Source organism: Stegostoma tigrinum, chromosome 38 (genome assembly GCF_030684315.1).
Source record: "Stegostoma tigrinum isolate sSteTig4 chromosome 38, sSteTig4.hap1, whole genome shotgun sequence".
Classification (NCBI taxonomy): domain Eukaryota; kingdom Metazoa; phylum Chordata; class Chondrichthyes; order Orectolobiformes; family Stegostomatidae; genus Stegostoma; species Stegostoma tigrinum.
In genome coordinates this window covers 1,017,603-1,161,781 of record NC_081391.1, presented here as the reverse complement: position 1 = coordinate 1,161,781, position 144,179 = coordinate 1,017,603, and the positions used below count along the sequence as shown (strand labels likewise).

General features: G+C 43.5%; 1 protein-coding gene across 5 annotated transcripts; it reads left to right on the top strand.

Moving 5' to 3' along the window:
- The first annotated feature begins 53,223 nt into the window (after nt 1-53,223).
- sun2 (Sad1 and UNC84 domain containing 2) lies at nt 53,224-143,689 on the top strand. Of its 5 annotated transcripts, none has more exons than XM_048521278.1 (19): nt 53,224-53,324; nt 59,270-59,397; nt 67,703-67,871; nt 77,991-78,214; nt 78,924-79,079; nt 80,819-80,887; nt 82,656-82,749; nt 83,261-83,322; nt 85,374-85,504; nt 88,215-88,448; nt 90,830-90,907; nt 103,376-103,419; nt 114,493-114,655; nt 116,243-116,482; nt 116,878-116,962; nt 125,172-125,287; nt 131,944-132,111; nt 140,133-140,225; nt 142,531-143,689. In XM_048521278.1, exons 3-19 carry the CDS (start codon nt 67,750-67,752, stop codon nt 142,642-142,644), a joined length of 2,193 nt encoding a protein of 730 aa, XP_048377235.1. In that variant the 5' UTR covers nt 53,224-53,324; nt 59,270-59,397; nt 67,703-67,749; the 3' UTR covers nt 142,645-143,689. The 5 variants fall into 5 exon arrangements, with proteins under 5 accessions (XP_048377235.1, XP_048377237.1, XP_048377236.1 ...); XM_048521279.1 differs by lacking the exon at nt 53,224-53,324 and adding an exon at nt 53,347-53,797; XM_048521280.1 differs by lacking the exon at nt 59,270-59,397 and having other exon boundaries at nt 53,246-53,324.
- The last annotated feature ends 490 nt before the right edge of the window (nt 143,690-144,179 follow it).

The window sequence follows — 144,179 nt, the reverse complement described above, 5'->3', positions numbered from 1 at the left end:
ATCAGCTTTTGTGCTCCTGAGATGCTGCTGGGCCTGCTGTGTTCATCCAGCCTCACATTTTATTATCTTGAATTCTCCAGCATCTGCAGTTCCCATTATCACTGATACAATCAGCCCTTGTAAAATGTTCTCCATGGTCCGCTGGAAAAGAGAGCAGGCTGATGATAACCCGAATGGCAGTCTCTTGTATATTGATATAAACCATTCTGGCATTACTTATAGTGTACCTCTGGGACAGCCCATTCAGCCACAACTGCAGGTGGGCATGGCTCTTGTCCGGCTTCAAAAAGGACAGTCCCCCACCAAATTTGCATACAAGTCCCCTATGTGAGGGATTGGGTATTTATCCAGCTGCAAGAAGCAGTTTATCGTTTATTTAAAATCCCCACAAAGCTGAGCCGAGCCATTGGATCTTACAATCGGTACGGCCGGTGCTGCCCATTCTGCAAATGCACTGGTTTGATGATTCCTTCGCTCTCCAGCCTCCTGATTTCTGCCTCTACTTTTGCCCAGAAGGCAAATGGCGCTGAACAGAACTTGCAAAATCTCGGAATTGCATCCTGATCAACATGTAAACTGCCCTTGGCCTCTTTGATCGTCTCAAGCCCCTCTTAAAAAACTCATGAGTATTTCTCAAGGACTTCACTGAGGCAGTCATTTTCTAATCAAAACATGTTGCGTCAAACAAGGTGAATCTTTCTCAACCAGTTCCACCCCAGTAGGCTTGAGTCAAGATTTTTAACTGCACCAACTGCTTCTCGCAGGAGACCGGAACCGAAATCATTCCCTTAATTTGCAACAGATCTTCAGTGTATGTTCTCAGCCTGGTTGAGGTCCTGCACAAATTTAGATGTTGGAGTTCTGAGTGAATCTTGGTGAAGACAGATTTTGTAACGATAGATACAGCTGCGCCAGTATCGACCTCCATGGGAACTGGGTGACTATTTAACCAAACATTAATTTTAACTGGCTCCAATTCATTTGTCAATAAGAAATTTAATTATTCCAACCCACATGTAGGGCAACTTTTCATGGTATGCACTCTTCTGGGTACCAGTCTATGAGTTTTCCTACTCAAATCAGGCCCTTGTAGGACTCCTTGCTGTCTTGAGTCTGCATAGCAGGAGCAATGACAATGACTTGCCAGCCCAGATCCTAAAGGGCTGTTTAGCCACTTGGCTGAGGCTTGGCTTTGTTGTGGAGTTCTGCTGTGGGCTGGCCCAGGTTCCCTTTGCTCAGGATATGCCCTGTGTGATGCTCTGAGATTGCCTACACTCATGTGTTATTCCCCAAGCTCAGTTGGACAGGCGAGGGTGTCCATTCCCATTGGGATGCCCTGTAGTTCTCATGCTCCACTTGCTGCATCTTCTAATGACAAGCCCAGCTGCTGCGTCTGATTGAAGTCCAGTTGGGCTTCAGCCAATAAGCACTTCTGCCTAGTTACATAATTAATCCCAGATACCAAATGGTCTCTTAGCATCTCATTCAGGGTTAACACAAAATGACATGCCTCTGCTAGTCGTCATAATCTTGTCAAAAATCCCAATACCGATTTCACTCCCCCCCCCCCCCCCACCCCTGCCCACCCCAGATCTGGGGGGGTGGATAAAATTGATAGTGTCTCAGGATTAGAGGAGATTTAGGCTTGTAATAATCCTTAACCAACTCTGTCTTGGAAGGTTTTAGGTTCTTATGGCTCTGGGAAAGTTAAGCACCTTGTAACTAAAAATGCTGCAGGTCCATAGACAGTCAGAAGGATTACTCTTTGCTTTTTACTTTCCTCAATGTCATTTACCTTGAAAAAATATCACATTCTTTCCACATACCAAGCCCAGTCTTCAACAGCATGATCAAATGAGTCAAGGTTTTGGAGTAGATTTATAGCTAGGGTTATGGGTGTGGATGTTGTTGAGGTTGGTTGGTCCACCAAGCTGGTTTCTTGTTTCAGAGATGTTTGGTTACCATGCTTGGTAACATTCTCGGGGCAGCCTCCAATGAAGTGTTAGTGTATTTTCCTGCCTGGTTTTTAAACTCTGGGGTCCGTTGAGATGGATTGTCTCATTTCCAGTTTTCCTTTGTAATGGAATGTATATGGAGTTGAGTTCAATGTGTTTATTAATGGCTTGCTCCATGGAGTGCCAGGCTTCTAGGAATTCTTGTGCTTGTCTCTGCCTGGCCTGTCCCAGGACCTTGGTGTTGTCCCAGTTAAAGTGGTGGTTCTCCTTGTCCATGTGGATTGAGATGAGTGAATATTGGTCTTGCCTTTTTGTAGCCAGTTGGCGTTCATGTACTCTTATTGTTAGTTTCCTTTCTGTTTGTCCAAGATAGTGTTTCTTGCAGTCTCCGCAGGGGATCTTATAGAGGTGATTCACTTGGGAAGGAGTAACAGGAATACAGTGTACTGGGCTAATAGTAAGATTCTTGGTAGTGTGGATGAGCAGAGAGATCTCCGTGTCCATGTACATAGATCCCCGAAAGTTGCCACCAGGTTGATAGGATTGTTAAGAAGACATACAGTGTGTTAGGTTTTATTGGTAGAGGGATTGAGTTTCGGAGCCATGAGGTCATGTTACAGCTGTACAAAACTCTGGTGTGGCTGCACTTTGAGTATTACGTACAGTTCTGGTTGCCGCATTATAGGAAGGATGTGGAAACATTGGAAGGGGTGCAGAGGAGGTTTACCAGGATGTTGCCTGGTATGGAGGGAAGGTCTTATGAGGAATGGCTGAGGGACCTGAAGCTGTTTTTGTTAGACAGAAGAAGGTTAAGGGGCGATTTAATAGAGACATACAAGATGATCAGAGGATTGGACTGGGTGGACAGTGAGAGCCTTTTTCCTCGGGTAGTGATGACTAGCACAAGGGGACACAGCTATAAATTGAGGGGTGATAGATATACGACAGAGGTAGATTCTTTACTCAGTGAGTAGTAGGGGCGTGGAATTTTTTTTGATTAGATTCCCTACAGTGTTGAAACAGGCCCTTCGGCCCAACTAGTATACACCGCCCCTTGGAGCATCCCACCCATACCCATTCCCCTGTAACCCACACACCCCTGAACACTACGAGCAATTTAGCATGGCCGATCCACCTAGCTTGCACATCTTTGGACTGTGGGAGAAAACCGGAGCACCCGGAGGAGAGCCATGCAGACTCAGGGAGAATGTGCAAACTCTGCAGGAAAGGCCTGCCTGCAACAGTAGTAGACTCACCAGCTTTAAGGGCAGTTAAATGGTCATTGGATAAACATATGGATGATAATGGAATAGTGTAGGTTAGATGTGCTTCAGATTGGTTTCACAGGTCGGAGCAACATCGAGGGCCAAAGGGACCGCGCTGTAATGTTCTACGTTCTATGATGGTATAGACGTTATGAAAATTAAAATCTCAAAACAATTATTACATTGACATTGCTACAATCTCAATTATGTATCATGTAATACGTTGTAGAATGCAACTATATTTAGGGGGCGATAAACTACTCTATTCAGCATTTTCAAATCTTTATTTTTCCTCTTCTTCACTCTCATTCCATTTCCTCATCTTCTGAGCCAATGTTCTTTCTCATTTTTGGCCCTCTTAATATTACGGCTACTATTTCGTTCTACTCTGTCTTTTGAAAATAGTGTATGCCCTGGAGTATTTATTTCTCCACCTTTGTCACTTTGTCTTTACAATGATAATTAGATCTAAATCATTTATCTCTTTCTGTGCCAGTAGTTCATCTATCATATTGCAGATATTTCATGCAATTAGATAAATTGTTTTTTAAATGCTATATTACTTGTGTGGTGTATTGATGAACCAGTCTTAGGGATCATTGTTGGGTCAATCTTTAAAAGATACTCTTCTACCTGTTTTGGAAATGCGAAGGTGCATTGTTGAGTCAATCTCAGGGCTCATGGTTCGGCCCATTGAGCTCACACTGACCCTGTAAAGAGCATCCCACCAAGACCCACCCTTGGGGATCAGTTCTGGTTTATTTATAAGTATATAGTATGAAGTGATGGCTAATGCAGGCTTCTTCTTGTAATGTTGCGTCTGAAACATTAATCATTTTAATTACATTTTCAGAACTTCATTGAACTCATGCTAGTACCAAGTCTCCTTCTTAGTTCAGTTTTACTTTCGACAAACACATATCAAAAAATAGAGGTGAGTACTGAATTTTGAGAGAGGAATTATGGGGACCACCCCATATACTGATGTGAATCATAGAATCCCTGGAGCATGGAAGCATCCCATTCAGCCCAACGAGTCCACACCGACCCTTCACAGAGCAGCCCACCCAGATCCACCCCCTACCCAATCCCTGTAAACTCACTTCCCATGTCTAATCCACTTAAGCTACACATCCCTGAACACTATGGGCAATTTAGCATGGCCAATCCCCCTAACCTGTACATTTTGGATTGTGGGAGGAAACCGGAGCACCTAGAGGAAACCGACACAGACACAGGGAGAATGTACAAACTCCACATAGACAGTCACCCGAGTGTGGAATTAAACCTGGGTCCCTGGTGCTGTGAGGCAGCAGTGCTAACCACTGAGTCATTGTGTCGCCTTATTGAGAGAGTTTTCAGAGGACATCTTTATCAAATATGAGTGTAAGTGAGAGTTGTTAACACTCCTCACATTTAGGAGTGTGAAAGAAAGGTTGTGTGGTCAGGAGAAAAATTCCTGACTTGTGTGGTTTAGTTTTAAGGGGAGATATCAAGTAGTTTCCCCTATACAGTTTGTATAAAACAGAAAACTGCTTTAAATGATAGCATTAGCAAAGGAGTTGACGTGGGTGTACAATTGTAGATAGGAAGGGGCAGTGAAAACAAGCACGTCAATAGATGCAGGTTGCATAGTGTTCTGAGATGGAAACTATTTGTTGGACATGACAAAATGCACTTAAAGAATTGATGAAGCAAAATTCCTATTAATGATGGGCCTGAGAAAAAGGAAGTGATGTGGCATGACAAGACAGAAAGCGGTTAGCACCTATGGTGTGAGATAAGCGGAAGTCAATGACGTGAAATTATTTATTTTGGTGATGAGTGGAAATGATAGCTGGTGTTAAAAAGGAAAGAAATGGGAGATGGGAATCATAGGAATCCCGTAGTTAATGGAAAATACGTCAGAGGAAGAGCCTTAGCCACAGCACAGAAGAACATCAAAAGGGAGGCAATGTCATAGTGAAACATGCTGAACACAATTCAGATGAGTATCAGAGGACTGCTTGCATTACATTATTTAGAAAGAGAGGAAGAGGTAGACCAGGAAATTACAGGCCAGCCAGTCTAACTTTAGTGGTGAGGAAATTATTACAAAGAATTTTGAGGGACAGAGAATATCTGCATTTGGAGGGACACAATTCATCAGGGATAGTCAGCACAGATTTGTTAAGAGAAAGTCATTTTTGACAGAATTGATCAAATTTTTAAGGTAACCAGGAGTATTGAAGAAGCTAATGCATTTGACGTGGTCTACATGGGCCTTAGCAAGGCTTTTGCTAAGGTTCCTCAGGGCAGACTGGTCAGACTTTGGGATCCAAGGCAAGGAGGCACGTTGAATCCAAAATTTGCTGAGAGGCAGGAAGTAGAGGTGATGTTGTGGGATGCTACTGTGACTGGAAGTCTGTTTCGTCAGTATTCACATAGGAAAAAGACAATGTTTTCGAGGAGAATACTGAGATACAGGCTATTAGACTAGATGGGATTGAGGTTCATAAGGAAGAGGTGTCAGCAATTCCGGAAGGTGTGAAAATAGATAAGTCTCCTGGGCTGGATGGGATATATCCTAGGATTCTCTGGGAAGCTAGGGATGAGATTGCAGAGCCTTTGGCTTTGATCGTTATGTCCACATTATCTTCAGGAATAGTGCCAGAAGACTGGAGGATAGCAAATGTTGTCCCCTTGTTCAAGAAGGGGAGCAGGGACAATCTTGGTAATTATAGAGCAGTGGGCCTCACTTTGGTTGTGCGTAAAGTGTTGGAAAGGATTAAGAGGTAGAATTTATAATCATCTAGAAAGGAAAAATGTTGATTAGGGATAGTCAACATGGTTTTGTGAAGGGTAGGTTGTGCCTCACAAACCTTATTGAATTCTTTGAGAAGATGACCAAACAGGGGTGGATGAGGGTAAAGCAGTTGATGTGGTGTATATGGATTTCAGTAAAGCGTTTGATAAAGTTCCCCATGGTTGGCTATTGCATAAAATGCAGACTCATGTGATTGAGGCTGATTTAGCAGTTTGGATCAGAAATTGGTTAGTTGGAAGAACACAGAGGGTGGTGGTTGATGGGAAATGTTCATCCTGGAGTTCAGTTACTAGTGGTGTACTGCAGGGATCTGTTTTCGGGCCGCTGCTGTTAGTCATTTTTATAAATGACCTGGATGAGGGCGTAGATGGATGGGTTAGTAAATTTGCAGATAACACTAAAGCTGGTAGAGTTGTGGATAGTGCAGAAGGATGCTGGAGGTTGCAGAGAGACATAGATAAGCTGCAGAGATGGGCTGAGAGGTGGCAAGTGGAGTTTAATGCAGAAGAGTGTGAGGTGATTCACTTTGGAAGGAATAACAGTAATGCAGTGTGCTGGGCTAATGGTAAGATTCTTGGTAGTGTGGATGAGCAGAGAGATCTCCGTGTCCATGTACATAGATCCCTGAAAGTTGCCACCCAGGTTGATAGGGTTGTTAAGAAGGCATACGGTGTGTTAGGTTTTATTGGTAGAGGGATTGAGCTTCGGAGTCATGAGATCATGTCAGAGCTGCACAAAACTCTGGTGCGGCCATACTTTGAGTATTGTGTACTCAACCATTCTGGTTGCCGCATTATAGGAAGGATGTGGAAGCATTGGAAGGGGTGCAGAGGAGATTTATCAGGATGTTGCCTGGTATGGAGGGAAACTCTTGTGAGGAATGGCTGAGGGAGTTGAGGCTGTTTTCGTTAGGGAGAAGAGGTTTAAGAGGTGACCTAATAATGTCATACAAGACGATTAGAGGATTAGATAGGTTGGACAGTGAGTGCCCTTTTCCTTGGATGGAGATGGCTAGCACGAGGGAACATAGCTTTAAATTGAGGGTTGATAGATATAGGATAGATGTCAGAGGTAGGTTCTTTACTCAGAGAGTAGTAATGGCATGGAATGCCCTGTCTGCAACAGTAGCAGACTTGTCAAGTTTTAATGGCATTTAAATGGTCATTGGATAAACATATGGATAATAATGGAATAGAGCAGGTTAGATGGGCTTCAGATTGGTTTCGCAGGTCAGCACAACATCGAAGGCCGAAGGGCCTGTTCTGCGCTGTCATGTTCTATGTTCTATGTTTCCCAACATCAGGAACATTTTTCCATATCCAGCCTGTCCAGTCCCATTAGGTTTTTATGTTTCCATGAGATTCCCCCAGTATTCTTCTAAATTCCATTGAATGCAAGCTCTCGTCAATCCAATCTTTCTTCAGATGTCAGTTCTGCTATCCCGGGAATCAGTCTGGTGAACCCTTGCTGGACTTCCTCAATAGCAAGAAAGTCCTTCCTCAGAAGCTGTACACAATACTCAGAGTGTGGCATCACCAAGGCTCTGTGTAACTGTGGCAAGACATCCATCTCTTCTCCTATATCCAAATCCTCTCACTATGAAAGCCAGCAAGCCCATTAGCTTTCCTCACTGCCTGCTGCTCCTGCATGCCAACCTTCAGTGACTATTCTGCTATGACACCCAGGTCCTGTGGCACCTTACCTTTTCCTAAACTGCTGCCATTCAGATAATAACAGCCTTCCTGTTATTACCACCCCAAAGTGGATAAGCTCACATTTATCCACATTATATTGCATTTGCCAAAGATTTGCTCTCACAACCAGTCTGCCCAAGTCACCCTGCAACTTCTTAGCATCCTCCTCCCAGCACACACTGCCAGTTAACCTGGAACTATAAAAACTGCTGCTAATGCATTTGAGTTTGCAGAGGAGATTTACCAGGATGCTTTCTGTGCTGGAGACCCTGAATTATATGGAAAAGTTAGATAGACTGGGACTGTTTTCCTTGGAGTAGTGAAGGTTGATAGGGTAGCTGATCAAGGTGTATTAACCTATTATGTTACTAGATTAAATGGATAGGAAGACACATTTTCCATTAGTAAAAGGTGTCAATAACCAGGGGACATAGATTTAAGGTAAGAGGGAGAAGACTAAGAGGAGAGTGGAGGAGACGTTTCTCACTCAGTGGTGGGAGTCTGGATTTCACTGCTTGAAGGGGTGGTTGAGTCAAAAACTGTCAAAACATTTAATTAGTATTGAGATATCCAGTAGCATTGCCATAGCCTCCTAGGTTAAGAGTCAAAAGCTGGAAAATAGGATTACGGTAATTTAATCTTTGTTGACCAGCACAGACGTGGTTGGCTGAATGGGCTCCTTCTATGCTTAAAATGTCAATGACTCTATTTTATCTTCTCAGCATGTCTCCTTTGACTCCATTGTATCCTTGTTTCAAAGCTTTATTTTCTTGGAGAGGTATTCCATCCCTGCACTCTGCAATTTCACAGCACAGTTTCAGATAATCAATAACATTGGAACGGCTGAATGAATGAACCAAGACCATCGTGTTTACCTTCTGTCATCCTGATAGTTACATGATACAGTGATAGTCGAATTGTTGAATAATCATGGCAGTTAGCCTTTATTGAAAAGTCTATAATCAACAAGTGATCAACAGCTTTCGGAATCTCAGGACTGAAAGTCACCTGTTCATTCCAAGCATGTTCCACTTGCCATGAGCATCAAATTATATTATTTGACGAAATGAAACAACTTAATTTACACTTTAATGCATTTGTACTAAATGTTTTACTGCCTTCCCAGAGCATTGCTGTCAATAGGATAGTGATTTATATCAAACTCATGGTGATTAAGTCGTCTTTTGTTAGAGAGAAGAAGATTGAAAGGTGACTTAATTGAGACATGTAAGATAATCAGAGGGTTAGATAGGGAGAGCCTTTTTCCTAGGATGGTGACGGCGAGCACGAGGGGGCATAGCTTTAAATTGAGGGGTGAAAGATATAGGACAGATGTCAGAAGTAGTTTCTTTACTCAGAGAGTAGTAAGGGTATGGGACGCTTTGCCTGCAACGGTAGCAGATTCGCCAACTTTAAGTACATTTAAGTTGTCATTGGACAAGCATATGGATGTACGTGGAATAGTGTAGGTTAGATGGGCTTCAGATCGGCATGACAGGTCGGCACAACATCGAGGGCCGAAGGGCCTGTACTGTGCTGTAATGTTCTATGTTCTATGTTCTTTGTATGTCATAAGATATAAAACAAAATATGAACAAAATAAACGCCAAACTCTTGAAAATACATTCAACATTTTAAACCTTCAGCAGTCAAGCCTAAAATATTCACTGCGAAAACCAGGGGTGGTTTCAAAAATGTTTAGCAGTTCTGCCAGCAAGCCAGCTCCATACATGCTTAAAGGGTGGTGACAATTTATTAACTGAAGTGTTCTGTTTCTGACAGCATGTTACAGTTTGCTTAAAAAAAATTATGCCAGTCTAAGATAACAATGTGTAGAGTCGGATGAATACAGCAGGCCAAGCAGCATCAGAGGAGCAGGAAGGCTGACGTTTCCGGCCTAGACCCTTCTTCAGAAATGGGGGAGGGGAAGGGGGTTCTGAAATAATAGGGGGAGAGGAGGAGGCGGATAGAAGATGGATAGAGGAGAAGATTGGTGGAGATGAGACAGACAGAGGCGAGGATGGAGCCAGTAAAGGTGAGTGTAGGTGGGGAGGTAGGGAAGAGTAGGTCTGTCAGGGGAGGACGGACAAGTCAAGAGGGCGGGATGAGATTAGTTAGGTTGGAGTTGGGGGTGGAGCTTGAGGTGGGAGGAGGGAATAGATGGGAGGAAGGACAGGTTAGGGAGGCAGGGAAGAGCTGGGCTAGTTTGGAAATGTGGCAGGGGGAGGGGAGATTTTGAAGCTTGTGAAGTCCACATTGATACCATTGGGCTGCAGGGTTCTCAAGCGAAATATGAGGTGCTGTTCCTGCAACCTTTGGGTAGCATTGTTGTGGCACTGCAGGAGGCCCAGGATAGACATGTCGTCTGAGGAGTGGGATGGGGAGGTGAAATGGTTCGCGACTGAGAGGTGCAGTTGTTTAGTGTGAACCGAGGGTAGGTGTTCTGCAAAGCGGTCCCCAAGCCCCCACTTGGTTTCCCCGATGTACAGTAGTCCACAGCGAGAACAGTGGATGCAGTACACCACATAAAGAGATGTGCAGGTGAACATCTGTTTGATGTAGAAAGTCTTCTTGGGGCCTGGGATGTGGGTGAGGGAAGAGGTATGGGGGGCAGGTGTAGCATTTCCTCCGGTTGCAGGGAAAAGTGCCGGGTGTGGTGGGGCTGGAGGGGAGTGTGAAGTGGGCAACGGAGTCACAGAGAGAGTGGTCCCTCTGGAAAGCAGAGTAGGGAGGGAAAAATGCCTTTGGTGGTGGACTCGGCTTGCAGATGGTGGAAGAGTCGGAGGATGATGCGTTGGATCCGGAGGTTGGTGGGGTGGTATGTGAGGGCGAGGGGGATGCTGTTTTGGTTATCGCAGTAAAACAGTAAAACAAGGACCACAGCTTACCCCCGCTCAGTGATCGAGAACGCAGTCGACCGTGTCTCCAGCATTTCCTGCAACTCGTCCTTTACACCCCCTCCCATCCGCTGTTCCCGTTGTGGCCTCCTCTACATCGGGGAAACCAAGTGGAGGCTTGGGGACCATTTTGCAGAACACCTACGCTCGGTTTGCACTAAACAACTGCACATCCCAGTCGCGAACCATTTCAACTCCCCCTCCCATTCCACAGATGACATGTCCATCCTGGGCCTCCTGTAGTGCCACAATGATGCTACCTGAAGGTTGCAGGAACAGCAACTCATATTCCGCTTGGGAAACCTGCAGCCCAATGGTATCAATGTGGACTTCACAAGCTTCAAAATCTCCCCTCCTGCTACCGCATCCCAAAACCAGACCAGCTCTTCATCGCCTCCCAACTGGCCCTTCTCCCCACCTATCCTGTCCTCCCACCTCAAGCCACATCCTCGTCTCCTACCTACTAACATCATCTCGCCCTGTTGATCTGCCCGTCCTCCATGGACTGGCCTTCTCCCTACTTCCCCACCTACACTCATCTTTACTGGCTCCATCCCCACCTCTTTGACCTGTCTGTCTTCCCTTTACCTATCTCCTCCTGTATCCATCTTCCATCCACCTCCTCCTCTCTCCCAATATATTTCAGCACCCCCTTCCCCTCCCCCATTTCTGAAGAAGGGTCTAGGCCTGAAGTGTCAGCCTTCCTGCTCCACTGATGCTGCTTGGCCTGCTGTGTTCATCCAGCTCTACACCTTGTTATCACAGATTCTCCAGCATTTGCAGTTCCTACTATCTCTTCTTCCAGTCTAAACTGTCTCTGTTTTATTAGAATTGATATGTTAGGAGTCTTGGAAAGGAAAAGAATTGGAAAATCTGTATATTTTAGCTGTGGAGCTTAAAACACAGCAGATCAGACAGCATCCAAGGAACAAGTAAGTCAACGTTTCAGGATGATGCATTGGATCCGAAGGTTGGTGGGGTGGTATGTGAGGACGAGGGGGATGCTGTTTTGGCTTTCACAGGAAAACAGAAAAACAAGGACCGCAGCTTCCCCCCCACTCAGTGAGGGGAGGGGGATGAGAGCCCAAAAATAGAGAGGGCTGAGTCTGGGAGTAGGGTGGATGGGATGGGGACAAGTGGATGCAGGTAGGGGGGCTTACTGTGACAACAAGGTGTAGAGCTGGATGAACACAGCAGGCCAAGCGGCATAAGAGGAGTAGGAGAAGGAGGAAGAGGAGGAGGGGGAGGAAAGCTTTTTTTCGGAGGGAGGAGGGCAATTTCTTCAGTGTAGGCATCCTTAGATGAGGCTTTGCAATGGGGTTAAAATTGTTTCAGAGATAGTAGGATTTGGTCAGCAGGAAGGGTGTGGCAGATAGGTGAGCCAGTAGATGGATTGGTTGGGGCTGGAGAGATTTTGAAGTTGGTGAAATCAGTATTCAGCTCATTGAGCTGTAGCCTCCCAAAGCAAAATATGAGGTGCTGTTCCTCTAGTTTACGTTTGGTCTCACTCTGACAGTGGAGGAAGCCAAGGAACCGAGGAAGTGGGAGGGGGAGTTAAAGTGGATGGCCGCCAGAAGATCAGGTTGGTTGGCTCATGCAGAGTGCAGATGCTCTGTGAACCAATCCCTGAGCCTGCCTTTGGTCTCCCCAATATACAGGATACCACATCGGGGGCAATGGATACAGGAGATGAGATTGGATGAAGTGCAAGTGAATCTCTGCTCGATTTCAAAGGATTGTTTGGAGCCTTGGATGGAGGTGAGAGAGGAGGTGTAGGGGCAGGTGTAGCACCTCCTGCAATTGCAGGGAAGGGTACCAGGTGTAGTGGAGGAGTTGGTGGGGTGTGTGAGCTGAAGAGAGAGTTGCAGAGTCAACAGTCTCTGTGGAAAGCAAACAAGGAGGCGGAGAGAGAAATATCCTTGCGGTAGTGGGGTCTGATTCTAAGGTGGCAGATGTGTTGGAGGATGATATGTTGTAGTCAGAGATTAGTGGGCGTGATACGTGGGGCCAAGGGGACTATATCCTCACTGTTGTTCAGGAGACAAAAGTGACAGCAGTGTATGCACCAAACACACGCATGTGCATCAACTAAACAGGCATGACTCCATGAATTGCCAAGTCTAAACAGAGTCAGGTCAAGGGACACACTCTTTAGTAAGGTATTGCCTCAGTTAGTCAAGATCAGCCTCTGACATGATTTCAGAGGCTTGGATACGGTTAATCGGCAGCTCAGGGCAATCAGGTCAGGATCTCTACTCATAGAGATCCACAGCCCAATAAAAGGCCCTTCGGTTCATTGCATCCATGCCAGTCAAAAACGACTACCTAATTTTTCTAATCCCACTTTCCAACTCTTGGCTAATAGCCTTGTATGCATTGACATCACCATTGCACATCTGAACACTTCTCAAAATGTTATGTGGGTTTCTGCTTCTTTTACTCTTACGAGTTCCAGATTCCTGCCACCGTCTGGGTGAAAAATGTTCTCCCTTCTTCTCTTTAAATCTCCTGCCCTTAACCTCAAATCTTCTCACTATATGAGATGAGGAGCTGAATGTCATTTCTACCCTATTGTGGGCAGTTTTCTCCTGGAACGAGAGAAAGAGAGGGATTGAGTGAGATGTAAGTGAATGGGACTGCTTTTAGTGCTGGAGGAAATGTGGTGAGCGAGTTAGCAGTGCGCAGGCCATGAAGGGTTAGTACATGTAGAAAAGTTAGGTGGGTGAGGTATTTGTGGCAATGTGTTGCAAGCAGTAGTGGGTGTTGTTATAGTATGCTCCTTGGTGGGAGGTGTGTGCAGTATCAGAAATAGCACAGAACAGATGGCGACATCGACCCTGACAGATTGCAAACTGCTGCATGTTCCTCCAGATGGCTAAGCCCATATTGAGCCAGGTGGCAACTTCAGATCAGGCTGACAGTGTCTGCTGTTGTTGTCCCCTCCATCATTCCTGGTGGAGGAGAATACCACTCCTCTACACGACCAAGTCCACCAGAGCCCCTACATCCATGTCTACAAAGTGGGACATCAATTTCTCTTTGTCCACCTCATTCAGGGAAAATGTCAGAAATTGTGTGGGGTAGCTGTAGACTGACAATTGGCTGCACAATAATCTTTTAAAGATTGCTCCTGTGTCAGGGATGCCAAAATGTTCCACCATATCACGGCGATGGTATTTTCAGCTATGGTCAGGGGGAGAATTGAGCTCGCATCAAACAAGGGAGCGGCCAGAGGGGCATGGTAACGGGTAAATGATGTTAACTTTGGGATAATCATGTGAGAAAACCTCTTACATGACATGGAGAGAAACACTTCACAAAGCACAGTGAAAATAACTTTCCAATAACTTGCCTACCACTGCTGTCAGGCTCACTGTCCTATAGTTCCCTGGCTTGTCTTTGCTACCTATCTTAAATAATGGAACAATATTAGCAACCTTACCGTCTTGCGGAACTTCACCCGTAGCTAAAGATAAAGCAAAAATCTCTGCAAAGGCCTCTGCAATTTTTTTCCCTAGCCTCCCTCAATGTCCCAGGATGGACTTGATCAGGCCCAGGGGATTTATTTACCTTAATGCACTGTAAGGCTAGAAACATTTCCTCTCTGGTAATGTGTATGTGGTCAAAAACAATCCCACTTGTATCTCTTATTTCCTTAGCATCCATGATTCTCTCCCCAGTAAACACTGAATAAAAATATTCATTAAAAAACTCCCCCATCTTCTGTGTCTCCACACATAGACGGCCATGGTGATCTTTAAGGGGACCTAGTCTCTCCCTACCACCTTCTTACACTTAATTTAGCTATAATCTTGGGATTATCTTTAACCTTATTTGCCAGATCTATCTGAAACCTTCTTAAGTGTGCTCCTAAACTTTTTATAATCAACTGGGCATTCATTTGAGCCTGATGGCTTTTTCCCGATAGCCTTCGTCTTTTGCCTGACCGGAGCCTCAGTATCCATTGTCAGTCAGGCAATCCTGAACCTGCCAGATTTTCCATTCACCCTAACAGGGATATACTGTCCCTTGATTCTTGATATCACCTTTCTTAAAAGCCTCCCATTTGCCTCTCATTCCTTTTCCTTCAAAAAGACCCATCCAATCAGTCTCTGCTAGATCCTGCCTGATGGCCTCAAAATTGACCCTGCTCCAGTTTAGCACCTTAACCTGTGAACCTGTCCTATCTTTTTCCATAACTATGTTAAAACTAAGAAAGTTATGGACCCAAAGTGCTCTCTGATTGACACTTCAGTGACTTGCCCGACTTCGTTTCCTAAGAGGAGATCCAGGGTTGTGCCGTCCTGAATAGGGTCCCCTACGTATTGATTTAGGAAAGTTTGTTGGACACATTTGACGAACTCCCCCCCCATCTGGGCCTTTTACCCTCTGGATGGCCCAGTCAACATAGGGGAATTTAAAACCTCCAACCAATACTACTGTTAGTCCTACAGGTATCTGCAGTCTGTCTACACATCTGCTCCCCTAGTACCTGCTGTCTATTTGTGGATCTATAATACAATCCCAGCAGAGTGACCATCCCCTTCTTGTTTCTAAATTCTAACTGTATGGCCTCATTTGATGACCCCTTAAGAATATCATCTCTAAGCAGTGTTGTCATGTCCTCCCTTATCAAAAGGACAACTCCCCCTCCTCACTTACTTTACAAAGTGCAAAGAACAAAGAAAATTACAGCACAGGAACAGGCCCTTTGACCCTCCACGCTAGTGCCAATCAAGATCCTCCATCTAAACATGTCACCTGTTTTCTAAGGGCGTGTACCCCTTTGCTCCCTGCCCATCCATGTGCCTGTCCAGATACATCTTAACTGACACTATTGTGCCTGCATCTACCAACTCCGCTGGCAATGCGTTCCAGGCACCCACCACCCTCTGGGTAAAGGACTTTCCACACATATCTCCTATAAACTTTCCTCCTCTCACTTTGAATTTATGGCCCCTAGAAATTGAGTCCCCCACTCTGGGGAAAAAGCTTCTTGCTATCCAACCTGTCTATACCCCTCATGATTTTGTAGACCTCAATCAGGTCCCCCCTCAATCCCCATCTTTCTAATGAAAATAATGCTAATCTACTCAACTTTTCTTCATGGCTAGCACCTTCATACCAGGCAACATCTTGGTGAACCTCCTCTGCACCCTCTCCAAAGCATCCACATCCATTTGGTAATGTGGCGACCAGAACTTCACGCAATACTCTAAATGTGGCCACAACCAAAGTCTTATACAACTGTAACATGACCTGCCAACTCTTGTACTCAATACCCCGTCAGATGAAGGAAAGCATGCCGTATGCCTTCTTGACCACTCTATTGACTGGCGTTGCCACCTTCAGGGAACACCCAGATCTCTCTGTACATCAATTTTCCCCAGGACCTTTCCATTTACTGTATTATTCGCTCTTGAGTTAGATCTTCCAAAATGAATCAACTTGCATTTTCCCAGATTATACTTCTGTCACACCTGTAGCTTCTGTATCCTGGAGCATTGAGCTGCCAGTCCTACCCTTCTTTCAGACATTTTTCTGTTATGGCTACAATATCACAATCACCAGAGCCAGTCCATGCTCTGAACGCATCTGCCTTACAAGTCCAGCCTCGTGCATTGACCCCTCTCTTATACAGAGTTGCACTCCCCTACCAAACTATTTTAAACCCTCCCAGGTAACACCAGCAAATCTCCACACAAGGATCTTGGTCTCCCTCCATTTCAAGTACAACCCATCCCTCTTGTACAGGTCACCTCTACCCCAAAGAGACCCAATGATCCAAGAAATGAAGACCCTGCCCCTGCACTAGCTCCTCAGCCACACATTCATCTGGTTTATCTTTCTATTTCTATCCTCACTGACACATGGAACTGGGAGTAATTCAGAGATCACTGCCCTTGAGGTCCTGCTTTTTAACTTCTTACCTAAATCGCTATACCCTTTTCGTATGACCCCATTCCTTTGTTTGCCTCGGTCATTTGTACTGATGTGCACAATGACCTCTGGCAGTTCACCTTCCCCTGTTAGAATGTTCTGCAACAGCTCAGAGACATCCTTGACCCTGCTGCCCAGGAGACTACACACCATCCTGGTGTCTCTTCTGCAGCCACAGAATCTCTTGTCTGTCCCCCTCACAACTGAGTCTCCTATCAGATTCGGTCTGTCTGACTGTACCCTTTCCCTCTGAGCCTCAGAGCCAGTCACAGTGCTAATGGCCTGACTGCTGCTGCTAGCCCCCACAGCAGTATCCAAAGTGGTATACCTGTTATTGAGGTGAACTGCCAGGGGGGAGCACTGCACTATCTGCCTTCCCCCCACTACCTCCTCTGGTGGTCACCCAGCTACCTACAGCCTGCACCTTAGGAGTGACCACTTCACCATAGCTATTATCAACAATGTCCTCTGCATCCTGGATGATCCTGAGTGCATCCAACCCCAGTTCAGTAATGTGGTCTGTCAGGAGTTGCAGCTGGCTGCACTTCTCTCAGGCGTAGCCACCAGGAAACTGGAAGTCTCCCTAATCTCCCACATCCTGGCTGCCTTAAGCCTAGACAGAAAGTAAGTAGAATTAAAGAGCCCTTACTTCATAGAACCCCTACAGTGTGGAAACAGGCCCTTGGGCCCAACAAGTCCACACTGACCCTTCGAAGATCACCCATCCAAGACCCATTCCCCCACCCCATCATGTAATTCCCATGGCTAACCCATCTAAGCTACACATCCCTGGGCACTATGGCCAATTTAGCACGGCCAATCCACCTAGGCTGCACATCTTTGGGCTATGGGAGGAAACTGGAGCACCCGATCGAAATCCACGCAGACACAGGGAGATTGTGCAAACTCCACACACACAGTCTCCCGAGGCTAGGATTGAACCCGGGTCCCTGGCAGCAGTGCTAACCACTGAGCCACCATGCCTCCCTCCTCCTACATGTACCCCCGCTCAGGTTCCTCACGCTGAAACTTCTTGAGCAAAGGTCTCAGCACTTCCACTCTAACACTGGCCCACTCTCTTAATGGCTGCTCTTCTGTGCACCATTACACTGCCAGTCATCCTCTTCACAGAGTCTTTTTTTTTGGTTAGAGTAGGAGGGAAATGCTAGTGTACTTGTTTAAGTTAATTAGTCGGGGTGAAGAGTTTGACCTTTGACACATAGGTCCCTCTGTGAAAATGAACACTTTTCCTTTACCATCAGTCAGAAGGATGGAAGAGAGAGAAGCACTGTCATGCTGCTCTTTATCGGTCCCAGCTCAACCACCAGCAAACAACAGTCCTGGTCCTGAAAATCATTTTGATTCTCCAGTACTGACATCAGCCGCATCAATCTTCTCAATTGATGAGAACAGTATTTCTAAATTTACAATGATCGCTGTCAAAAATCAAACTGTTATCTCTTCATCTGCGTTTCTGGTATCACGGCAAATACTTCTTGGAAAACCCCAATTAGTTGAAGATGTTGTGGCTTTTCTCAGAAACATTTGCCCGTGAAATAGATAAATTACTGAAATGTTGCAAACCTAGAGGAACAGGGCAGTTGTCTCAGATAAACGCTCAACATTGGCCTCTTTTCCCTTCCTCTCTGAGACAGTCAGCAGGAATCTTTGACACCACTGACCAAACAAGACAATCTGACTGCCAAGCTTGGCCCAGTGCCTAATGGCAGAGCTCTAGAAGCTATGCCTGTAATTGCTCTGATGGAGATACCCCTATCAGAAGTTGGGAAATGAGCCAGGATCTTTGCTGTGACCAGCAATCCTTACCTCCAGACAGCAGCCTCTCAGCTGTAGAACAGCAGCAGGTTTACTGCTTCAAATTGAAAGTATTCTGGCAGATGTTTGTAGACAGAAACCAGCCACACATTTAATGAGCAATCCTTTTATATTGAAGAAGTTGTTTACTTTGCACTAACAGCACAGATATAGCCCTTTGATGTGTGAGTTTGTTTTGTGAGTGTAGATCATAAAACCACAAGAAATCAAACAGGATTTCACCATAGAATCCTTACAGTGTGGAAGCAGACCATTCTGCCCATTAAGTTTACACTAACTCTCTGAAAAAAGCCAACCCACACTCATACTGTACCCTATCCCTATAACCCTGCACTTCCCAGCCTTCATATCTCTGGGCACTAAAGGCAATTTAACATGACCAATCCACCTTTATTATACATCTTTGGACGTGGGGGGAAACCAGGGCACTCAGAGGAAACATACGCAAACACAGGAAGAATGTGCAAATTCCACACAGACAGACAGTCACCTGATGGTGCAATTGAACTCGGCCCTTGGTGATGTGAGGCAGCAGTTCTAACTATTGAGCCACCATGTTGATCATTAGGCCCATTGAGTCTGCTGCACCATTCAGTAAGATCATGACTGATATGATTGTGCCTTCATCTATTTTCTTGCCTTCTCCCATTGTGACCCATCAGGTATGGTTCTGTGGAAACAGCTATGACCCTATGAGGCTAGGTATGGAGTCATCGTGCAGCCCAAATTTTTGGGCAGTATTCACGGAGTGTTGTGTTCATCGTGCATTAATTGTGTTTACTTGTATGCAGGTACTGGGTATTAACTGGGAAATTGGTGTTGGATAGTGCTTGACCTTTGAAAGTTTGTAGTACAGATTTGTTAAAATGTTACCTTGATTCAAAAAGTGAATGACCATCAAGGCAAACATAAGGAATAATGGACTGACAATGACATGTTCGAAGCTGAAGTACTTAGTTAACTAGTGTTCACTCCATTTCCAGTTGAAATCCAATTCAGCAATCTGCTGTGACACCTTGTGGTAAGCCTATGGAATCACTCTAGGCTGTGCTGGTTTCCACAAGCTCCCCTACTCTGGCCTATTGAACTTCTTGTTCCCACACCTCACATTAGTGCCAAATCTTCTGTAATGACCAAAGACAGTAATTATTTATGGACTATTTAACAGTAGAGGAATCATGAAACCTCTGGGCAGTTTCTGGCCCAATTCTTTACCTTATCCTCATGCCCCGAAAGTGTCCAGGCTAATCCCTACTTTTCAGATTTCATGGAACATATAGTAGGTGATCACTTTTCCAAAGCCTCATACAGGATTGTATAGCAGAGTTCCTGCTGGATATTCCAGGAAATACAAGTGTTGATTGAGTTCACCTCTCCACGACACCCTTTAGCCTCAGCAGCAGAACTACCTAATCACTTGTGACTAGAATAAACCAACTATGAGACAAAGAAAGTTAGTCCAGCTTTATCTCTGTCCTTGAAGACCTGTGTGAGGTAGGTCAGTATAACTAGGTAACTGTGGGGACAGATACTTACACAGAGATAGAAGGAACTGCAGATACTGGAGAATCTGAGATAACAAGGTGTAGAGCTGGATGATCACAGCAGGCCAAGCAGCATCAGAGGAGCGAGAATGCTGACGTTTCGGGCCTAGAACCTTCTTCAGAAATGGGGGAGGTGAAGGGGGTTCTGAAATAAATAGGGAGAGAGGGGGAGGCAGATAGAATATGGAAAGAGGAGAAGATAGGTGGAGTCGAGACAGGCAGGTCAAAGAGACCGGGATGGAGCCAGTAAAGGTGAGTTTAGGTGGGGAGGTAGGGAGAAGATAAGTCAGGCCAGGGAGGATGGACAGGTCAAGGGAGTGGGATGAGGTTAGTAGGTAGGAGATGGGGATGGGGCTTGAGGTGGGAAAAAGGACAGGTTAGAGAGGCGGGAACAAGCTGGGCTGGTTTTGGGATGCGGTGGGGGATGGGAGATTCTGAAGCTTGTGAAGTCCACAATGATACCATTGGGCTACAGGGTTCCCAAGTGGAATATGAGGTGCTGTTCTGTCAACCTTTGGGTGGCATTGTTGTGGCACTGTAGGAGGCCCAGGATGAACATGTCGTCTAAGGAATGGGTGGGTTCACAACTGGGAGGTGCAGTTGTTTAGTGTGAACTGAGCGTAGGTGTTCTGCAAAGCTGTCCCCAAGCTTCTGCTTGGTTTCCCTGATGTAGAGGAGGCCACAACGGGAACAGCGGATACAGTATACCACATTAACAGATGTGTTGGTGAACATCTGCTTGATGTGGAAAGTCTTCATGGCGCCTGGGGTGGGGGTGAAGGAAGAGGTGTGCGGGCAGGTGTAGCACTTCCTGTGGTTGCAGGTAAAAGTGCCGGGTGTGGTGGGGCTGGAGGGGAGGGTGGAGCGGGCAGGGGAGTCACGGAGAGAGTGATCCCTCTGGAAAGCAGACCAGGGCGGGGAGGGAAAAATGTCTTTGGTGGTTGGGTCGGATTGTAGGTGGTGTAAGTGTCGGAGGATGGTGCGTTGGATCTGGAGTTTGGTGGGGTGGTACGTGAGGATGAGGGAGATTCTGTTTTTGGTTGTTATTGCAGTGAGGGGGTGTGAGGGATGAGTTGCAGGAAATGTGGGAGACACGGTTGAAGGTGTTCTCGACCACTAAGCGGAGGGGGAGTTGCAGTCCCTGCAAAGCGAGGCCATCTGAGATGTTCAGGAGTGGAATGCCTCATCCTGGGAGCAGATGCTGCAGAAGTGAAGGAATTGGGAATTGGGGGTGGCATTTTTGGAGGAAGGTGTGTGAGATAAGGAATATTCTCGATACCTGTGGGAGTCGATAGGCTTGAAATGGATATCGGTTACCAGGTGGTTACCAGAGATGGAAACAGAGAGGTCCAGAAAGGAGAGAGAGATATCAGAGATGGTCCAGGTGAACTTAAGGTTGGGGTGGAAGGTGTTGGTGAAGTGGATGAACTGTTTGAGCTCCTCTTGGGAGCATGAGGCGGCACCGATACAGGCATCAATGTAACAGAGGAAGAGGCGAGGTTTTGGGCCAGTTTAGGTACGTAAGAGAGATTGTTCCACATAACCTACAAAGAGGCAGGCATAGCGTGGGCCCATGCAGGTACCCATGGCCACCCCTTTTGTCTGTAGGAAGTGGGAGGAATTGAAAGAGAAGTTGAGGGTGAGGACGAGTTCGGCTAAGCAGATGAGGGTGTCAGTAGAGGGGGACTGGCAGGGCCTGTGTGACAAGAAGAAGCAGAGGGCCTTTATTCAGTGCCATGCTTGGTGCTGCTGAATAGATTGTTCCAACTATTCCTACTTGTTGTCATTGATATCGTTAGATAAGTGTACACATAGGCACAGGATATTGCATCTGTATCTGACGTAGTATCATTTGTACATATTACATTTCATCATACAACACTCGATGCATACAGTCCTCTGAAAAGTGCAGGAAGATAAATATACAAAGTTGAGTGTGCTACTAACTTCTAATCTGAACAAAAGCCACCCTCCCTTTGAAAGGAAAATGAGTTTTGCCTGTTGAGCTGAACACTCATTGATGAATTCAATTACTTCTGCTGAATGAGCTCAACTTCTGGCAGAAGAAAACCAATACTGAATTTTGTGATTTTAATTGAAGTTTTGAAAAAGCTGCAAAAACTTTGTCATGTAGTGTTCGTTGTGGAGACCATCATCTACTTTGGACCAAAGAAGAACAAATCAGAATATTTACTAAATGGTCAGGAGTTGTTACATTGAGTGGTCTTCCTTTCTTATACCATGGACTTGAAGACCAGGAAAAGGCCAGGCAGTGCATATGCATTTTAAAGTCACCCATAATTATTGTCACATTTTTCTGATCATCCCCTAGTATATGTTGGTTTCTAATGTAGTGCTTAGGGGGCCTATAGATTACTCACAATGTTTTCATTCCTGCGCCTATATCATTTTTCACTGCAGCACTGATCTTTTCCTTGCATTGGTAACTCATTAATTTAATTCTGAATGCTTCATGCATTCAGATACAAAGCTTTTAATTTTGCTATATTATCAAATTTCCCTATTCTTATACGATTCTATGGTCCAATACAACGCTAACACATTCCATCCCTTCCTTTTCTTTTCTGATAACAATCAGCCTCATTACTAATCTGAGCTCCTACTTTCTCGTTTAACTTTGATTTTTTAAATTTTCTACACAACTGGACCTCCCCCAACTATTTAGTTTAAAACCTTATTTATTGCTATTTACCAAACAATTTCTTTTAATATATCGATAACTTCAGTAAGATAACTCCTTAGCCATTTAAATTCAAGGGAAAACAAGCTCCAGTGTGTCTCGTTGCAATTCAATCCTTGGAATTCATTTATCACTTTGATAGCTATACATTACACTCCCTTAAAGGCAATTATCTCCTTCCCAAGGTGTGGTGCCCACAATTGCTTCAGATGTGGTCTAAACAGACGTTGACAGCTGAAGCATGACTTTACCATTTATACTCTATTGTTCAAGCTTTTCTGTACCTGTTGATGAGATTTTGATGATTTTTGTAGTACAATTCCTCACTGTTTCTAGTCTTTCACCCTTGTTTTACCCTTCACAATTTGATGGCCTCAGATTTGCTACCAGTAAATTCTCACACACCTTCTATTTTAAAACCTGCAAATAAAGACTGACAAGAGGAGAACAAAGCAGAATAAGGTAATTCTAGTAATGTTTGAGGAAATAACCTGCTTCTGATGTCAAAAGGAGAGCAGGAGGTTTGGGCTGTGAGAAAAATGGAATCTGAGAAATGAGGTTTTGGAAGGTGAGGGAGACCTGGGGGATTGGGACTGAATGAGGGGGACAGTGGGGGCTTTGACTTTGGTAAGAGAAAGAGACAAGACATAGACTGAAATTGACTCATCACAGGGATAAGGTATTAGAGACGAAAGGAATAGCAGGAATGGCGACTTGGGAAGAGAGAAAAAGTTGTCCTGCAGGCAGGGCATAGTCATCAAAATCTATGAAACAGAAGAAAATCCTTTTGACCATTGAGTCTGCATTGGTCAAAAATAAATACAGGGGGTTCTGCTGTAAAATGTATTCCAGCAAAGCGATTTGGCTACAATGTGACTGATGAATAGGGGAATGCTATTTCTAACAGGCAAACTTGTGTTGGCTATGATGTGATTCCAAAAGCGTACAGAGGAGTAAGTGTTGACATATGATGGTTTCACAAGCTTTGTCCTGAATATGCACAATATTAGCACTGAAAGAGAATCCATGCAGGCATCACATGATAACTGTGCTTTCTAGAGAGGTACAGTCATCAATGAGAAAGCAATCTGGGACCGCCTTTCTTGCCATAAAAAAGAAAGCTTTATGATTTATAAAGATCTAACAAAAAAAGCTGAAAACCCTGCAGGTGTGCCTGCCTTTAGTCCTAGCACTGGCTAGTTTGCTGGTTTTAGGAACCACTATGCTTTTCATAACATAATGTTATATAGCGAAGCCGCAGTGCAGACGAAGAGCATGCAATGGCATTTCCTCCCATTGTAAAAAAATTAATTGACAAAGAAGGCCACAGCTTTGATCAAATTTTCAATTTGATGAGACAGGTTTAAAGTGGAAGTGAATGCCATCAAGAACCTACATTTCTGCGAATAAAGCACATGCTCCAGGCTTGCAGGTGACAAATGATCATATGATAGTACAATGCTAGTGGAGGCTTAAAGCCTTAGCCTGTGGTGGTATAACACCCTGCATCCTGCGAGCCTTGAAAGGTTACTTTAATTCTACTCTAGGCATCTACTTTGGGCCAAGTGAAAGAGCTTGGATATCAGGGAAAATTTTTTCTGGTCTTATTGTTGATGTTTTGGAAGATGTTTTTAAAAAGTATTGCAGGAAAAACTGTTTGGATTTCGAGATCCTCCTCATCCTGGAAATGTGCCAAGCCACCCTCTCACCATTAGTGAGCTTTCTGACAACATCAAAGTGCTATTTCTACCCCCGGATACCACCTGTCTCCTTCAACCCATCAATCAGGGTGCAATAGCAGCTTTTAAAGCTCATTATTTAAGACATACATTTGAGAGGCTCATTGCAGTCACTGAGGGGGATAAAGACAGTGTTCTTCAATCTTAGAATGGCTTTAGCATCAAGAATGGAATTAACATGATAGTGGAGGCCTGGGGTGATCCCAGTATCAACTGCTTACATACAGTTTGGTGGAAGATTTTCCCAGATTTTTTCAAGATTTTAAAGCCTTTTGTCTGTCAGTGGAGCTCCCAACAATCAAAGAATATTTTGTTGATCTTGCAATGCCAGTTGGATTTGAAGAAGTGGAGAGTGAGGATGTTGAAGAGCTGCTTGAGTCCCACTGTGAAGGCCTCTGTACAGCTGATCTGCAACAACTCGTTGCTGAGGGGTAGTGGAAGCTGGAGTGGAAGATGAAGTAGTCCAGGATGTAGCATCACAAGAGCTTTCCCCGTCTATTTTGTCTTCTATCCTGAGAGAAATTGAGACGCAGTTGCAGCCCTCAAAGGAAAATGCATATAATGCAGAACACAACGGGGTAGCAGTTCGTGGAGTAAGATCTTATTTAGCACGTAGCCATTTGACTCCTTCTTCATAAAAGAAGAAAAAGGGAAAAGCAGCAAATACTGGATGTCTGTTTTAAGCCAACCCCCAAGAAATACTCAGAAGACAATGGACCTCGCCATCCACTTCTGGATTAACTATTTTTCACCCTAACCCTGCAACCACAACTGCAGCTGAAGGTGGTGCTGATGATGATAATGATGATGATGATGATGGCCCTCAGCCCTTGCATTCGCAACAGAGCAACCTTAAACCCTCCTCCCCCTTTAAGCCATCTTGTCATTTTTTTAAAGGCAAGGTGTTAAATTTACTATTATTTCATTATTAGATATACATTAAACATTTATTCAAACTATGTTGTCCTTTGTGTTAGGCTTTTGAGTGATTTTTAAGTGACTTTAAGTAATATGTTTTGGTGGTCCCTGAATTCTCCTTTTCCCATAGACTCCATCATTTCTACAGCACGATTTTCTACAATGCAATGTTGCACAGGAACACAACAATCGTGTTATAACAGAACCTGCCTATTGTAATTCCATTTTCCAGCTCTTAGTGCATAGCCTTGCATGCCTGGGCATTGCAAGTGTACATCTAATTACTTACAGTCATAGAGTAATACAGCATGAAAACATGTCCTTTGGCCCAAACTGGTTCATGCTGACCACAGTGTTCACTCTACTGGTTGCAGTTTCCTGCTTTTGGTCCATATTCCTCTAAACCCTTCCCATCCATGTCCCTGTCCAGATGTTTTTTAAATGTTGCTATTGTAACTGTCTCAACCGCTTCCTCTGGCAGCCCATTCTATACACGCATCACTGTCTGCGTGAAGAAGTTGCCCCTCAGGTCTTTCTTAAATCTTTCCCCTCTCACCTTAAACCTATGTCCTCCAGTTTTCAATTTCCTATCCCTGGGAAAAAGACTTCATGCATTCATCCTATCTATGCCCCTCATGATTATATACCTCTTATTAAGGTCACCCCTTATTCTCCCAAGTTCCAAGGAATAAAGTCATATCGTGGCCAACCCCTCCCTATGGCTCAGGCCTACTACTCCTGACAACACCTTCCTTCATCTACATTGCACACTTTCCAGTTTAATTTTGTCTTTCGTATAACAAGGTGAACAAAGCTATACATAATACTCCAAGTATGGCATCACCAATGACTTACACAACTGTAGCATAATGTCCTATGTCCTATACTCGATGCCTCGACCGATAAAGACTGAGCATGCTAAATGCCTTCTTTACCACCCTGTCTACCTGTGATGTCGCTTTCAACAAACTATGTACTTGTATTAGTGATAATGGGAACTGCAGATGCTGGAGAATCCAAGATAATAAAATGTGAGGCTGGATGAACACAGCAGTCCCAGCAGCATCCCAGGAGCACAAAAGCTGACGTTTCGGGCCTAGACCCTTCATCAGAGAGGGGGATGGGGTGAGGGTTCTGGAATAAATAGGGAGAGAGGGGGAGGCGGACCAAAGATGGAGAGAAAAGAAGATAGGTGGAGAGGAGAGTATAGGTGGGGAGTTAGGGAGGGGATAGGTCAGTCCAGAGAAGACGGACAGGTCAAGGAGGTAGGATGAGGTTAGTAGGTAGGAGATGGAGGTGCGGCTTGGGGTGGGAGGATGGGATGAGTGAGAGGAAGAACAGGTTAGGGAGGCAGAGACAGGTTGGACTGGTTTTGGGATGCAGTGGGTGGAGGGGAAGAGCTGGGCTGGTTGTGTGGTGCAGTGGGGGGAGGGGACGAACTGGGCTGGTTTTGGGATGCGGTGGGGTAAACCATTTCCACTCCCCCTCCCATTCTTTAGATGACATGTCCATCATGGGCCTCCTGCAGTGCCACAATGATGCCACCCGAAGGTTGCAGGAACAGCAACTCATATTCCGCTTGGGAACCCTGCAGCCCAATGGTATCAATGTGGACTTCACCAGCTTCAAAATCTCCCCTTCCCCCACCGCATCCCAAAACCAGCCCAGCTCTTCCCCTCCACCCACTGTATCCCAAAAGCAGTCCAACCTGTCTCTGCCTCCCTAACCTGTTCTTCCTCTCACCCATCCCTTCCTCCCACCCCAAGCCGCACCTCCATCTCCTACCTACTTACCTCATCCCACCTCCTTGACCTGTCCGTCTTCCCTGGACTGACCTATCCCCTCCCTACCTCCCCACCTATACTCTCCTTTCCACCTATCTTCTTTTCTCTCCATCTTCGGTCCACCTCCCCCTCTCTCCCTATTTATTCCAGAACCCTCACCCCATCCCCCTCTCTGATGGAGGGTCTAGGCCCGAAACGTCAGCTTTTGTGCTCCTGGGATGCTGCTGAGCCTGCTATGTACTTGTATTCCTAGGTCCCTCTGTTCCACAACACTCCTCAGGACCTTACCATTTACTGTATAAGTCCTACTTTGTTTTGACTTTCCAAAGTGCAATTCAGCACACTTATCTGTATTGAATTACATTTGCCAATTCTCAGCCCACTTCCCCACCGGATCAAGTCTGTAATTTTTGATAATCTTTCCTGTTATCAACAATATCTCCTAATTTTGTACCATCCACAAACATAGTAATCATATCTTGTACATTCACATCACGGATCATTTATGTAAATAACAAATAACAAAGCTCCCAGCACCAACCCCTGTGGCACACCACTAGTCACAGGCCTCCAGTCTGAGAAACATCCTTCAACCAAGACTCTCTGCTTCCTGTCATTGAGCCAATTTTGAATCCAATTAGCTAGCTCTCCTGGTCCCCATGTGACCTAACCTTCATGACCAGCCTGCCATGCAGGACCTTGTCACAGGCCTTACTGAATTCCGTATAGACAGCATCTACTGCCCTACCCTCATCCATCCTCTTGGTTACCTCTTCAAAAATCTCTAAAAGATTTGTCAGACATGACTTCCCACGCACAAATCCATGCTGACTATTCCTAATCAGGCCTTGACTATCCAAATGTTGGTTGATCCTGTCCTTCAGTATCCTCTCCAATAACTTGCCTACAACTGATATCAGGCTCACTGGCCTGTAGTTTGCTGGTTTGTCTTTGCCACCTTTCTTAAACAACAGAACAACATTAGCCACCTTCCAGTCTTCTGGAACTTCACCAGTGGCTAAAGATGAAGCAAAAATCTCTTCAAAGGCCTCTACAATTTCTTCCCTAGCCTCCCACAATGTCCCAGGATATCTCCCTTAATTCGCTTTAAGGCTGCAAATATTTCCTCTCAGGTAATATGTGTGTGGTCCAAAACAACCCCACTTGTTTCCCTTATTTCCTTAGCATCCATGATTCTCAAACTCTGAGAAGAAATATTCATTAAAAATTTCCTCCATCTCTTGTGGCTCCACACATAGATGGTCATGCTGATCTCTAAGGGGCCCTATTCCCTCCCTAGCCACCTTTTTCTCTTAGTCTAGCTATAGAACCTTTCGGGATTATCTTTAACTTTATCTGCAGAAACATCTCATACCCTCTTTCTGTTCTTCTGATTACCCACTTGACTGAGCTCCTATACTTTTAAATGTCTTTGGTCTTGGGAGAACAATCCCAATTCCTCTATTTTCCGTTTCAACTGAGGCCTGCATTCTAATGCTATTTAAGTAAAACTATATTCTCTCTAAGGCTTTAATCTTCTTCTCCTACCACTGCTCACTATAGCCCACTTAGGCAATAAGAAATATAATATAAATGTTCAGCTATGGTTTTGAACACCATTCCTCTCTTTATAAGTTAAAGTTCAGATGAACTTATTTAAGAGACTTATATGAACATGCATTATCAAATTGACTAATCGTATTAAAAAATACATGTAACTAAGTGCCCAACTTTCTCTGTTCTTAGGCCCTCTTTAAGATCGTCCCATTTACTTCCTTATGATTTATAAGCTCATGCTTCATCCTCAATGGCTACTCTATCCTCATCAACCTCATCATCCTTCTCAACCACTCCATTCTCATCATCCTCAACCATCACCATCATCCACAACATCCTCATCATCTTCACATTCTTCAACAACCATACCATCCTCATCAACCTCACCATCCCATCAACTTCACCATTCTCATTAACCTCACCATCCCCATCAACCTCACTGTGCTCATCAACCACTCCATCCTCATCAACCATACCACTTTTATCAATCCCACTACCTTCACTAACCCTCACTGTTCTGAAAAACCTCACCGTCCTCATCAACCTCACCAGCTGCAGGGACTGCTACCCAGTTTATGTTCACCAGCTCCCAGGTTGCACTTGTGTAGTGGAATATGGTGAGGTGAAAAACACAGGAGGCAGATGTTTCATGTGTCTCTGGATGCCTGCAGTCACCTCTAGATGTTGAGTGGATGTTCATAGTTAGTTGTTGGTGTTTGGTGGTTGAGAGGGCTGCTTCCTTTGCAAGCGGGGCTTGCTTCTCACTCGGACTCTCAAACTCTCCTCATGGATCCCACCTCAGAGTACACAACCATGTTGGAATCAGGTGCATTGCTGGTATCATTGTGCCCAGTGCTGGGCTCGGAGTCTCCAGTTGTACCCAACTGCAGGTCCCTTATCTCCCGCCAAATCTGTCGAGCTATTGTTCCTCCTTTTGGGGCTGAATGAGCTTCTTGATGACTTGAATAGGTGTGAATGGTTTCTGACTGAGGTGAATGGTTTTGATGGTTTTGGAATGTCCAATATTTCACTTGGATTGGTATTGGTATTTGTTCAGGCTTGAATAGTGATGTAAATATTTTTACATGGGATGTTAAAATAAGTGTTTTGAGTTTAAAGCATAGACATTGACTACATTACTTTGTTTCTTTTCTCTGTTAAAGTTATTGTTTAATATTTCATAAATTGTTAAGTCTTTTGTTTAAGATATAAAACTGGTGTCTGGGATTAATTATTCATCAAGTCTGAGATTAGCTGGGCAGTACGGTGGCTCAGTGGTTAGCACTGCTGCCTCACAGTACCAGGGACCTGGATTTGATTCCACCCTCTGGAGACTGTCTGTGTGGAATTTGCACATTACCCCCGTGTCTGTGTGGGTTTCCTCCGGGTGCTCCGATTTCCTCCTACAATCCAAAGATCTGCAGGCTAGGTGCATCGGCCATGTTAAATTGCCCATAGTGTTCAGGAATGTGTGGGTTATGGGGGGGTGGAGCTGGGTGGGATGTCTGAGGGTCAGTGTGGACTTGTTGGGCCAAAGGGCCTGTTTCCACATTGCGTATGGATTCTATGGTTGCTGTTAGGAATGTCTAGTTAGATACCTTTGCAGTAACAATTGACGGTCTTCAAAAGTTTGAACTTCAGTGTTCAGAATAAGACATAGAAAGATTGATTTGGTTCAGCTATCATGAAACATAATTTTTAACGTTATTGACTAAAATATTCCCATGCACCTATTTAACACACTTAGTGTCTTTTATCAATTCTTCTCTTCAATTTGTAGATTCAGATTGATCAGTATCTGAGATTTCTAAGCCTATCTTCTCAGTTCATTTAAAATCATCCAAGGAAGTCTAGCTTTTAATTCCTCCATCCCACCTCATCTCCCAACACACACACGCGCGCGCGCGCACACACACACACACACACGCGCACACACACACACACACACACACACACACACACACACACACACACACACACACACACACACACACACACACACACACACACACACACACACACACACACACTCAACTACTTTACACCTAATGCTTCCAGGAATTCCTTCTTCACTTTACCCTTTCCCCTGCCTTTTTCCAGCACATGTTTTATGCCCTATACTTCACAATACATATTAGAACAATTGAAATGCCCACCATCACTACTTTTGTATTTCTTGATTCTTGCTTCAACTTGCCTGAAAATTTATTTCTTTAGCTACTATTCAGGACTCTGTACTACACATTAGACAGCGTACTGGCCTCTTCATTTTTCTTCCATTCTAAGCAAATAGATTCTGGCTTTAAACACTTCATATATACAGACAACAAGCAAAACGAATGTCATCTACAAAATACCTTGCAAGAACTGTGACAAACACTACCTTGGACAAACAGGCAGAAAGCTAGCCATCAGGATACATGAACATCAACTAGACACAAAAAGACATGACCCACTACCACTAGTATCCTTACATACAGATGAGGAAGGACACCACTTTGATTGGGACAACACAACCATCGTAGGACAAGCCAAACAGAGACACGCACGAGAATTCCTAGAAGCATGGCATTCCAACCGGAACTCCATCAACAAACACGTTGATTTGGAGCCCATCTAACACCCTCTGAGAAAAAGAACAGGAAATGACATCACCAACACAGGAAATGACATCACCAACCCAAGGACACCTAAAGAGATAAATAGAAAGCAGGACATAACACCAGTGCTTCACCGGAGGCTCACTGATGATGTTACCTAGAATGGTGACAGAACGTCTGAAAATGAACCTTCCAGCTCAGCGAGCAAACTCACATCCATTTAAACATTTCAGTACATTTTCACTCCCCATGCTTTGTGACCATTTACTTGATCAATATCTTGGAATTCGCTTACAATTGATAAATTGCATACACTAATCTTGAGATTGATGTTCTCCAGGAATTACTCTGTAGCTCAGATTCAAACTTCCCAGATTACCTCTGCTATTGACATATGAACCGAAAAGTATACCTTTGAGAAGATTAAGGTCTTGACATATCTATAGATAAGGCTTAAGTGATCAGCATATGCAGAAGCCTCAGCCTGGGGAATAAATAAAAGTTACACAATGAGGCTGGCTGGATTTAAAGGACGCAATCATTCCACCCATAACATATTCTACCTCCAGCACTTATACTTTGGCTAGCATTTGTTTACTTTAATGAGTATTTTTTGCAGTATAATGAAGTTTAGTGAGTTGCTTTGTTTTGTCGCTATGTCACTGTGATGTCAGCCATGGCTATGTAATTTGTATTTCCACTGTTGCTACATTTATGAACAGTTAAGTTCATCAAATTACAGATGGGAATGAGCTAAATACAGAATAATGAGGTTCTCAATAACAGGTACCAGAAACTGAACAACTGTACAATATCTCAAACTCTTTGTTTTAATTTTTATCAATTAATTTCCTGTCAGTCAATGTTCCTGATCAGTTTTAGAAATCTTTTTCAGTAACTGAACACATAGTATTAGGGGAGATTGAAGGAATTTCTGAAGTGTGCTTGGGACAATTTTTCTGGTCAACATATTTGTTACCTACTCAACAAGGAAGAAGACATTGCTGGAACTAGTCATGGAAAATGAAATTTGTGAAGCTGAGGGTCTCATAGTTGACGAATGTATCAGGAATAGTGATCATCAATTGTAAAGTTCAGATTAGTTATGGAGAACAAATGGCAATATGGGACAAAATATTGCATTGAGGAAGGATCTGATCTGGTTAAATCAGAGACAGATTGCTAGTTGAAAATGTAGTAAGGCATTTGTGTTTTTTAAAGAGGAGGTGTTTTAGTATATTCTTACAAAAGGAAAAGGGAAAGCATCTAAAGACAGAACTCCTTGGCTGGTGAAAGAGTTAGCGAGTAAGAGAAAGGAGAAAAAGGGGCAGTATGATAGATGCGAACTTGATAACAGAAGTGAAAATAAAATGAATGTAGAAAGTATGGAGAAGAAATGAAAAAAGTAATAACAGGGTTAAATGGATAGTATGAAAATAAACAAGTGACTAACATAAAAGGTAAACCAAAGGTTATCTACACATGTTGGTGAAAAGATTGTCAGGGGAGCAGTAGAGCTGAGTAGGAGCCAAATATTGGTGGTAGGGAGGACTTTAGAAAGTGTATTCAAGAGAAAATTCATAGATATTTAGGCAACAGTGTTCTAACAATGAAATTTAAGGACAAATCTTATTTTACTAAAGTACTGATGAGATAATGGAGAGATAATATAATTTCTGCTGATTAAATGGACATTCTATAGGTATTGATAAGATACCACATATTGACAAATGGGAAACAAAATTGGATAAGAAATAGAAACTGTTCAGCGAAGAAAAGGGATGTCAAGAAGTTCATGATTGGAAAGCACAGATTTAGGGTGATTGGCAAAGGATACGTTTTCACACAACTCAATGCATCTATAAGAGTGGTAGACAGAGTGTGCAGTGCTGTTCATGTTGTTTTATTGATTTTCAAAAGGCATTTGACAAAATGTCATAATATATATTGCATAGCAAAAATAAAGCCCAGTAATGTTCACTAATCTTGATTTTGAGATCATTGCTCTTTTGATGTAAATTTATGATGAAAAGTCCTAAACAGTGAAGGTGACAAAACAGGCCGCAGAAGGACAAAGACTAATCAGTGAAAGACTTGGCTCATAATATTTAACACCAAGAAGTGAGAAGTGATAGATTTTAGTAGGAATAATGAGGATAGTCAATATAAACTAAATGGCACAATTTTAAACTAAAACAGAAATTGCTGGGAAAACTCAGCAGGCCTGGCAGTGAGAAAGCAGAGTTGACATTTCGGGTTCAGTGATCCTTCTTCAAAATAATTTTAAATTTGGAACATAGCTACAAATTTTAAAGGTTTTGGGGCAGGTTGAGAACCCTGTTAAAGAAGCAGGTGCAATTTTAGGCTTCCTCATCAATGACAGAAACAGTGAAACCTGGCATTGCAGTTCCACTGGTAGCATGATACAGAAGTAAAATTGTGTTTGTCGCATTCACAGGAATGCTATGAGCCAAACATGGCAGGAAGCTACTCCTGATGTGCCATATGTGTATCAGAGGTTTCAACAAATGTCAGGTCATGACATGGTCTAACAGCCAATCAAATTAATTTGATGTACACTTTGAAAACTGGACTGTACATATATAGTGAAGGCCTGAATGAAACAGTCACACAGTTGCATGGCATAGCCACTTGCATTATTTAAATGCCAGATATCAAACTTGCTTTTAGTTTACTGTTGCTGTTGCTACTGTTCTGAATGAGGAAGGGTTACCTCAGCAACCTGATAATCTGTGAAAGGTCAGTTACTGTATAGCTGCTGTATTCTGAATTCACCCTTGAGTGCTGAGATCCATTGTCATGTGTACTGCCTTGTACCACTTTGGAACAACTTGAGTCCACTTTGGACTCCTGCATCCTCTTGCCAGAGATCAGAGGCAGCCTGGGAGGTTTAACAATCTCAGTCTGAGAAGATATCAATATTTGCCTGTATGCTACTGACTGCAGTTCTCACTCAAGTTCTCTGTAGCAGAATTTGTCTTCTAGTACTTGTCCTCAATTCCAGGACTCCTGACTCTGGGCAGATGGCAGTACCCGAGAGTCTGAAATCCTAAATTTGGAAGGGGAGAATTGAGGGAGGGAAGGAGGATGTGGGTAGATTGCTTCTCCTGCTAGATAGGCTATGGAAAAAACATACCACCACTGTTTCAGTGTCAGCCTGTAACAATATGATATTGTCACACAGTGTTTGTCTAAGCATGACATTGCCTCACAGTATCACTTGGTTATAATGTAATAACGCCCCACAGTGTAGCTCTATCTCACAATATCACTCGATTTTAGTGCCATAATGTCTCAGTGTCACTCTGAATCAATATCATACTGTCTCAGTCTGATTCTGAGTCACTCTGACTCAGTGTTACTGTGTCTCACTGTCATACTATCTTGTTCTGACGGTGTCTCACACAGTATCTGTCTGTCTCCATGACATAGAGGAACATAGGAACGAGAGGAGGCCTTTCAGCCCCTCTGGCAGACTCTGCCATTCAATAAGATCATAGCTGATTTGTGGCCTGATTCCATATGTTTTGCTTGGACCCACAGCCCTTGATACGCTTGTTTAATAAAAAATAGTCTATGTCAGATTTAAATTTAACAGTTGAATTAGCATTGATCACTGTTTGAGCAAGAGTGTTCCAAACCTCCACTACTCTTTTTGAGTTTAAGTACTTTCTAACATATCTGCTGAATGGCCTGGCCCTAATTCTCAGACTGTGGCCTTCCGGTCCTAAAATCTCGAACAGGTGGAAATTGCTTTTCTTTATCTACGCTGTTTTTCCTTGATAATATCCTGAAGACATTAATTAGATCACTCCTTACTTGTAGAGACGAAAGGCCTAATTTATCTAATCTTTCCTTGTAACCCCTGAAGTCCAGGTATTGTTTTTGTAAACCTGTGTTGAACTGCCTCCCAGTCCAAAACATCCTTCCTAAGGTATGTTGCTAAGGAAATCTGCTCACTGTACTCCAAGTGGAGTCTAACTAGGGTTTTGTATAACTGCAGCATAATATCTGCATTCTTATACTCCAGCCCTTTAGATATGAAATATTCCATTAAACTTCTTGACTGTTTTACTACATGTCTTCATGGCATTTTAAAGCACTGTGCACTTGAACCTCCAAACCTTAGACATCCACGGCATTTTACTTTGTGTCTTCTAAAAAATTCCCTGATTTATCCTATGTCAGTCTGAAATGGACAATCTCACACATGCTTATACTAAAATCCATCTCCACAGCTTTACCTATTCACCTAATCTATCAAAATCCTGATGTAATTTTATGTTGTAGTCAACACAGACTAAATGTTGCCTAATTTTGTGTCATCAGCAAATATGGATATTTGAGTGTTAATGCCATTGACGAAGCTGTGAATGAATATTGTGAATATTTGAGGCCCTAACACAGATCCCTGTGGGATAGTAGTAGTCATGGCATGTCAATTTGATGACTTACCCATTATTTCAACTCCTTGTTTTCCGCTGTTGAATGAATTTCTGATCCATCTCGGTGTTTTTCCTTCAGTTTTGTGGGCTTCCACCTGAGCTAGTAGTCTCTTGCGTGGACTTTATCAGAAGGCTTATGGAAGACAACAGCCATCGACTTGTCTCTGTCCACCACCTTTGTCACCTCTTCAAAAACTCTGAGATTTGTCAGGTATGACCCGTCCTTCATGAATCCGTACTGACTCTCCCTGATTAAAATTTTAAAGGTGATCTACCTTTTTTTATAGACTCCAACAATTTCCCCATCACAGAAAGTAGTCTGTAATTTCATGGGTTCCTTTTGTTACCCTTCTGAAAGAGTGGAGTGACATGAGCAATTTTACAATTCAGAGGTACAGTTTCTGAATCCATGGAACTCTGAAACAATATGGTTTAGGTGTCAGAAATGTGCCCTCCTACCTCTTTTAATCCCCTGTGGATGGAAAACATCAAGTCCTGGGGATTTGTCATTCTTTAGTTCCATTCATGTTCTCACTATTGATGATTTACTTCAGCTAATTTTATTTAGATGCTGTCCCTGATTGTGCAAATTTATTTGGCACTTCCAACAAGCTATCCTCCTTTCCTGCTGTGAATGTTGAAGGAAAATAATCATTTAGCATGCCCGCCATTTCCCCATGGTCATTGACAATATCCCACTCTCAGCCTTCAGTGGGCTAATAGTACCTTTAATCAGCCTTTCCCCTTAATAACTATAAAATCTCCACTTATTGTCTTTTATGCACCTTGCAAGTTTCTTTTCATAATCCTTTTTGGACACTCTTATGAGCTACTTTGTCACCCATTCTTGGCTTTTGTATTTGTCCCATTCTGATGCTTATCTTATTAAGCAGCCTATCATGTGGTACCTTTGGAAATCCAAATATGTTGCATCTACAAATTCCCTTTTATCTGCATTGCATGTTATCTGCTCAAAGAATTTAAATAAATTTGTCGGGTATTATTTCACCTTATTGAAGTCTTGATTACTTTGATCAGATTATGATTTCTAATGGTCAGATTTCCAACTGCTCTTCTGTTACATCCTTTGTAATAGACTGTAACATTTTCCTCTCACTGGCCGAGAGTGGCCAGTGGCCTACTTACAAAAGATAAGTCTTTCAGTGAATCCATGTCAATAACAGTTGAGAACAAGAATTTCTATTCTATCCACTTTTGGCTCAAAACTAAACTTATTTCTCTTTATGAGTATTATTGCCCAGCAAAAGCAATTGTAACTGGAACAAAATACTGGTGATTTTACATTTCATGTAAATTTACATATCCGTTATCATTGGACTGTAAATCCAAAGACCTGGATAAAGTTCTGGGGAAGCGGGTTCAAGTCCTGCCATGGCAGATGGTGGAATTTAAATTCAATAAACATCTGGAATTAAGAATCTAATGACAACCACGAATCCATTGTCGAGAAAAACTCATCTGGCTCACTAACGTCCTTTAGGGAAGGAAACTACCATCCTTACTTCGTCTGGCCTATACATGACTCCAGACCCGCATCAATGTGGTTGACTCTTAACTGCCCACTGGGCAATTAGGGATGGGTGACAAATGCACCCTAGCCAGCGATGCCCTCATTCCATGAATTAAAAAAAAGGCCAAATCATAACAGCAGTTACCAGCCATTCAGCCAAATAACTCAACTAATCCTCTGCTATTATACCTAAATCCCACGACGATTCATGCTCCTTCACTCTCACTATTACCTGCAACATCTTCCATCACTCATCCCAACCAGTGACACCATTAACTCGATAGTTAGGGAGTCACAAAGGAGATTCTGTGGCTGCAGACTGGAATCCAGGATGGTGTTTTGCTTCCTGGGTGCCAGGGTCCAAGATGTCTTGGAGCGGCTGCAGAACGTTCCAAGGGGGAAGGTGAGCAGCCAGAGGTCATTGCCTATTGTTGGCACAAATGACATGTGGAGATATCGGGATGAGGTCCTCTGGAGTGATTATAGAGGGTGATGAAAAAAGTTAAAAACCAGGACTGTGGTAATCTCCAGATTAATTCCAGTACCACATGCTAGTGAGAGTAAGACCAGGAGGATATGATAGATGAACGAGTGGTGAAAGAATTGGTGCAGGGGACAGGGATTCAGATTCCTGGATTATTGGGATCTTTTCTGAGGTAGAGGTTGCCTGTTCAAGAGGGATGGGTTGCACCTCAACTGGAGGGGGGCCAATATCCTGGTGGGCAGAGTTGCTAGTACTGCAAGGGAGGGCTTAAACTAGATTGGCAGAGAGATGTCTTTCTCAACAGCAGGGGGGCAAGTGGCATAATCAGAAATAGCTGGTCAAGCTGGAGCAGAATAGAGAATGAGGAGCACCTGTTGGATTAAATTGCATCTTTTTCAGTGCAAGAGGGCTGATAGATAAGGCTGATTAACTCAGTGTGGATAGGTACATGGGGCTGGAATATTATAGCCATTACAAAAACTTGGCTTACGGAGGGACAGGATTGGAGCTTAATGTGCCGGGATATAGGTACTTTACGTGGGACAGAGGTGGATGAAAGAGGGAAGAGGAAATTGTATTTTTGATTAAGGGGAGAATCACAACAGTAGTCAGAGGTGAAATAACTGAGGGATCATCCACTGAGGCTTTGTGGATGGAGCTAAGAAATAAGGAGGTGTTAGTGACGTTATTAGGCTTGTACCACAGGCCCCCAAATAGACAACAGGAATTAGAGGAACAAATATGCATGGAGATTGCAAAGGCTTGCAGGAGCACAGGGTTGTCACAGTGGGGAATTTTAATTTTCCTAACATAGACTGGGACTGCCATAGTTTTAAGGGATTAGATTAGATTCCCTACAGTGTGGGAACAGGCCCTTCGGCCCAACAAGTCCACACCGCCCCTTAAAGCATCCCACCCTGACCCATCCCCTTATAACCCACTCATCCCTGAACACTATGGGCAATTTAGCATGGCCAATCCAACTAGCCTGCACATCTTTGGACTCTGGGTGGAAACCGGAGCACCCGGAGGAAACCCACACAGATGCCGGGAGAATGTGCAAACTCCGCACAGACAGTCACCCAAGGCTGGAATCAAACCTGGGTCCCTGGCACTGTGAGGGTGCAGTGCTAACCACTGAGACACCATGCCACCCTTAGATGGGGTGGAATTTGTTAAATGTGTTCAGGAAAATTTCCTCAAGCAGTTAGGGGGCAGCACGGTGGCACTGCTGCCTCACAGGACCTGGGTTCAATTCCACCCCTAGGTGACTGTCTGTGCGGAATTTGCACATTCTCCCTGTGTCTGTGTGGGTTTCCTCTGGGTGCTTTGGTTTCCTCCTACAATCCAAAAATGTGCAGTTTAGGTGGATTGGCCATGCTAAATTGCCCATAATATTCAGGGATGTGTAGATTAGGGGGATGGGTCTGGGTGGGATGCTCTGAGTGTCAGTGCGGGCTTGTTGGACCAAAGGGCCTGTTTCTACACTGCACAGATTCTGTGAAAAAGAGGGACCTACTCAGGAAGGGGCAAAACTTGACCTACTCTTGGGAAATAGGGCAGGACAGGTGACAATGGGAGCACTTTGGGACCAGTGGCCATAATTCTATTAATTTTAAAATAGGTTTGGGGAAGGACAAAACAGGTCCATAGGTTCAAGTTCTAAACTGGGGCAAGGTGAATTTTGATGGAATTAGACAGGAGCTTGCAGGGGTTGATTGGAGTAGTTTGTAATCAGGCAAAGGGACCTCTGGCAAATGGAAGGCCTTTAAAAGTGTGATAGCTAGAGGTTATAGCATATATCTTTCTGTGAGGGTGAAGGGCAAGTTTGACAGGGGTAGGCAACCCTGGATGGGAAGTGATAATGAGGCTTTGACCAGAAAAAAGAAGGAGGCATGTCTCAGGAAAAGGCAGCTGGGATCAATGGAATATCTGGAGGTATATAGGGGATAAGGATTTTACTGAAGAAGGCAATCAGGAGGAGGAATAGGAAGCATGAGATAGCTTTGGCTGAGAAGATTCACGTGAATCTACAGAGATTCTTTAAATATATTGAAGGAAATAGAATAATGAGACAGAGAATAGGACACCTCATGGACCAAAGTATACATGCATGTGTGGAACCACAGGAAATGGGCAAAGCCTCAATGAATAGTTCTATTCTGTGTTTGCTGTGGGGTAAGACATGAAGACTTGGGAACTTGGCGAAGTTAGTGGCAATATCTTGGGAACAATCCATATCACGGTAGAGGAGGTGTTTGAAATATTACAATGTCTGAAGGTGGATAAATCTCCTTGTCCTGATCAGATATATCCAAGAATTCTGCAAGAAGCTGGAGAAGAAATTGTAGGGGCCCAGGCTGATATATTAGCATCAGTGATTGCCACGGGTGAGGTCCCAGAAGACTGGTGGGTATCGAATGTTATGCCCTTATTCAAGAAGGGCTGCAAAGAATTACAAACTAGTAAGCCTAACATCTGTAGTTCAGATTTAACTTCAGAAGATTTTGGGGGATAAGATATACATGCATTTATAAAGACAGGATTCATATGTGGGAGATCATGCCTCACAAATTTGTTATAATTCTTTGATGAAGTGATCAGGAAGGTTGATTGAGGGCAGTGCAGTAGACATAATCAGTATAGTTTTCAGCAAGGCCTTTGGTAAGATTCCACATGATAGGCTGCTTAGGAAGGTTAAAATTGCATGGAATCTAGGGAGAGCTGGCAAATTGGATACACAATTAGCTTGATGGTAGGAAGCAGAGTAATAGTGGAAGGATTTAACCAACCCATTTTCACTTAAGAAAATCCACATCTACAGTATTCTCATTAATTTGGTTCAGCCAATCTACATGCAGAGTAAAGTAACCCAATGATAACAACTGGAGGAATGCAGCAGGCCCGGCTGCATCAGAGGAGCATAAAAGCTGACGTTTCAGGGCTGTAGAAGGGTCCTGACCCGAAAAATCAGCTTTCCTGCTCCTCTGATGCTGCCTGGCCTGCTGTGTTCATCCATCTGCACACTATTATGTCTGATTCCAGCATCAGCAGTTCTTACCATCTCCCCATGATTGCAGCTCTTCTTTTACCTCAAATGTCACTGATTTTCTGCTAAATACTATTCCCAACATCACCACAACAGTTTGATGGACTATATGCCACCCTCATTAATGTTTTTGCCCCTTGGTATTCCCACATAGGTTCTATATTATCTGAACTAATATCCATGCTCAATATTGTGTTTATATCCTCTAACCAGGAATGCAACACCATCTTTTCCTTTATGTCTGTCCTTCCTAAATACTGAATACCCCTGGAAGTTTAGTTCCCACTACTGGTCAACCTGCAGCCTTGTCTCCACAATCCCAAATATATCGTACATGTTTGCATCTGTTTGTGTGATTAATTCATTCAAATTATTTTAAATGTTCCATGAGTTCAGACACAAAATCTTAAAGTTTGTCCTTTTCATGTTCTTTGTACTCTTCCCAATAATTTTTTTTTCTCTGTGGCCTTGTTTATTTCTGCCCTTTGATTCCTCTGCCCATTACTTTTCTTATTCCCCCTTGTGTCTTTTGTTCTTGCCCTTGATTGCCCTTGCTCTGACTCCTTGCATTGATTCCATCTCCCCACCAATTTGGTTCAAACTCTTCCAACTTCTCAAGCAAATACTCCCACAAGGCATCAGTCTCAGCTTTGCCCAGATGTAACCCATCCAGTACTCGTCCCACTTCTCCCAGAACGGGTCCTAATGCACCAAAAATCTGAAACTCTCACCCTCACAGCATCTCTTTAGCCACGTGTTCAGCCAAACATCCTGCTATTTCCATGCTGTCTGGCATGTGGCACTGGCAGTAATCCTGAGGTTACTACCTTTGAGGTCCTACTTTTCACTTTTCTTCCTAACTCCCTACATTCTGTTTTTATGACCTCATGCCTTACTTTAACCTATGTTAATAGTACCAATGTTTACCATCAACACTAGCTGTTAACCCTCTCCCTCCATGATGTCCTTTATCCTCTCTGAGATGTCCTTCACCGTAGCACCATGGAGGAAACATACCATTCTGGAGGATTGTTTGTGGCCACAGAAACACTGTTCTATTCCCCTGAATTGAATTCCCTATGACTATTGCATTTCCACACTTTTTGCTCCAGCCCTGTGCAGCAGAAACAATTGTAATGCCATAAGCTTAGCTGTTGCTGTTTTCCCTTAGAGGCCAATCTCCTCACCCCTATCCAAAGCAGTATACCTGTTTTTCCAGGAATGGCCAAAGGGAATTTCTACACTGCCTGCCTAGACCCTTTCTGCCTCTGGAGTCATGGCCTATAGTATGACCACTACTCTAGACGATATATCCTCCTGGATTCAGCTAAAATTCACAACTTTTAGTGTTCACTCTGTTTGGGAAGAGTATAGGTGCAGTCTAGGTGTCCTGCCTGTTGGGAACAATGGACAACATGTGAGGAAAAGTGGAATTGTCTTACGATTCTCACAGCATTACAGATGTTCCACTGTGCTCACAGCCACTGCTTCACCTCAGCAACCTAGGATTCCAGAAGCTGCAGCTGGAACCACTTCTTGCACACGCTGTGGTCCCAAGCACTGGAAATGTGCCCAGCTACCCACATAGAGCAAAAGGAGCAAAAGCTGACATTTTGGGTCTGGACCTTTCTTCAGAAATGAACCCTTCTTCTGAAGAAGGGTCCAGACATTAATGAGGGTGATATATATTCCACCAAACTGTTGAGGTGATTTTGGGAATGGCATTTAGCAGGAAATCAATGACATATGAGGTAAAAGACCAAGCTTTCCTGCTCCTCTGATGCTGCTTGGCCTGCTGTGTTCATCCAGCTATACACCTTAATATCACAGTAATTCCTCTTTTGCCTTTCCTTCATGTTACAGCAGAACGCAGCCTTTAGAAAGTATAAATTACAAAACTGTAAGCAATATAATTTATCTGGTCTTACCCACTGCTTATAATCAGGTCTCTCTCTTGGAGCTTCAATTCCTGAAAGGAGGTACACTTACCAGGGTAAGACCATTCCACTTTTCTTCACATGTTGCCCATTGTTCCCAACAAGCAGACACCCAGACTGCACCCATACTCTTCCCAAACAGAGTGAACACTAAAAGTTGTGGATTTTAGCTGAATCCAGGAGGATTTTTTGAAACAATATGTAGGTAGTTGAGATCACGAAAGAAGTGGTGTTAGATTTCTTGAAGAGCATTAAGGCAGATAAGACCCCAGAACTCGACGGTATCTATCCCACGTTTCTGGGAAATGTAAGAGAGGAGATTTCTGGGACCTTGACCAAGATCTTTGTATCCTCATAACCACTGGATAGGTCCTGGAGGACTGGCAAGTAGCTAATGTTGTTCCTCTGTTCAAGAAGGGAATTAAGAAATTATAGACCAGTGAGTCTTGCATCGGTGGTTGGGAAGCTCATGGAGTACCTTTAGGGATAAGATTTACACATTTGAAAAAACATGCCCTAATTAGGAACAGTCAGCATTGCTTTATGCAGGACAGGTCATATCTTACTAACTTGACTGAATTTTTTGAGGAGGTGTCAAAGGTGATCAATTAGGGCGAAACTGAGGATGTTGTTTACATGGATTTTAGTAAGGATTTCGACAAGGTCCTTCAAGGTAGGCTCATCCAGAAGATTAAGATGCATGGGATCCATGATGACTTGGCCACGTGGATTCAAAATTGGCTTGCTCATAGAAGACAGATGGTTGTGGTGGAGATAATGGGAACTGCAGATGCTGGAGAATTCCAAGATAATAAAATGTGAGGCTGGATGAACACAGCAGGCCAAGCAGCATCTCAGGAGCACAAAAGCTGACGTTTCGGGCCTGGACCCTTCATCAGAGAGGGGGATGGGGAGAGGGAGCTGGAATAAATAGGGAGAGAGGGGGAGGCGGACCGAAGATGGAGAGTAAAGAAGATAGGTGGAGAGAGTATAGGTGGTGAGGTAGGGAGGGGATAGGTCAGTCCAGAGAAGACGGACAGGTCAAGGAGGTGGGATGAGGTTAGTAGGTAGCTGGGGGTGCGGCTTGGTGTGGGAGGAAGGGATGGGTGAGAGGAAGAACCGGTTAGGGAGGCAGACACAGGTTGGACTGGTTTTGGGATGCAGTGGGTGGGGGGGAAGAGCTGGGCTGGTTGTGTGGTGCAGTGGGGGGAGGGAACGAACTAGGCTGGTTTGGGGATGCAGTAGGGGAAGGGGAGATTTTGAAACTGATGAAGTCCACATTGATACCATATGGCTGCAGGGTTCCCAGACGGAATATGAGTTGCTGTTCCTGCAACCTTCGGGTGGCATCATTGTGGCAGTGCAGGAGACCCATGATGGATATGTCATCTAGAGAATGGGAGGGGGAGTGGAAATGGTTTGCGACTGGGAGGTGCAGTTGTTTGTTGCGAACTGAGCGGAGGTGTTCTGCAAAGCGGTCTCGCAGAACACCTCCGCTCAGTTCGCAACAAACAACTGCACCTCCCAGTCGCAAACCATTTCCACTCCCCCTCCCATTCTCTAGATGACATATCCATCATGGGTCTCCTGCACTGCCACAATGATGCCACCCGAAGGTTGCAGGAACAGCAACTCATATTCCGCCTGGGAACCCTGCAGCCATATGGTATCAATGTGGACTTCACCAGTTTCAAAATCTCCCCTTCCCCTACTGCATCCCAAAACCAGCCCAGTTCGTCCCCTCCCCCCACTGCACCACACAACCAGCCCAGCTCTTCCCCCCCACCCACTGCATCCCAAAACCAGTCCAACCTGTCTCTACCTCCCTAACCGGTTCTTCCTCTCACCCATCCCTTCCTCCCACACCAAGCCGTACCCCCAGCTACCTACTAACCTCATCCCACCTCCTTGACCTGTCCGTCTTCCCTGGACTGACCTATCCCCTCCCTACCTCCCCACCTATACTCTCTCCAACTATCTTCTTTACTCTCCATCTTCGGTCCGCCTCCCCCTCTCTCCCTATTTATTCCAGTTCCCTCTCCCCATCCCCCTCTCTGATGAAGGGTCTAGGCCCGAAACGTCAGCTTTTGTGCTCCTGAGATGCTGCTTGGCCTGCTGTGTTCATCCAGCCTCACATTTTATTATCTTGGTTGTGGTGGAGAGGTGTTTTTTAGGAGGGAGGTCCGTGAATATTGGTGTTCTCCAGGGATCCATACTAAGACCTCTGCTGGTATATATAAATGACTTAGATGAAAATGTAGATGGGTGGGTTAGTAAGTTTGCAGACGACACAAAGATTAGAGGAGTTGTGGATAGTTTAGAAAGTTGTCAACAGGTGCAGCGGGATATAGATCAGTTACAGATATGAGTGGAGAAATAGCAGATGGAGTTTAATCCAGGTAAGTGTGAAGTGCTGCACTTTGAGAGATCAAATGTTAAGGAAAAGTATACGGTTAATAGCAAGACCCTGAACAGCATTGACATGCAGAAGGATCTTGGGGTTCAAGTCCATATCTTCCTGAAAGTCGCATGCAAGTAGATAGGGTCATAAAGAAGGCGTAGGGCATGCTTGTCTTTACAGGTCGGGGAATTGAGTACAAGAGTCAGGATGTGATCTTGCAGCTTTATAAAACTTTGGTTAGGCCACACTTAGAATATTGCATTCAATTCTGGACACCACAGGAAGGATGTGGAGATTTTGGAGAGGGTGCAGAAGAGATTTAGCAGGAAGTTGCCTGGATTAGAATGTGTGAGCTATAAGGAGAAGCTAGAAAAATCCAAGTTGTTTTCTCTTGAGCAGCAGAAGCTGAGGGGATAACACAGTGTGGAGCTAGATGAACACTGCAGGCCTGGCAGCATCAAAGGAGCAAGAAAGCAGACGTTTCCGGTCAGGACCCTTCTTCAGAAATGGGGAGGGGAAAGGAACATTGAAATAAAAAGAGAGAGGAGGGGTGGGGCTGGGAGGGGTAGGTGGGATTGTGAAAGGTGAGTGCAAGTAGGCAGTGGTGGGGATTGTTCACTGAGGTGGAAGCAGTGAATAGGTGGGAGTAAAATTATGAGGTGTGCAGAAAGGTTTGATGGTGAGACATGTCTAATGCTAGCGGTCATGCATTTAAGGTGATGGGGGAAAGTTCAAAGGAAATGTGAGGAGCAAGTTTTTTATAGAGAGTGGTAGAGGTCTGGAATGCACTGTCAGGGGTAGTGGTGGAGGCAGATACAACAGGCCCATTTAAGGGACTTTTAGATATGCATATGAATTTGCAAGGGCAGGCAGAACAGATTAGTTTCATTTGGCATCATGTTAGGCACAACACCATGGGCCGAAGGGCCTGATTCTGTGCTGTACTCTCCTACGTTCTATGTTCTATGTAGTCCAATTAGGGAATGGGTTGTTCTAGACCTTGTACTGGGGAATGAGCCCGACCAGATGTTTAAGGTTTCGGTGCAGTATTATTTTAGAAACTGTCACAATTTGTAAATGTCGGCAAGTCATGTTACAGCTGTATTAATCTTTAGTTTGGCCATATTTCAAGTATTGTGTGCAGTTCTTGCCAAGTGCAGGAAGGATGTGGAGGCTTTGAAGAGAGTGTACAAAAGATTTACCAGGATATTGCCTGGATGGGGATGTATTAGGTATAAAGAGAGAATATAGAACATAGAACAGAACAATACTGCGCAGAGCAGGCCCTTCGGCCCTCGATGTTGCGCTGACCTGTGAACTAATCTAAGCCCCTCCCTGTACACTGTCCCATCATCATCTATATGCTTATCCAAGGACTGTTTAAATGCCCCTAATGTGGCTGAGCTAATTACATTGGCAGGTAGGGCGTTCCACGCCCTTACCACTCTCTGAGGAAAGAACCTGCCTCTGATATCTGTCTTAAATCTATCAGCCCTCAATTTGCAGCTATGCTCCCCTAAACAAGCTGACATCATCATCCTCGGAAAAAGACTCTCACTGTCCACCCTATCTAATCCTCTGATCATCTTGTATGTCTCTATTAAATCCCCTCTTAGCCTTCTTCTCTCCAATGAGAACAGACCCAAGTCCCTCAACCTTTCCTCACAAGACCTTCGCTCCAGACCAGGCAACATCCTGGTAAATCTCCTCTGCACCTTTTCCAATGCTTCCACATCCTTCCTGTAATGGGGCGACCTGAACTGCACGCAATATTCCAAGGCCACACTAGTGTTTTGTACAGTTGCAGCATGACATCATGGCTCCGGAACTCAATCCCTCTACCAATAAAACCTAATACACCATAAGCCTTCTTAACAGCACTATCAACCTGGGTGGCAACTTTCAGGGATCTATAGACATGGACACCAAGATCCCTCTGCACATCTACACTACCAAGAATCTTTCCTTTGACCCTGTATTCTGCCTTCCTATTATTCTTCCCAAAGTGAATCACCTTACATTTATCCGTATTGAACTCCATTTGCCACCTTTCAGCCAAATTCTGCAGTTTATCCAAGTCTCCCTGCAACTTGCAACATTATTGCACACTGTCCACCACTCCACCGACTTTAGTGTCATCTGCAAGCTTACTAACCTATCCACTTATGCCTGCGTCCAAGTCGTTTATAAAAATGACAAACAGCAATGGTCCCAAAACAGGTCCTTGACGCACACCACTAGTAACTGGACTCCAAGCTGAATATTTTCCATCAAACATCACTCGTTGCCTTCTTACAGAAGGCCAGTTTCTAATCCAAACTGCTAAATCTCCCTCAATCCCATGCCTCCGTATTTTCTCCAACAGCCTACCATGTGGAACCTTATCAAAGGCTTTACTGAAGTCCATGTACACCATGTCAACTGCCCTACCCTCATTCACATGCTTGGTGACCTTTGTGAGACATGACCTGCCCTTGACGAATCCATGTTGACTATCTCCAATCAAATTGTTGCTTGCTAGATGAATATAAATTCCATCTCTTGTAATCCTTTCCAAAACTTTTCCTACAAAGATGTAAGGCTCCCGGGTCTATAGTTACCTGGGTCATCTCTACTGCCCTTCTCGAACAAGGGCACAATATTTGCAATCCTCCAGTCTTCTGTTACTAAACCCTGTAGACAATGAGGACTCAAAATCAAGGCCAAAGGCTAAGCCACCTCATCCCACTTCCCAGAGAATCCTCGGAAAAATTCCATCCAGCCCAGGGGATTTATTTACCTTCACACCTTCTAGAATTGATAACACCACCTCCTTACTAACCTCAATCCTTTCAATTCTAGTAGCCCATAACCTTCTCCTCTGCAATATTCTCCTTTTCCTGAGAAATGAGAAATATTTGTTTACACCTCTCCAATCTCCACAGGGTCCACACACAACTTCCCACTTCTGTCTTTGACTGGCCCTATTCCTACCCTAGTCATCCTCAGAGGTTGGACAAGTTTGATTTGCTTTTGTGAGAGCTTTGGAAGATGAGGGGCAACCTAATAGAATTATATAAGATTATGAGGGACATGGATAGGGTATATTGTAGTGATTGTAATGAAGTCAGCCGGGTGTTAATCTGGTCCAATCAGGGACCCCCAGCTACAGATATAAACAGGAGTGTCAGAGGTTCTGGTCACTCTGAGAGCTGGCTCTGAGGAAGCTGGATCAGTGTCAAGGACTCTCCACATGTGAATAAAGGGTGACTTGATGATAACTAAGGAGGTGGCCATGGGAACCTGCATGCGCTCAAGCTAAGCCTGCCTCTTTGTAGGATACATGGAACAGTCCCTCTTCTGCAGCTACACTGGCACTATCCCTCACCTCTTCCTCCATTACATTGATGACTGTATCGGTGCTGCCTCGTGCTCCCACAAGGAGCTTGAACAGTTCATTAACTTTACTTATACCTTTCACACCAAACTCAAGTTCACCTGGACCATCTCTGATACCTCTCTCTCCTTCCTGGGCCTCTGTGTTTCCATCTCTGGTGATTGCATCAAAACCAACATCTACTTTAAGCCTACTGACTCCCACAGCTACCTAGACTACACCTCCTCTCACCCTCCTTCCTGCAAGAATGCCATCCCCTGTTCCCAATTCTGCCCCCTCCGCCACATCTGCTCCCAAGATGGGGTGTTCCGCTCCCAAACATCCCAGATGTTCTCGTGCTTTAAGGACTGCAATGGTCCCCCTTTGGTGGTCAAAAATGCTCTCACCCGCATCTCTTGCGTTTAGCGCGCCTCTGCCCTCACACCCCCTCCCCACAACAAAAACAATGACAGAATCCCCTTTATCCTTATGTATCACCCCACAAATCTTCATATTCGATGTATCATTCTCTGCCACTTCCGCCACCTGAAATCTGACCCCACAGCCAAAGATATATTTCCCTCCCCACCCCTACCTGCCTTCCATAGGGATCGCTCTCTCCGCAACTCCCTCATCCGCTCCACACTCCCCACCAGCCCCACCAACCCTGGCACCTTTCCCTGCAACAGCAGGAAGTGCTACACCTGCCCCTACACCTCACCCTCTCCTCTATCCGAGGACCCACCTCAGACAAACGTTCACCTGCACATCCGCTAATGTGGTTTACTGCATCCGCTGCTCCCGACGTGGTCTCCTCTACATTGGCGAGACCAAGCGGAGGCTCGGAGACCACTTTGTAGAGCACCCGTGCTCGTTTTGTGACAAAAGACAACACCTTCCAATCGCAAACCAGCTCAGCTCTCCCTCCCACTCCCTGGATGACATGTCCATCCTGGGCCTCCTCCAGTGTCACAGTGACGCCACCCAGAAACTGGAGGAGCAGCACCTCATATTCCACCTCAGGAGCCTACAATCCAATGGTCTCAAATTACTAGTTTCAAAATCTCCCCATGCCCCGGCCACATCCCATGACAAACCCGCCCTTCATCCCCGCCTCCTTGTCTTGGCACAACCTGTCCATCTCTTCTCCCACCTATCAGCCCCTCCCACCTCACAGACCAAACCCCACCCCTGCTATCTGCACTCACCGATCACCATCCCACCTACCTTTCCCAGCCATAGCCCTTCTCTCTCTATTAATATCCCCCTCCCCCCTTTCTGAAGAAGGGTCCCGACCCAAAACGTCAGCTTTCCTGCTTCTCTGACGTTGCGTGGCCTTCTGTGTTTCCCCAGCTCCACTGTGAGTTATCTCTGACTCCGGCATCAGCAGTTCTTACTGTCTCTGACTTGATGATGAGACGCTGGTCTCTCTGGAGTTATTTCAGTGGTGAGAATATCATGTTCCTGAAGAAATTCACTCGCAAAATTCATCTTTGAGCTGGGGTAAGAATTTCTGGCATCTTGTCATTATTTGGGAAGCTTGACTCATTCAATCCTGCTGGCGAAGACTGGACCCATTATGTTTAAGGAATGCATTTTTTTTTCTAGTCAAATGATAATGGGGCAGGTGAAAAGCAATGAGTAATTCTCCTGACAGCTTGTGGAGCTATAGCTTTTTAGGAGCCTAACCTTCTCTGAGGCCCCAGATGCTAAAATCTTTCAAAATTTGAAGGTTTAGTTTAAGGAATATTACTACCCCAAGCCTCCTCTAATTCTGTGATGTTATCAGTTTTACTCAGCAATTCAGGAAGCACGGGAATCCACGTAGGGATTTTTGACTCTGTTCAGATGATAGGCGGAGGCATGCGACTTTGATTTGAGATACGATATACTGTTTGATATGTGAGATTAATGATGTAACCATGCAAAAGCACCTACTAGCTGAAGCCCAAATGTACTCCAAACAGGCCCTACCACTGGCTTTATCATTGGATAATGCATCAAGTGGATTATAAGAATTGCTGGGTATTTTGACAGAAGTAGACATCCTTGCTAGTCTGACTGAGCTTAAGGAACACTATTTGAGTAAAGCCAATTACATAGTCCCACTCAGGACATATTGTGAATGAAGGGCCTCTAGATCAGCCCACAGCAAAACCCCAAAACAAAACCAGGCCTTGGCCAAACAGTCAAACTTTTCTCCATGATGCAGGCAGGCCATTGTAGTGCATGTCAGGATGCAGATTCAAGACAGCAAAAGAGTTCCACTAGACCTAAACTGACTGAGAACTCATTGGCCGGTTTCCAGGAGAGTGTACACTCTGGAAAGTCCACCTACACCTGGTTTGGAACAGTTAAGTTGCTCAGCAACATCCAAATCAGAGCCAATCCAAATAAACGTCTGGTTAAAAGGTCACCCTGTTTTAATGGAGTTCGATACCAGTGTGGCCATTCTGTGATTGCAGAACCAGTCTTTAACAGAATCCCCTCTGGACTCCCAACCCTGTTTGTGCAAGACCTCAGCTACACTGTGAACCTATACTAGGAATGTTTACAGATTAAGGGTAAGACTTTGATTCCCATCTCTTATCAGAAGCAGCTGTTTCAGTTACCAGTAACTGTAGTAAAAGACTTGGGTCCAAACTTGATGGGGTGAAATTGGAGAGAAAGATTCACCTAGATTGGCACAACATTTTTCGATTAGAAAATAGCTGCCCGAATGAACTCCCAATTACATACCCAGAAGTTTTTTAGGAAAGTCCAGGACCTGGCAAAGAAGTTGAGCCACCTTGCACGTTGACTAGGAAGCAATTCCATGATTCTGCAAGGCCCACTCAGTATCATTGCCTTACTGGCAAAAGTAGAGCCAGAAATCAGAAAGCAGGAATGTGAAGAAATGATCAGATCAACCCAGTTTGCAGAATGGGCAGCACTGGTTGTACTGATCGTGAAGCCCAAAACGTCATTTGCCTTTGTGGGGATTTCAAACAAACAGTAAACCTCTTTTTGCAGCTGAATAAATACCCAATCCCTCATAATGAGGATTTATATGCAAAGCTGGCGGGGGGGGGGCTGTCCTTCCTGAAGCTGACATGAGACATGCGTACTTGCAACTGATGTTAGATGAGGATTTCTTGAAGTATGCTACAATTAATACCCATAAGAGCTTGTACCAATATACAAGATTGCCACTGGGGGCATTGTCAGCCCTTGCAATTTGTCAGTGGTCAATGGAGAACACTGTACAAAGTCTACCCCAGGTTGCCATTTATCTAGATTACATGCTAATAACAGGAAGACCAATAAGGAAAAGTTGGAGAATTTGGACATAGTCCTTACACATTTCTCCCAGGATGTGTACGCCTCAGAAGGGAGAAGTGTGTGTTCCAGGCACCCCAAGTGACCTATGTGAGCTACAGAATTGACAAGACTGGGTTACACCAGTTGGAAGATACAGTGAGGGCAATCAAAGTTGCTGCGGCTCCAGCGGCTGTCCCACATATAAGGGCACCTCCATACCATCCATCGTCCAATGGCCTGGCTGAAGTGCTGTCCAAACTTTGAAGATAGGCTTAATGAAACAGCATACAGCGTCATTAGATAACAAACTGAAAGAGATTGTGGCCTTAAGTAAACTAAGTTTCCTATAGGAACCTTGGAAATGGCCCTGCATGGTTAAGAGGCAGGTCGATGTGTTGTTAAGTCTGGTGACGTACAATGTCTGAGTAGGTGCGACGATCCTGAACAAGCACGTGGGCCATATGGAAGCTGCAAACTCGCAAACAGTATGGGAGTAAAACAGGCCGGCTCCTCAACTGCCTTCCGACTGTACCGGAACCCATGGCTTCTCCATCTGCCAAGTGTTGAATTTACCTCGGAATCTGAGATGGACATGGCAGATGTCACCACTTTGACACCTTTGCTGACTAAAGTGGGAATGAATTTCTTCTGAGACACTTTGTGTGCAAGAGGTGCGCTGATGTGCATTACATGCTGCCTGTATCAGAAGCAGACTCGGAGGAACCCACCCTGATGCTAAAATGCCACACGAGGAGCTCCAATAAAACAGAACTGGTCTGTGTCCTCAGACTCAGCGGGGGAGGGATGTACTTATTGTAACAAGGTCAGCTTGGTGGATCGCATAGAGTATGAGTTCCCTGACTGGGGTTGTTAATCTGGTCCAATCAGGGAGCCTTGACTGGCAGATATAAACAGGAGTGTCAGACATCCTGCTCACTTTGAGAATTGGCTCTGAGGGTATTAGTGTCAAGGACGTTCTGTGTTTGAAGGAGATGTGCCAGGCAGGTTATTTTTTAAACAGAAGTTGGTAGATGCCTGGAGTGTGTTGCCATGGAGCTGGTAGATGCAAATACCACCAAAGTTTAAAATACATTGAGGCAGAGAATATAGGGGATATGGACCATGTGCAGGCAGATGCCATTAGTTTAGAATAGCATCATGATCGGCACAGACAAAGGGGGCTGAAGGCTGTAGTGTTCAATGCTTTAATAAAAGCAGCTAATGCGGATTGGCTCTGATACCCTCTGTAGTTAAATAGCATCTCTGTATCGGCCTGACTGCGAAGAGTTAGATTTCATCCTGTCGTCCGCCAATAAGAATTATTCTCTTTCGGGACAAAAGGGCCACTGCAATACTGGGTGCCTGTGCCTTTAAAAGTTGAAACTGTCACAAGGAAGTGAAAGCCTTTGCATGAAAGAGCCAATGAGAAGCGTTGCTTTTGATTGAATCTGAGCCGTCCAATGGGTATCGGCCTCTGATTGGGGCAGGGAAGGTTCCTTTCGATCGGGCTGGGATCGTGTCTGATTTTGTGGAGGGAGTGAGACGAGCCGTTATTTTTGCTTCAGGTAGGTGTGTTCCGGAGGTAGGTGTGTCCCTGCGCTCATTGTCGTTTCGTTCCGGTCCTTACTTAGCCCAGGAGGCTGCTGTCTGAGTCGGTGGGTTCCAGCGCAGCGGATGGTCATCTGTCCTGTGTGGAGCTAAACATCAACCTGAGGACGGGAACTTGGCGGATGGAGGAATCATATCTGTGACAGACACTCCTATCCGGAGCCTGTTGGCCCACTCTTGCGGCCGCTCCTTGATATGATTACTTTAACTGACATAAAACGCAGGCCTTGTGCTGTTGTATTCTGTTCCCCTTAGAAGGAGAAGCCTGCGATGTCAGCTACAAATTTGTTCCTGGAAACGAGGAATGAGCTAAGTACCTGGGTTTCAGAGCACACAGTTTCGCTGGTTGGAAATCCCTGGTTTATCTGCTCCCCTTTTGCAAAGACAGTGCGCCAAATCTACATTGTGCACCGTTAATAAGCATTCTGAGGTACAAGCAGAAACAGTGGCATATGGGTTAACTAGACAAAAAAATGCCGGAAATCTGCAACAAAAACAGAGTTAGTGAAAGATACTCAGCAGGTTTGGTGTTCTGAAGAGGAGTCCCTGGACCCGAAACATTGACTCTGTTTCCTCTCCACAGATGCTGACGGAGCTATTGAGTTTCTTCAGCTGTTTTTTTTTGTCATGTGTTAATTGTGCGCTGAGAAGCGTGAAAGGAGGATTGCAAGAACCTGTATGTTGGGGTGTAACAATGAAGCTGTATCGAAAGGTTCATGAGTTTAGTGGTGAACTGAGAATTAATCGCTGTTCAAAATTTGTAGATTTGAAAAAAGGAGCATCAGTAGTTACTCGGATTCTCCAGCATCTGCAGTTGCCATTATCTGTGATAACAAAGTGTGGAGCTGAATGAAACAGCAGGCAAGCGTCATCTTAGGAGCACAAAAGCTGACGTTTCGGGCCTAGACCCTTCATCAGAAAAGAAGGGTCTGGGCCTGAAATGTCAGCATCAGTAGATATGGTGTTTGGATTTTCAGAAAACATTTTTGCTAGGATCCCGCAAGAAGTTAATAAATGATGGTTAACTTCATGGGAGTGGGGGACTCTTGGATTGAGAATTGACTTATTATTATTGTCATGTATGCCTAGGTACAATGAAAAGTTTTGCGTGCGGTACAGGCAGATCATACCATGCAAAGTGCATTAGGGTAATAGAACGTAGCAAAGAATACAATGTTGTGGCTGCAGAGAAGGTGCACAGAATGAGATCAACATTAAGTTTAAAATTGGAGGTCGTTCAGAAGTCTAATTACAGCAGGGAAGAAGCTCTTCTTGAATTGACAAAGGGTGGAAGAGAGTATAACTGGAGTGGGAGGGGTCCTTGATTATGCTGGTCACTTTGCTGAGGCAGCAAGAAGTATAGATGGAGTCAATGGATGGAAGGCTGGCCTGTGTGATGGACTGGGCCGTGTCCATGACTCTCTGTAGTTTCTTGCAGCCTTGGCAAGGGTTAGGTCCAAACCATGCTATCGTGTATCCAGATTGAATGCTTGCTATGATACGTCTATAAAAATTGGTAAGAGTTGCTTAATAAGCAAAGCAGAGAGTAGGAATCAGTAGATTATTTAAAGACTGACAGGCTGTTAATGGTATGGTATCCCAATGACCAGTGCTATGCCTACAACTATTTGAAATTTATAAAAATGATTTGGATGAATGGACCGATTGTAATAGTTCCAAGTTGCCTGATGACACCAGATTGAGAATTTAAATTATGAAGGGCACCAGGAGGTTTCAAGTGGATTTATTTGAACAAGTGAAGTGATTAGGCTAAAGCATGGCAGATGGAATATAATGAATAAGTTGTTCATTTTTCACAAAAATTGCAGAATATTTCTTAAATAGTGAGGGGCTGGGAAATTCAGATGTTCAAAGGGATCTGGGTGGTCTGTGTCTATGAATCCCTAAGGATCAGCAAGTGCAGCCAACAATTGGAAAGGCAAACCATTTGATAGCCTTCATTTTGGGGCAATCTTAGTACAGAAGATATCTTACTACAGTTGTAGCCTTGGTAAAACATCTAGAGTGGCACGGTGGCACAGTGGTTAGCACTGCTGTCTCACAGCACCAGGGACCCGGGTTCAATTCCACACAGACGTTCTCCTTATGCCTCCGTGCGTTTCCTCCGAATACTGTGGTTACCTCCCACAGTCCAAAGCTGTGCAGGCTAGCTGGATTGGCCATGCTAAATTGCCCATAGTGTCCAGGTATGTATAGATTAGGCTGGCTATAGGGTATAGGCTCTGAGGGTCGGTGTGGACTTGCTGGGCCGAAGGGCCTGTTTCCACACTGTATGGATTCTATGATTCTAGAGTATAGTACACAGCTATCTTCATTTTTTTCTGAAGAAGCATATACTTTTGAATGAGTGTAATGGAGGTAGTAGATTAATCCCTCGGGTGGCAGGATATATTATGAGTATAGATCAAGGAAACTAATCCATGTTATTTAGCATTTCAAAGGAACAAAGGTGAAGGTAATGAAACATGTAAAATTCTTACAGGGTGGATGTAGATAGAATATTTCCCCTGGTTGTTGAGTCTAGAACCAGGAACATACCTTCAGGATAAGGATCAGGCTGTTAAGAATGAGATGAGGAAGAATTTCTTCATTTGGGAAGTGGTGAATCTTTAGTATTCTCTACCTTAGAGGGCTGTGGAAGTGCATCATTGAGTAGGTTCAAGACAGAGGGTTTTTGGAGATTCTTGTCATTCAGGTATCATTCTGGTACACAGTCTGCGCTCTCCCAATACTCTTTATATAATGAGTTGTCCTGTCTTGAACCATCAGCTTGTACGCTGTCACAATAATATTGAAAATTTGTGCTCCAGTACTTTATACATCTGTAGCTAGCTGTTCCAACAGAGTTATAACTGGCATCTACATGACAATGTGGAAGACTGTCTTGTACATGGAAAATGGTACAAATTCAACTTGACTGGTTAGGTCACATGGAATAAGAGGGACAACTAGCTATTTGGATACAACACTGGCTTGAAGGTAGGAACCAGTGGGGGATGGTGGAAGATAATAAAATGTGAGGCTGGATGAACACAGCAGGCCAAGCAGCATCTCGGGAGCACAAAAGCTGACGTTTCGGGCCTAGACCCTTCATCAGAGAGGGGGATGGGGAGAGGGAACTGGAATAAATAGGGAGAGAGGGGGAGGCGGACCGAAGATGGAGAGTAAAGAAGATAGGTGGGGAGGTAGGGAGGGGATAGGTCAGTCCAGGGAAGATGGACAGGTCAAGGAGGTGGGATGAGGTTAGTAGGTAGCTGGGGGTGCGGCTTGGGGTGGGAGGAAGGGATGGGTGAGAGGAAGAACCGGTTAGGGAGGCAGAGACAGGTTGGACTGGTTTTGGGATGCAGTGGGTGGAGGGGAAGAGCTGGGCTGGTTGTGTGGTGCAGTGGGGGGAGGGGACGAACTGGGCTGGGTTAGGGATGCAGTAGGGGAAGGGGAGATTTTGAAACTGATGAAGTCCACATTGATACCATATGGCTGCAGGGTTCCCAGGCGGAATATGAGTTGCTGTTCCTGCAACCTTTGGGTGGCATCATTGTGGCAGTGCAGGAGGCCCATGATGGACATGTCATCTCGAGAATGGGAGGGGGAGTGGAAATGGTTTGCGACTGGGAGGTGCAGTTGTTTGTTGCGAACTGAGCGGAGGTGTTCTGCAAAGCGGTCCCCAAGCCTCCGCTTGGTTTCCCCAATGTAGAGGAAGCTGCACCGGGTACAGTGGATGCAGTATACCACATTGGCAGATGTGCAGGTGAACCTCTGCTTAATGTGGAATGTCATCTTGGGCCTGGGATGGGGGTGAGGGAGGAGGTGTGGGGACAAGTGTAGCATTTCCTGCGGTTGCAGGGGAAGGTGCTGGGTGTGGTGGAGTTGGAGGGCAGTGTGGAGCGAACAAGGGAGTCACGGAGAGAGTGGTCTCTCCGGAAAGCAGACAGGGGAGGGGATGGAAAAATGTCTTGGGTGGTGGGGTCGGATTGTAAATGGCGGAAGTGTTGGAGGATAATGCGTTGTATCCGGGCGTTGGTAGGGTGGTGTGTGAGAACGAGGGGGATCCTCTTGGGGCGGTTGTGGCGGGGGCGGGGTGTGAGGGATGTGTTGCGGGAGACGCGGTCAAGGGCGTTCTCGATCACTGTGGGGGGAAAGGTTGCTTTACAGACTGTAGGCCTGTGACCAGTGGTGTGTCACAAGGATCGGTGCTGGGTCTGCTGTTTTTTGTCATTTTACATAAATGATTTGGCTATGAACGTGGGGTTTATGTTTAGTAAGTTTGCAGATGACGCCAAAATTGTTGTACGGACAGTGAAGGAGTTTACCTCATACAATGGGATCTTGATCAGATGGGCCAGTAGGCTGAGGAGTGGCGGATGGAATTTAGTTTAGATAAATGTGTGGTGCTGCATTTTAGTAAGGCAAATCAGGCCACGACTTCTATACTTAATGGTGATGTCCTGGGAGTGTTGCTAAACAGAGACTTTTGAATGCATGTTTGCCATTCCCTGAAAATGGAGTTGCAGGTAAACAGGGTAGTGAGGAGGAATTTGGTACGATTGCCTTTTTATTTTTTGGTCCATGCATAGAGTATAGGACTTGAGAGGTCATGTGGCTGTACAGGATATTGGTTAGGTCACTTTTGGAATACTGTGTTCAAATCTGGTCTCTCTGCTATAGGAAGGATGTTGCAAAACTTGAAAAGGTTCAGAAAAGACTTAGAAGGATGTTGCCAGAGTTGGAGAGTTTGAATAATAGGGAGAGGCTGGACCTGTTTTCCTTATGACATTGGAAGCTGAGGGGAGACTGTTTAGAAGCTCGTAAAACCATGAAGGACAATGATAGGGTGAATAGCCAAGGTCATTTCCCTGGGGTGAGGGAATCCAAAACTAGAGGGCATAGGTTGAAGGTGAGAGGGGAAAGATTTTAAAGGGACCTAAGGGGCAACATTTTCACACGGAAGGTGGTGCGTGTCTGGAACGAGCTACCAGAGGAAGTGGTGGAGGCTGGTATGATTACAACAGTTAAATGCAATCTGGATGGATATATGAGTACGAAGTGTTTAGGGATATATGAACCAAATACTGGCAAATAGGACTAGCTTTAGGATGGTAGGAACTGCAGATGCCAGAGAATCTGAGGTAACAAGATGTAGAGCTGGATGAACACAGGCGAAGCAGCATCATAGGAGCAAAAAGCTTTCCTGTTCCTATGATGCTGCTTGGCCTGCTGTGTTCATCCAGCTCTACACCTTGTTAACTAGATTTAGGGTATCTGGTTGGTGTGGACAAGTTGGACCAAGGGGTCTGTTTCCATGCTGTACAGCTCTGACTCTTCAATCCCATCAGTTTACACTCAATCATCAATAAAAATGTTGACCCATCTCCGAGAGAATCTAACCCTTTGACACTCGATGGCATTGCCATTTCTGACTTCCCTAGTGTAAATATCCTGGGCTTTACCATTGGCCCAGAAACTGAACTGGACTCGCCATATAAATACAGTGTCTTCAAGAGCAGGTCAAGTGAGGAATCCTGCACCAAGTAACCCCCTCCTCCTGACTCCTCAAAACATGCCCAAGGCACAAGTCGGGAAGTTGATGGAATATTCCTCCTAGGTCTATGATGTCCTCTGCCAAATGCCATTTTGTAAATCAATATGTGCAATGTCAAAATATTTTAAGTAATAGTATGATAGTTATTTTGGAATTGGAATCATTCTAAATTAATCAATCACAATTTGCATTTATCAAATGTCTTTAACAAATTAATCTGTACTCCTTTAATTGCCAGTTAATTTAGTTTTGTTGTATTCTTGCTATAAAGTTCCCTACCATGGATTGTTAGACTGAGTAGATTATAGTTACCGGTTTATAACTTTGTTTTTCTTTAAACAGGGCTGTGACATTTGCAATCCTCCAGCTTTCTGGCACCATTTTGAAGGAGGATTGGAAAATTCTGTCAAGGGCCCCTGGAATTTCCACTAAACTTGCCTCATTGACTTGGATGCATCAACTTCACATGGGTAATTTTTTTTAAAGAATATAATCAAATCAAAGTAGGATTAGGTCATTCAGCCCACACCCCTGTTCTGCAAGTCAATACAACCATGACTGACCGTGGGCCTCTAGTCCACGGTCCTGTGTATTCTCCAAACCAGCCTTAAATGTATTCAGTGGAAACTCCAAAACCCCCTCAGGATTTCCAAAGATTTGCAACCCTTCAAGTAAAGACATCTTGGCTCAGTCCCACAATTGTCCCCTTATCTTAAGACTTGTGCTTTAGATTCTTCAATTAGAGGGAGATAGTCTGTGTTGACCTTTTCAAGCTACTTCAGAATCTTCTATCAGCAAATGAAATCACAGCTTCAAAACTCCAAAGAATGAGACTCGGTTTACTCAGCGTCTCACCATAGGGCAACTATCTCTCACCAGGGATTTAAACTGGTGAGCATTTGCTAAACTGCCTGCGTTACATATGAATATCAAAGGAGAGGAATAGATCATCTAGGTCCGTGAGCTTGCTCTACCATTCAATAAGATTATGGCTGATTTGAATGTTGGCCCCACTCCACTTTCCTGTCTATCCCCATCATAACCCTGGTTCCTTGAACATGTTCAATGAACCAGCCCCTACTTCTACCTAGGGAAGAAAATTCCAAAGATTACTCACCCTTGAGAGCAGAAATCGCTCCCCTGCCCCCGAGACAGTAGTAACTGCAAATGCTGGAAGCCAGAGTCAATATTGGTGGTGCTGGAAAAGCACAGCAGGTCAGACAACATCCGATGAGCAGGAAAGTCAGAATTTGGGGCTGAAGTCCTTCGGCCCCAAACATTGGCTTTCCTGCTCCTCAGATGTTGTCTGACTGGCTATACTTTTCCAGCTCCACATTTATACCTCACATTACTCTGACACAACTTCATTTGCTAATAGCTGGCCTCTGTCTATATGGACCAAATCATATCTCATCTTAGCCTTTTCTTGGTTCAATGTTTTCACCCCCAGTCCTCCTTTATCTTTTTTTCATAACCACCTGAAGTTTAACTGAGTTTATGGTCAAATCTCCTGCCTGATGCACCTTCCACCTGCTTGGACTCATTTCTGAATATACGTTCAGAATTAACCTTCCCTAGTTGGGCTTTCAATGTATTGGGAAATAAAGGCAACTTAAGAATTTTGTTTGTTTCCTAACTTGTACAGTGAAACTAGCCCAGTTAGTATTTGGCATGTAAAATCCCATCCTATTACTACCATATGCAGTTGTTTGTTTGCTTGTCAAGCCAGTTGTTCCATAGTGTGCAGACATGTCGTTACCATTCTAGGCAACATCATCAGTGTGACCTCTAATCGAAGCACTGGTGTTCTGCTCCATTCTGAATTTATATGATCCCCTGGTGTGGTGGGTCTTGTTACTTCTGGTTCTGGCTTTTTTGGCAGCAGTCTGTATATGGGGTCTATTTCTAAGTGGTTGTTAATGGAGTTACATGTTGAGAACCAGGCCTTCAGAAATTTCCTTGCATGTCTGTTGTTTACTTTGTCCCAGTCGAACTGATGACCTACATTTGTCTGTGTCTGTCAAGACAAGTGAATATTGGTCATGTCTTACTGCCAGCTGGTGTTCATGTATCCTGGTCGTCAGAGGTCTAATGTGATGTTTATTGTGCTCTCACCCTGGCATTCTGTATATCATGTTAGTCCTGTTTGATTTGCATTTTGATGTAGGACTGCAATGCCTACAAAACAAATGAGTCAGAGGACACGCTACAACAGAAGACACTAGTAACGCTATCCTGCATCAAAACTATATCAGAAATGACAACCAGACTCCTTAGACAAAATAGGATCACGATTGGACACAAACCTGCATCAAATGCTATCAAAGATTAAAGACCTATGCTGACAGCAGACAGGACTAACGCGATACTCAGAATCCCAGGCTGAGAGTGCAATAAACATCACGTTAGACCACTGACGTCTAGGATACAGGAATGCCAGCTGGTAGTAAAAAAACACGACCAATATTCACTTGCCTGAATACACGCAGACAGTGAAGGCTATCAGTTTGACTGGGACAAATGACCAACAGACATGCAAAGGTATTTTTGGAGGCCTGGTTCTCAGTGTGGGACTCCAGTAACAAACGCATAGAAATAGACCAAGTATGCAGACTGCTACTTCAAAAAGAAAACAGAACCTGAAGTGACAAGACCATCGCATCAGAGGATCATAAATTTGGAACAGAGCAGAACAGCAATGCTTTGAGGGGTTGCACTGATGATGTTGCCAAGGAATGGTAAGGAAACATTCGTGCACCACAGAACAATTGGCTTGGCGAGCAGACAGACATCCAAAACTGCTACAAATTTTCACTCTGACCTCAGTAATGACCTTATTATCCTCACTTTTTTTAAAAACATTTGATCTTCTATCTCTACCTCACTCTTTTGGGGGCCTGTAGTACACACCAACAGCATACTTGCTCCTCTTGTGTTTCTTTACATCTACCCAGTTGGCCTTTTGATCCTTTCAAGATATCAAGTCTTCTCACTGCTATTAATTCACTGACCAATGATGCAAACCTCCTCGGCCCAAGTCTTGTCTGAACACCCGAGAACCAGGAAAATTGATCTGCCAGTCTTGTCTGTCTTGGTCATAGTTATGATATCATACTCCCACACGTCGATCTGTGCTCTCAGGTCATCTGTTTTATTCCTCAGGCTTCTTGGATTAAAATATGTTCCACTTAACCTTGCTAAACTCATTACTTTTCTATCTAGCCTGTGTTTCCTCTGTCTACCAGACTCAGTCAGGTATTAACTTCTAATGCCGTGTTGGCTTCCCTTCCCCCTCGGAGCTACTTGCTAGGATCCATGCTCTAGCCAATCTAATTTAAATCCACCCTAACAGCATTAGTCAACCTCTGCTAGTTTCTAGTCAGATGTAAAATATCCATCTTGTACAAGTCCTCCCTTCACAAAGACATTCCCAATGCACCCCGAATCTAAAACCCTCATCCTGCACCATCTCCTCAAGCCATGCATTCTTCGGCTCTCTGCTTCTATTCTTATACTTATGACTGTGTAGCACCAGGGTTAGTCTGGAGGTTGCTATATTTGAAGCCCTGCTTTTCAATTTCCTATAACTTCCTAAAGCCTGTTTGTGGGTTCTTATTTCTGTTTCTTCCTATATCATTGGTCATATGGCTACATAGAATTCACTTATTATGATTATGTTAAAATCACTATTTCTGAGCAAATCTTTGGGATTACTTTGTACAGTCTCATTATGAAATACTAGCTTTAAAATGACTTTATTCTCAGTTGGGTCCGGAACATGTTGCTTCGGAAAGTGTCACAAGAGTTTTACAAATCCTCTTCCAGGCACTTTTGCAACAATTGGTCTACATGTGAAGATCCACATTTCCCCACAGCTATTACACTCCTTGTGTTCTAGTGTCTAATTTGTGATTTAGTGCTTTGTCCAACAGCACAACTACAGTTAGGGGGCCTATGGGTGCTCCCACCAGCATTTTTTTGACTTGCTTTTCCCGATTTTCATTCACACTTTGCTTGCTTGAAATTCTGGCAATATTGTCTTTTATTAATGTCACCCTCTGTATCAGTGCTACTTTCAATGTTGCCAGCCAGATAGAATGATGATGATATGGAGTGTTTAGAGCTCTGATTAACCACATACAACAAATAGTCTAATATTGATAAAGCCATAACTGTTATTCAGTATGGTCTCTGCTGTTCCAACCTTTGAGCTTGCTTTACATACTGTGCTTTTTGAATGGTGATCTTAGTGACGCTCTAGTTCTGTCACATTTGTATGTAACTCAGACCGAGGAAGCACCTGTGTAAAACCCACTGATGTAACATTGCACCTGCAGCTCTTTGCCACAGAGGAAGTGGTGAAGGCCAGTACAATTTTAACATTTAAAAGTCACCTGGATGGTACATGAATAGAGATAGTAGGAACTGCAGATACTGGAGAATCTGAGATAACAAGGTGTAGAGCAGGATGAACACAGCAGGCCGAGCAGGAAAGCTGACGTTTCGGGCCTAGACTTTTCTGAAGAAGGGTCTAGGCCTGAAACGTCAGCTTTCTTGCTCCTCTGATGCTGCTTGGCCTGCTGTGTTCATCCAGCTGTATACCTTGTTATCTCTGGTACATGAATAGGAAGGGTTTAAAGGGATATGGGACTCTATGATTGGAATGTCTGGTCAGCACAGATGAGTTCAACCGAACGTGCTGTGTATTTGTGTGACGCTGTTTGTACATCTCAAACTCACTAGAAGCATAATACTGACTGTGTGATACTAATGATCTCTGTGTGAAACCGTATGCACAGCCTATTGGCCTACTTATAATGATCCCAACTGATCTTAATAGGGTACAAGTCAGATGTTGGAATGAAACCTGGCTTTTGTAACACAAATGACATTACATTAGACAAAACAAAAGGTTGGAAAGATTTTGTTACAGACATCAGATAAGGTTTCAAATTCATATTATTCTTTTTATTTCAGCATTACTTTGCAAACACCCAAACCTTAGGGAAGTGTTACGATGTCTCTCTACTAAGGCTTATTGCTCAGACTCAAACTCTGAGGATCAGTGAGACTTGAAGGTGGTCATTTGGCCCATCCACATTGTAGGGATTCTGTGATTCAAACTGATACTCCAACTGTTTTCCTTTTCTAAGTTTTTGGAGTAGATTTGTAAGGTTTCCTTTTGGAAAAATTCTCTGCAGTCACTGGTTGTTATTTTTCTTAAGCCTGTATCTTGCCCTGACACCTGAAGTGAGCAAAACACTAAACCAACCATTACTTCACTTTAATTTCAGAGCAACAGCTACATGTCTTCCATAAAGCCAGTGCCTAGCAGTCCTTCACACACTCATACAGCACAGTTTTCTCTGGATTGTTCTGTTTCTGTGTTACTGGATTCATTGGTAGGCAACAATATAGTTTTTAATAATGTATGGAACTGTTAAACCCCAACCCAGTCCTTCAAGTCAAGGTTGCAAAACCTCAAAAATTCATGCAAATAACTTGCATCTCCACACTTCTTAGTACTACAGCCTGAAACTCTCAAATGAAACTAAAAATATCTTCCCAATAGCCCACAAAACATGAAATAGAAATTAAAGATCTATATTGTGAACCCACTGAAAGAACAACACACTAACCTGTAGGTTGCATGGCACTGCAAAAACTTACTGTTTCATGCCTAGTGTCTTATTGTTTGTGGATTCCTGTTGTTCATAATATAAATTGTTCTTGTGATTTAGGAAGACTGATAATTGATGGACAGGGACATTGTGTAGTGAAATTCTTTGAAATAAGTAGCCTTTTCATTAGTAATAATAAAAATGGCTAGAAATACTCAGCAGGTCAAGTGGTATCAGTAGAGAGAAACAGTTAATATTTTATGCTGAGAACCTTTTGCAGTTTTGAGTTTATCCAAATTTTGTAAAACAATCATATTTCCAGCATCTGCCCTAGTTTGCTGTTGTGCGTGACTTTTAGTATAAATTCTTAGCGTAAGTAACAGCTTGTATATAGTTCAGCAATTGTCACATATCCTGAGGTCAGTGCTGACTGAGATCTTATCTGTCTCTGATACGAGTTGCTGCTATCTTCCTCTTGGTGTAAGTGGTAAGTGTGCAGGCTAATTGTACGGTGTAAAAGAATCCATGAGGTAGTGTTTTGGTTTAATGTTAGAGTTTGTAGTGGGTCTTGGGTATCTCTGGCAAGACCATACTTGAAAGTTAGAATTTCTTTTATTCAATTAAGATGAAAGGATTATAGTGAGGGGCTTGTAGCACTTCCAAAGTGCTGTGGCAAGAAGAATGAATTGGAAAACTGTCCTCTGACACTTTCGCCACCTAAAATCTGACCCCACCACCAAAGACATTTTTCCTTCCCCACCCTTGTCTGCTTTCCGGAAAGACCACTTTCTCTGTGACTCCCTCGTCTGCTCCACAGTCCCCTCCAGCCCCACCACACCCGGCACACTTCCCTGCAACCGCAGGAAGTGCAACACCTGTCCCGATACCACCTCCCTCACCCCCACCCCAGGCCCCAAGAAGACTTTCCACATCAAGCAGAGGTTCACCTGCACATCTGCTAATCTGGTATACTGCATCCACTGTACCCATTGTGGCCTCCTCTACATTGGGGAAACCACGCGGAGGCTTGGGGACCGCTTTGTAGAACGCCTATGCTTGGTTCTCAATAAACAGCTGAACCTCCCAGTCGCGAACCATTTCAACTCCCCCTCCCATTCCTCAGACGACATGTCCATCCTGGGCCTCCTGCAGTGCCACAACAATGTCACCCGAAGGAACAGCAACTCTTATTTCGCTTGGGAACCCTGCAGTCCAATGGTATCAATGTGGATTTCACAAGCTTCAAAATCTCTCCCCCGCCCCACCGCGTCCCAAGATCAGCCCAGCTCATCCCTGCCTCCCTAACCTGTTCTTCCCCTCCTCCCACCTCAAGCCCCACCCCCATCTCCTACCTACTAACCTCATGCTGCCCCCTTGACCTGTCCGTCCTCCCTGGACTGACCTATCTCCTCCCTACTTCCCCACCTACACTCTCCTTTTACTGGCTCCATCCCCACCTCTTTAACTTGTCTGTCTCCTCTTCACCTGTCTTCTCCTCTATCCATTTTTGATCCACCCCCCCCCCCCTTCTCCCTATTTATTTCAGAACCCCCTTCCCCTCCCCCATTTTTGATGAAGGGTCTAGGCCTGAAACGTCAGCTTTCCTGCTCCTAAGGTGCTGCTTGGCCTGCCTTGTTCATCCAGCTCCACACCTTGTTAGCTCGGATCCTCCAGCATCTGCATTTCCTGTTTTCTCTGGAAAACTGTTCTGTTGTGTTTAGTTCAGGAAACCTGGTTATTCGAAAGGATATTGACATTGCTGAAGGCAATAGGTCTGGAGAGAAATAGAGCTTGGGGAGAGAAAGAGGGATAATGGACTGTCTGAGGATTAGGATCAGTACCAAGGCAGGGAAGGTTGGGGTCAGTACTGAAAGAGGGGGGAAGGACTGAGGATTAGGGCCAGTGCCAAGAGAGAGACAGGGCCAGGACTAGTGCTGAGAAAGATAGACAGAGACTATATTTGGAATTTAATGGTCCTGAGGTGCATAGAGCTGAACCGTGGCATTTGGAGGAAAGGGGCTGATTGGTGACAAAAGCCATTGGGCAGTGTCTTGCCGCAATCTGGTGATGTAATAGTGGCAGGTGTCTCACATTTCGTTCACATGATGTTTCAGCAATGGGAATTTTCACATTGAGAATTTAGAGAACAGCAACAGGAATATATCTTTGACTTGACAAGAACATATGTAACATAAAAAATAATCTTGTAGCCTCAAGCTTGTTCTGAAATTTAATATGATCGCTGGTGATCTTGGGCTTCAGCTGCTCCTTCACACGCCCTCCCCATAATCCTCTATTCCTTTGGGAACCAAATGCATATCTGTCTGAACTAGAAACGAACTCCATGATGGAGTATCCACAGCTCTTTGGGGTGGAGAACTCAAAGTTTAACAATAAAATGAAGACATATCTCCTCTTCTCAATCCTAAATGATTGGACCTCTTGTTCTGAGTTTCTGACCCAGGTTCTAATTCCTTAGCTAGCAGGAGCAAACTTGCCTATCCGTACTATGCAATACTGACACCAGTCTGCTCTTGCCTTGTCATGTCAGCAGCATTTGATGCTGTTTGTACTCAGCTTGTGGTGAGGGAGTGACTGGCAGTCACTGGTCTTGTGGCTGCTCTTTGCTGAAGCTACTATCCTTGTGTTTGAGTCTGTCTACAAAGAGGAGTGCCTCTGGGAACTGCTGGTGGTGTAATCAGTGCTTTTATGTTGCAATGACAGTTCCTGCAGTTCTGACATTCTTGTTTTCTCACTACTTCTGCATTACTCAACCTGTAAATATGATTGGAGGAATGAGAAAAAGCCTAACAACTCAATTCGAGATTGGGAGAGTAAATTATTGATTTGAGTCTCTCCCATAATTAGGATTTTTAAGTCTGAATTATTCTAGTGATTAAACACAACTGCTGTATTTATTAGCAAGATTTTAAAAAAAAACATGTGTTACTCTGTATCTCCAACACAGAACCAAAGTACAAATGTCAATACATACATGCATTGTTCTGAATCCATGTGCCACAGTGATGGACCTGTCCCCATCCCACCAGCACTGTGCTGCTTTGGCAAACTATATATGGGCTATTAGGTTTTTAAGTCTGAATTGTCAGCTAGTGTCAGTGTTGATGGATCGCGCTTTTGTTTTGATTTTTAGTTTGAGTTATCGACCCTTGGTGTGAGAATATACAAACTCCCCAGAGGATGTCGCGGCGTAGCACACGTCTTGCAACAAGTGGTTATTATCAAGATGATGATGATGCCTCAAGCAGCAGTGGTGGATCTGTTACCGGGAGTGTTGTGTCCTACAAGGAGAGCGCTGTCAGGTGGGTCTCACTAGCTCTTAAAATGTACTATCTGCTGTTAACTAGAGACAACAGGCATTCCAGAAACAGTTTATTGCCCAGTTATTCATGTTCAATACTCTTCTGTCTCTAGCAAAGCAGAATGAAACAAAAATGCAAACAATGTGCCATCTTTGCTGTAAAATCATCAAGTTGAAGCGATTTTTTTTTTTTTTTTTTTTTTTTTTTTTTGGTGAGAATTTGTAAATCCTGCTCTCCTTGGTTGAGGATATTAGCTGAGAGCACAAACCTTCTCTGTGCCCATTGCATCCTGAACCCTGACCTTCTGTACGAGAGATAGGGATGTTACAACTACATCAAGAAATCTAATCCTGGCCTGGCAATATGAAGAAAGGATGATACCACATTGTAATGGTCCATGATTTGGCAATGGTAGTGATACCACAGCTCTTTATCTTTTTATAGACATAGAAAATCCTAGATCTTTGAGAACAAAGAATCGGGTCATTTGGTCCTCCCATGCCCCTGCCAATAAATGAAGAGCTAATGAACCTCTTCACCTTCGTGCTGTAAAGCCATCAACCAGCATATCATGACTTTTTCAATACGCATTTAAGCCTTTCGAATGTGGTAAGAATTTCTGCCTCTACTATCCTTTCAGGCAATGAGTTCCTAATATCGACCACCCTATAGAAAAAAAATCCTCCTCTCCCACTGATCTTTTGACCAATTTCTTTAAATTGATGGCCTCTTGATTTTCTATCCCTCTGACAAGGTGAATAGGTTGTTTGTAGTTGCTTTATCAATGCTCCACATAATTCCAATCCATTGAAAACCAACTGTTTACCCCGTCTTTTGTCCAAACATGTTTTTTTAGTCCTGACAGCCTCTTTTTATAAGCCCCTCTGCACAATCTCCAGCCTATCTGGACTACCTGTCAGCCAAGGCTCCCTGACTGATTCAGATTAATATCCTCAATCAAGGAAGTCATATCCTGAGGACCACCTGGTTGACCTTGTTACAGGAACTACATACCCCCTGCTCTGAGTCTGAGGACATAGGCTGGCTGGCCTTTTGTTTTTGTAGCTGGGTTTTTTAACACTGAATCATGTTGTTCCAACTCTGTGTCTGATATGGGTGGTGCGTAAGCCACGTTACCTCACCCTCTTGTGCCCAGAGTGTCCTGGAGGAAATTCCTTCTCTTCTCCAGGTGGCAAAGCCATCGAGACAGTAACATTACTGTGTCTGTCTCAGATTCCAAGGTATCTTCAACATTTGGTGGACAGGGAGAGCCTGTGGTTTCTGGAACAGTCAGAAGGGGATTTGAGAAGCCAGGCACATTTTGCTGCTGATGTAACAAGGTGAAGAGCTGGATGAACACAGCAGGCCAAGCAGCATCAGAGGAGCAGGAAAGCTGACGTTTCAGGCCTAGACCCTTCTTCAGAAAAGTCTAGGCCTGAAACATCAGCTTTCCTGCTCCTCTGATGTTGCTTGGACTACTGTGTTCATCCAGCTCTGTACTTTGTTATTTCAGATTCTCCACCATCTGCAGTTCCCACCATTTCTAAAACATTTTGCTGCTGCCCTGTTTGGAAGTTTGCAGCTTTCTTATGGTCCATTCCCATGGTTACTGAACCCAATCTCAATCCCTGCTGTAAACTCTGTCTTTCACCTTAATGGAGTCTTGTGTCCAGCATTGGCATTTCTGATTCCCACCACACCACCACCACCACCTTCTCCTCCAACACCCCCCCCCCCCTGCCCTGTCTGGGAAGATCAGATTTAACCTTGTGTGGAGCGTTCTTCCTATTAGCAACTCTAGTGGCGCAAACTCTCTAGTTGCACGAGGGATGGTCCTATAATCAAGTAGGAACTAGGCAGTTTGGTGTCTTGTGAAGCTGTAAGCTTTTCCTTTAGCCACCTTTCCAAGTTTGCACTGCTTTTTCATCCAGATCATTGGATGGTGGGTAGTATGGAGATGTCCTCTTTATGTCAAACACCATTTGACTTTAGGAAATACTCAAATTCCCTGCTGGTAAACAATCGGCTGTTATCCGTGACCAACGCTTCTGGGCGCCTGTGTATTGCAAAAGATTCAGGCAGTTTTTCTACCATCACACTGCTTGACGAATGAACCCTATGCATGTCCAGTCATTTTGGGTGGGTGTCCATGAAAACTAAGAACATTGAGCCCATGAAAAAACCTGCTGCACAGTCGCTGAGTAACTGGGTCTAGCATTGACATAGCCGTTTCAATGAATGTGAGGGAGTGGCTGGTGATAATTTCTGTCCTTCTGGGCACTGTCCTGCCAACACAGCTTTGTCTGTATGCAGTCCTGGCCAGCACCTTCATTTTGGAAATCCCTGGATGACTCTTTTGGAATTCGGAGAGTACCTAGCAGCGACCTTTGCTGTGGACAGTCACTCTTGCTCCCCAGAGTAATATGCTTTCCTCTACTGAAATCTGGTTTCTTTGGTCCAAAAAGGCTTCAGTTCTGGTTGCGATAGATTTTTGGTTTCCCCCATCACTTCTGGCTTTTTCACTTCTGCCAGGACTGAATCTTTCAATGTTCAAAGTCTGTATTGTCATCTGTAACTAGAAGTGTCTCCAGAAAATTTAGAATCTTATGGACACTTCAGGGGTGGTTCACTGGTGGTATATCTGCCAGCTGGAGATGGTGTAATGCATCTGCATGTGCCATTTGGCATCCCAGATGGTGTTCCAGCATGTAATTAGAACCCACCACTGAAATCAGCCTGAAACTATAGTAGGCACTGTCTTGTCCTGTTTAAGTAACCCTGGCAGAGGTTTGTGGTCCATTATTATTACAAATATGCCCATAAAGGTATTGTTGGAACTTCTTGAATTCAAATACAATGGTAAAACTTTTGTTTTCTCTATCTGGACATATTTACACTCTGCATTAGCTAAAGTCCTGGACGGATGTGCTATTGAGTGTTCCTCTCCATTTGGACACTTATGAGCTAATGTTATCCCAGTTCTGTACAGTGAAGCATTGCATGTCAATATCTGATCTCACTTGGGATCATACTGTGCCAACACCTGAGAAAATGGTAGTTGTTTCTTCATTTCCCTGAAAGCTATGGCGTGGCTGGGCAAGCATTTCTAAAGCAGACCCTTTTTAAGAGTTGATGCAAAAGGGCCAGATGGAGGTCAGGTTATGTATGAACTTTCGCAATAGTTTACCAGCCCAAATACCAACATGGGAGCCGGGGCAACTTTGATCGCCTTCATGTTATGCTTTAACAAGTGTAACCCAATCTTTTTGACTCTGTAGCCCAAGTAGATCACTTGGAGTACCTGGAATGTTTCTCTTCTAAGGTGTATGGCTGCCTGGGAGAAATGCATAAGTTCTCTCAGTGCTTTGTTCACCTTGCTTGTTATTAGCACATCATCCAGAACAGTGATCGGGGTAGACCTTGTAAAACATTCCCCATTGTCCTCTGAAAAATTGCATAGTCTGACAGTGCCCCACATGGCCATCTTGCATATTGAGACAAACCTACGTGGATATTAATTGTAGCATCCTTCTGGGAATCCTTATCTAACCGCAGTTGCAAGTACGCATGGCTCGTGTCCAGGTTTGAGAGGACAGCCTCCTTGCGTATAAATCCTCTGCGTGATGGATTGGGTATTTATCCAGCTACAAAAAGTGGTTTACCGCTTATTTAAAACCCCCCAAAAAGGCAAATCGACCTGTCAGGCTTCATGATCATCATGACTAATGCTGCCCATTCTACAAACTGCTGGTTTGATGATCTCTTCACTTTCCAGCCTCCTGATTCCAGTCTCTACTTTTGTTCAAAAGGCAAAAGGCACTGGGTGGGCCTTGCAGAAACATTGAGTTGCTTCCTGGCCATGCAAGGTGGACCTGGCTCCTTTGATCGTCCCTAGATGTTCCTGAAAAAATTCTGGGTATTTAATTAACACTTTACTCCAGCAGCCACTTTCTAATTGAAAAATGTTGAGCCAATCTTGGTGAGTCTTTCTGAACTAATTTTATAACATCCAGCTTGGGCCTTAATCTTTTACTACAGTCAGCAGTAACTGAACCAACTGCTTCTCATGAGACCAAAACTGAGGTTCTACCCTTAATGGAACATGGAACAGTACAGCACAGCACAATTGGCTCACAATATTGTACCAACCTATTATCCTACTCTACGATCAAACTAAACTGCATCCCCTTCATTTTGCTATCATCCATATGCCTATCCAAGAGTTGCTTAAAAGTCCCTAATGTACCTGACTCTACTATTGCTACTAGCAGAGCATTCCATGCACCGACCACTCTGTAAAGAACCCACCTCTGACATCTCCCCTATACCTTCCTCCAGTCACCTTAAGTTTACGGCCCTTTGTGATAGCCATTTCTGCCCTGGGAAAAATTCTCTGGCTCTCCACCCTATCAATGCCTCTCATCACCTTGTACACCTCTATCAAATCACCTCTCATCCTTGGCTCCAATGAAAAAAGCCCTAGTTCTCTCAACCTTTCCTCATAAGACCTGTCCTCCAGTCCAAGCAGCATTCTGGTAAATCTCCTCTGCACGTTAATCTGTGAAACTTCCCGTGTGGCTTCTCAGTTTTATTGAAGTTTTACACACACGGTAGGGTTGGAGACCAGAATGAATTTCGTTAAAGACTAGCTGTTCAGTCACTGATACAGCCATTCTGGTATCAAGCTTCATTACAACTATGTGACCGTTTAACCATTTTATTTGGATTGGTTCTGATTTGGATGTTGCTAAGCAATTTAATTGTTCTGAGCCAGATGTAGGTAGACTTTCTGGCGTGTGTACTGTCCTAGATATCAACTATAAGTTCTGTGACTCAGTTTAAACCTCATGGGGCTCTTTTCCTGTGTCCAGTCAACACACTGACAGGGTCTACAATGGCCTGCTGGCCTGGGTTCTGAAGTAAATGTTAACCATTTGGCTGAGGCTTGGCTTTGTTTTGGGTTTTTGCTGTGGGCTGACCTAGAGTCCCTCTGTTTAGGGCTATGTCCTGGGTGAAGCTATACAAGTGCCTTCATTCAAGATGTCCCACAAGCCCAGTTGGACTGGCAAGGGTGTCCAGTCCCATCGGAATTCCCTGCATGTGCTCCACTTGCTGCATTTCCCAGTGATAAAGCCATTTGTGGTGCCTCTTTGAAGTCCACTTGGGCTTCAGCTAGTAGGCACTTCTGCATGGTGATATCATCAATCCCACATACCACATGGTGTCTCATTATCTCATTTAGGGGTTAAACCAAAGTCTTATGCCTCTGCTAGTCATCTTAATCCAGTCAAAAATCCTGATATGGATTTCCCTGGTTCTTGAATTGTCATGTTAAACTGATAGCATCTCTGAACGAGAGAAGGCTTGGAGTTGTAATATTGCTTAATCCATTCAATCTTGAAAGGTTTTAGTATCTGGTGTCTCTTGTAAAGTTAGGTTCCTAATAACTGAAAAAGCTGTAGGTTCACAAGCTGTCAGGAAAATTGCTCGTTGCTTTTTTATCTGCCCCAATGTCATTTGTTGGGGGGAGGGGGAATAAAATGCATTCGTTCAATATACTGGGCCCAGTCTTCAGGATTGAACCAGTCAAGCTTCCTAAATAACAGCTTACCCCAACTCGGACAACTGTTGTGAGCGAATTTCTTCAGGAACATGCTATTTTTCTCATCACTGGAACAACTCCCCTGGATCCCAGTATCCCATCACCAAGTCACCCTGTATTTACTTGGAGAGTCTTTGACCCTCATCCAGTTCACTCAGAACTACCTCTGACATTCTTGTTTATACCTCTCAGCCAACGCTGCATGAATGGACCAGATTAGCAGGCCCAATAGGGCACTCATATTCTGAAGGCCATCTGGCTGACCTCATTATAATTACTACAGTCCTTCTGTTCCTCCATACAATTTGGTATTCTCCCATGTGTTGTATATTCCTTTGCCTCGTTGTATTTCCTGAAATGTATTACTTCACATTTATCCAGAATAAATTCCATTCCTTTGTTTCTGGCAAACTGACTAGATGACTTGCATCATTGCTGCATGTTATGCTGAGAGTGACAGATGGACTTTCTATGGATTCTCATTGAGGCTGAGAATGTTATGGATAGCATGTTTAGAATGTCGGTCACACCACCAGTTAGGGCTACACAGACTAGAGCTGGGTAACCACCAAAAGACGAGTAAGCATGTGCAGAAGTCCCCCATGTCCATTCCCTTCTCAAACAGGTATACCGTGTTGGATACTGTTGGGAGGAATAGTTGCTCAGGGGAAAGCAGCAATTAGACCAGTGGCACCATAACTGGCACTGTTCGACAGTATGGAGAGTGGAAGTGTAGGTAGGCAGTAGTGATTGAGGATTCTGTTGTCAGGGGCACAGGCACCTCTGTGGCTATATGCAAGATTCCAAAATGGTCTATTGCCTCCCTAGGACCAAGGTTCCATGATCTCTGAGTGGGGCACAGGGTATTGTGAAAGGGGAAAGTGAGTGGTTGGGTCCATTCTGATAGTTATAAGCAGGAGAAAGAGAGAGAAGGCCCTGCAAAGGGAATTCAGGGAGTTAAGTCAGGAGAGAGCCAGAACAGTAGGTGAGCAGGTAAAATGACAGAGCAGGAGTTGGAGACTAAGGCTAACAAGAAGAATGGACAGGGAGAGGTTACTCAACACAGCAGGACTGGTGGTATGAGGTGCATTTGTTTCAATGTGAGGAGCATCATAGGTAAGGAAGATGAACTTAAAGCTTGAATTAATTTGTTATTTATGATGTCGCTATTACAGAGATTTGGTTGAGAGAGGGGCAATACGAGCAGTTTAGTGTCCTGGGATTTACATGTTTCAGGCATGATACAGGGAGTTGCATTATTGATTACGGAGAATGTCACATCTGTACTGAGGGAGGACACCTTGGAGGGATCATCCAGCAAGGGCATATGGGAAGAGGTCAGGAATAGGAAGGGTGCAATCACTTTGAAATTGTTCTACAGGCCACACAAAAGTCAGTGGGTGATAAATGAATAGATATGCTGACAGATAATGGAAAAATATGAAAACAGCATGTGGTGGTGATTTCTTAACTTCCCCGATAGTTACCTGGTTAGTGTCAGGGGTTTGAATGGGGGTGAAATTGTTAGGTGCGATCAGGACAGTTTGCTTTTTTTTGAAGCAATATGTAAATATCCTACTAGGGAAGGAGATTCCTAGACCTGATATTGGGGAATGAGCCTGTCCAGATGATTGGAGTTACAGCGGGGGTGCAGTTTGGGAATGGCGACCATAATTCTCTAGGTTGTAAGTTACTTGCGTCCTTACCCATAAGTAGTCCTTGGGGGAAGGCTAACTACCACCATATTAGACGGGAACTGGGGAATGTAGATTGAGGGTGGCTGTTTGAGGGTAGACCCACATTTGTCATGTAGGAATCTTTCAGAGGCCAATTGATTAGAGTTTAGGACTAGCACTATGCTGTGAAAATGAAGGATAAGAATGACAAGGTTTGGGAACCTTGGATGACAATTTCTCTTGTCATCCAAAAATAAAACAGAGGGACACACAAGGAAACTGAAGAAAGACAGAGCCCTCAAAGTATACAAAGTTAGCGGGAAAGAACTGGAACAAGGATTCCAGAGGGCTAAAAGGGGCCAGGGTTTGTTTTTGGCAAACAGAAATAAGGAAAATCCTAAGGATTGACGTATTTATGCACATAGTTATGGAGCAAAAGGGTAGGTGCACTCAAGGACGAAGGAGCAAACTTGTGTGGAGCCAGAAGAAGGGGATGAAGCCCTTAACAAATACTTCTCTTCAGCATTCAGAAAGAAGAAGGACCTAGTGAATGGTGAGTTGGGGGTGGGGGGGGTAGGGGTGTTGTTGGTGGTGCTAAAATTAATATAAAATAGAGGTGGTATTGGGTGTTTTGTAAAGCATGAGGTTTGACAGGTCCCCAGGACCTGATGAGATTTATCCCAGAATGCTGAGGGATGCAGGTGAGGAAACTGTTAGGGTCTTGTGCAAAATCTGTCTCCTTTTTAGATGTCTCAGAGGACTGGTGAACAGCCAACATTGTTCCTTTGGTAAGCAAATGGGAAGTTAGACTTGTGAGCCTTATATCAGCAGTAGCGAAATTATGGAAAAAATTCTTACGGATTGAATTTATTCACATTTGGAAAAATATGGACTTATTAGCAATAGGCAGTGTGACTCTCTGCAGGCAAGGTTGAGCCTCACAAACTTAATTGCATTTTTTTTGAGGAAGTGACAAAGATGATTGAGGCCAGGGCAGTGGATGTTGACTATATGAACCTTAGCAAAGCCTTTGACAAGGTCCCTCTGATATGAAAAGGTGAATTCACATGAGATTTGTAGTGAGCTGATAAGATGAATACAAAAGTGGCTTTGCCATAGAAGATGGTAGCGGTGGAAGAATGTTTGTTTGTTTGATTTTTCAGACTAGAGATCTGTGACTAGCTGTGTTCTACAGGGATCAGTGCTGGGATACTCATTTGTAATACGTATAAATGATTTGGAAGGGAATGTATGTGGCTGCTGTGTAGAATTTTCATTAGGCCACATTTGAAATATCATTATAAAGTTCTGATTGTTCTGGTAGCGTGGCAAAGTAGAGGCTTTGGAGACACTACAGAAACAGTTTACCGGGATATTAGCCATGATGACAATTTTGGACAAACTTGGTTTCTTTCTACTTGAATGTCATGAGAGAGACACTGATACAAGTTAATAAAATTCTGAACTGCATGGATAGAATGGACAATTGGAGTTTTTTTTCTCAGGGTAGATAATCAATTATTAGAGTATGTAGATTTATGGTAAAAGGGATTAAGTTTTTAAAAAAAAATCATGAAATAGGTTTTTTTTACACAAAGGGTAAGTATCTGGAATGTGATGCCAGAGGAGCCACAGGAGTTGGTGAAAGCAGATACAATAGCAGCGTTCAAGAGGCATCTTGACAGATACATGAACGGGCAGAGAATAGCAGGACTACATAAAGGCAGAAGGCTTTTAGCTTAGATAGGTATCATGTGTCGGTGCAGTCTTAGTGGACTGAAGAGCCTGATCCTGTGCTGTACTGTTCTGTTTTTGTTTTTGTTCCTCTTTCCATCAATGTACTTGGACTGGGTGTGTTCAAGGATTTTGAAGGAAATGAGAAAAGCAATTGTACAGTCATTAGCCGTAATCTTTCAGTCTTCTCTGGACTTGGGGAAGCTGCGAGAAGACCAGGGAATTGCCAATGTTACAGCCTTGTTCAAGAAAGGTTCGAAGGATAATCCCGACAATTACAGATCAGACGCTTTATCTTCAGTGGTTGGGAAACATCTAGAAACAATTACATAGGAAGCAACTAGTAGTCATTTGGAACAAAGTGGATTGATTAGGAAGAGGATTTCCAAACGGAAAATTGTATTTAACTAACTTGCTGGAGTTTGAGATGGTAACAAAGGGTCAATAAGGGCAATGCTGTTGATGTATTTCCAGGGGAGTTTAAGACAGTGCCACAGAATAAATTTGTGAGGAAAGTTATAGATCATGGAATGAAAGGGACAGTAGCAATACGGATACAAAATTCTCTGAATAATAGAGAACAGAGTATTGGTCAGTGGATATTTTTCAGGCTGAAGGAAGGTTTGCAGTGGAAATCCCCAGGTTTGGGACCCTTGTTTTTCCTGACATATATTAATGACCTGGATATTGATGTGTAGGGGAAAATTTCAAAGTTCACAGATGACACAAAACATAGATGAATTGTAAACTCCTCAATGCCCCTAACAGTAAACTTTTATTGTAGTCATTAGTCCTCATTGATTAATTTAAGAGATTGAATAGGTTGAACTTGAAAAAAACAAAGAGCAAGATGTTCTCCAGATTTCTGGGCTAGCTTGCCTCCTCACATGACCAAAAGCAAATTAACAGGCCACAAATTGTTCTTATTTTATCTGGGACTTGCTACATAGAGAAAATGGTTGCTACATTCACTTTCGTTACTAACGTAATGAGCTTCAAAATATATTTCGGAGGAATTTCTCGTAATCGACAAATGTAAGTTGTTTTTCTTTTTCAGAAGTCCAGGTGATGACCTAAAGACTTAATGAACCTTTCTCTGCTTTTTAGGATATTCAAGAAAAAGCCAATTGCTAAACGTTCAGGGCTCACACCACGCAGTACACCCGTGCCCAGCATGAAACGCTCAATATCTAACAGCTCAGTCAATAGTCAGTGCAGCCTTGCCAGTCACATCAGCAATGCATCTATGCTGAACACCACACTGGCTCAACAGATAAATCATGAGTCTTACTGGCAGGAGCCTGAGGCAGAGCCTGACGCCGAGCCCATTGGTACGTGTCCTACAAGGGAATGTTGTTGCTTTTTATTTCAGAAACTGCTGCTCCAGGAAAGACTAACTGATAAAGAGGCCATGATAATTTGCCCCTGTAAGATGACGTTGCAATTTTAATACCATGAGAAACTTTACAGATTTAACATCAGCTTCTAAGCTCAGTTGTCAGTTCTTGACCATAAATAGACTTAACCATTTAATAATCCAGTGCAGCAGGAGGCCATTCAGCCAATCTTCAGCCCATTTAATTAATTCCAATACCCTGTTCGTTGTCCAGAATCCTGCAATTATTTTGCTAGCCTTAACCTTTAGCTTTTAAATCTTCCATTAACCTTCTCCAAAGAGCCCCATTTAACTTTTTTTCCCTTCTTTGGTTTCTAAATCTGATTTTGAAGTTCTTAATGTGATGTCACTTGTAGTTAGTGATTGCTGTAAGACCACATTTCTCCCATGATGGAGCCTGCTGTGTATTATATATATTTATAAATCATTCCAGGTGATATTGTGAATGTGTAGAAAAACCTAGCTGTAAAACTTTAGATTTTGGGGCCAATTTTAACCTGACCCACCAGGTAGAAAATGGGTGGATTAGGGACTGACTGAAAGATGGGAGAGATTATGATCTCTGCTGTATTGATTTCCCTCTTTCTGTTTAACAGAATAAGTTTTTTTTTTTGATCAGTTACCTGTTAAAATATGTCCAACAGGTGGTGACCCACCTGGCGCCGAGGACAATTATGAGAGGCTGTCTGCAGTGGTAAGGAGACCAAATGGCTACAAGAGCAGTATTCTGTCAGCTCCACCTTCCTCTGATATCTACACATCATCCACTTCTGGATACTCCTCTGAAGATGAGCAGCTGGGTAATTGGATGTTGAGCAACTTTTCTTCTCTATTCCCCATGCCCTGTCACTGTTCATATTCCAACCCACACAAACATAATCACCTCTGTATATTCCATTGATGAACTTCACTGGGGTCACAACATGGAGTCAGACCATAATGGTGGGCTTTGTAGATGAATTTGGTGTATGGGGCAGGGTGAAATTTGTTGAGTTGGGGGCAGAGTTATGAACACACTCAACGTGGTTTAAAGGAGCTCTGAGTGGGCTTAATGTGGATTCATGAGGATTTGGGGGTTTCTATTGGTCTCTGAATGGAATTAATATGTACACATAGGATGGTAAACATTGTGCATTTATGGACAAAGGAAAAATGCCTTTTTATTTGCACATGGGATGTTGCCTGGCTAAGCCAGAATTTACTACATGCCCTTGTTACAAATGTAAAGCAGTGATGGGCTGCCTTTTTTGAAACATGGCAGTATATGTAATGTGTGAATATTCACAGTGCTGTAACAAGGAGTTCTGAGACTTTGAGCCAGTGACAATGAAGGAACAATGATATCCCAGCCAGGATGGTGGATGGCTTAAAGGGCAACATGCAGATTGAGGTGCTCCTCAGCATCTGGTGCCTGTATCCTTCTAAGTTGTCGAGGTTGTGATTTGCAAGGGGGTTTCAGAGGAGCCTTGGTGCGTTACTGCAGTACATCTTGTAGATATTACAGACTGTTACTGTTTTGATTGGATGGTGGAAGGAGTGAATGTTGAAAGTGGGGGATGAGGTTCCAGTGCTTTGTGCTGGATGTGTCAAGCATCTTTAAACGTTTGTTGGAGCTCCACTCATCCAGGCAAGTGAGACTGTGACCCATAGCTGTAGAATATCTAGCCACGGACAGTTTCTTAGTATCTACTCCACCGATTTTTATACGTTTTAAGGTACTTTATTTTCTGAAGCTTAGAATGTATAGCTCCATTCTTTTCATTCTCATCTCAGGAAGCTCTGTTGCATGTGTAGTTTTCCTTGGGTATAGAGGCCATTACTGGACATAAAATAAAACTAAGAATTATGAATTCTGGAAATCTGAAACTAAAACAGAAATTGCTGGAGAATCTTGCAGAAGTGGCAGCATCTGTGGAGCTCTGACGAAGAATCACTGGATTTGAAGAATTAACTCTCTCTCTTTCTACAGATACTATCAGACCTGCTGAATTTCTTAAGCAATTTCTGTTTTTGCTTGAGAGTTGCTAGGTTCTTGATGGCCAGCTAAGACGCATTCAGCTGAAGGATTCCCTGTGCTGTACGCCATTATGACCTGAGTGGTGGAGCAGGCTAGAAAGCCAAATGGCCTACTCTCTTCCCGTTTCTAAAGAAAGGTCTAGGCCCGAAACGTCAGCTTTCCTGCTCCTCTGTTGCTTGGCCTGCTGTGTTCCCATCTCGACACCTTATTATCTCTACTCTCTTCCCTAACTTGTTACATTCATAACGAGTCACGTGAGCAAAACGTTAGTGAGGAAAAAGGTTTAGGAAACTTTTTGATGCAGCAAATATTGAAGCAGAAAATAGTTTACAATGAGAAGTAATTAGATCAGGTACTATTGCATCCTGAAAGCAAAAGAAAATAAAGTCCTGTGGGATTAGTTTTAGCATGCTTTAGCAAAGAGCGACACAAATACTGGGGCAATGGCCTCCTTCTGTAAACTTTTCTGATTTCATGAGAAGTTTGTATTAATAAGGTGTTCTTTCACTTCTCATTTTATAGGCTCTGTATATTCAGCACCAGCTTCTCCCATTGCTAAGCTATGGAACTGGATCTTTGTGCTCTCTCCAGGTGCTGGCAACATTTTCTTCCTATCGTCTTAACATATTTTTCCATCAAGTATCCTCTATTCCAACCCAGCAAAATGGCCCTCATTTCTGGTGGAGCACCTTGCTCTTCCCTTGAATTCAAATGCAATGATTCACAGGGACATAACTCCACAGAGGTTTTGTCACCAAGTCACCCTTTATTTACATGCGAACAGTCCTTGACTTTAGTACTGCTTGACAGAGTCAGACACCAAAGTGCCAGTTTCTCTGATACTCGCCTTTTTAAATGTCTGCCAAGGCTCGCTTAATTGAATCAGTTTAACAGCCCCAACCAAGGAGCTCATATTCTGAGGTAGAGCTGGCTGACCTCATTACAATCAACACAAACAGGAACAATTTTTTTCATAATTTTCTGTGCAGTACATCTGAGAGAGAGACGGAGTGTGCAGATGTAAATGGTTTTTAAGCTGAGAAAGGTGTGATTTTCCCTATTGTATGGGACTGATTATGATAGCGCTTACTGTCAGTGAAATGGTTTAGTCACTGATGCTGCAGGAATAGGCAATAAATGCTGGCCTGCGAGTGACCTTCACATCCCAGCAAAATGAATAAATAAATAAATAAACCCTCCCAATTTTGCAATGTTAAGATTTATGTTTTCTTTTGGGTACCCATAAGTGCTACTTAGTGAGGTGTTTCGTGAGTGTATGGAGTAGAAATGACAGGTTTAATCCACAAGCTGTGCATAGTTACCTGATCCCAACTTGCATGACTGTATAGCTAATGCCATTGGCTTGCGTGCTCTAGTCTAAAGTGATCTGTTACTCCCTGCAATATAATAAAATGTGAGGCTGGATGAACACAGCAGGCCAAGCAGCATCTCAGGAGCACAAAAGCTGACGTTTCGGGCCTAGACCCTTCATCAGAGAGGCCTCTCTGATGAAGGGTCTAGGCCCGAAACGTCAGCTTTTGTGCTCCTGAGATGCTGCTTGGCCTGCTGTGTTCATCCAGCCTCACATTTTATTATCTTGGAATTCTCCAGCATCTGCAGTTCCCATTATCTCTGTTACTCCCTGCATGTGGGATATGTGAACAGGATCTGCAGTTCCTCCTGTGCCCACAGTGTGCTGCAATAACCAATTAAAGGAGAGGATGCGAATAATAATGACCGGAAAAGAACAGCACAGAACAGGAACAGGCCCTTTGGCCCATCAGGCCAGTGCTGACAAATCACACCTTTCTCACTTTAAAAACCATTTACCTCTGCACACTCCCTGTCTCTCTGTTCCCTGCCTGTTTATGTATCTGTTAAGATACCTCAAATGTTGCTATTTTATCTGCTTCTGCCACCAACTCGCGGTATTTACCTCCCTATGTGTTAAAGATATCCTGCCTCTCTCACGTTTAAACTCGGCTCCCTTTACCTGATGTCTATGCACCCACCCCCCACCCCAAGTAATTGGCATTTCTACCCGGGGGGAGAAAAGCTCCAACTATCCATTCCACTCATGCCCCTCATAATCTTGTAAACTTTTGTCAGTTTGCCAGAGATGGTCTACAGTATCAGGACTTTACAGGATACAGTTTCATTACATAACAGACTGGACTCTTGTGGCACAGTGATAGTGTCCCTACCTCTGGGCCAGGGAGACCTGTGTTTGGGTCCCACTGGCTCAGAAGTGTAATAACATCTGAACAGGTTGATTAGAAAATATCTGTATAACAAGCTGAGCACTGTTAACATCTATGAGTCATTATATTTTCTCCTAACTATTTGCTTTCTGTATTAGGGAAAGCTTTTTCCATGGTGTACTGGTGGCTTGGTACAGCCTGGTATCAATTAACAACTGCAGCTTCCTTGCTTGATGTCTATACGCTGTCTAGGTGAGTGCTGCTAGGAGTTGAGGCCTTTGCTACACTTCTGCGTTCAGTTATCAAAACAGGAGTCCAGTATCCCTACTAAGAATAGCCAACATTCACTTTGCATAATAGGGGAGATGCCCTGCCTACCGACTCAGAATACCCAACCTGCATTGCGTGTAATGCAGGCACCAAAACATTCATTACAAAGCAACTCTCCACACACATGCATGTGTGTGCACACTACTTTTGTACTTCCAAGTTGTGAATTTTGGTGACTTTTTAATTGCTTGAATTATTGCAGCTTTCGCAAGCTTATTGTGTTATATGAGCACTGCTGTACTTCAGTTTATGATGGTTTGCACAACCTACTGTCACAACCCTTTGATTTGGTAGATATGCATTATTGTGGTTATTGATGCATTGTTGGTTTGTTATTGGTTGGTCAGTGTTGTATATGAATGTGGAGGGAGATTCTTTGTCAACAAACTGATCATCAATCAGTTATTTCATGTTTATGTCATTCCTCTTTCAGGTGTGTCCCCAGTGTGAAGAAGTGGTTACTGTTGGGTCTGCTGATTCTGCTTGGTTTATTGGGTAAGAACCTGCTCCATTTAAAGTCATCTACAGGCACTGACCAGAATATTGCCATCAATTATGTTGTATGTCAAAATCTCAATAGGACCAAATCAGTGAGAATTTATTTAAAAGTTGACACGATCGGGACTTTTAGCATGAAGGGAGCTGCCAATGGGGTATACAGTAAGTCTGAATGCAAAATGACCTACATAGAGGCAAGAAGGTGGAGCATTGTGCAATGTAGCAGAGAGGGGATAGACAACTGAATATTGGGGTGAATATAAACGAACGAGGCCCTTTTGCTGTAAAGTGGAAAGCTGCAGGGTAACCTGGTAGTGACCTTTTTAAGATTAGGAAATTATTTGAATGAAGAATATTTTAAGGATGAATGCAGAGAAGATGTTTCTGCTTGGAGCAAAAAAACTGTTTTATTGCATGATAACAAAGTGTGGAGCTGGATGAATGCAGCAGGCCAAGCAGCATCTTAGGAGCCCAAAAGCTGACATTTCGGGCCTTTCATCGGAAAACAAGGTCTAGGCCTGAAATGTCAGCTTTTGTGTGCCTAAGATGCTGCTTGGCCTGCTGTGTTCATCCAGCTCCACACTTTGTTACCTCGGACTCTCGAGCATCTGCAGTTCCCATTATCTCTGCTTTATTGCATGTTTGGGGTTTCACTGTTTTTAAGTATCTCAAAGTCATGCTGCTTGTGCTCGTGAAAGTTTCTTAAGAAACTTTACTTATAACTTGATCTATTCGGACGTTCTCTCAGCAGCAGGTTAGTGTTAACCCTGTCATTCTACAAAATAAAGTTACCTTAAATATAAGACAGCTGCTAGTGGATCCAATCTGGAAATTTGAAGAACCGGTTTTATTTCAAGCTGTTAATGTTTGGAACATGCCACCCCAAGAAGGGTTGAGGTAATAGTATAGCTGAATTTTTGAGGAAAGTGGATAAATGGGTGAAATAAGTAGAATGACATGTTGGTGGAATAAGGTGTAGGTGAGTGAGAAAAACGTTTGTGGGGACAGTAACACTGATGTGATTCTGTTGAATTGAATGTGTTGTGTTCTGTGCACATTTTCAAAAAATGATGAATAGGTGGAAACTGGAGTACATAAACGCTAAAGGCTGATGCTTTAGGCTATGAATAGGTGGAGGTGGACAGTGGACAGTGCACAGAACTGGGGACAACATAGAGGTGTTGAGGTATATAGAGGCTGGGACGGGGCAATGAGCTACGTACGTAAAAGGTAAGGAAGGGGCACTGGGTGCCTAGGCTAGAAGACAGCCTCTTTTCATCTTAGCAACTTATGGGGTGAGAAGCTGGGGACTGGGATACATAAAGGCTAGGAAGTGAAACACTGGTCTGTGTCTATCATATGAGAGTTGTGGGGTTGATCTACAGAAAGGGTAGAATTTGCAGCCCTGGGTGCATAGAGGAAAGGAGCTCAAATGGGTTTTTTTAAATTCATTCATGGGATGAGGGCGTTGCTGGCTAGGCAGCACTTATTGCCCAGAGGGCAGTTCAGAGTCAACCACATTGCTGTGGGTCTGAAGTCACATGTAGGCCAGACCAGGCATGGATGGCAGTTCCCTCCCCTAAAAAAACATCATTGGATTCTTAATTCTAGATATTTTATTGAATTCGAATTCAAATCCCACTACCTGCCATGGCGGAATCAAACCCCAGTCCCCAGAACATTGAGTTTCTGGATTAACAGTCCAGCAATAATACCACTAGGCCATTGCGCTCCCCAACCCGCCCCCAACTTCTACATAGAAAATAAGCACTGAGCAACATAAAGGAAAGAAAGGGAACTGGGGTATATACATGCAGAATAGAAGGGGGGACATTGGAATGTAGAGGCTTGCTTTTGGGGCACTGAGGTGTACATGTGGAGGGTAGGGAATGGGGCATTGAGTGACATAGGTGGATTATAGGGTTCAGGACAAAGACTTGAGAAGTCACTTCAATGACTTCTTCTGATGCTGAATATTCGAATAGTAATGGTTAGCCATCTCGTTTGCTTCAGTCACCTAAGTAGGAATTTTCTTTTTTTTTTTGCAGGTGCTTGGCTCTTAATATTCAGAATGCCACGGCCTCGAGCTGAGATGACAGGAAAAATAGAAAGAGAAACTTCAAAATGGTCGGCTTGGCCAGAGAAGCTGGCGGCTCCTACATTGGATCTGTCTTTACAGGTGAGGGGGAGCAGCATGAACGCTTCATCTGGTTGAAGTTAGTGCCCTTCTTGGATTTTTTTTTTGTCAAACTCCCCTCATCTGTGTTCATCTGTCTTTCCAATATATGCACATGTTTTCTATTTTGATGTGGTGTAACAGGTATGGCTATAAGTTCAAATGCTCCAATCCAGAGTATGTTTATCCCTAAAGTGGAAGGTAGACACATCCCAATACAGCTGATTCGGAGTTTCCAACAGGTTGCAATCTAAGAGAGGTTTTGAACCAATGACTATCGAGCAAAGACCTGCACTTATTGAAACTCCTGCACTACCACAAGGAGATAAGCAACCTTACTGGGTCTCTGAAGATTGTTTCGGTCACAGTTTCCCTCCTACAAACCCTATCCTATTCAAATCTGAAATAACTTCACAGGGGCAGGTATTTGTCACCAAGTCACTTATTATTTACATATGAACAGCCCTCAACTTTAGTACTGCCTCATTCAGAGTCACCTACCACAATAACAGCATCTCTGACACTCCCCTTTTTTATTTTGTCAGCTAGGCTCCCAGATTGGACCAGATGAGCAGCCCCAACCAGGGAACTCCTATGTTGTCCAGCTGGCTGATCTCATTACAATTGCTATAGAAACCATCCTAGATCCTGACCACAAGAATAAAAGTAGCATATCCTAGTCCAAGTAAATTTCATGCAAGGCTATCGTTATAGGCACCTCATGTGACACCTATATTTCTGTTTGCAAATGCAGTGGCAACATCCTCATTGGTCTAATAATTGAACTGAAAATGGAGAAGGTGTTTGACTGGAGGAAGCGGGCAAATGGGTTTGGTAGCACTTTCAGAAGTTGCATTGAGTCTGGAATACAGAGGCATATCAGCTCAACTAGTCTATTCTGGTGTTTGTTGCACCGTTGCACCTTGGCCCCCTTCCATCTGTCTCCATCTAATTTAATCAACCTATCCTTTTTCTCCCTGATGGTGCTTCTGTAGCTTCACCTTAAATGCATCTACACTGGTTCACCTCAATGATTGTTAAGAAATTCCAGATTCTAATTGATGTCTAGTAAAGAATTATCTCCTGAGTGCCTTGTTGGATTTATTCATGGTAATTTAATATTTTTGGTGTTCCTACACAAGTGGGAACATTTATTTTCTAAATCTGCCTCAAAGAATTTAATTACAAAAGCAAAGTTCTGTCAATGCTGCAATTCATTTAATTATTTTAAGGAGCTCAAGCACCATCACCTTTTTGCTAATGAGTAATTATCCTATACTCTAGCATCCTGTTCGTTGTACATCGGCAGCCTCATCCCTTTTGGTATTTGACTCCTTTTCCAGATCTTGCAATACACAATCACAAACCCTTCAATGCCCAAATTCTTGGTGCATGAGCAAAGGATCTTGGAAACAGTTTGGTTATCTGCAGTGTAGAAGCTAGAGGAGCTGAACATCATAAGTGTGGTGATATCGTCCTGAATTATGTAACTAACCCCTCCGTCTCATTGCCAACAAGTCTAACAGATAATGTTAGCAGGCCATTCTCACACTGATTCTTGGATCGGGATCCAGCTTCAAATGATTCGGACAAATACTGACATTGACGTACAACAAAGCGCTCATTCCTGGTCAGTGTATACAATGGCTTGGGCAAATAGAATGACCTGCTTTAGGAAGATTGAGCAGAATAAAACTGAATGCACCCTTTCATCACCTCTACCGACTCCAGATGTTCCTATTTAAGATAGACTATTCCAGGACCTTAACACAGAATTATAAATACAGAAGAGGCTATTCAACCCAAGGTGTGTGGACCAACCTATTTTACACTAATCCCACTTTGCTGCTGTCGGCTCCCTGCACTTCTACTGTCAAACAGAGATTAAAATCAACACAGACTAATTACTTAATTTACAACTAATATGCCAAACTACAGGAAAAGTACTTCACCATTATCTAATGCAACCTTTATGCCCCTTTTGCATGTTACACTGTGCTCTAAGCTGATATGTGTACTTGTAGACAGAAGTAAACATCTTGCAACTTTTCCAAAAGTTGCCCTTCTCCCTGTCCCGCCACAGTGATAGTTTTGCTTGGAAATATCACTGCACTCGGTCTCTGGAGTATTCGTTTAGCCTCAAAGTTCACTCTGGAAACTCCCTTGTTTCTTAAATCTCCAAATTCCTACCTAGTTTCTTCTTTGTTCTAAACAGAAGGTTGAATCTCACAAGTATTCTCCTCAACAATAGCTTCACTGACGGTCTTTTTTTGTCTTACTCACCAACATCTCTCTCTGTCCTGGTCTCTGGGTATGTCCAGCATGACCAGCTCCAGCCCTTCTTGTGTAAAAATGTCAAAACTAGTTGATTTTTTTTCGAAGATTTTCGTCTGGTCCTCGTTTGTCATGTCTCCAGGCAGAGTTTAGAATGGCTTAATTATTCCCCATTTCAGGTCTTTAAATTGAATCATAAACTAAGAGACAGTTTAAATGTCAGTGTATTATGACCTGCATTTCTAACAACAGTGACCAATTAATCATGGCTGACCTGATATTAATTTTAACTTTACACTTTTGCATACCCCTGAAAATCTTTCATTCCTTTGGTACAGTATGTTCCAGATTCGAACTTTGCAGAGGAAATATTAATTTTAAAATATTTAAGCCGTCTTCCAGCAAGGAACTTCCTTCTAATGTTTAGCTTGATTTGCAGTCTCGTGTGCAGAAAATGGAACAGCAGTTGGCACAACTGGCTTCAAACGTTCATACTCGGTTACAACAAGACAGTGAACCCAATCAGCGAGTACAGCCGGTAGCTGAAAGGGAAAATGTCCCAGTTGTACCTCCACTTACTCGGGAGGAGGTGATCAAACTGCTTGAAGAGTATGCCCGTCAACAAGAGATGGGGCAAGATGAGCGGTCGAATGATTCAATCTTGAGGATTCAGGTGAGTTTTAATTCCCATCATCTTCAAAACGTCTTTAATTGTAGAGCTGTTGACTTCTTTCGTTTAAAATGTAGTGTTCACTGGTATAGCAGGTGCTTCTCACTATGCTATATCGCTATTCCTCGCACCTTAAAAACATGATTGAAGTGCAAACATAGTGAGCTGAGGTATGTTGAGTCTACTGCTGATAATCACAGCAGTGTGGTTATTAAGTGGTATGAATATAGAAAATGAAACCGTATAGCACAGGGAAAGGCCCTTCAGTTCACCATGTCTGTGCTGACTATAATGCTATTCTAAACTAATCCCATCTGCCTGTACATGGTCCATATCCCTCTCTTCTCTGCCTAGTCATGCACCTGTCTAAATGCTTCTTAAACTTTTCTAAGGTTTCTGCTTCTACCACCTCCTTGGCAGGGCATTGCAGGCAACCTACTACCTACTGTGTGAAAATGATAGTTTTCCTCACTCCTCCAGCTTTAAACTTTACCCTGTCACCTTAAACCATGCCTCTAGTATTTGACATTCCTCCCCACCCCGGAAAGAGACACTGACTATTCACCCTGTCAAAGCCTTTCATAACTTTTTATGTACTTCTATCAGGTTATCTGGGCAAGCATATGGACGTACATGGAATAGTGTAGGTTAGATGGGCTTGAGATCGGTATGACAGGTCGGCACAACATCGAGGGCCGAGGGGCCTGTACTATGCTGTAATGTTCTATATTACCCCTCAGTCTCTGACACTCTACTGAAAATAGTCCAAGTTTGTTCAACCTCTCCTTTATAGCTTATACACTCCATTTGAGGCAACATCTTGGTAAACCTCTTTTGCGTCCTCTGTCTCCACATCTTTCCGATATTGTGGCAACCAGAACTGCAGTCAGTACTCCAAATGTGCCCTTACCAAAGTCTTGTACTGTTTCAGCATGACTTGCCAATTTTACACTCAGTGCCCTGATCGTCAAAGGCAAGCATGCCTTCTTTACCACCTTATTTACTGCTGTTGCCAACTTCAGGGCAGCATGATGACTCAGTAGGTAGTGCCAGGGACCTGGGTTCAATTCCACCTTAAGGCAACTGTCTGTGCGGAGGTACCACATTCTGCCCATGTGTGCATGGGCTTCCTTTGGGTGCTCCGGTTTCCTTCCACAGTCCAAAGATGTGCAGGTTAGTGGATTGGCAATGCTAAATTGCTCCATAGTGCCCAGGGAAGTGTAGATTAGGTGGATATGGTGGGAGGAGGTGTGGGTCTGGGTGGAATGCTCTTTGGAGGAACAGTGTATCATAGAATCACACAATCCCTACAGTGTGGAAACAACGGGCCCTTCGGCCCAATGAGTCCATGCCGAACCTCCGAGCATCCCACCCAGACCCATCCCCCTGTAACTCACCCAATCTACACATCCCTGAACACTACAGGCAATCTAGTATAGCCAGACCGCCTAGCCTGCACATCTTTAGACTGTTGGGGGGGAAAGCCAGAGCACCCGGAGGAAACCCCCACAGACATGGAAAGAATGTGCAAACTCCACACAGACAGTCACCTGAGGGTGGAATCGAACCCGGGTCCCTGGTGCTGTGAGACAACAGTGCTAACCAGTGAGCTGCTGTACTGCCCCAAGTTGATGGGCTGAATGGCCTGCTTTCAAACTGTAGAGATTCTGTGATTCAGGGAGTTATGGACTTGGACATCAAGACCCCTCTATATACCAATGCTCTTGAGGGTACAGTATATTAGTATATTTTCCTTACAGTCTATTTTCCTTTTTGTAGTTGACCTCCCAAAATGCATCACCTCTCACACTTGTCTGAATTAAAGTACATCTGCCAATTCTCCACCCAGCTTTCCATCTGATCTATATCCTGCTGTATCATTTGATAATCTTCCTCAAAATCCACAACTCCACTAATTTTTGTGTCATCTGCAAGTTTACTAATCAAACCACTGACTTTTGCAACCAAATAATTTTATATTTTGCAAACAAGAGGTTCCAGCACTGATCCTTGCAGGACATAGACCTCCAGTCAGAAAACCATCTGTTCATAACTACCCTCCGTCTTCTATGGCCAAGCCAGTTTTGTATCCAACTTGCCGAATCGCCATGGATTCTATCTGTGATTTGATCTTCTTCTGGAATAGCCTACCATGCGGGACCCTGTCAGATGCTTTAGTCAAGTTCATTACACAACATTCACTGCCTTGCTGTCATCAATCATGTGTGTGTATGGTCATGTTCAGAACATGAGTACATTGAACCTTTAATTAATATATTGTGCATTTTCCCTAGTTCACTCCATTCGTAAATATTCTGGAAAGAATTTCATTTGTATAAGAAGAAAAAGTTGAGGTAATTTTTTTTGTCTTTGTATTCCCCTAGAGTGATCTAGCCAATATCCAGCAACAACAGGATATGCGAATGGAGCAGCTGCTGCTAAAGGTTAATAGCCAAACTGAGGTGAGTTTTGTAAATCTGTATAAGAGGTCTATCAGTGACTGAAATTTATTGAATAGTTAATTTAGAAATAGTAAGAGGTGTTTTGAAGAAGCTTTTATGTTTACTATTGCTTTGAACTTTGAAAGTTTGTGGAAGAATTATTGCGTTTAGTGGATGTACCTGGAATGGTTTCTAAAAAAGGTCATTGACTGTTCACTGTGGACATACAGATTTATTTTTTGACAAAACTTCCTAGAAATCATTTGTCTAGTGATAGATTGCTGTGGCTGGTTTCAAATGATTACTGGCTAAGAGGTTCTGGCTGTATCATGTTTATTAGAGGGAAGCCTGTTAGAACAAATTGAGTTGGGGGAAGGCCACTAAGAACAAGCTGAGTTGGAGGGAAGTTTGCTTGGAACAAGCTGCCCAGCTCTGTCTTTCTCATTTTTTGGAAAGAAACCCTCCACATCAATTCAAGGGAAAACCTATTTGTTCTTTTTAAAGAACAGATTTTAGAGACGATTACGCATGACTAGTGACTTGACTACGTACCAGAACATCACAAACATATTCTGAAATATCCTTTCTCTGAGGGATGGAAAATTGAAAACTAGAGGCCATAGGTTTAGGGTGAGAGACATCTTCTTGCCGAGAGTGGAGCATATTATGGAATGGGCTGCCAGTGAAAATGGTTGAAGCAGGTACAATAGCAACATTTTTAAAAAAAAAAAAAAAAAAATTTGGGTAGGTACACGGATGGGAAGGGTTTAGAGGGATATGGACAATTGGAACTAGCTGAGTGGTCACCATGGTCAGTGTGGACCAGTTTGGGCTGAAGGGCCTGTTTCCATGCTGTATTACTGTATCCTATGCTCTGTCCTCTTGTCTTCGGAAACAACTCATTAGCCAAAGTGCGTGTGTGCGGTCATTTACACTTCCTTGCTACTAACTCTGTTAAACAATGGCTGCATCTTTGCTGAACAAGCTTTGGTTTGACAGCTAAACCCATAACTATGTTTTAAGAAACTTGTTCTGTCTTGTTAAAAATATTATGTTAATACGATATTTTGTTCTGTATTGTGACCCATGTGGAGTGGTGGGGTGATAGTGCACTCCTTCAGCCTGCCTTCTTCAGTAATAGGTAAGTTATTGCAGACGATACTGAGGGACAGGATCAACCAACTTTTGGATAGTCAAGGTCTGATTAGGGATAGTCAGTGTGGATTTGTTCGTGGGAAGTACTGTCTGATAAATCTTTTAGAGGTAGCTGAGAGGATAGATGATAGTAGGGTAGTGGATGTTGTCTGTATGGAATTTGGTAAGCCTTTGACAAGGTCCCACAATGGCAGGCTAGTCTTGAAGGTTAGGTCGCATGGGATCCAGGGACAGCTAGCTAATTGGGTGCAAAATTGGCCCAATGACAGGAATCAGTGGGAGATGGTTGAAGGTTGTTTCTCCGACTGGAGGCCCATGACTAGTGGTGTGCCGCAGGGATCGGTGCTGGGACTTTTGTTATTTACATAAACAATCTGGATGTGAATGTACGTGGTACGATTAGTAAGTTTGTGGGTGATATAAAATTAGGTGTCATTGATAGCAAGGAAGGTATCAAAAATTAGAGGGATCTCAATCAGATGGGGAAATGGGCTGAGGATTGGAAAATGCAGTTCAATTCAGTTAAGTGTCACACCTTTGAAAAGTCAAACTAAGGTAGGACTTAAACAGTTAATGGTAAAGTCCTGAGGAGTGTTGTGGAACAGAGGGACCTAGGAGTACATGCACATACTTCGTTGAAAGTGGTGTCACAGGTGGTCAGGGTGGTGAAGAAGGCGTATAGCATGCTGGGCTTCATTCGTCAAGATATTGAGAATAGGAGTTGGGATGTTATGTTACAGTTGTACAAGTAGTTGGTGAGGCTGCAATTGGAGAATTGTGTACCATTTTGGTCACCCTATTATAGGATAGACATAGTTAAACTAGAAAGTGTACAAAGAAGATTTACAAGAATGTTGCCAGCACTAGCAGGCCTGAGTTATAGGGAGAGATTGACTAGAACAGGGCTTTATTCCTTGGAACGTAGGAGAATGAGGGTGACCTTATTGAGTGGTATAGATAGGATGAATGCATGTCGTCTTTTCCCAGGATGGGAAATTGAAAACTAGAGGGCATAGGTTTCAAGTGAGAGGGGAAAGATTTGGGGAGGGTGTCAGGGACAACTTCTTCATGCAGAGAGTGATGCAAATATGGAATTCTAGTGAAATAATTGAATAAGGACTTCTATTGAAATTGTGAGATTTGAAATAGGAAAGGAAATGTAACTTCTAAAAGAAATAAACTTGAGTAAGAGAAAGATTTAAGAGCATTTTAGAAGAATGAAAAAGAAAGGGAGGGTGCAATTCAGGCCAGAGAAATAGGAGGTACCAGCTTAAAAGACCCTCTCAAAAAAAACCTGTAAATATGGTGGAAGCAGGTTCAGATGTGGTATTCGAGGAGTGGTTGGTACCTGGAAGCAATTTGACAACTTGTGTGGAATTTGAGAAGTTAAATGAATATACCTTTTTGAGCATTGATTGTGGGCTTTAAAGGTAGTGACTGCATGCAAACTGCATAACAAATTTTGCAAGTAATTCTCCTAGAAGAATTTTAAGAATTCACTTCGTCCATTTATATTAACTCACATAGAAATATATAAGGTTGAAGCAGCAAGACAACTAGCAGAAATGGCTAATAATTAAAAGTTCATTGACAAATCCAAACATTTTTTCCCCTGTCACTCCAAAAGCTTGAAGGAAGGAAGGTGAAAGGAAAGCAAGTAGCCAGGGATGAGAAAAGACAGTTGAAGAGGCCAGAAAGTAAAGTGCTGAGGGTGGAAGTGATCTCCAAAGGCCTAAGTCTTTTCATTGTCACAAGGTCGGACATCTGCCTCGCAGCACAAGGGACAAATTCCACCCTCGGGTGACTGTCTATGTGGAGTTTGCTAATTCTCCGTGTCTGTGGGGGTTCCGTCTGGGTGCTCCGGTTTCCTTCCACCGCCCAAAGATGTGCAGGTTAGGTGGATTGGCAATGCTAAGTTGCCCGTAGTGTCCAGGGATGTGCAGACTAAGGAAATGTGGTTTAATGCGATCTGGGTGGAATTCTCTTCAGAAGATAAGTGCAGATTTGATAGGCCCAATGGCCTGTATCTGCACTGTAGGGTTTCTGTGACTCTCTCTTGCAAGTAGCTGAGGCATAGACTGATGACCTGTTATTTTTATAGCATTCTGAACAAACAAAACACTGCAATACCATCTCATTGTGGCAATCCATGGTGACATTTGACACTGAGCTGCATAGAATGACATGAGGGCAGACAGCTGAAGGCTTGGTCAAAGGATTTTCGGGAGGTTTAGGAACATAGAACATAGAACATAGAACAGTACAGCACAGAACAGGCCCTTCAGCCCACAATGTTGTGCCGACCATTGATCCTCATGTATGCACCCTCAAATTTCTGTGACCGTATACATGTCCAGCAGTCTCTTAAATGACCCCAATGACCTTGCTTCCACAACTGCTGCTGGCAACGCATTCCATGCTCTCTCAACTCTCTGCGTAAAGAACCTGCCTCTGACATCCCCTCTATACTTTCCACCAACCAGCTTAAAACTATGACCCCTCGTGCTAGCCATTTCTGCCCTGGTTAATAGTCTCTGGCTATCAACTCTATCTATGCCTCTCATTATCTTGTATACCTCAATTAGGTCCCCTCTCCTCCTCCTCTTCTCCATTGAGAAGAGACCGAGCTCAGTCAACCTCTCTTCATACGATAAGCCCTCCAGTCCAGGCAGCATCCTGGTAAACCTCCTCTGAACCCTCTCCAAAGCATCCACATCTTTCCTATAATAGGGCGCCCAGAACTGGACGCAGTATTCCAAGTGTGGTCTAACCAAAGTTTTATAGAGCTGCAACAAGATCTCACGACTCTTAAACTCAATCCCCCTGTTAATGAAAGCCAAAACACCATATGCTTTCTTAACAACCCTGTCCACTTGGGTGGCCATTTTAAGGGATCTATGTATCTGCACACCAAGATCCCTCTGTTCCTCCACGCTGCCAAGAATCCTATCCTTAATCCTGTACTCAGCTTTCAAATTCAACCTTCCAAAATGCATCACCTCGCATTTATCCAGGTTGAACTCCATCTGCCACCTCTCAGCCCATCTCTGCATCCTGTCAATGTCCCGCTGCAGCCTACAACAGCCCTCTACACTGTCAACGACACCTCCGACCTTTGTGTCGTCTGCAAACTTGCTGACCCATCCTTCAATTCCCTCGTCCAAGTCATTAATAAAAATTACAAACAGTAGAGGCCCAAGGACAGACCCCTGTGGAACTCCACTCACCACTGACTTCCAGGCAGAGTATTTTCCTTCTACTACCACTCGCTGTCTTCTGTTGGCCAGCCAATTCTGTATCCAAGCAGCTAAGTTCCCCTGTATCCCATTCCTCCTGACCTTCTGAATGAGCCTACCATGGGGAACCTTATCAAATGCCTTACTGAAGTCCATATACACCACATCCACAGCTCGACCCTCATCAACCTTTCTAGTCACATCCTCAAAAAACTCGATAAGGTTTGTAAGGCATGACCTACCCCTCACAAAGCCGTGTTGACTGTATTTGATCAAGCCATGCTCTTCCAGGTGGTCACAAATCTTATCCCTCAGAATCCTTTCTAACACCTTGCAGACGACAGACGTGAGACTTACTGGTCTATAATTGCCGGGGATTTCCCTATTTCCTTTCTTGAAGAGAGGAATTACATTTGCCTCTCTCCAGTCCTCAGGTACGACTCCAGTGGAGAGCGAGGATGCAAAGATCTTCGCAAGTGGCGAAGCAATTGCATTTCTCGCTTCCCAAAGCAGCCGAGGACAAATCTGATCCGGGCCTGGCGACTTGTCAATCTTGATGTTTGACAAAATTTTCAGCACATCAGCTTCGTCTATCTCTATCCATTCCAGCATGCACACCTGCTCTTCAAAGGTTTCATTCACTACAAAGTTGGTTTCTTTCGTAAAGACAGAAGCAAAAAACTCATTTAGGGCTTCCCCTACCTCCTCAGGCTCCACACACAAGTTCCCTATGCTATCCCTGATCGGCCCTACTCTTTCTTTGATCATTCTCTTATTCCTCACATAAGTGTAAAATGCCTTTGTGTTTTCCCGGATTCCTTCTGCCAAGCCTTTCTCGTGCCCCCTCCTGGCTCTCCTCAGACCATTTTTGAGCTCCTTCCTTGCCTGCATGTAATCCTCTCTAGCTGAACTTGACCCTAGCTTCCTCCACCTTATGTAAGCTACCTTCTTCCTTTTCACTAGAAGCTCCACCGCTCTCGTCATCCAAGGTTCCTTAATCTTACCCCTTCTTGCCTGTCTCAGAGGGACATATTTACTCATCACTCCCAACAACTGTTCCTTGAACCGTCTCCACATGTCTATAGTTCCCTTACCATGGAACAACTGCTCCCAGTCCATGCTTCCTAACTCATGTCTAATCGCATCATAGTTTCCTCTTCCCCAATTAAATATCCTCCCATTCTGCCTAATCCTCTCCTTCTCCATAGCTATCTAGAACGTGAGGCAGTTATGGTCACTATCACCAAAATGCTCTCCCACCGCAAGATCTGATACCTGCCCCGGCTCGTTTCCGAGCACCAAGTCTAGAATGGCCTCTCCCCTCGTCGGCCTGTCAACGTACTGCGTTAGGAAACCCTCCTGAACACACCTTACAAAAACAGCTCCATTCAAATCTTCTGCTCGAAGGAGGTTCCAATCAATATTAGGAAAGTTAAAGTCACCCATTACAACAACCCTACTGTGTGCACACTTTTCCAAAATCTGTCGACCTATGCTTTCTTCAATCTCCCTGCTGCTATTGGGGGGCCTGTAGTAAACCCCTAACGAGGTGACTACTCCCTTGCTGTTCCTAATTTCCACCCATACTGACTCAGTAGGCAGATCTTCCTCGACAAAGGAAGCTTCTGTAGCTGTGATAGCAGTCCAGGGCATAGGCAACTGAAGGAGTTGCCACCAATGGTAAGGTGATTAAAAATCAGGAAGATCAGAAGGTCAGAGTTAGGAGCGCCTTTTTGTCATGTGGTTTTATATATAGGCTCAAGACAGATTGGTCGAGGAGAAGGTGGTGTCAAGAACTGTCTTCAGGCTTGGCTTCTTTCGAACACCATTCATTATGTATTGTGACTGAATACTCCAATACATGTTATTCAGAGACATACCAGGCTCTAATCTTGCTATTACCTTTATTAAAAACCTACTCTGTAAGCTCTACTGCCTAATGCTACTTTATCTACTCCATAAGCTTCTCTGTGTGTTTCTAACATTCACATGGTTAGATTTCAGGCCTTGGTCTCACTGCCATGTGTTTTTCTCTTCTGTTCCTCAAATAGTACCATAGCAGTGGAGTTATACACAGTGCGGAGCAACTCCATTGCAACATCACCATGCTGCTTCAAGGTGCTAAAGCAACAGATTGGAAACCTCTTGAGGGCTATAGGCTAACCGTGATTGCTGAGTTAAGTGGGTTGTGGAGGAATTTGAACATCTTGAAATAGTGTTTTTAAGCCTAGGGTCAATCAGCCAGCTCAGGATGATGGGTAATGGGATGAGATGTGAGCAAGGAATTGGGCAGAGTTTTACATGACCTCTCAATGATTCCACCTCATCAAATTTATGGGAGATTGTCACTGTCACTTCCAGACTTGACTAAGGTATGAGTGAGGGATTCAGCAGGTTTGTGGACAATGCTTAAAAGGTGAAATTAGAGGTTTTAATAATGGAATGAAAAGGTGACTGAGTGTGATGCCAGATTGTGGCAAGTCTAATTCCAAGTTTTGCCAGTTAGAAGGCTGCAGTCCTTTGGCAACCTATTGGTTTGACTGATTCCAGATCAAGAAAGTGGTCAGATTCTTGTAAATATTCTCACTGTCTCCAAGCTAACACCGAATTTAGACAGTGGCTCCAACTGAGAAACAAAAACAGATTACTGGAAAAATTCCACAGGTCTGGTTGTGGAGAGAGAAACAGTCCTGCAGATGTAGGAATGGTGGTTCAGACGGTGTTACTGCCAAATATCATTGAGGAAATATTAAGGGAGGCCCACAAAATTCCTGCAGCACATGTTAGAATCTGAAAGATCCATTTATAAGTTAACATGCCCGGTCTTCATTTAGAATGTGGTACAGTTTTGTAAAACATGTCATTTACACAAAGTTGTGGGAAAGCTGCAACATGCAATCAACCTGACACTTCTAATTCCCACTACCAGATTTTGAGGCACCATTTAGCGTGTTGGTGGATTTTATGTGGACTTTTACAGAAAACAAAAACAGAACTCATGAATATTCTTACTTTCATGGATATGGCTACTTAAATTTCCAGAGATCGTACGCTTTAAATTTATTTCTATTTTATCTAATTTTACTTTTGAATTTTGAACTAGTAGCATATTGGGGTTTTCTGGGATTAGAATCAGTCATACAGCATGGAAACAAACTCTTTGGTCCAATCAGCCCATGCTGACCATAATCCTAAACTAAACAGGACCAGCCCTGGGCCTGCGTCCCTCCACACATTTCTCATTCATCTACCTTTGTAAATGCCTTTTAAACATTCTAATTGTACCTGTATCCATCACTTCTCCTAGAAGCTAATTCCACAAATGACCAACTGTACAAAAAAGGTTTTAAGTTTATAAAGGCATCATGTGTTGGCATAATCTTCATTGGTCAAATGGCCTGTTTCTGTGTTGTACTGCTTTGATTTTTTTTTTGAGTAGGGAGTTTAGTAACAGTTCCAGGCCATAAGTGTTTGGACGAAATCCTGAACAGGTTACTTAAAGCGGAGGAAGTTTTAGCTCAGCTATAGGAAGGCTCCAGGAAGAGGCTATCAGATTCTCTATACTGGAATTTGAAGTAACTGTTAAAGTAAACCTGAGGAGATGATAGAGAAGAGATTCTATCTGGTGCAAGTACTGTGAAAGGAAGTTTTTCAGATGAAATGTTTACTATATGTTTTGAAACCTCTAAAGGCAAATTTGTATATAAATAGTTTGGCTTACTGTATTTTCTTTTTGCACAATAAACTCCTGTTTTCTTCTTGAAAACCAAAACTGCAGTGTAGTTTATAATTCAGCAAGAGATCACCTTGTTAAAATTAATAGACAAAATACCATTTATCAGGTCAGATTTCTGTCAGGGTTTCATCTCGTCCAGCAGTAACATGAGCTGGATTCAGAACTCAAGGTAATCGGGAAGCGCAGCATGTTTTTGTGAAGGGGAAATTGTGTTTAACCAACTTATTGGAATTCTTGAAGTAGCATTTGAATTTGAATCATTTTATTGTCACCTGTATTCAATATTAAATAAGGTAAAAACTGTGTTCTGTTGCCATGCATAGACACTATTCGCATTAACTTAAAACTGAACATTTTTTAAAAAAAAAATAGATTTGGGTGGTATGGTGGCTCAGTGATTAACACTGCTGCCTCTCAGTGCCAGGGTCCTGGGTTCAAGCCCACCCTTGGGCTACTGTCTGTATGGATTGTGCACATTCTCCCCGTGTCTGTGTGGCTTTCCTGCAGGTGCTCTGGTTTTGCCCCCTCAGTCCAAATATTTGCAGGCTAGGTGGATTGGCCATGCTAAATTGCCCATGTTGTTCAGGGATGTGTAGATTAGGTGGGTTATGAGGGATAGGTCTGGGTGGGATGTTCTGAGGGACGGTGTGGACTTGTTGGGCTGAAGGGCCTGTTTTCAACTTGAACCCATAATCCCTGGCTTAGGAGGCCAGTGCCTTATCCATTTAGGTCACTGGGGCCAGATACATGATCTGGTACACAGTTGTTATCACCAGAGTTCAGAAGCACAAGACATGATTTGATCCAAGTTTGAGGGCTGGAATACAAGAGTGAGGATGTATAAAGCTCTGGTTAGATTGCATTTGGAACATTGTGAACAGTTTTGGGCCACATATCTAAGGAAGGATGTGCTGGCATTGGAGAGAGTCTAGAGGAGTTTACAAGAATGACCCAGATATGAAGGACTTCTCATATGAGAAGCAGTTGAAAATTCTGGGTATGTACTCAGTGGAATTTAGAAAAAATCCAAATTGGGGGAATCTCACTGAATCTTAGAATAATGAGAGACCTGGATAGAGTGGACATGGAGAAGGTGTCTCCACTAGTAGGAGAGACGAGGGCCCAAGGATGCAGCCTCAGTAAAGGGAAAACTCTTTAGAATAGAGATGAGGAGGAGTTTCTTTCGCCAGAGTTTTGTGAATCTTTGGAATTCATTGCCACAGAAGGCCATAGAGGCCAAGACAGGGTGTGTTTTAAAGCAGAGAAAGCTAGGTGGTCCTTTATTAGTAAAGGGATCAAGGGTTACGCAGAGAAGGTTAAGAAACCTATGTCAACAATGATCCAATGACAGAGGATACCGAATGTAGGGCCAAATGGTCTAATTCTGCTCCTATGTTTTGTGATCTTGACCAGTTGGATGTGGAAAAGTTGTTTCTTCCATGACTAGGGATACTTGTTTTAAAATTAGGGGCATCATTTTTAGTAATAGATGAGGGAATTTTTTAGTTCTCTAAAGGTTTATGGTTTTGGAGCTAAACGTGAATTTTTTATTTTTAAGGCAGATGTAGATTCTGTTTAGGTAAGGGAAACCTAGATTAGCAGAGCTTAATGGGAATGAGAATGTAGCAGACTGGGTTTGGGGGGGGGGGGGGTGGGGGGGGAGACGGTGAATCTTGTAGGAGTGTGTAAAATCATGAGGCATGGATTGCGTGAATGCACGCAGTCTTTGCCTTTAGGATTGAGGAATCGGGGACTACAAGGCATCTCTTTAAGGTAAGAGGGGAAAGAATACATGGATGCTGAGGGGTAATGTTTTTACAGAGAAGGTGGTACACGTATGGAATGAGCTGCCAGCAGAAGTGGTTGAGCCAGGTACATTAACAATATTTACAAGACGTTTGGACAAATACATGGATGGGAAAGGTTTTGAAGGATATGGGCCAAGTGCAGAGAAATGGGTTTAGCGTGTATGGATGTTTTGGTTAGTTTGGACCAGTTTGAGCTGAAGTCTCCATGCTGAAGGACTGGGACTGTATGACCCTAAATGACTGTTAAGCATTGGGCTGACAAAGCCAAATCCCAAGTATTCCAACCAAGGGATTAGTGTTGTTATTGAAGTCAGCATAGTCCCAGATAACAATAGAGCTGCTCTTTTTTTATTAGTGAGAGACAACTGGTATGAGTTTAACCTGAAAGTGACTACACCTTGGGCAACTTTGAGAAGGTGGGATTTTCCTGGAGCTTTTAGCCAGTACAGGAATTGAACCCACACTGGCTTCATTCACTATTGCAAACTAGCCATTCAGCTAACCTGTCCCTTGTGAGTGTTAGTTATACTGTCTTTACAGTATCAACCATTTCATTCAGTAGTCAATACAGATAGTCCAGATGATTGGTAAAGTAAAGCACCGATTGGCACCTTCGATGGCCAGAAAAAGAATCAGTCAAGCATCGCTGTTGAGGGCTGTAAACTTGGGTCAGTTAGATGTCGTGCTTTTGTATTTAAAGGCAAAGAATGAAAGGACATAACAAAGCTGCCATCTGAATATAAAGAGGCCTACAGGGATGATTCAGGGTGTATAAATTTTATATTACCTTATTTATCACTTCAGTCCAGAGAAACACATCCAGGTGAATACACAAATGTGACTGTGGACAAAGGCACAACACCTGCCTGTTTACCACCTCCCTCCTCACTATCCAAGGGCTCAAAACATACTTTCCAGGTGAAGCAATGCATAGACTGGGTGACTGCTTTGTAGAACATCTATATTCTGCTCGCAAAAATGGCCCTGAGCTACCTGTTGCCTGCCACTTTGACACACCAATCTGTTCCCTGGCCAACATTTCTGTCACTGTCTCTGGTTTGTTGCAGTATTCCAGTGAAGTTCAATGCAAGCTGAGAGAACGACACCTCATTTCCTGCTTGGGGTTTCTGCAGCCCTCCAGACTCCATATTGAGATCAATAATTTTAGGGCCCGAACACACTCATGTCCTAGCCCCCTAATTCTCACACCAGGCCTTGTTATCATACAGCCTGCCATTACACACTGCCTATTAGTCACTAACGGTCCCATTAACAACTATTCACCAAGACTGCTCAGCTCATCAGACAGACTGTTTTCAATTCCTTTGTCTATCGAACTGCTGTTTTTCTCTGCAGGCTGTATCCTATTGTTTACTCCATACCCCACCCCTCTACCTATATTTTGCATATAAACCAACGTTTTCCAGGCCACCATCCATTCTGAGGAAGGGACATGGAACCCAAAACGTTACTTATTATTTTTCTTCACTGCTGCCAGACCTGCTGAGCTTTTCCAGCAACTTCTGTTTTTGTTCCTGATTTACAGCATCCACATTTCATTTGGTTTTTCTATAAATTAACGCAAATTTGCATTTCTTAGAAAATATATGTACGTGTAATGTGAAATATGATACATTAAACTCAGTATGCTTTGGGGCCATGAACTGGACCTCATTGTTCCCATAGTTTCTCAGTAACAATTTATGATGTTAGGTATTGCTTTGTGCTGTTTTGAAACCTCAATCAATGTGTTAGTGAGTTTTTGAGAAGATTTGTAGCTCAGGTTGAGGTTCTGGATGTGAGTTTGCTCGCTGAGCTGGAAGGTTCGTTTTCAGACGTTTCGTCACCATTCTAGGTAACATCATCAGTGAGCCTCCGGTGAAGCGCTGGTGTTATGTCCCGCTTTCTATTTATCTGTTTAGGTTTCCTTGGGTTGGTGAATGTTGATTGAGAAACAGAGGCTCCAAATCGATCTACCATCCTCTGTTTCTCAATCAACATTCACCAACCCAAGGAAACCTAAACAGATAAATAGAAAGCGGGACATAACACCAGCGCTTCACCGGAGGCTCACTGATGATGTTACCTAGAATGGTGACGAAACGTCTGAAAACGAACCTTCCAGCTCAGCGAGCAAACTCACATCCAGAACTACACTGGGTTTTAAATTGGGTTTAGAGTTTGGGTTTTGGTACACATTTCTAAATTCAAGACTGACTTTGGGCTCAGACCACCTTTTGCCAGATTGCCATTAGTATATTAGTTTTCAATGATGCTGCATGTTTTATGTTGCTGACAATATATTAAAACTTCTATGAGGATGTTCAAATCACTAATAATAAAGAAATCAGTGATAGTCTTCTAGTTTGTAATCCCAGATTCATGGTATTATCCTGATGATTCAAACCTCTGGGCAACTTACTTGAAAATAAGATGACTGCCCTAAAAGCATAAAAGTAGCAAACCAGCATCTGGGCAGTCATAACTGGAAATCAGTACAAACCTGAATATAAACATAAAATTGAATACCATTTTCTGTGTTTCCTCTTTCCAGGAGATGTTCAGAGAAATAAAGGAAGCAAAGTCTGCTTTTGTAAGGTACGAAAAATGGGGCCGTTTGCACCGTTTCTCTGCCATGTATGAAATTGTCTGATAGGAATGTTTTCAATTGGATAAAGCCACAGTAAATGATTATTGCTAATTTAGAATTGGTTGTGTTGTTGGGAACTGCCTTGAAAATACCACCAACAGTGGAGCTGAATGAGCAAATTCTGCAACTGCTGTTCCACTGTACAACTTGGTACTGTTGAACTAGTTGTTTGTACTTTCAGCAATTGTGCTGATATCTCTTCTGTTGTTAGAGGAAAGCCAACAATATAATGCTGGTGGGTGCAGATGATTACATGCATTCTTAAGTGACTGGTACATGAAGCAGAGTATGGCTCTTTGCTGAACAAGTCATCTTTTGTCGCCTAGAGACTTGCAGAATTGAAGAAAGAGCTTGCTTGAATATTGTTTCTTCACCCACATCCCCCCTCCTCCATCCCCACCCTTGATAGAACATAGAAAAATACAGCACAGTATGGGCCCTTTGGCCCACGATGTTGTGCCGTGGATTAATCCTAATCCAAAAATAAAATAACCTAGCCTACATTCCCCTCAATTCGCTGCTGTCCATGTGCATGTCCAGCAGTCGCTTAAATGTCACTAATGACTCCACTTCCACGACTACCACTGGTAAACTATTCCATGCGCTCACAACTCTCTGGGTGAAGAACCTCCCTCTGACGTCTCCTCTATACCTTCCTCCTAACACCTTAAAACTATGACCCCTTGTGGCAGTCAGTCCTGCCCTGGGGAAAAGTCTCTGGCTATCGACTCTATCCATGCCTCTCATTACCTTGTACACCTCGATCAGGTCACCTCTGTTCCTCCTTCTTTCCAGGGAGAAAAGTCCAAGCACAGTCAACCTCTCCTCGTAAGACAAGCCCTAAAGTCCAGGCAGCATCTTGGTAAACCTACTTTGCACCCTCTCCAAAGCCTCCACATCTTTCCTATAATAGGGTGACCAGAACTGGACACAATATTCCAAGTGTGGTCTCACCAGGGTTTTGTAGAGCTGCAACAAAACCTCGCAGCTCTTAAACTCAATCCCGCTGTTAATGAAAGCCAAAACACTTATGCTTTCTTAACAACCTTATCCACCTGGGTGGCAACTTTGAGGGAGCTATGCACTTTAACACAAAGATCCCGCTGTTCCTCCACAGTGCTGAGAATCCTGCCTTTAATCCTATATTCAGCATTTAAGTTCAACCTTCCGAAATGCATCACTTTGCATTTATCCAGGTTGAACTCCATCTGCCATTTCTCAGCCAGCTCTGCACACTGTCAATGTCCAGCTGAGGCCTGCACTAGCCCTCGATACTATCAACGGCACCTCTAACCTTTGTGTAATCAGCAAACGTACTAACCCATCCCTCAACCTCCTCATCCAAGTCATTTATTGAAAACTACAAAGAGCAGAGGCCCAAGAACACAGCCCTGCGGGACACCTCTCAGCACTGACCTCCAGGCAGAATACTTACCATCAACAACCACTCTCTGCCTCCTGTCAGCCAACCAATTCTGAATCCAGACAGCCAAATCACCCTGTATCCCATACCTCCTGACTTTGGTATTGAACCTTGCCAAGTTAGTTTCATAGGCATCACCAATTCTGATTTAATGCAGTCAGAGACGTACAGCATCGAAACCAACCCTTCAGCCCAACCTGTAATGCCCACCAGGTTTTCATAGAATCCCTACAGTGTGGAAACCGGTCCTTCAGCCCAACAAGCCCACACTGGGGGGAGGAAAGGCTGATCCAATCAGAGAGCACTCATTTTGCCGAAACCCAGGATTGAACCAGGGACTTTTAGATCTTCGATATAGTACTCTCCCAACTGAGCTATTTCAGCTGGCAGTTTTCTAAACCGAACTAGTCCCATTTGCCCGCATTTGACCTATTTCCCACAAAACCTATCCTTTTCCATGTACCTGTCTGGAGGTCTTTTAAATGTTGTAATTGTACTTGCCTGTGCCATTTCCTCTGGCATTTATTTCCATATATGCACCATCCTCTGGGAAGGGCTGGACTGGCAACTCAACATTTCAGGAAGTAGGATCTTTAAGTGAGACCTGAGAAGGGTATAAAACAGGTGGTGGTACAGCACTATTAATTAAGGAGTCAATTATTGCAATAAGGAAAGGTGATATTTTGGAAGGGTCCTCAAATGAGGTTTTGTGTGTACAACTTAGGAATGTTAAGAGGACAGCTGTTTTACTGAGAATGTATTATAGGTCCCAAAAGAGTCAGTGGGAAATAGACATTTCCCACTGGTGTGTGACAGTAATGATCATGGAAGAGCAGTGATACCTAATGGATTTTAACTTTCCTGTCATAAAAAATTGCAATAGTCATAATGCTATGTGTTTAGAGGGGTGGATGTACTGAAATGTATCCAGGGGAGTTCTTTATATTAATATAGACTACCCAACAAGGGATGGTGCTATGCTGGATCGGTTTCTGGTGGAAGAAGCAAGACAAGTTTTCTACACACTGGGAGAACATTTTAGTCATAGTGACCACAGCATTGTCCAGTTCAAATTTGTTCTGGGCATGGAAGAAGATGGCCTGCAAAAAATGCCTTTGGATTGGAAGAAGACAGATTTTATTAAAGTTGACTGGGAACAGACACTTGCAGGTGAGTTTACAGCAGAGCAGTGGGGGTCATTCCAAAAGGAGCTGGGGAGACTAAAAGTTAGGGAGAAATGTAGCAGCAATAAGTTGAGAACACCCCGGATGTCTAGGACAATTCAAGACTGGATGAGGAACAGAAAAGGCTTTCAGCAAATTCAATGTGAGCAATTTGGCTGCGGCCCTAGAGAAATACAGTAAGTGCAGAAGGAAACTTTAAAGGAAAGTGATTAACCATTCTTCGATGGAGAGTGCAGGAGGGCATGCAAGAAGCAGCACCAGGTGTACCTGAAAATGAGGTGTAAGCCTGGTGAAACTACAAAGGAGGATTATTGTGCCAAACCGCATACTCCGAGCTGAGTGATCCCACAACCAATGGATCAGACCTAAGCTCTGCAGCATTGCAACATCCAGTCGAAAATTGTGTTGAACAATTAAACAACTCACTGGAGGAGGAGGCTGCATAAATATCCCCATCCTCAATTATGGATGAGCCCATCTAATCCAGTCCAAATAAGGCTAAAGCATTTGCAGCAATCTTGCTCCAGAAATGAGGAGCAGATGATCCATCTCTGCCTCTTCCAGTGGTACCTAGCATGACAGATACTAGTCTTCAGCATGATTTGTGCTTCACAATTTGTTGCTGCCCTAGCCAAGCTCTTCCAGTACAGTTACAACACTGGTATCTACCCGACAATGTGAAAAAATGCTCAGATGTCCTGTATGTATTTAAAAAAAAAGGACAAATCCTACCAGCCAAGTACCACAGCATCAGTTGCCTCTTGATCATCAGTAAAGTGATGAAAGGTGTCAGTAACAGCGCTATCAAGCAGCACCTGCTCAACAATAACCTGATCAGTGATGCCCAGGGCCACTCGGCTCCTGACCCCATTATAGCCTTGGCTCAAACATGGACAAAAGAGATGAATCCCTGAGGTGAGATGAGAGTGACGGCCCTTGACATCAGGGCTGCATTCGACCGTGTGGCATCAAGGAGCCGTACTAACCTGGAATCGATAGGTATCAGAGAGCAACTCTCCACTGGTTGGATCCATACCTAACGCATAGGAGGTTGACCATGATAGTGGGAGGTCAGTCGTATCAACTCCAGGACATCTCTGCAGGAGTTCTTCAGGATAGTGTCCTAGACCCAACCATCTTCAGCTGCTTCATCAATGACCTTCCCTACATCATAAGGTCAGAAGTGGGGATGTTCACTGTTCGACAGCATTTGTGTCTCTTCAGATAATGAAACCGACCTTGTTGCATTTTAACAAGATCTGGACAATATCCAGGTTTGGACTGACAAGTGGCAAGTAACATTCAGCCACACATGTCAGGCAATGACCTTCACAAAAGACAACCTAACCATCACCATTAAATGTCTGTAGTATTACTGTCACTGAATTCCCCACCATCAATATCCTGGGGGTTACCATTGACCAGAACCTCAATTGGACTCACTACATAAACATAGTGGCTATAACAGCAGGTCAGAGGTTAGAAATTCTGCATCAAATAACTCACCATCTGACTTCCCAAAGCCCCTCCATTATTTGGGGCAGCACGGTGGCTCAGTGGTTAGAACTGCTGCCTGTCAACACCAGGGACCCAGGTTTGATTCCACCCTTGGGTGACTGAAAATTCCAAGCAAGCATTCTCCCCATATTTGTGTGGGTTTCCTCCAGGTGCTCCGCTTCCCTCCCACAGTCCAAAGATGTGGAGGCCAAGTAGAGTAGCCATAGAAGTGCAAGGTTACAGGGATAGGGCAGGATGTTGAATCTGGATGGGCTGCAGTTTGGAGGGTTGGTGTGTACTCGATGGGCCAAATTTTCTCTTTCCACATTGTAAGGATCCTATGCACATGTCAGGAGTGTGATGGAATACTCCCCACTTGCCTGAATGGGTGCAGCTCCACAACACTCAAGGAGCTTGACACCATCCAGGACAAAGCAGCTGCTTGACTGGCACCACATCCACAAGCATCCACTCCCTCCTCCACTGATGCTCAGTAACAGCACTATGTGCCAGCTCCAAAATGCACTGCAGAAATTGCCAAAAATCTTCAGTCAGCACCTTCCAAACCCACGACTACCTCCATCTAGAAGCACATGGGAACAGCAACTTCAAATTTCCCTCCATGTCACTCACCACTCTGAGTTGGAGCTATATCACGGCTCCTTTGTTGAATCAAAAGATCCTTGAATTCCCCCTCTAATGGCATTGTGGACCAACCCACAGCAGGTAGACCATAGCAGTTCAAGAAGACAGCTCACCACCACCTTCTCAAGGGTAACTAGGGACAAGCAATAAAATGCTGGCGAGACAATGATGCCCACGTCACAAAATGAATTTTTTCAAAAAGGCAACCTGTGTGTGAAGTTGCAGACTTTGGTTCGGTCACATTTAGAGTACTGTGTACAGTCCTGGCCGCCACATTACCAAAAGGATATGGAAACTTTGGAGAGGGTGCAGAGGAGGTTCACAAGGATGTTGTCTGGTATGGAGGGCGCTAGCTATGAAGAAGGGTTGAGTAGATTAGGATTATTTTCATTAGAAAGACGGAGATTGAGGTGGGGGGGGGGGGGGGGGAACCTGATTTGAGGTCTACAAAACCATGAGGGGTATAGACAGACAAGGTGGATAGCAAGAAGATTTTTCCCAGAGTAGGGGACTCGATTACGAGAGGTCATGAGTTCAAAGTGAGGAGGAAAGTTCTTTACACAAAGTGGTGGGTGCCTGGAATGCGTTGCCAGTGGAGGTGGTAGACGCAGACACATTAATGACTTTTAAGATGTATCTGGACAGATACATGGATGGGTGGGGAGCAAAAGGATACAGACCCTTAGAAAATAGATGACAGGCTTGGACAGAGGATCTCAATTGGCATAGGTTTGGAGGGCCGAAGGGCCTGTTCCTGTGCTGTAATTTTCTTTGTTCTTTGTATATTGGGTAGGGGTTAAATGAATACTTCTGTTTGGCCTTCACCCTGGGAAAGGAGAACATAGGTGTAGAATTCAGAAAAAGGGACTAAGAACTTGCATGGTTTGATGTAGGAAATGGGGAGGTTTTGGAGGCTCTCTTGGGCCTAAAAACAGACAAATCCCCTGGCCCAGATGAATTTATAGGAGATGAGGCACCAAATTGCAGGGGCTGTGACACAACTTTTGATTTCTACCTGGCCATGGGAGACATACCAGAGGCTTAAAGGATGGCTAATGTGATTCTACTTTTCGAAGGGTGGTAGAGAGGAAACAGGAAATTATAGACTGGTGTGTCTCATGGCAGCTGCATGGAAACAATTAGAAAATTCTGAAAGAGAGAATTAATATCCATTTGGAAAGGCATGGATTAAATAGGGTTAATCAGCATAGCTTTGTCAGAGGGAGGTCATGCCTAACAAATTGTTACAGAACTACAATTGATGTAGTTTACATACATTTTAGCAAAGCTTTTGACAAAGTCCTACATGATAGTTAAAGTACATGGAATTGAGGGGAACTTGGTGAGATGGATCAGAAACTGGCTTAATAGTGGGACACCAAAGGATAGTGGTAGAAGGTTGTTTGAGTGATTGGAGGCTGGTGTGGAGCAGTGTACCACAAGGATTAGTGTTGGGACCCTTTATTGTTTGTTTTATACACAATTGATAAATGTGAGGAGATGTTAAGCAAATTTTCATACGAGATTGGTAGGGTTGTTATTCATGAAGAAGCTGATTGTAGGTTACAGGAAGATATAGGTGGATTGGTCAAATGAGCAGACCAGTGGCAGATGGTATTTAGCCCTGATAAGTGTGAGGTGATGTGCTTTGGAAGAAGAAATTAGATGAGGGAATATTTAATGAATGGCAGGACAACGGGTAGCTTAGATGAACAAAGGATCTTGGGGTAACTATTGACATTTCCCTGAAGTCAGCAGAACGTGTGAATAGGATAGTTAAGGAGACATATAGGACACTTGCTTTCATCAATCGTGGCACAAAGTGCAAGAGCACGAGGAAATATTGGAGTTGTACAGAGGGAGTGCAGAAGTGGTTCTCCAGGATGTTGCCTGGGATGGAGAAATTGAGCTGTAGGGAAAGGCTAGATAGGCTTGGATTGCTTTCTCTGGAGCAGAAAAGGCTGAAGGGGACATGAATGAGGAGTGTAAGATTTGAAGGTTATAGACAGGCTGAATAATGTGTTGGTTGAAGGGCCAATCACGAGAGGGCACAGTTTTAGGAGAAGGGGTAGAAGATTCAGAGGGGAATTTTAAGAAAAATAATCTTTTTCGCTCACTGTGGTGAGAATTTGGAATGCACCACCTGAGAAAGTATTTGAGGCTGGAAACATCACAACCTTTGGAAAAATATTTGGATGAAGTTTTGAACATTAATATTGTAATTTTCAAGGATTTGGGGACAAGTGCAGGAAATTGGGGATTAGCGCACCATTTGCTATAGTTATTGTCAGTGCAGATTTGATGGGCAGAAAGGCCTATTCTGCACTGTATAACTCTCAGAAAAGTTGCTGCTTAGGTCCCTCTTCAATCTTCCTACCCTTCCCTTGAACATGTGCTCTCTGTTTTTGGACTCTCCTACCCTAGGGAAAAGAACTTGACTGTTCTCTTTATCTACGCCCTCGTGATTTTATAGACCTCTCTAAGATCTCCGTTTAGCCTCCTACGCTCCACGGGGGAAAAGTCCCAGCCTCCCCTTTTATAACACAAATCCTCCAGCCTCAGTAACATCCTTTTAAAATCCTTTATAAACCCTTTCTATTTTTATAATATCCTTTCAATAGAATAGCAACCTGAATTGTATGCAGTACTCCAAATGTGGCCTTACTGATGTCTTGTCTTGTACAGTCATCCATAACATCCCAACTCCTGTGCTCAGTGCTTTGACCAATGAAGACGTGGGTGCCAAATGCCACCTTCACCACTATGTCTATCAGTGATGACCACTCTAAAACAACATTCCCCAGGGCCGCACTATTAACTATAAATCCTGCCTTGGTTTGTCTTACCAAAACGCAACACCTTGCATTTATTTAAATTAAACTCAATCTGCTATTCCTTGGTCCACTGGCCTAGTTGATGCCTCCTATATGCTCATCCAAATTGTTTATATAAATGACAAACAGCAGTGGACCTAACACCAATAATCCTTGTGGCACACCCTGGTCACAGGCCTCCAGTCCGTAAAGCCCTCTACTACCACCACCTTCTGCCTCCCACTGTCGAGCCAATTGACTAGCTCTCCCTAGATCTTGTTGATGGCCTTGCTGAACTCCATGTAGACAACTTCTACTGCTCTGCCTTCATCAATCTTCTTGGTCACTCTCATTAAAAGTTGTTAGTGAGACACGATTTCCCACTAACATAGCTGTGCTGACTATCCCTAATCAGTCCTTGCCTTTCCAAATTCATGTAAATCCTATCCCTCAGAATCCCATCCAAGAACTTGCCCACCACGGATGTCAGGCTCATGGGTCTGTTGTTCCCTGGCTTTTCCTTGCAGCCTTTCTTAATGGCACCATATCATTCACCCTCCAATCTTCTGGAATCACCCATGGCAATTGATACAAATACCTCTGCTAGAGGCCCTACAGTTTCTTTCCTAGCTTCCCACAATGTCATGGGATGCACTTGATCAGGTCCTGGGGATTTATCTGCTTTTGTCTGTTCTAAGACCTCTAGCACCACCTTCTTCGTAATGTGCATTCTCTCTTCAAGGCATCACTGTTTATTTCTGAACTCCCTAACCTCCATGCATTTCTCCATAGTAAAAACTGATGGAACATATTTGTTTAGGATCTCTCCCATCTCCTGTGCTTTCACACAGAGGCAGCCTTGTTGATTTTTAAGGGGCCCTATTCTCTCCCTAGCTACTCGTTTGATGCTTAATATGTTATAGCATCTCTTTGGATTCCCCTTGTCTTTATCTGCCAAAGCTATCTCATGTCCTTTTCTTTTGCCCTCCTGACTTTCCTCTTAAGTCTACTTCTTCATCCCTTATACTCCTCAAGGGATTCATTTGGTCCCAGCTGACTCTACCTAACACATGCCTTTTCCTTTTTCTTAAACAGCGACTCAATATCTCTAGTCATCCTGTGTTACCTACTCCTACCAGTCTTGCCTTCACAGTAATAGGAAAATGTTGGTCCTGAACTCTTGTTAACTCAATATACTCCCACTTGCCATACATTTCTTTATCTGTGAACAGCCTCCCCCATCAGATTTTGAAAGTTACTGTCCGATACCATCAAAATTGGCCTTGCCCCAATTTAGAATTTGCGGACTGTGCCTTTTCTGTTACTAATCAAATTGTGGTTCCCAAAGTGTTACCCCTACTAACACTTCAGTCAGTTGCCCTAACTGATGTCCCAAGGAGAGGTTGGGATTTGTCCCTTCTCTAGTAGGGCTAATTGCATATCAATTGAGGCAGTTTTCTTGAGCACACTTAATAAATTCCTCCCCATCCAAGACTGTAACAATATAACAGTCCCAGCTTATGTTTCAAAACTTAAAATCCCCGACTATTACAACCATTCTTACAGATATCCGCTCCCTACATATTTGCACCTCAATTTCCCATTGACTATGACACCTATAACACAATCACAAAGTGATCACCCCCTTATTTCTCAGTTCTGTCCATTTAACTTCACCGGATGATCCCTCAGGAGTACTGTTGTGACATTTTCCCTAACCAAAAACAACACTCCCCCACCTCTCTTGCCTCGTCTCCGATCCTTCCAATAGCATCCTGTAACCCAGAACGTTGAGCTGCGAATCCTGCCCCTCCCTCAGCCATGTTTCTGTAATGGCTATGCTATCTTAGCCCCATGTTTCTGTCCATGCCCTGAGTTCATCTACCTTTATCTGTCACGCATTTTGCTTTGAAATAAATGCAGTCTAATTAATCAGGCTTCCCTTGTTCTCTGCCGTGCTCTTGCATTTCTTGTCTACTTAACTTGGTCTCTTTTTAACCTTACACTGCTGCTTAGGGTCCCACCCTGCTGCCAGACTAGTTTAAACACAACTGAGTAAGTCTCTAGCAAATCTCCCGGCCAGAATTATGATCACCCTCCAGTTCAGATGCAACCCATCCCTCTTGTACAGGTCACTTTTTCCCCAGAAGAGATCCCAGTGATCCAAAACGTGAATTCCAGCCCACTCCACCAGCTCCTCAGCTAAGCATTCACCTGCCCTATCCTTCTATTCGTTCTCTCACTAACACCAGGAATAAGGCAGAGATTACTACCTGCATTTTAACCTCCAGCTTAACTCCCTATATTCACTCTGCAGGACCTAATCTCTCTCTCTACCTATGTCATTGGTACCAATATGTAAAATGCCCTGCAGCTGCTCAGGCTGTACTTTGAGAAATTGCTGCACTTGCTCCGAGATGTCCTTGAATCCTACGCCAGGAAGGCAACTCACCACCCAGGAATCTTGCTCACGGCTGTAGAAACTCCTTTCCGGGCCCCTGACTTGAGAGTCCCCTATCACAACTGTATGCTTGGATTTTGCCACACCCTGTTTTATAGCAGATCCAATTATAGTGCCACAGACCTGACAACTGCTGTTTTCCTGAGAGGCTATTCCCCCAACAGTCTCCAAAATGGTATGCTTGTTTGAGAGGAATAACCACAGGAGACTCCTTCACTATCTGCTTCTCCTGGCAGTCACCTATCTACCTGACTGTACTTGCATTGTGACCACATCCCTGAAGCTACTGTCTATCTCACACTCTGCCTCCTGCATGCTCCTTAACGCATCCAAGTGCAGCTCCCATCGACCCGTGCACTCTGAGAGGAGTTTCAGCCAGACATACTTTCTGCAATCATAGTCTCCCTGGGGGCAAGTCAACTGATCCCTGACCTGCCACACTGGCAGGAGGAAATATCACTCCACTGACTGCTATCTCTACCCCTTTAACAACTAGTAGATTTAGGGTAGAAAGAAAGGTCTTACCTTACTCACTCTTACCTTTGCTGCTCAGCATCCTGAACAAAGCCTAGTTTTCACAGTCTCACTGGCTAAGATCTAACCAGCAGCACCTTGACCACAATGCAGCCCCTTGCAAAAATGGCCAGAGCAACACACAACAATGCCTCCCTCCCCAACTTGCCTAACGCCCAGACTTAAAGTGCAATTATGAGAATTGAACTCTTGCCAATCATGTACTGTCCAAGCCTAGTAGATATCATTGGCTAAGTTTTCTCTCTTCTGTGCCTCAAGCACACTGTGGAAAATGGAAAGCATTGTGACAATGGCCCTTATCGGATCAGCAGTGGACCTCATGTCATAACAGCTGGTGATGATCCTCTGAGCAGTTTAGCTTTTCTTTTGACTTGTTTCTGGAATCCAGTCAAAAAACTGCAGTTTCTCTGCAGCCTTTAAAAACCGGTCTTATTTCCTGATGATTTCTCACTTTTTGTCCTCAGTAATGCGAATGATGAGCAGCAAACACTCCTGTCCGCACTGAACCAACTGGAAGAGCAGCTCGGCCAAACCCAGCTTGAGTTGATGGACATACGTACTGCACAAAGGGACATGACATTAAACATGGAAGCATTGAGTAGCAAGCTTGAAAGTGTGAAGGACATTGTGAGTCACCCAAATAGCTACTGCTTTTATTAAACTGAAAGATGAAAAGTGTTTTAAGTGGCCCATTCCAAAATGGAAATAGAAACCTAGTCAAAGTGACTAAAGTATAGAATGTTTCTGTAGAGTAAAGAAATCCTTTAGTAAAAAGATTGAGCAGAGTTATGTCATGAATTGAATCTGAGAGCTTAACTGATTTAAAACTGTTAAGACATCAGTAACAGTAACGACTTGTATTCACGTAGCACATCAATGTGATAAAATATTCTACAGGGCTGTTCAAGGCCTTTACAAAATAAAATTCGATACCATGCTACGTGTATTACTGTAGATGAGTAAAGTCTTAATTAAACTACTAAGTATGTTTTAAGGAGCATCTTCATGAAGGCAAGAGAGGCAGGGAGGTTTGGGAACAGAATTCCGCAGCCGAGGACATTAGTATGTATGAGGCCAAAATTGGAGGGCGTTGCAGAGAGAGGAAAGTGCGTAGAGCGATTTAAACGCAAAGATTATGCATTTTAAATGAGCTAGTGTAAAAGCAGGAGTGAGAGATGAATAAATGTGAGTTAATATAATGAGCAGCTGAGCTTTGGATGACTGCTGGCTTATGGAGTGTGGAAGACAGGAAGTTAGCCAGGATTGTTGGAAGAGTCAAGTCTAAGGTAACACAATCATGATAAGCCTTTCAGCAACAGATGAATTCCAATGAGCAAGATTAGACAATGGTCCCTGTTCCCAGAGTAAGGGATGGTGTCAGTGTCAGGAAACTAAGTTTTTTTTTATAATAGAGACTAAGGACAGTGGTTTTGATCTTCTCAATATTTCATTGTAAAGATTATTTTGCTCATCCAGTACATGATATTACAATATGACCACTTAGAAGCAGTGGATGGGCAGAGAGCTAGAGTTGAGGTAATTCTGGGTATTGTCATTAAAGATGAGGAAAAAGTTGCTGACGGACACATGCAGATGAGAAATAGGTCCAGAACCAGGGATCACAGTTTAAGGATATGGGACAAGCCATTTAAAAGTGAAGTAAGGAGAAATTTCTTCACCCAGAGAACAGTGAGCCTGTGGAATTCTCTGCAGAAAGCAGTTGAGGGCAAAACATCAAACGTTTTCTAAAGGAATTGCTTATAATTCTTAGGGACTGGGTACTGAGTTGGATTATCAGCCACAACTATATTAAATGGTGGAGCAGGATTGAAAGACTGAATGGCCTACTCCTATTATCTATGCTTTTATGAAAGATGTGGAGGTGGGGTGATGGAGTGATTTGGGATAATCAGTGGTTCCGTCTTGGTCAACAACATCACTGTTTAAAGCTGCAATTTCCATATTCCTGATCTCAACTGAATCTCCATGGGACTTGGTTTGGAATGATGGCCCACCTCTCCCATTCAACCCCTAATTCTTTTCTCACTCAGTGTCAGGCCAGTTATGTTGCATTAAGAGACCATTAGAGTCAGATGGGGTTAAAAACGCTGATGTATTTATTTGCATAAATTGCAGACTCTCTCTCTCTGGCGTTTTCTTACTATGCCAAGAAAAACATTGGACCCTTCAGTATTTGTTTTGTTTTGAATTTAGGCGGAGTCAGATATGGTCCAATTGATCCACAGGATGCTCTTTGGTTCATCACAGGACAAGACACATGCATCTTCAGAGCAAGCACTAATATCACAGTTTGTCCGTCGTGAAGATCTGGAAGCCCTACTTCGTGACTTAGAGAAAAAGATCCTTGCTGATCTTTCACAAAATCACAGCCAAACAACAGAGCTGAACTCAGTCAATGTCAGAGCCATGTTAGCTGGAGCAGCAATTACAAAGGTAAACTAGACAAGATAAATGCTTATGAATCTTGGGCAAAGCACAAACAACGTAGAATGCTTGTCTGTCGTGCCCTGTCTTATGTGGTGCTGTGGGCAGATATATGGTAGAAAATATCTCGTGTAATATATCCAAGTAATAAATAAGGTGGTAACAATGCAGTATATTTTCAGCATTTTTTTATTCTGATTCTTTTAATTCTGCCTTGCTCTACAGAGAAGTATTTGGCAGTCACTTCTCCTGTCTGTTTTTACTTGATTGAACACAGGTGGTGAAGCCAAAGATTGTGGAAGAAGCACTGCCTGCTAACACACTCTAATTTTGGTTTGTATGTCCTGAGTTATTAACTCCTGTCTGTCTCAAAGTGACACTGTATTTCTTTTTTGTATTTACAGGAAGTTGAGAATATTGTGCAACGAGCCTTGAAACTGTATAGTGCCGATCAGATAGGAATGGTGGACTATGCACTGGAGTCTGCTGGTAAATATCAGAAGTAAACTATTACTAATAATGGCAGTTCAGAGCCTTCAAGATTAGTGAGCTTCTGCATATAACAGGATTGAAAGTGGGTTGCTATAGTATACCAGAGTGTCTGAGTTTGCTAATGGATCACATTTTAGAGGGAAACAAACAGAAGATGACACCCCAGTCAGGGGAAAGATTAGGTAGTGTATCTGAAAGGGCAAAAATATATAATGTATCAAACATGAGTAATGTAAATCTCACTAAAGTAAGCCAACTTCATACAGCCAAGGAATAATTTAGTTCTCCTTGGGCCGCGTGCTAGCATCAGATTTAAGGTGCTGTGCCTTGAAATACCGTTAACGGTGCAGGTTAATAGTTACCAATCTTGGAACTCACTGCCTTGCTCAAGTTACCAAAGCCCTGGAGAAGGATGGAAGAACTAGCTCTCCGTCTTGTGGAAGAGAACTCTGCAGATAATGTTGAAGGAGGTACAGAAATGGTTTTCAAGCCAAATGAATGCATTCTTTGATATCGGTTATACGTCCAGCATAAAGTAATCGGGAACGTGGCTGTAATGTTGCAAGTTGAAAGATCACTGGTACAGATGGGCTAAGTGCACTTTAATCAAATGAAATGATTTGCAGACTAGTTTGTACACACTCATAATGGTGGTCCGATATTACCTTCCTCTGCTTGCAGGACCTGGATAGCACCTAAGATAATCTGCAGTAGAGGGTGGCCTCGAACTAGCTCTTTACCTCTGTGCTTTAATGATTACCTGCATTTGCTGCTGCAGTCATGCAACCTATAAAGGAGACCCCACTCCTTTTATCTTTTACGCTGCTTCAGTAATGAAGTAAAATTGACCAGACTGGCATTATTTTCCTTGCAGCAGAAGAGATTGATAGGGGACGTGATCAAAATGTATAAAATTATTAGGACATTGATATGAGAGACGAGAAAAAAACCTTTCCCTTTGGAGGGATCAATGACAAGGGTACGTGGATTTGAGGGAAGATGGGATGTGGGTAGGAACCTTTTTCACCCAGAGGGTCTTGGGAGTCTGGAGCTCACTGTCTATGAAGGTGGATAGAGGCAGAAACCCTCAATGTTTCAGAAATATTTCATAGTATCATATCTGTACAGTGGGGAGGCAGGCATTTTAGCCTGTTGAGTCCACACTAAAGAGCATCCCACCCAGACCCGCCCCACCTATCCTACCCATGTAACACCACATTGCCCAAGGCTAATCTGTCTAACCTACACACTCCTAGACACTACAGGGTAACTTAGGATGGCCAATTCACCTAACCTACACATACATCTTTGGACTGATTTAGATGTACACTTGCACTGTCAAGTTATACAAAGCTATGGGCCAAATGCTAGAAAATAGGATTAGAACTGGCACGGACATGATGGGCTGATGAAGCCTTTTGCTGTACTACAGATCTCTGACGTTCCAGGAATGTTGCTCAATGCCTAATGTTGTTTTCACTAATCCAGTGCCTGGTGCAAACTTTACTGTCCCATGTTCAAGGAGGCGAATTATGCATTTACACATCAAAGTATTTCATGAATCTGAGTGTACTTGCTGCAGGGAGACATCCTTAATAGAATCAAAATGCTGAGTAACTGAATGAGGTTCCCCCAGAAATCTCCCTTTTTCTGTCAGGAACAGAATCATTCCTTACTACTTTAGATCAAGGCTGTTTCAGTTCTTTTACTGAATCTGTTCATAAGAGTTATTGTCCATCTCTGAAGCAGATGGGTCATGAACCCAGGCCTCCTGGCTTAGAGGTAGGACCATAACTACAATGCTACAGGAGCCCTAAAAGACACAGTCACCATAGTTTTACTGGACCATAGACTGCTCCATAAGTGGTTTAACCCGAGGGTTATTATGCCTCAGGCAAGGGGAGAGGCTGAGAAGGAGTGTCCTTCATGGTAACATCAGCCTGCTTCCTGCACTGGCTGTTTTGGCTTTGTCAAACCTTAAGTGGTTGGTGCATTCTTGCAAGAAATCTTACTTGTCAAGAATCAGCCCAAACTTGAATTATATACAGATCTTGTTGTATATGGACACCAACCATTTCTTGAGTTCGCTGAAGATCCAAGCCATCAAACTGCATCCACGAAATGAGCCAGAAGAAGCCAGTGTGGATATCCACTGAACAAAACCAGGCACCTGACTGCCCATCTCATGATTCTGCAGGAGAAAGTTAAGAACTATAGAAAGGAGGTCTACAGTTTGGATTTCTTTCCATATAATCACAACAGAAAAAGCACCTTAATAAATTTTGGAATATTGAATCATATAACAAGAAGGGCCAGTTTACAACAAAAACAAATTGCTAGGAAAACTCTGCAGGTCCAGCAGCATCTGTGGAGAAAAAGTTAACATTAAAGGTCCGGTGACCCTTCTCAGAACTGAGTTTGCCCAGCAACTTCAGTCTTTGTTTCTGATTTCCAGTTCTTTGGCCATTTATAACAGTTTGAAAGAGCCGTCAATGGATGGTGCTGTCCTGCCTTTTTCCTTATAACACTACGCAGTTGCAGAACTAATGTACAGTGAGGTGCATTCATTCTCTAGATGAGATGAACTAATGCTTCTGCTTGCTGATAGTACAGCTCCCTCTTTCCCAGTACAGTTAGGACAGTCTTCACCTGAGGTATGCTGTGACCAAAGTAGTGTAAATTGAATAACTGGGAATGTGGAATTGGCTTTCCACAGACCCACAGACACACATTTGTACCTGAATTCCTGCAGCATTCGTGACAAAATGGACAATTGGTCATTCAAATATAGATGGATATGATAGAAAAACCATTAGAAACATAGTTGCAAAGTAACCATGGCTGGACTGAAGAAGGGTCCAGACCTGAAACTACTTGCTCCTCTGCTGCTTGGCCTGCTGTGTTCATCCAGCTCCACCCCTTATTTCATGGCTGGACTGTGGTGTTGCTAGCAGTCTCAAAAAGTTAGTTTGCAGGTGCTGCAAGTAATTACGAAGAAAAGTGTGGCACACTGGTTAGCACTGCTGTCTCAGTGCCAGTGACTTGGGTTCAATTCTAGCCTTGGGTGACTGTATGGAGTTTAAATATTCTCCATGTCTGCATGGGTTTCCAAGTGCTCCAGTTTTCTTGCACAGTCCAATGATCTGCAGGTTAGGTGAACTGGCCATGCAAAATTGTCCATAATGTTCAGGGATGTGCAGACTAGGTGAAATAGCCATGGGAAATAGAGATAGGGTCGGGGGGGAGGTGGTATATCTGGGTGGGATGCTCTTCAGAGAGTTGGTGTGGGGTTGTTGGGCTGAATGGCCTGTTTCCACACTGGAGAGGGATTCTTTTTTAAAAAAAAAACTATTTTATTGCAAAAGAAATGGAATCAAAAAGTAGTGAAGTTTTGCCACGGCTTAACATAGCTTTTGGTTAGATCGCATCTGGAGTACCGTGTACAGTTTTTGTCTTGTTACTGAAAGGATAAAATTGCATTAAAGCAGGTCAGAGCAGTTCACAAGGCTAATTCTTGGTGAGGGGACTATTTCTTGAGCAATTGTTTCGTGGGTTAGGTTTATAGCCACTCACATTCAGAAGAATGGAAGGTAATCTCATTGAAACACAAGACCCTGAGAGAATTGACAGGGTGGATGCTGGCATGATGTTTCCTTTTGTGGAGGAAACTAGAACCAGGAAATACATTATATGAGAGATCACTTGTTCAGAACTGAAGCTATTGGCCTATGGCATACACAGCCTCCACTGTTCTTTTTGAAGAAGTGTCATTTAATTTATTTAAGGCTAAGTTTAATTAATCATAGAATCCCTACAGCGTGGAGAAGGCCATTCAGCCCAACAAATCCACACTGCCCTTCCAAAGAGCATCCTACCCAGACTCATCCTCCTATCCTTTCCCTGTAACCCTGCATTTCCCACATCCAAGCCACCTAACTTACACACCCCTGGGCACTATATGGGCAATTTAGCATGGTCAATCCACCAAATCTGTACATCTTTAGACTGTGGGAAGCACCCAAAGGAAACCCGACACAGACAGAGAGAGAATGCGCAAACTCCACATGGACAGTTGCGTGAGGGTGGAATTGAACCTGGAACCTGGGTCCCTGGTGCTGAAAGGCAGCAGTGCTAACTACTGAGCCATTGTTGATTGGCAAGAGAATGATATGTTGGGGATGGCAAACAGGAAAGTGGAATTTAGGTGACATTCAGATCAACCATGATCTTATTGAATGGCATATTAGGTTCCAAGGATCTAAATGGCCCACTCCTGCTCCTAGTTCCCATGTTCTTAAGATCTTGATTATGTACTTGGAACACATTCATTGGAACCAGATTTAGCAAGGGGAATTATATGACCCTCTGTAACTGAACACTCTAAAACTTCTCTCAATCTTGTAACTCATTTCAGACAATGACTATAGAGTTAATCTTGCAATGAAAAAACTTTATTTATTAAGTTTTCTGCCAAAGCTATGGGATGTGATTAGGTGAATTTTGCCAAAATACTACCCCTTAAGTATTATGACTGGATGTAAAGTAATAATCACCACCTCCAAAATATATAGAAATACCAAGTTAACACAGCATCTGTGGATGAGATGTGGCATGTGTCATTGCCATGAAAATTCATTGGAAATCAAACTCTGCTATTCAGACAAGTTTTTTAAGAAAAGGCTTATCCAAGTACACAAAGCCTCCTGTTTACCTGTTGGAAAGATCCAGGTGAAAAAGTGAACCAGGTTTCTGTACTTATCAAGAACAATTATTTATCACAAATAGATCTTTACCACAGGTAAACAACTACAAACTGTTGACAGATAACTTCAGTTAAAATTCTAACCCGTACATGCGAACACACCTGTATTATAGGTGAATGGAAAAATTAAGTTGTGGTAGTAGAACAATAACTCTAGTCCTCACGGTCCGCTTAGATCATACTTTTGCTTGTCAGGATTTTCTATCCTTCACCACCTTGTCTCCAGGTTCTTTTCATTTATTCTTGGGATGTGCAGTGATTGGCTCACTAGCTGCAATATGTCTTCATTACTGGTTAAAGGCCACCACTTACAGTAACTGGTGAGGGAAAATAAACTGGCTGTTTTCAGGATTTGAATATATTAGCGGACAGAAACACACACCATCTACTGTTGCAGCAATCTGCCAGTTACAATGTTCACGTCCACAAGCTGTTCAGCTAACCTCAGCCAATCTTGTTGTTGCCGGACTGATGCCCTTTGGCTTCTGTAGTGATTGGAACAAGGTCAGCCGTGTGAACCTCCTAGAATGTGAGTTTCCTCACGGGCTGTTAACCTGGCCCAATCAGGGAGCCCCTGGCTGACAGATATAAACAGGAATGTCATGTGTTCTGCTCACTCGAGGAGCCAAGTCTGAGCTTTTGTGCTCCTGAGATGCTGCTTGGCCTGCTGTGTTCATCCAGCCTCACATTTTATTATCTTGGAATTCTCCAGCATCTGCAGTTCCCATTATCTCTCAAGTCTGAGCTAGTTGGGTTAGTGTCATGTAGCATGCACATGTAACTAAAGGGTGTCTGGGTGTGGGATACCAGCCTTTGTGGAGTTATTTCAACATCCGCAGTTAATCACAGCTCCACAAACTAATTAGCAACCTGTGTACACCCACTGATGCTATCTGTTTACGAACAGCCAACCTATTGTTTAAATAAAGGAAGAATGTAAACGTGACTTACAATAAGTTCCTGTAAACTTTCTTAAGTGTAGCAATCCTTTCCACACTTGGAAAAAGGACTGTTTTAAAACCATTTCAGCCCACAATCAAAAATATCAGTAAAAAGATAACAGTCTTTAAAATGTTCAAACAAGCATTCTCAAAGCTCAGAATACGTTAGTGCACGGGTGATCATGCCTCTAAAACACACAGAAATGCCGAAGAAAATTACAGGGGCAACCAGTGGGAGAAGAGTCACCCCCAGTAATGACATAGGGGCAGTGCTTCACTGATTCTTTGATAGGCTGGCGCCCTATCCCAATTACTGTTGAGAGACCACTGAAGACGATTGTGACCTGAAGAGCAAGGCAAAGGCCAGGGCCCAGTTAGCATTGAGGCTGGGACCTGGGGGTGTGGAGAGGATTGGAAGGAAGGGGCAGTGCATGCTGAGGCTTGAGGAGCAAGGCTACAAAGGGGAGGTGACAGTTTTAAATATTTCAACAAAGGAATACTCAGCTAACAGAATAGGAAAGCTGAGGTATTGAATTATTCGCAAATAAATGTGGAATTTCTACATTAAAGCGGCAGGAGTTTTAGGAAATACCATTTAGGGGGAATCTAACAATTGATATTTTAATGAACACTGCATAACTTGATATCAAATTGATAATTTACATTTATCAATTACTGCTTCTCAAAGAGTGTCTCTCATACTGTGAATCACTTGAGGTGCACTGACTGAAATAAGTATACAATGGTTTGACTGTGACTGCTTCTACTAAATAAGTGCCTGCATTTTTAAAAAAAGGTAATTACTACTCGGCGCATGATAAGAACAAAGAAAATGACAGCACAGGAACAGGCCCTTCGGCCCTCCAAGCCTACGCCGATTGAGATCCTCTGTCTAACCTGTCATCTATTTTCTAAGGGCCTGTGTCCATTTGCTCCCCGCCCATCCATGTACCTGTCCAGATATATCTTAAAAGACGCTCACGTGTCTGCGTCTACCACCTCCACTGGCAACGCATTCCAGGCACCCACCACCCTCTGTGTAAAGAACTTTCCATGCATATCTCCCTTCAAACTTTCCTCTCACTTTGAACTCATGACCCCTAGTAATTGAGTCCCCCACTCTGTTGGGGGAGGGGGGAGGAGCTTCTTGCTATCCACCCTGTCTATACCCCTTATGATTTTGTAGACCTCCATTAGGTCCCCCCTCAATCTCTGTCTTTCTAATGAAAATAATCCTAATCTACTCAGCCTCTCTTCATAGCTAGCACCCTCCATATCAGGCAACATCCTTGTGAACCTCCTCTGCACCCTCTCCAAATTGTCCACATCCTTTTGGTAATGTGGTGACCAGAACTGTAATACAGTACTCTAAATGTGGCCGAACCAAAGTCTTATGCAACTGTAACATGACCTGCCAACTCTTGTACTCAAATACCCTGTCCGATGAAGGAAAGCATGCCGTATGCCGCCTTGACCATTCTATTGATCTGCGTTGCCACCTTCAAGGAACAATGGACCAGAACACCCAGATCTCTCTCTTCATCAATTTTCCCCAGGACTTTTCCATTTACTGTATAGTTCGCCCTTGAATTAGATCGTCCAAAATGCATCACCTCGCATTTGCCCGGATTGAACTGAATCTGCCATTTATCTGCCCAACTCTCCAGTCTATCCATATTCTGCTGTAATCTCTGACAGTCCCCTTCAATATCTGCTACTCCACCAGTCTTAGTGTCATCTGCAAACTTGCTGATCAGACCACCTACACCTTCATCCCAATCATTTATGTATATCACAACCAACAGTGGTCCCAGCACAGATCCCTGTGGAACACCCACTAGTCACAGGTCTCCAATTTGAGAAACTCCCTTCCACTACTACTCTGTCTCCTGTTACCTAGCCAGTTTTTTTATCCATCCAGCTAGCACACCCTGGACCCCATGTGACTTCACTTTCTCCATCAGCCTGCCACGGGGAGCCTTATCAAACGTCTTACTGAAGTCCATGTATATGACATCCACGGCCTTTCCCTCTTCAGTCAACTTTGTCATGTCCTCAGAATCCTATTAAATTGGTAAGACATGACCTTCCCTGCACAAAACCATGTTGCCTATCACTGATAAGCCCATTTTCTTCCAAATGGGAATAGATCCTATCCCTTAGTATCTTCTCCAGTAGCTTCCCAACCACTGACGTCAGGCTCACCGGTTGATAACTACCTGGATTATCCTTGCTACCCTCAAACAAGAGGACAACATTAGCAAGTCTCCAGTTCTCTGGGACCTCACCCGTGTCTAAGGATGCTGCAAAGATATCTGTTAAGGCCCCGGCTATTTCCTCTCTCGCTTCCCTCAAAGTTACTACATTTATACCCAGCCACCACCTATAATTCCTGTATCTGAATTTTGCTATAATGTCCAATTGTAAATGCTTCTTAAGACTGCACCAGTGAAACGTAATGCCCTTGCTTGTGTGTAATTTGTATTTTTGTTTGTTTCTTTAGGTGCCAGTGTAATCAGCACACGCTGCTCTGAGACATTTGAGACCAAGACAGCTCTACTTAGCTTGTTTGGAGTTCCACTCTGGTACTATTCTCAGTCTCCAAGAGCTGTGATTCAGGTACATATTCTTCAACTGATGCCTTTTGTCTTGTAAGTGCCAACTCCTACTGGAGTAAATGACCCTGGACGCTTGCACGTTCCAGCAATGTCTTGGGTTGTGATGAGGAGCTAAAATCCTGCCTAATAATTCCCCTCTGCTGACTGTTAAGATTTTGCAACTCATACTAATTAAGATTGGTGTTCACTTAAATGTTGAAATGTACTGTTGCTTGTAGTGCACTGACTATTTGATCAGGTTATGGTTCACTACTGTATTATGTGATGAGATGTTGTACAAATGTGACCTTTTATTTCCATATTGCTCCATAGCACCACTTTAAATGCATTCTTTATATCCACATTGTCAACGGCATGACCTTACCCTGCCAAGTGTTACTGGGGTGATCTTTATTTTCCACACTCACCCTGAGTGAAATTCCCAGAGTTTGGCAGAGCTTATACTTGGTCAAAGGCTGCCTGAACTCATTTTGCCTGCAAAAGTCTTTCCACAGCCTTGCTGTTTCCTACAACTGTAATCTATTCCAGTTGACATCATTCCGTGCCCATGAACATCCCCAATTTTAGTCTTTCCACCTTGTGTCTTCAGCTGCTTGTTCTTGAAGTTCTGGAATTTCCTCCTTTTTTTAAAATTCACTGTCTCTACCTCCCTTTTAAGCTACTCCTTATCACTTTTTAGATAAAGCTTTTGAATTTTTTCAAATTCACTTATTGAATTTTGAATGGTGCCACTGCTAGCATTTATTTTCTGTCCTTAGTTGCCCACGAGAAGGTGGTAGTGAGCTGCCTCCTTGAACTGCTGCAATCCATGTTGTGTAGGTAGGCCCATAATGCCATTAGGCAAGGAATTCCAGAACTTTGACCCAATGACAATGAAGGAACAGTGATATATTTTCAAGTCAGGACGGTGAGTAGTTTGGATGTGAATTTTCAGGTTGTTCCTATGTATCTGCTGCTTTTGACATTCTGGATGATAGCGGTTATAGGCTTCAAAGCTAGTGTCTGGTGAATTTTTTTGGTGAATTTCTGCAGTGCATCTTGCTTGGTAGCGGCAGTGTTTATTATCTGCATCAGTGGTGCGGGAAGTGGATGTTTGTGGAGGTGGTGCCACTGAAGCTGCTTTGGCCTGAATACTGTCAAGCTTCTTGAGTGTTATTGGAGCTACACCTGTCCAGGCAAGTCGGGCGCATTCCATTGAAGTCCTGACTTCTGCGTTTGTAGATGCTGGACAGGCCTTGAGGAGCCAATTATTCACTGCACTATTAGTGTCTGATCTGATGTAGTAGCTACTACATTTGTATGGCTATTCCAGTTCAGTTTCTGGTCAAAGATAATCCTCAATGTTGATAAGGGATTCAGTGATGGAAACGCCATTGAATGCCATCGGACGATGGTTAGAGTATCTCTTACTGGAGATGATCATTGACTGGCATTGTCAGCCCAAGCCTGGATATTGTCCAGGTATTGGTGCATTTGGACATGGAGTGCTTCAGTCTGAGAATTTGTGAATGGTGCTGAAAATCGGTAAATGTCCCAACTTCTGACCTTTATGATGTGGGAAAGTTATTAATGAAGTAGCTGAAAAGCATTGAGCTGAGGATACTGTCCTGAGAAACTCTTGTAATAATGTAGTAGAGCTACAATGACTAACCTCTAACAACCACAATCTTTCTGCTATGTGCCAGGTGTGACTCCAACCAGTGGAGATATTTCCCCATAACTCCCATATGACTAAAGATTTTGCCAAGGCTTCTTGATGCCACACTCTGTCAAATGCAGCCGTGATGTCAAAGGCTGTCACTTTCACCTCTCCTCTGGAATTCATCTTTTGACCATGTTTGAACCAAAGCTAAAATGAAGTAAGGAGCTGAGTGGCCCTGCTGGAACCCAAACTGGGCATTGCTGAGCAGCTGCTTCTTGGTAGCATTAGTGACATGTTCCATCACACTCTAGTAATGATTGAGAGTAGACTGATGAGGTAATAATTGGCTGGATTGGCTTTGTCCTACTTTGTGTACAGAACATACTTGGGCAATTTTCCATATTGTTGGGTAGATGCCAGTGTGGTAACTGTACCCAAATGGTTTGACTAGGCTAGCGAAAAGTTCTGGAGGGGAAGCGTACCGTACAATTACTAGACTGTTGTCAGGACCCATAGCCTTTGTGGTATCCACTGCCTCCAACAATTTCTTCTGCGTGTTGAGTGAATCATATTGGCTGAAGATTGTTATCTCTAATTAATTAGATACCACTGGAGGAGGCTGAGATGGATCATCCACTCTGTACTTCTGGCTAAAATTGCTGCGAATGCTTTATCCGCCTCCTGTAGTGAGTTGTTTGATTGGGCATTACCACTCAACTGGTTGTGGTGGCATGACAGATCTTAGATTTGATTCATTCATTGTGAGATTGCTAAGCTCTATCTGTTAGTTACTGTTTATGCTTCTTTGGCAGATAAGTTGTGTTGTGGCTTCATTAGGGATGCCTCCATTTTTTAGGAATGTCTGATGCTATTTCTGGCAAGCCCTCCTGCACTTTTCATTGAACCAGGGTTAACCTCTTGGTTTAGAGGTAAGGGCAGAATGGGAGATATGTTGTGCTGTCAGGTTGCAAGTTGTGTTAGTGTATGATTCTACAACTGACGGCCCATAGCGCCTGAAATCTTGGATTGCTAGATCTGTTCAATATCTGTCCCATTTGGCGCAGTGATAGTGCTGCATGTCACTATGGAGGGTGTTGTCGATGTGAAGGCGCATGTCTGTCTCCACGAGGGCTATGCAGTGGTTACTTTTTCAACCAGTACTTCCATAGGCAGATGCATCCATGGCAGAAAGATTGGTAGAGTGACTCGGATCAATACAGAAAATCCAGATATGACCTCCGCAAAGTCATCAGGGAGGCCAAGAAGCAGTACTGGATCAAGTTAGAGGCCCAGACCTACTAAACAGGCTCCTGTGCTCTATGGCAAGGTCTAAAAGACATAAAATGAAACAGCATAAGATAGTGGACAATGACACACATCCCTCCCTGACCAGCTCAGTACTTTCTACGAACAAAAACAAAATTGCTGGAAAAATTCAGGTCTGGCAGCATCTCTGAAGGAAAAAACAAAGTTAACGTTTTGGGTGTGGTGACCCTTCCACCGAACTCTTTCTTTCTCTGCTTGGTTTGAGAATACCGCCGGGGTAGAAACGCCTGCTCCGATAGCCCCAAACACACCTGTTCCTTCCTGACACCACCTCGGACATCAGATCAGTCTGCCTGGGAGTCAACCCAAGGAAAGCAATGGGCCCAGACAGTGTCCCCGGCCAAGCACTCAGATCCTGTGCAGACCAATCGGCAGACGTATTCACAGACATCTTCAACCTGCCCCTCCTACAAGCTGAAGGCCCCGCCTGCTTCAAGAAGACCACCATCACGCCCATATCCAAGAAAACACATACAATGTGCTCTAATTACTGCCCAATAGCTCTGACTTGTATTATCATGAAGTGTTACCAGAGGCTGGGCATGACCCACATCAACTCGTCTCCCAACCTGACTCGATCAGAGTTTGCCTACTGACTTAACAGATCCACAGAGGATGCTATATCCCTAGCTCTGCACACATCCCTAGAACATCTGGACAACAAAGACACCTGTATCAGACTCCTGCTTGTTGTCTTCAACACCATTAACTCCTCCAGACTGATCTCAAAACTGCATGACTTTGGTATCAGCTCTGACCTCTGCATTTGGATCCTGCTTTCTGACCCAAAGGCTGCAATCAGTGAGGATGGGTAACCGCACCTCCCCCACAATAACACTTCACACTTAACACTTGAGCCCCCAAGGATACATCCTCAGTGCCCCTACTGTACTCCCTGTACAGCTATGACAGCATTGCCTAATTCCGAACAAACACCATCTACAAATTCACTGACAGCACTACCATAGTGGACTGGATGTCTAACAATGATGTCAAAATACAGAAAGGAGATAGAGGGCCTGATGATGTGGTGCAATGAAAACAATCTGTGTCTCTTGATGTCGACAGAACGAAAGAACTGATCATCAACTTCAGAAAGAAAGGAGGAGAACATGCCCCCATCTACATCAATGAAACTGAGTTTGAGCGGGTGAAGAGCATCAAATTACTCGGAGTGACAGTAACCAATGACCTGTCCTGCACTTTCCACACCGACGTAACAGTCAACAAGACACCACTCCTGTTCATCCTCGGGCGGCTCAGTAAATTTGGAATGTCCATAAGGTCCCTCACCATCTTCTACAGATGCACCATTGAAAGCACACTGCCTGGGTGCATAACGGCCTGATACGGCAACTGCTCTGCCCAGGACCATGAGAAACTGCAGAAGGTGGTGTGCACAGCTCAGACTATCATGGAAGCCGACCTTCCATCCATGGACTCCAGTTACATGGCTTGCTGCTGCTGAAAGTTGGCCAACATCCCCAAAGACCCATTATTACACCCTGTCAGGCAAAAGATACAGAAGCTTGAACACATGAGCAAGTTCAGGAACAGCCATTATCAGACTATTGAATGGACTGTTCCCTCCAATAGTGTAACCTGCAATGTAACCTGTATGCCTTCAAGTCTTTTTTGATCTGTACATTCTTTGCTTGCTGTGATCTGCCTGTACCATGTAAACAAAAGTTTTCACTGTATTTCGGTATACGTGACGTGATGTGACAAGGCATGGGGTTCAGAAATTTGGCTGTCTGGATACAAAACTGGCTGTCCGATAGAAGTCAGAGGGTGGTAGCAGATGAAAGGTATTCAGCCTGAAGCTCGGTGACCAGTGATGTTCCACACGGATCTGTTCTAGGACCTCTGCTCTTTGTGATCTTTATAAATGACTTGGATGAGGAAGTAGAAAGGTGGGCTAGTAAGTTTGCTGATGACACAAAGGTTGGTAGAGTTATGGACAGCATGGAGGGCTGTTGTAGGTTGTAACTGGACATTGATATGATGCAGAGCTGGACGAAGAAGTGGCAGATGGGATTCGCCCAGACAAGTGTGAAGTGATTCATCTTGGAAGATCGAATTTGAATGCTGAAATACAGGGTTAATGGCAGGATTCTTGCCAGTGTGGAGGAACAGAGATCTTGTGGTCCACATCCACAAATCCCTTAAAGTCGTTACCCAATTTGATAGGGTAGTAAAGAAGGTGTATGGTGTGTTGGCTTTAATTGGCAGGGGAATGGAGTTTGAGTTGTGACAATAAAATCAATGAGTTGAAGACTACTTTCGTTCCTCACCACCTACTGTCCCTTAGAATTCAACCAGTTAATCAGTGGTGCTGCTGCTGAGCCACTCTTGATGATGGACATTGAGATCCCTCAACAAAAGTATGTTATGCGCCCTTGCTGACTTCCTCAGCATGGAGGAGGACTGATTCATCAGCCATGGGAGCGTGGTACAAGGCAAAGAGCAGATGGTTTGCTTTCTTGCATGTGACCTCATTCCATGACTTCATGGTATCCAAAATCAATATTGAGGACTCCCGAGGCATCTCCCTCCCACCTGTGCAATCACCTCTGCTGGGTCTGTCCTACCAGGAAGTATGATTCCATGAGTATGACCTCGGGAGGTGAGGGCCTCGTGGTATTATGACTGTTAATCCAGAGACGCAGGTAATATTCTGAGGATCTGGGTTCAAATTCCGCTATGGTGGATGATGGAATTTAAATTCAACAAAAAATCTGGGATTAAATCTAGTGATGACCACGAATCCATTGTCAATTCTCAGAAAAACCTATCTGGTTCACTAATGCCCTTTTTTTAGGGAAGGAAACTGCCATCCTTACCTGGGCTGGCTGTGACTCCAGACCCACGGTTATGTGGTTGATTCTTAACTGCCGTCTGGGCAATAAATGCTGGCCAAGCCTGCAATGCCTACATTCTATGAATGAATAAACAAAAAGTATGACTGCCAGGTTGTTGCTTGACCAGCCTGTGAGACAGCTCTCTCAATTTTGGCACAAGCCAATAATAGTAAGAAAGACTTTGCAGAGTCGGCAGGGCTGTTATTGCTGTTATCTCTTCTGGTGCCTGCTTTGAGGCCAGGTGGCCTGTCCATTTTCATTTCTTTTTTCCTTCCTGGCCACTGAAACAACTGAATGGCTTGCAAGACCATTTCAAAGTTAGTTAAGTGTCAACCATATTTCTGTGGGTCAGAAGTCACATGTAGGCTAGACTTGAGAAGGATGGTAGTTTCCTCCCCTGAAAATTTGTGAATTCCCTTAAGTTTTTCCAACAATAGGCAGATTCCAGTTTCTTTCTAATTCAAATTCCACCATCTGCCAAGGATTGAACCTAGGTCCCCAGCATGTTACCTGGGTCTCTGATTAAGTCCAGTGATAATACCACAAAGATCATCACCTCCCTGTTACCTCATAATGTACCTCGGTGTCAATAGTGCTTTATGATGCTTTTCCGAAGAACTTTTGGGCATTTGATGTTGGGCGTTCAATATTAGAACAAGTAGACATTGGTCATAGAGACATCAGCAAATTCACTTAATGCCCTGTTTGATTTTTTTTTTGCCTGAAGCCAAGGAAAAGGCACAGTGCATAAAAGTATAAAGAAAAGTAACCTTTAATGAAAAACTGCAGTAACCTGGCTCATTATCTTTGACCTGTTCTCTCCTGCAGCCAGATGTTCATCCAGGGAACTGTTGGGCATTTAAAGGCTCCCAAGGATTTGTTGTCATCCAGCTTGCTGCTCGGATCTCACCAACCTCCTTTACTCTTGAGCACATTCCAAAGTCTGTTGCTCTCCATGGATCAATCAGCAGTGCACCACGTGACTTCTCTGTTTATGTAAGCAAAAGCAGGGTAAAATTTAAGCATATATTCATGATTAACCGCGTATGGAATAATGCATTTTGACTGAAGGCCACTGAGCAATGGATTTTTGGACATTAGTTGAAATATTGAGAGTGATGCTATTCAAAGTCTTATTAATCACATTTTTATGCTAATGGCTTCAATACACTCTGTTCTGCATCATTAGTCATTAACAAAGTGCAGCCTAATTCCTAAAAGGGAGATGGTATTTTTGTTGTGCAGGTTAGTGTTTGAACATACATTCTGAAAGAAAATAGTCCATATCTTGACATATCACTAATAGGAATTCACTTTTTGTTAATTTTGGTAATTACCAGCCTTGCAGAGGGGTGAAACGGGAAGAGGAGTGGAGAAAGAAGATGGGTATCAGAGTTGCAAGGAGATGAGAAAAAGAACCACAAAAGGCATTGATAAGATGTAGCTATGTTGAAGTGAAGGTTTCTTTCAGCAGATAGAAGTAAGGGTGAAGAGATGGGGTGATCAGACTGAGGAGATAGGGAATATGATGGAAGGGGTGATAGCCATAACAATTTAAATGGGAGAAATAAAGGACAACACAGAGGGTCAAAACACTGAAAGTGAGGGAGTAGGAAGGGCATGTCGTGTGAAGGAAAGAGAATATGACGAGTTAGACAATTAATTGATACAAAGAGACATCATTGTGAGTACACATCAGTATCAAACAGGGGAAAAGAATGATCCCAAACCAAGTGGTGATGTGTGAAACTTGACACTAATATCCTTCTTGATGAGTTTTATTTACAGAATGCAATATGTTTCCTTCCTACATACTAATCCCTTGTTCTTGCAGTGTCTCTTTTATATATATTTTTTAAATTTGTCATAACACATCTCCGATGCAGGTTGACTGTAGACCTTCAAGCTCAGCAGTCTATCTTTAGTTATTTAATCAACCTGTTCAGACATTATGACAGACATCCAGGATAGGTGGGACTTGACCCCAAACCTTTGGTGGGACACAGTCACTGTGTGCCATAACAAAACCTTTTCAGCAATGTCTGTAGATACTTTTAATCAACCTGTTCTGATATATCATTATACATCTGTGGAGCAGAGTTGAAACTAGATCTCCGATTCCAGAGATGAGGACACTACAGTTGTGCCATGACAACCCTTTCAGTGTGCCTGTATAATTTTTTTTAAATAATCAAATAGATCAACATTGGAATCAAATCAAAACAAAATAATCTAATGTAACAGGTGTCAGCACAGGTCTGATAAATTGTATTTCCCAGCCCACCAGCTGCTGCTCTGGGATTTGCGTCTGGACTTGTCAACTCCTCTGTCCCCTTAAAACAGAAAGGAGGGGAAAGAAAGAAAGAAAGAGTAAGCGGAACAGAGATCTCTGGCTGGAGCGTCTTACACTTACATTTTGCATAAGAAAGAAATATAACTCTTAAGGAAAACTTATCCTTTTCCATCAGTATTTTAAAACAAATAGTATTATGATCACCAGTCCCAAAGTCTCGACTGACACTTCAGTTTCTTGCCCTGCCTTATCACCCAAGAGTTTGTAAAGTTTTGCTCTTTCTCCAGTAGGAACACTTACGTATTAATTTTTGTGAGCACATTTAACAAATTCTTCACCATCCAAGCCTTTAACCCATGGCAGACCCAATCAATGTTTGGAAAATTAAAATTTCCTACTATTTCAACCTTTTTATTCTTGCATATATTTGACATCCTATGTACATATTTCTTCTCAATTTCCTTCTGACTATTAGGGGGCTTGTAGTGCAATCTCTTCAATATGATCATCCCTTTCTTATTTTTAATTTCACGTCATTTTCATTAAATGATCCCTCAGAAGTATTTTGTCCAATTACAGTAGTAATGTTTTCCTTAATCAAAAAATGCCAACCCCTCATCTGTCACCTCTATCTTTCCTATAATATCTAAAACACAAACATCAAGCTGCCGGTCCTGTCCTTCACTCAGTAAAGTTTCTGCACTGGCCACAACATCCCAGTGTTGTGTTCCTATACATGCCCTGAGTTCATCAACGTTACCTGTAAGACCTGTTGCATTGAAATCAACATGATTGATTGTCATGTGTACTGAAATACAGTGATCATAGAATCCCTACAGTGTGGAAACAGGCCCTTTTGACACAACTTAAATCCACACTGACCCTTGGAGTATCCAACCCAAACCCCTATGACCCACCTAAGTTATACCTCCCTGAACACTACGGGCAATTTAGCATGGCCAGTCCACCTAACTTGCATGTCTTTAGACTGTGGGAGGAAACCGGAGTACCCGGACGAAACCCACGCAGACAGAGAATATGCAAACTCCACACATGTTGCCTGAGGGTGGAATCAAACCTGGGTCCCTGGAGCTGCAGGGCAGCAGTGCTAACCACTGAGCCACGTGGCACTGAAATGCTTTGTTTACAAGCGGTATAGGTGGATCACAGCAAGCAAAGGATGTAGAGATCAAAAAGACTTGGAGGCATTCAGATTACATTGCAGGTTACATTATTTGAGGCTAGAGCTCATTCAATAGTCTAATAATGGCTGGAAATAAGCTGTTCCTGAACCTGCAAGTGTGTGTTCAGACTTGTGTATCTTCTGCCTGACGAAGAGGTTGTAGGAGGCCATTATGCCGGTGCGATAGGTCTTTGTTGGCTGCCTTTCTATGGTAGCAAGCCATGTAAATAGAGTCCCTGGATAGAAAGTTGGCTTCTGAGATGGTCTAGGCTGTGTACACCACCTTCCATAGTTTCTTATTGTCCTGGGCAGAGCAGTTGCCATACCAGGCTGTTATGGACTTGGACAGTATGCTTTCAATGGTGCATCTTATGGAAATGCCAAGTTTCCTGATCTGCCTGAGGAATAAGAGGCATTGTTGTACACTCTTGGCTGTCGCATTTAGGTGGGAAGTCCAGGACAGGTTGTGGGCTATCATCATTCTGAGGAACTTGATGCCATTCACTCTGTCAATCTCTATTCTGTTGATATGGCTGAGGGCATGTTGTCCTGTCTTAAGTCAAGATCATTTCTTTAGTTTTGCTGACATTGAGAGATGGTGATGTGGTGCAACGAAAACAAAGCCCTCTATCTCCCTTCTGTATCATTTAGATATCCATTCCACTATGGTGGTGTTGTCAGCAGACTTGTAGATGCCGTTTGTTCAGAATTAGGCAACACAGTTGTAGGTGTACAGGGAATATGGTAGGGGGCTGAGGATGCATCCCTGGGGGGGGCTCAAGTGTTATTGTGGAGGAGGTGAAGTTACCTAGCCTCACTGTGGCCTGTGGGTCAGAAAACTGAGGATCTAGTTGTAGAGCGCGGAGCCAATACCAAGGTCATGCAGTTTTGAGATCAGTCTGGAGAGATAATGGTGTTGAAGGCAGAGCTGTAGTCAACTAGCAGGAGACTGACGTAGGAGTCTTCATTGTCCATGTGTTACTGAACTGCGTGCTGGGCTGGAGATATGACATCCTCTGTGGACCTGTTGTGTTGGTAGGTGAACGGTGGGGGATCAAGGCAGGTTGGGAGACGGGAGCTGATGTGGGCCGTGACCAGCCTCTAGAAGCATTTAATGACTATTGAAGTCAGAACTATTGGGCGGTAATTATTAAGACCCACTGTGTGTATTTTCTTTGGTATGGGGATGATGGTGGTCTTCTTGAAGCAGGTTGGGATTTCGGCTTGTAGGAAAGAGGTTGAAGATGTTGGTGAATACATCTGCCTCTTGGTCCATACAGGATCTGAGTCCTGGCTGGGGACACTGGATCCATCACTTTCCTTGGATTTACTCCCAGGAAGATTGATTTGACTTCCAAAGCAGTGACAGAGGGAATAATTGTGTCTGGGGCTGTCAGGGCAGGCATCACCACTGAGCATTGAAAACATTTAAGCATGTCAGGGAGGGGTGTGTCATTGTCCGCTCTCTCACACTGTTTTATTTTGTATCCCTAATATAGTTTAGGCCCCGCCATAGATGGTGGGAGTCTGTTTGGTAGGTCTGGGCCTCTAACTTGGTCTGGTACTGCTTCTTTGCCTACCTGATGGCTTTGCGGAGGTCATATCTCTCTAGAAGTTCACAGGCTCCTGAAATAGAACCAGCAAATCTCCCTGCCAAGATATCAGTATCTTGCCATTTTAGGTGAAACCCATCCTTTTTGAACAGGTGTCTTTTGTCTCAGAGATCCCAATGATCCAAGAAACTGAATCCCTACACATTGCACCACCTCTTCTGCCATTTATTTATTTCCCATATCCTTTTATGCCTTGCCTCAATAGGACTTTCTGGAAGTAAACTAGAAGGTTGTATTTTTGATGTTTTGTTTTTCACCTCTTTTATTCATTCTGCAAAGCCTTAATCATTTCTCTAGCTATAGCATTCCTACCAATATGTACAACAACTTGCGCCTTCCTACTCTATCCTTTGACAATATGCTTCAAATGTTTTGAGATGTCCTTAACACTGGTCCCTGGACAGTTGAGAGACTGCAAAGAGAAAACGACCCTGATGAGAGTTACATACAGGTCTCCTACAGTAGTCAGAACATGGGGCAGAAAATAAATCTGGAGTTACAAAGACATGTGAGAAAGGCATATTTCAATAATCATACGGGACTTCAATATGCAAGTGGACGGGGAAAATCAGGCTGGTGGTGGATCCCAAGTAAAGGGATTTATGGAATATCAACAAGATGTTGGAGCCCACTAGGGAATAAGCACTTTTGGATTTGATGGTGTGTTAATGAGGCAGATTTAATTAAGGAGCTTAAGGTGAAGGATCCCCTGGAGGCAACAACTTTAATATGATAGAATTCACTTTGCAGTTTGAGAGGGAGAAGTTGAAGTCAGATGTAACAGTATTACAATTGCGTAAAGGTAATTACAAAGACATGAGGGAGGAATGTAGTAGATTAGCAATGGTAGAAGCTCCTGGGGCTAATTTGGGAGACAGTTGAAATTCATCCCAAGGAAGAAGAAACATACTAAGGGGAGGAAAAGCAACTGTGGCTGATAAGGGAAGTCGGGGACAGTATAAAAGCAAAAGAAAAAGCTTACAATGTGGTGAAGATTAGTGGGAAATCAGAGAATTAGGAAATCTTAATAAAAACTAGGAGACGACAAAAATAGCAATAAGGGGGAGAAGATGAAATACCAGGGTAAGCTAGCCAGTAAAAGAAGATTTCAGGGGTTTTTTTAGTATGTGAAAAGTAAGAGAGAGAGGCAAGAATAGAAATTAGTCCACTAGAAAATGAGGCTGGTGAAGCAGTAATGAGGTACAAAGAAATGGTGGAGGAACTGGAGGTACTTTGCATCAGCCTTCACATTGGAAGACATCTGCGGTACATCAGAACTTCAAGAGACTTGGTGTAGGAGGGGACAGTGCGGAGGTGAGTGTAGTGGTCATCACTAAGGAAAGAGATAATAAGATGTAGAGCTGGCTGAATATAGCAGGCCAAGCAGCATCAGAGGAGCAGGAAAGCTGACGTTTCTAGCTTAGACCCTTCATCAGAAATGGGAGAGGGTTCTGAAATAAATAGGGAGAGAGGGGGAGGCTGATTGAAGATGGACAGAGGAGAAGATAGGTGGGGAGGAGGCAGACAAGTTGGAGGTGGGAATGAAGAGATTACAAGAGTTGCAGTGGGAGAGAGATCCCCTGAGGTTTGTCTGGAGGGAGGAAGGTAACTGCTTCAGGTTAGCCATCCTTAGAGGCTTTGCACTAGGGTTAAAATGGTATCAGATAATAGGAACTGCAGATGCTGGAGAATCTGAGATAACATGGTGTGGAGCTGAATGAACACAGCAGGCCAAGTAGCATCAGAGAAGCAGGAAAGCTGACGTTTTGGGCCTAGACCCTCTGTGTTCATCCAGCTCCACACCTTATTATCTTGGATTCTCCAGCATCTGAGAAGGTGCTGAGGAAGCTGAAAGATTGGAAGCATAAATCACCCAGACTGGAAGGACTGCGCCCTGGGTTCTGAAACACTGGCTTCAACTTCTCCCTCTCAAACTGCAAAGTGAATTCTATCATATTAAAGTCGTTGCCTCCAGGGGATTCTTCACCTTAAGCTCCTTAATTAAATCTGCCTCATTAGCTAAGGAGTGGAGGAATTGAAGGCAATCCTACAGGAATCACTGAAGTCAAGGAGGGTCCTAAAGGACTGGAAAATAGATTAATGTAATGACTCAATTAAAAAAGAAAAGGAAGGCAAGACAGGAAAATATAAATGAGTTAACCTGACCTCTATCATTTGTAAGATTTTGAGTACATTGAGGGTGAGATTGCTGAATACTTGGAAGTGTGTGATAAAACAAGGCTGAGTCAGCGCAGCTCTGATAATGGGAGATCGTGCCTGACAAATAAATCTGTTGGAATTCTTTTGAGGAGGTAATGAGCAAGTTAGACAAGGGAGAGCCAATGGACATAATCTTTTTGGATTTGCAAAAGCCTTTGACAAAATTCCAGAAAGGAGGCTGCTAAATAAAACGAGCCCATGGTGTTAGGGGCAAGGTACTGGCATGGATACAGGATTGGCTGACTGGAAGAAGGCAGAGAGTGGGGATAAAGTGGTCTTTCAGAATGGCAGCCAGCAACAAGTGGAGTTCAGTGTTGGACCGTAACTATTCATGTTATACAATAGTGATCTGGAAGGTGGAATGGAGGGTATTACTTCAAAGTTTGCAGATGAGACAAAGAAGGGTTAGGGGACAGATATTGAGGAAGAAGGGAGGCTGCAGAAGGACTTAGACATGTTAGGCGAGTAGGCAAAGTACAGGCAGATGGAATACAATGTAAGAAAGTGAGGCTATACACTTTAGTGGGAAGAAGAGGCATAGACTATTTTCTAAATGAGGAAACAGCTTTGGAAATCTGAAGCACAGAGGGACTTGGGAGTCCTACTTCAGGATTCTCTTCATGTTAACATGCAACTAGTTGGCAGTTAAGAAGTCAAAAGGGCCTTGAATACAATGGGAGTATTAGCAGTAATGCTGCAGAGGCTGTATGAAGCTCTGGTCACAACCCATTTTGGGCCACATAATCTAAGGAAAGATGTGCTGGTGATGGAGTGGATCCAGAGGAAGTTTAGATTGGATTCCCTACAGTGTGGAAACAGGCTCTTCGGCCCAACAAGTCCACACCGCCCCTTGAAGCATCCCACCCAGACCCATCCCCCTATAACCCACACACCCCTGAACACTATGGGCAATTTAGCATGGCCAAGCCACCTAATCTGCACATCTTTGGACTGTGGGAGGAAACCGGAGCACCCAGAGGAAACCGACGCAGATACGGGGAGAATGTGCAAACTCCACACACAGTCGCCCAAGGCGGGAATCGAACCCGGGTCCCTGGCGCTGTGAGGCTGCAGTGCTAACCACTGAGCCACCGTGCCGACCTTCAAGAGTGATCACATGAAGAGCAGTTGAGGATTCTGGGTCTGTATTCGATGAAGTTTAGAAGGATGAGGGGGCTGTCATTGAACCTTACAGAATACTGAGAGACCTGAATAGAATGGACATGGAGACGTTTCCACCTGTAGGAAATACTGGGAACGAAGAGCATAGTCTGAGTGAAGGCTAACCCTTTAGAACTGAGATGAGGCAGAATTTGTTCAGCCACAGGGTGGTTAATCTGTGGAACTCAATGCCATGGAGGCCAAGTCTTAAGTATACTCAATGACAGAAATATTAGGTCCTTGATTAGTAAGGGGATCAAGGTTACAGGGAGAAGGCAGGAGATTGGTGTTGAGGAACAACTGCACCTTGTATCCTACATGTGCATGTTGTAGCATGTTTCAGTCATTTGTATGTGATATTAAATGCTAGTACAAAGAGTAACAAATACCGTTATTATTCTTGAACTTACTAGTAAAAGGAATATTGCACTCAAGATTGTCAGTATTTGAAGTTAAATGGCACAGAATTTTCACTGTGTGTGGGAGAATGTATGTAGAATTGTAGAGAATAATTTTAATTTCTGTGATTATTTCTGCTTTTCCACAGGGCCTGGATGATGGGATTCGAGAAGAAGGGCTTCTATTAGGACATTACATATATGACCAGGATGGGGACTCAATACAGACATTTCAAACCCAGGTAATAAAAACCTATAAGTTTTCAGAAAAAGGTATTCAGTATCATATTAGTGCCAGATCTCTTCCAGAACTCTTTCACCATATCCTGCTTCCTCTGCTTCAAATATTCATCTATCTTTCTCTGAAGATATGGCTTCTCAATGCGATTGCTGGTAATTTGGAACTGAAATCTAGCATGCCATAAATGTCTTATTGATATTCAGATGTTTGCTTCACATTAGTTTAGGTTTTGGTATTGTTGTACTTCACACCTGCCTTAATGTCATTTGGACTTTTGCTCTTGACAGAGGCTTTGGAGAGATCTAAACTAATGAGAATGGATTTGCACAGTTTTCAGGAAGGCCCCTTACCTAAGCAAAAAACATTGGCATTGGAGGCAGTCCAGATAAGGTTCACTAGGCTGGTCTTGTGAGGACAGGTTCTGTAGGTTTTCTCTGTACTCATTGGCATTTAGAAGAACGACAGCTGTCCTTATTGAAACATACAAAATTCTTTAGGGGCTTGACAGGGTAGATGCAGATAGGTCATTTCCCTTGTTGGAGAATCTGGGACCAGAGGGCATGATCTCTGAATAAGGGAATAACAGATTTAACCCAGATGTGGAGGAATTTCTTCTCTGATAGTAGTGGATCTCTGAAAATGTTTCACTAAACAGGGCTGTCGAGGCTGGATCATAAAGTATATTTGAGCCTGAAATACAGATTTTAATCAGTAAGGGAATTAGGGTCATGGGGAAAAGGAAATAAAATGGAGTTAAGGATTATCACTGATAATTTAACTCAATGGTGGAACAGACTCCGTGAACTATATGGCCTACTTTTGCTCCTACGACTCATGATCTTATTTTTGCAGCTGCAGTGTTGAGCCACATAACTGTGTGTACTTTGATTTTATTTCCTACTTTGGCAGCAAATTTTACATGTCCTTTCAAGTTAGTTCCTGTTCTACAATGTTTGAGTTTTTATTTAGTTTTAATGTTGCTAAGTTGAACATTCCCCAGAAGATTAGCTTATTTGCTCATTGACAAGATATCTGACTTCCTGCTGCAGCATTTTTCGTTTGTAGCCACATGCTAGTGCTTGAAACCAAAGTTATTATGTGTAGATATATCACAAGATGCCATGTTAACAATTCCAAATTGACAGATTGTGACTTAACATCCAGCAACAGGTGACGATGGTGAGGGAGGGTGAGATTTTTAATCTGTACAGGAGTAGGAGGTTATGGGGAAAAGGCAGGAAAGTGAAGCACTGAGGTAATTTGGGCGTAATTTGGAAACTACGTTTCAGTTGAAAGTATTTCATTTTACATTGGTTTCACTGTATTCAATGGGTACTTCACTGTTGTTTGTTGAGGTTAGCTTAATCAGAACTAAATTTACTGGCACAACTCACAGTTGGCAAACATTGATAGACAAGTTAAGGACATTTCCTTTTATTATGGAAGAAACCATAATATGTCTTTTTTTCTTTGCTTTTCCTTGAATATTCTTTGTATCAAGTCTAAATTTGTACTTGCTACTCTGTGGAACATGGCTGATCTTGTAGGCACAGCTGGTATCCCTTCTATGCTGTGTAAATGATATTGTCCAAAAACAGTCTCAGTAAAGGAAACTGAAATGTTGGTAAACTCAAGGCTATATAAGGATTCTGCCAGCCAACACTCCAATGTGAGTACACATTTGGACAGTGCTAACGTTGCTGAGCTGATGTTTGAAAGATGATATTAAGATTGACAGCTTTGGCAAGATGCCAAAAGGAACAGCTGTGTGAATTTTCAATAAAATTGTACTTTTCATAAACTAATATTAAAAATGGTGAATCCAGCTCAAGTCAGACATGTGGAAAGTATATTGCATTTCACAAACACTGGGCATTCTGCATAAGAAAAGTTCTCTTCTCCCTTTTAAGTCTAACAGGGAAAGCTTGTAGATTGTAGACATACAGCCAAATGTGAAAATTGAATGAAAATTCTACATCAATCTCATTCTGCCCCTGTGATATAACAGTATCATTTTTGATCCCATATTTCCATTTGCGGCCCTGCATGTCTTCCTTGTCTACATGTCTGAAAAACCTGGAATGTTAGAGTCACTTTCTGAATGTAAGTTGATATAGAACAGCACACCCTGCAACAACTTGAATAGGTCAACAGGAGATGTGATAGCTTAGTGTAACTCGGAAATTTAGACTTCTAGGCCATGCCTCATAAACTGCCGAATAACTGATCTACCAGTGGTAACTTCGTGCTGAACCACTAGCTTCACGACCTGCCTTAATATCCTCCTGCCTATTTATACCTTTCAGAATAAAGAACTTGGAACATTTCAAGTCATTGAGCTGAGGGTAAATAGCAACTGGGGCCATCCTGAATATACTTGCCTCTATCGATTCCGTGTCCATGGAGAGCCGGTGAAGTAATGTTGAGAGATAGAGAACTTGCACCCTAGGAGATGTTTGGGCAGCACTTCAAGGACCTGCTCTGTATACTTTTTCCACACATTTGAAGCTGCAGTACTGGAGGCCGTTCTGCCACTCAAACCTTGCTGTGTGCTTTTTGTTGTGAGTAAGGAACGAAAGCACTTTTTCTGGAAAATAACTAAGGTATTTGGAACTAGAAAATATCGAAAAGAAACTTTTTGTCTCCATTTCGGGATTGTATTTCCAGTTTTCCAGTTTATTACCCGAGATGTGAATAAATCGGCAAAGAATGGATGGATGAAATCTGCTGGATGGACACTCTTCCCTTTAACAAGACACCGTTCACATGCCCATCTGTTCATCTTAATGGCAAAGTCCAAGCACCCACCCACATTATGGACTCTGGGATACATTGAGAAAGTCTAAACTATGTTCTGGTATTGCAAGTAATCTAGATACTCAAACTTTAATTCCATACGTTTAATTCAAAGTTCAGTTCTTTACAACTACAACTATAAAATAGGATGGCAAACAAGACAACTCTGTTTCTTATGAAAGCTACCAGCCTTTAAATCTGGTGAAAAGACCACAAGCTCCCACAGTGTATAATAGATGCAAATGATGATGTTTGTGTTTGTTTGAGACACAGTTACCCTGTACATCTGACTGCCACCCCATCCGTTGCATCCCTCACCTCCAAACATGCCCCATAAACCCCTCACACATATGTTCTGCTATCAGGATAGAGAGAAGCAGGTGTTGCCTCCCAGGAATATAATGTTGATATCGGCTAAGCATACTTTAGGTTACTACAGGTCCGATCATGTCCAGTTGCACAATTATTTCTCAGGACTAATGTGATTTAAGATGATTAATTGGCAGAGAGCTGAATTTATAACAAAAATAAGCATTCTGTCCATTAAGCTCTTTAACTGGAAATGTAATGCAAGCGAGTTTTGAGAAGATTTGTAGCTCGGGTTGAAGTTCTGGATGTGAGTTTGCTCGCTGAGCTGGAAGGTTTGTTTTCAGAGGTTTCGTCACCATTCTAGGTAACGTGATCAGTGAGCCTCCGACGAAGGGCTGGTGTTATGTCCCGCTTTCTATTTATCTGGTTAGGTTTCCTTGGGTTGGTGATGTCATTTCCTGCGTTGGTGATGCCATTTCCTGTTCTTTTTCTCTGGCTCCAAATCAATCTACCATCCCCTGAGAAAAAGAACAGGAAATGGCATCACCAACGCAGGAAATGACATCACCAACCCAAGGAAACCTAACCAGATAAATAGAAAGCGGGACATAACACCAGCCCTTCGTCGGAGGCTCACTGATGACGTTACCTAGAATGGTGACGAAACCTCTGAAAACGAACCTTCCAGCTCAGCGAGCAAACTCACATCCAAATGTAATGCAAGTCCAGCAGCATTGCACAAGGATCCTTGACACATGGCAGAATTATCCTCCCTTTAAAATTCCTGGCATTTTTTAATCTTCTTTTTAATTCTCAATATTATATTTCAAGAAGAGATGTTCATGAGCAG

Coding starts and splice junctions, on each gene's coding strand:
- sun2 (XM_048521278.1), top strand. CDS start 67,750: ATGTCGCGGCGTAGCACACGTCTTGCAACAAGTGGTTATTATCAAGAT. Junction 82,750..83,260: donor GATGTCTATACGCTGTCTAG/GTGAGTGCTGCT, acceptor TTCCTCTTTCAG/GTGTGTCCCCAGTGTGAAGA. Junction 103,420..114,492: donor GCAAAGTCTGCTTTTGTAAG/GTACGAAAAATG, acceptor TTTTGTCCTCAG/TAATGCGAATGATGAGCAGC.